Raw genomic sequence first — 144,179 nt, forward strand, 5'->3', positions numbered from 1 at the left:
TTACCAAGTTTGTCAATACCAAGGGTGTCAATAATTGTGGAGGTGACTGTACAACTTCCCACCTTAAATGGTTTATAAGTGATCTTTCTGCAGTGGACACATGGCAGATCTGCCTATCTCTCATATTCAATCTTGTACCTGATTGAGGTTAATACAGCTGAGGATAAAATGAGGAAAAATCCTGTGCAGTCAAATTTACAGATACATGTTCTATATCCACTGCTTTATTATTATTATTATTATTATTATTATTATTATTATTATCATGCCAGTTTGTATGATGTTTGGAGCTTTAACTAATTGCATAAAAATAAAATAAGCAGATATGCATCTATAAATTTTGTGAGCCTGTTATGCATGACATAGATGCTCTCTAATGTAAACACGTCCTTACAGTTTATAGCATACTGTGGTTGATATGTGGCAACAGAGACACAGGGCTTCTTACAGAGCGGATAGTTGGTTTAATCTGATATATAGTCTACATTGAGTGGAGCCAGCATCCAGGGCTGTTGTGTCCTGAGGAAAATACAACTTGTGTTTTTATTAGAACATAAGAGGTTGAGGATGGAGAAATGTTTACGTGATGTATTGGAGCCTGTGGTAAAATGCTCCATCAAACCACACTTTTGTTCCAGTTCATTTGTCAAACTGAAAGCTGGGAGGATAATGCACGAGAGAGATGTGGAAGACGATGAAACCAGCTGCTTTTGAATGTATTAGATGAATTATTAATTTCACACAAAGTGATGTACAGATTGCAAATAGATGATCTTATGACAGTCTACCTGCTGTATTTCCAGACTTCCAGATTAAAATTAGAGAGAGAGAGAGAGAGAGAGAGAGAATCTTGAATTCTGATTTGTTAACTGGATTAACAATAATAATATTACTGTTTTGTTTCATTTTTCACACTCAACGGCACCTCAACATGAACACAACACAAATGAAAATAGTAAAATCAACAGACACAAAAGGGTGAAATTCATTTTGCCAAAATAATAGTCATTATATTAATCATTATTCCTGTCCAGGCTACTTTTGAAACTATACTTTGGAATCATGAAGGATTCTTTGTTTGTCCCACTGAGGGAAAGTTTCTATGTAGAACCCTACAACTGAATGTTTCCCTCTCAGAAATAGTTACAAACTAGAACCATTTAGGAGGCTACAGACTCTTAATATACAAAGAAACCATTTTTTAAGAGTGTCAACACTACTAATCAAACTTGCTCTACTTAGTGAGTTAATATAATATACTAGGTTCCGTATACACTAGAATAATAATTTCAGCATTTGCAATACTCATTGCATAATTTATTTGTGGAGTGTGTATTTGTACACTACATAAGGAAGTGAATCATACAAGCGATGCAATCATTTTTCATGGGAAAAATAAAATGCACACTTACTCCTTCTGATGAAGTGTCCTCAGTTAGTGTTGTGACCAGACTGTAATTCAGAGTCTTCACTGCACACACATAGTTTATAAGTTTTTCAGCTGAAATTCTCCCAGACTCTTGGTTGTAACTCAGATACTTCATTTTCTACAAAGCTATAAAAGTACTGAGAAATAAGTCAAGTTCTTTCATATCCATAGATGCAAGGACCAAAGCTCCGTAACCTAATGAGGCATGTTTTAAAGCTCTAATTGATGTACAGTACTATCATTTGTAAATCACTGAATCTTAAGTTAACTCAGGAAGTGATAGAAAGAAGAGTTTTTAATGTCTACAAGAAATCATTTTCAAAAATAAAAATTTTTACAATAAATTAAATAAGGAACAGTTTTACCTGATAATTATCAAGTGGGTCTTAAATGTAATATCCAAAAGATGGAGCATTGCCTTTTCAGTCCCCAATAGCTCCTATATCAAGAAAGGGCAGTGGAGTAGAGGACACTGCATCCATTAGCATGAGGCACATTCATCTCACTTACTGTAACTTACTATGCGTCACGTTCGTCTGGTTTACTGTTACCTACTACATGTCACATTCATTTCACTTACTGCAACTTACTATGCGTCACATTCATATTATTTACTGTTACCTACTACATATTGTTGTAGGGTATGTAGGGGGGTAAATTATTACGAGTAAATTAAATATTAGAAATTATTATTATTTTTCATATTAACGATTCCATTAAATGGGGCACCAGTCCACTGGACAAAATAATCTCAAATAATCTCAATACGAGATACCACTTGATGATAGCTGCATCACCAAGATAAGAAATAGCAATAATTTGCCTGTTATCTGAAGCATTTGAGTTCAACATTCATTTACTGTCATTCATCTTGTTTACTGTTACCTACTACATGTAACATTCATCTTGTTTACTGTTCCCTACTATGTGTAACATTTATATCGTTTACTGTTACCTATTACATGTAACATTCATCCCGTTTACTGTTCCCTACTATGTGTAACATTCATCTCACTTCCTGTTCCCTACTACATGTAACATTCATCTTGTTTACTGTTACCTACTACATAACACTTTCATCACTCTTCCTGTTACCCCTCTCTGTGTAACATTCATCTTGTTTACTATTACCTACTACATTTAACATTTATTTTGTTCACTGCCACCTACTATGTGTCATGTTCATTTTGTTTACTGTTACCTACTATGTGTCATGTTCATTTTGTTTACTGTTACCTACTACATGTAACATTCATCTAGTTTACTGTTACCTACTACGTGTAACATACATCTCGTTTACTGTTACCTACTATGTGTCATGTTCATCTTGTTTACTGTTACCTACTACAACTCATGGTCATCTCATTTGCTGTTACCTACAACATGTAGCATTCATCTTGTTTACTGTTACCTACATGTCATGTTCATCTAGTTTATTGTTACCCACTACATATGACATTCACCTGGTTTACTGTTACCTACTGCATGTCACTTTCATCTCTCTTCCTGATACCCCAATCTGTGTCATATTCATTTCAATGTCTGTTACATACTATAGTGAGGGACTAAGCACTTTAGAAAACAATACATTTTACAATGTTGTAAATTGTATTATTTTGTCTCACCTCTGATGTTCTAAAGTATGTTTTGTCTGAATATGTCTCTCAGGAATGGACAGCAGACATTAAGGCAAGCTTTTAACATTAATTAACCCTGAGAGAGAGAGAGAGAAAGAGAGAGAGAGAGAGAGAGAGAGAGACTTAGCAGGAGTTATTTTTCCCTCCTGCTCTGCTGTTAAAACCAGCTCTGATCAGACAGGATCAGGATCAGTTCCACATTTTCAGCTAGGATGCCTGCTCCAGAGCACTAGACGTTTGCTCCAGCCAACTATTTCCACCACAGGCTGAGTAATCAACATGCTCTTACACAATATTGATCCCCACCATCCCTGTATCCCACTTGCTGCACTATTGACTACTGCTGAGCTAATAATGAGTGGCTGAGGAAGGAGATCCAAAGGCCCAGGCCACTGAGAGTAATTCTCAAACAAAAGGCAACAAGGACTAGCTGCGAGTCCATATATGTATCTGATTCATGTCCCTGGCTATTTTTACTCAGTTACAATAAATATTCATAGCCAGACAATAGCAAGTGTCCTTCCTGCAATAAAAACTCTGACAGGCATATACATGTGTCTGTTAAAAGAGCAGCAAGGTCTGTGGATTTATAAACCTCTGGTTAGGCTGCTTTCAGCCTGACTAAAGTAAAATTCAGTGCTCCATAGTGTGACAGATTTAAAATCTCTTTAATAATATTTAGGCCAACACTGAAGGTCAAAATATTTAAACGATAACCTGTATATTTCAGGATTGAATAGTCGAATAGGCCTCAGACATAAAAGAGTTTCTACTAAAACTTTCCCCTTTTATGAACATTTCACTTTTAAATGCACAATTGATTCTGTGTGAAATTAGCTATCACTTGTTAAAGATAATTTCACACAGAATCAATTTTTTCACTTCATAACCGTGACCTTCAACTAGCATTTTAAAATAGCTATATAACAAAATAGTGTGTCTAGCAGGGGTCCTTTAAACACTTTGCCTTTTCAGTATCACAAAATGAGAGAAGTAGTACAGCAATGCTGTCAATTCACAAAACACAGCCATCGCTAGGTGCCAAACATAAAGGTTCCAAGAGCATTTATTTATCTACATGCCTCCTTTTTCTTAAAATTATTAAGAATGTCATTAATGCAATCATTAGCTTTAAGCAGATAAACATAGCTCCAGTCCTTTATCTACAGTTTACCATATAATATTAAACATTAGGTAGAAACTCAGACACTCAGATAATTAATCCGATGGTTACATGTGAGTGTAACATGGGCCAAGAGGTGCATCTGCTTTGGTGGTCATGTGCAAATATGGTGGCTCCTGACACTAGTTGATATTCTGTGTCTTTGAATGCAAAGTTTTGAAATGATAATGACTGTCCCTCTTGGAATAGATGGACTGCAGTGTTGTACTTTAATAGCATGCATACAGTATGTAGCACAGGACTGCACACTGTATAATTGCATGGTTTATAGCTTCTCTTGCTGTAAGTACATCTCATTTAACTCGTTAAGTACTTGATAATCAGCTGGTGAGGCAAATTAAGCATGAATACTTAAAGCTCCCTGGAACTGAAGATCAATTTTAGATAGACATGTTAACAATCTTAAAAAATAAAATGGGAAGACTAAAATTTTTTTTTCACATATCCGAGCTTGAAAAGTAGCAGATCACAGGGTCAGCCATGGCTTGCCTCCTCTGGTCCAGATCAGGGCCCAACAGTGGTAACTCAGCTCTTAGCCACTTGTTTTAACAAAGATGGCAGTTTTTGTCCATATATTTTAATTTCTTTGAGACTAATGATGATGAATATAGACGTAAGAATTTGCAAATCCCAATAGTGAGTTAATATGTAATGGAAATGGACCTTTTTCCATATATATTCTTATCACAGCCTTAATGCAGTACTGTGGAGGAAAGAGATCCCAAAGAACCAAAGATGAACACTTCCCAGCTAGATTTTCTGACATGTCAAGGACTAACCAGACAAACCTCCTAAACACTAGCCAGTCAATAATCTCACAGGCCACTGATCCCACCTCTGTGATATGATGGTAAAGGGCTACTCATTAGCTGCATTGTTTGGATCTCTTCCCAACATCACATGCACATACATACCCAGTAGTGACCATGATAGTTTTGACAACACACCGCCAGTGTCAAAGTCAATATACATATATATTCACAGCAGCACAAGTGACATTTTTATTCACTTAAAGTCTGTATTGCATATAAAAAGGACAGAATTATGGAAAACACAATGACAGTCCACTGGGACAGAGGAAGGACAGGAGAAGCCTTCACTGGAAGAACAGACAAATGCAAATAAATATTTATGTACTCCTGTAGTTCTCATTTCTCTTCTATTTCCTGCCTGTTTTCCTGAGTCTATGGCAGGGCACCTCCTCTCCTGGCCTGCACATCAGCCACTCCTTGCCTGACCCACTCACAATCTGGCATCGCAAATGTGTTGCTTGTTTCTGTTGCTGGCTCTGACGAACATTCATAGTCAACATTCACAGTCATAAAAAGATTGCCGGATTGCTTGTTTTGGGGATGAAGGGTTAGAATGCAACACAACAAGCACCATCTGTGTTTTCAAAGTGAATCATTCTTGAAACTTCATACAATACTTCTGAACAGCAAACATCGGAAATCTGGTCTGATCAATCCATTTGTTCATCAACAGACTGCCAAGAGTTAAGATGCAAAATTAAATCAAGAACAATTAATTTAAAAAAGTGTATTAAATAGAAATGACATCATCAGCAGGCCTCAAAACATGTGACCCTGATTTAGACAATATCTAATATAAAAAAGTGCTTTGCAATGAGTTGTCTCATCATGGTGCTTCCTTAGCGGAAAAGATATCATTCATTCATCTGCATCAACCGCTTTTCCTAGTCAGATTCATGGTGGATACGAAGCCAAACAAGGTAACACTGGATACAAGAAAGAACTACATCCTGAATGGGACATCAGGACACTATGCACATGCAATTACTCATTCACACATAGAGAGAATTTAGCACAGCCTGTCAACCTACAGAGAAACCCAGATAACCTGGATAATCTGGAAGAAACCCATATACTGTATAATACTTATCATCTCATGATACTCAGCAAGCTATTATAGATACATGATTGACATCACTCAACCTTTGACTTAATGTTAAGGTAAAGTCTAATTAAAGAGATGTGACTTCTGCTTATATACATGATCTGATCCTAAAATGGCACCCTTTCAATATGTTTGATATGTTACTGATAATTTGAGAACTGATATTTTGTTCATTTACAAGCATGCACTCATTCATATTGATGTCAACAGATGCTACAGTTCTGCTTCTGTATATACAGACAGTTCTACAGCTCTGCAACTGATACAAGGTTGACATGTTACTGATAGCTTGTTAATATTTTACAACCAATTTACAAAGATAAACAACATGTTCACATTCATGGCTGCTCATGCTGTTAGTAACTGTTCACTGATAATAGACAAAACGAAATGTTATGAATTTTACCTAGTGTTCAGTTCAGTTTTACTTCTGTATGTACAAACACACACATTTCACACACAGTGTGAACATTGCTGTTGTGCAGATTTCATATAAAGGTTCACAGTACTGTCCTAGTAGCTTTTGCAGTTTTATCCACTTCCAAACATCTGCACATCATCCACGTACTCACTAGCACTCTCTGTAATGAACTAGAGAGCCATCTCCATGTGCCTCCCTGGAAATCCATCTGTCTTTTAAAGTCAGATGAGTCTGCATATTTCAGTGATTTGTTCGCCTTTTTATTTCAGCAAATACTCTCTGATTCTCCCAGCAGAAGTGCATGGTAGACACGTGGTAGATAGAGAGACTGCATTTCAGCATGTGTCATTTCTTTCAGAGTGAGCATTTTGGCCCTGTATCAACCTGCCTTCCTCCATCTTTTTCCACCTTTCTTAGCCAACTGTATTTTTCATGTGTGAATAAAAGGATAAATCCAGCATGTGCTGGAGGAGACAGAAAAGGCGGGAAGACTGGGATAGTGGTGACCCATTTACATACAGTTACACAGTGTAATTCAGACTAAAGTAACCATATTCTATTTCATTTTGTTAATATCACTTTCAGAAAAGTTTTTTTTTCTTTTATGCTATTTTCTCCAACAACTAGCTAGCTCTCCTCAACATGCAACAGCTAACACCCAGGGAGGGTGAGACACATCCTTCCTCTGAGACACCTGAAGCCAGCCATGGCATCTATTTGAGCTGCTTCTCATGCTACAGCACATCACAGGGCAGCTGAATACACACAGAAGAAAGTGCTAGCTGCCCTCTACTGCATACATGAGCTTACAGACTCAATTGGTTAGCATCACTCTGATTGACAGGGGAGAGAGTAATGACATCCCTCCCACCCAGAGAGCATCTCCAGGTTTGCTCTCTTGGACTCCTGGCTACAGATGGCTTTGGCATCATTGGGATTCTGTCGTGCCTGTCAGGAAGCAGAAAATATATTTTTATTTTAAGTTGTCTGTGAATGAGTACTAAGTTTATAAAGAAAATTACATTATATATAATATTTTAATCCCATGTAATGGAAGTAATGTAACAAAACTACAAAGCTAATCAAGTTCTGGCAAACCGTCAGTTTCTTTATTCTTCTGTTTACTTTGTCTCCTTCCATCCTTAAAAACAACACATCCAAATATGGGGTGATAGTGTGTTTCTAGGCCACAATAATAATAAGAGAGTGGGAGGTGGCAAGCATACTCCACTCTGTGCTCAGTGCGTGGGAATGTGGGAACGGGGGCCTGTTAGATCCTCACGAAAATACACCCCCTACTGCTTGGTGTCCTCTGTCCCGCTGAGGGACTCCGTCCTCACTCCAGCATAGAGCAGTGTATACGATACCCAGAGAGTGTGTGGGAGTTGTCTCTCTTAGCGTAGCATACAGGAATCACCACCCTCTCTACTCCTCCATGAATTCACACTCTGCAATTAGCAGAGGTCATTGAACAATTTTTCATGCTGGGACAGTGTGTGTGTTTACATAACCGTCTGAGTTAATCTCACAGCTATAAGCTTAAAGAAAAGGTCCATTTTACCTGATGCTATGACGCTTGAAGTCTGGTTAAGATGCTTCCATTTCAAAACTGTAAAATGTATTGCCTTTAGTCAAGGCAGTTGTTACCTGCTATGAATATACCACAGTTCACAAGCAAATTGTATTAATTTTGCTAACCTAATTGTTATACTGTATCATGTATTTTACCAGAAAATATTTTGATATCATTTTGTCACCAGAACTGACAAATAAGAATGCTGAAAGCTTAAGGTCTAGCCATCCCATCCAGGGTGAATTCTCCCACCTTGTGTCCAGTGGTCCAGGGATAGACACCAGATAGACAACTGGATAAAGCAGTTAATGAGGATAAATGAATGAATTGATATTATAATCTAAATTCACAAACTAACAATGTTTTATTCCCTGCTATTATGCTTTTTGTAGATGAAGATATTTACTCTGTAATATCTTAAAAACATCCTGAATGGGTGCTTAAAGAGTCTCAAAGTCTAAGAGACGCATTACAGTATATAAATAAGACCAGAAATGAGAAAGACAAAAATTACATTAGTCCTACCATTGAAAACCTCATTCTTTGGACTTTGATTTCTTTATCAACAGAGTGGAGCAAACCGAATGGGATCTGATAACAAACAGACCATGAAGTATCTCTTTGTTTTTCTGTTTAATTTAATGGCACAATAGTGTTGTTGCCAACATCCTGACAATGGTTTGTGTGAAAAGAAAGATTAATGAGACTAAAGCATTTGATACTCTGAACATATTTTATAACCATATTTTGTACCTTGAACCTTGTCACATCTCACTGTTTTCTTAGGTGAATTGAATGCATTATTGTAATATTTGGCAATAAAATGCTCTTGGTTTGATATCCAGCTATCAGTGGGTGATATTGGGCAATGTACATTTAGTTGTACCCACAATTCCCTGCAACACTAGACACATTGCCTGCGAAGAACAGATTCAGTTCAGTGAGTCAGTAACCCATTCATCTGCCTATGAAAATAGAGGTAATCTGCTTTCATCAGGAGATTTTATCAGTAACTTTAGCACAGTATGCTACATATGACTTGAAGAGACACAGTACTTTGTTATTCTGTATGTCTAAAATATGATTTTGGTTAGCATGTGCTATGGCCTCATGCCTAACAGCTGAATAATTGATGCTTGTTTTGTCAAAGCCTACAAAAATATTTCTCTACATTCATAGATCCAAATAATGTGCTTGCAGAAGAATATGTGACATAGTTACTTCAACTTCAATATATGGAAATAAAGTCTACTTGGTTTTAGGGATAGTGTGTGATAGGCTAAAGGAGGCTAAAGACATGCTCAAAGGAAAGCTTCATATTGCCCTCTGTCTCTTCTTTCTCTATTAATTATCTTCGATGTCATCGTTTTCATCACTTATCACTTAATCACATATAGTCATCATTATGTCAGCCCCAAGAGTCAGCAAAGTTCTCAATTTCTCATCATAACTTCATTCCATGATTCTTTTGAGGATTACCTACTCTTCTGTATGATGCTTATTCATCTCATCAACAATACTTATTTAGCATCCACCAAGGTTTGTGTCTGATAGGTGATCCTGAAAGCAACCTGGCTCACTGGAGGAAAGACATAAAACGTCTGACCTCATCAACTTATTGGAACTGATCTGATGCTTTTCTGACCCTGAGTCAATAAGGGCAGGAATTCAGGTTTCACTGTTTTAAAATACCTAATGCATCTGAGTGGCCAAGATACATAAAGATAATGACATCAACATAGAGTCTGGATGACATCACACAAGTCTTGTTCCATGGGCATGGTCAAGGAGTAAAGTAATTTTCCATTTTGTTCTTGTGTGTTTGGGAATTTTTATTCGCACTTAACGAGGACGACTAGTCAGTTTTATCTTTATTGATGGTTGCAATAGGTCCAAGATATGTGTATACAATAATAATAATAATAATAATAATAATAATAATAATAATAACAATAATAATAACAATAATAATAATAATAATAATAATAATAATAACAATAATAATAGTAATAATAATAGCCTCGACTTATTGTTTATTTGGCCATTTTTGCTTTGGATCTGCAAAGCAGTTCAGTTTATGCCTATCTACAGTAGAAATAACAATGTAAGGGCTTAATAACTGTTTTATTTGCATTATGAATAGTTGATATTACAGTTTTCGTACCTAGTATTCACACCAGATGCATTACACAAGGGCCACATCTTCATCTGTTCATTTCACACTGCATGCATTCTGCATACTTAATGTTTTTCAAGAAAACCAATGACAGTACATACACAGCTGTGTTAATACAATATGGGGGATGGGGACAGTCAAAGTTGACCAGATGTATTTGCAACACAGTTCACATAAAAAGTGACATGCATGACACAAAGCACTTCAATTGTATTCTGTATGAGCACCTATAAGCTTGAAACACTAATGTTGTGATGTAACCAAAGTGCTGACTTATAAGTGTACTGCAAAGCTTAGGGCACAATTTGGGACATGGCCTAAAGTGAAAACAGCAGCCAGTGAAGTGAGCAGCCATCTATGGTGACTTTGTCCCTCCTTGTAGTCACATTATCTAGGAATAGCATCCTCCATGGTCATAAATTGTCAGGGAAACTTGAGTTTAACATAGATAGATAGATAGATAGATAGATAGATAGATAGAGAAGGTTAAGCATATTACACAATAATTGCAGAGAAACTAGACATTTCTGTCAAAATTTCTTCATTAACTGTCCAAGCATTTCTCGTAGGAAAGACAATAAACAACTCCTGGGATGATGCACAAAGGGTGATGGGTGACCGACAGATTCTATTATGCTGATGATTTAATTCACTACTGACAAGCAGGTCTTTGATGTTTTTGTCCAATCTCTGGAGGCTCCTTCAAAAGAGAAGCAGTCTCCAGATCAACAAGAAGGATGCTGTAGGTTTTAAGTATAATTTCAGCCAATGTTTTATTAGTGGAATGATAAGTGATCATCAAAGGAATTCTCTCTGTCTTAACAGTGAAGATAGATAGATAGATAGATAGAATACTGTATTGATACCTGAAGGAAATTATTGTGTTGCAACAGCAAACAAGACACACCAAATTACAATGATACAACAAAAGAACACAACATCTTACAATGATAGACAATTATTTAAAAAAAAAAAAGGTATAAGCAAAGTGATAATGTGGCAAGTGATCGTATTCAAGTGTTAGGTTAAAATGGAGTGTTGGTCAAAAACATCATTAAAACTAAGACTAAATAAATTAATTAATTAAAATAAATACAGTGCAGATAAATGTGAAATATGAAAGTGCAGAAACGGGTTATATATTGTCCTAAAAACACTGAGTTGCTTGAGTCTGATTTTGAGTTGTTTGTATGACTTGCTGTACCGCTCCTTACTGCACTGGGGCTGGGTCACCATAGAGCTAAAAAATGTTCCATTGTTTAAATAAACAGTCATGAAGGAAGTTGGGTGACCCATGAGCACCCCTCCAGACCATAACCCTCCCTGTCCATGAAAGACTGGAGCTGTCACTTCCTCCTGCAGGAGTTCAGGATGTCTTTCATGGCATAGGCTAGGGATCCACCTATCATGAGAAAAGGTGGCGGTGTCTCTGAGATGATGCATCATGAAGGGGTCCTGGAAGAACAGGCCTGAGGTAAGAGACATGGAAAGAGGAGGACACAAAGTACTTTTGATGCAACTGCAATCTATACATCATCCTACTGATGTGACAGAAAATCTTCAAGGGTCTAATGTGGGCATAGCTTCCTGGATGGAAGTCCTATATGCATGGAATAGATGGGAGTCCTAGGTCTTTGGCAGACTGCCACGCTCTCACTCCTTGCTTGTATTCCAGAGCCTTCCTACAGTGGCGATCAGTTTGTAAAATCTGATTGCCCTCTCTACCGTTACATGAACCTTGCAGCAACATCCCTGTGGGTGGCTGGAAAATAGGGTAGCACTGGAATGCACTGAGGCCTGCTGAGAAATGAACAGGAAATTGAATTCTTGGCATATTTTGCCCTGGGAGAAATCACCCTAGCAGTCTCTACAATACCTGTGGAGATATGACCTGAGTTTTTGGTTCAATCTCTCCACTTGCCAGTTGGACTCTGGGTCACTGCCAGATGTGAGGCTGATGTTGACACCAAGTCTTTCCACGAATGAGCTCCAGACTTGGGATGTAAACTAAGACTTGTGATGTAAACTGAGGCCTACAATAAGAAACTGGTAATGTTTTCTGGGAGACCAACACAAAAGAATATATTCTAAAACAGGGCTTCTGATGTCTTTATGCAGTGAGGTGACCTGGAAGAGGGATCAGCCAACAACCAATCGACCACAAACGAGTATGATTGTGTGACCTTGTGATCCAGTGACAGAATCCACTGAGAGTTGCATCCAAGTATTTTGGGGTACTGATAGAGTTTCCAGTTGTCTACAGGTCTTGGTTTGAGCATAGGCAGAAGAGAATGTGACAATTTTTTGTAATCATCATTTTGATTAGACTCCTGTAATGAATCATTGAGCTCTAGTCACTCCTGCATGTCCTGTTGCAATAGATGTATTTACCCATGTGATTAGCTTACCCCAGATTGCCACCTTCTGAGGCGGTCTGTCACTCTACCCTGGGTTGCCTGCTGCTGCTTCAGGGATCTGCTTTTTTTAAAATAAGCATTTTTTTCTCAGCTTACTGCTGCTACAACCATTTGCGTGATGCATGATGAGGTCTTTTACTGCATTAATATTGTCTGTTAGAACTTTTGCATCACATCTTCTTCACAAGTTCTCTTGCAACTCTTGATTGTTGTGCATTTATTGGACATGTCTTCTGATATCCCCCAAGAACTTCATCACATACCTCCATATAGTGATTCCTGTTTTACCTCATAATAAGCTGTTCCCACATGGAGGACTAGCATTATAGAATATAATTATAAAACCTAATAGATTACATAGTTTTCTCCTACTTTTAGGATCAATGTTAACACTTCAGTCACACTAACTTTTTAGTGTGACTTCTTAGTGTGATATCGACACTAACTGGTTGGTGTTTACATTCCACCGCAAGCCAACGTGCAGGAGGCGCACGTTCACCGACCAGATACTGTGTGTGGAACGCACATGCCCGGACAATCTAATAAATACCCAACCAGTGATGAGAACATTCTGGATCACTGTTAAACTACAGTAAGCAGTGCCTATCACGCCATCCCACGAGCTGCACTGGGACACTCTGACCACATCATGGTCCATCTGATTCCTGCATACAGGCAAAAATTAAAGCTCTCCAAACCTGTTGTGAGGACATCAAAGCAGTGGACCAGGGAGGCTGTGGAGGATCTTCAGGCATGCTTGGACTGTACTGACTGGGATTTATTCAGGACTGCTACCAACAATCTGGATGAGTACATAGAGGCTGTGACATACTACATAAGCTTCTAAGGATAGCTGTGTACCATCACGTACAAGTTTAGCAAGGCGGTGAGAGAAGCTAAACAGCTGTAATCTACAACAGCGGTTCTCAGCAAGTGACTCTGCTTCTGTCTGGAAAGGGCTCAGTCAGATCACAAACTGCAAACCTAAAGCCCCCCACTCTGCTAATGACCTGCATCTGGCAAACAGCCTGAACGAGTTCTACAGTCACTTTGAAAGACAATGGGAAAGTCCTGACACCATCCCCTGTGACACCAGCCATCAACTCCAGCTCCAGCCCATCAGCTTCACCACCCCACCACAGCAGGGGCTGGGGCCTCTTCACAGCTGCACACCACAACAGCCCCCTCCCCCTCTTCCCTCACCACAAGAATGACTCTCTCCATCCTAGAGAGAGACATTAACAGAGTCTTCAAGAGACAGAACCCATGCAAAGCAGCCTGGACTCTGCCTCTCCATCCACCCTGAAGTACTGTGCAGATCAGCTGTCTCCAGTGTTTACAGGCATCTTTAACACCTCACTGGAGGTATGCCATGTGCCAGCCTGCTTCAAGACCTCCACCATCATCCTTGTCCCCAAAAAACCTAGGATCACAGGACTTAATAACTATAGACCTGTCTCTCTGACATCTGTGGTAATGAAGTCTTTTGAGTGCCTCATGCTGTTCCACCTCAAATCCATTAAAGACCCTCTCCTGGACCCCCTGCAATTTGCCTACAGAGCCAACAGAAGTTCTGTAGATAACACAGATAACAGCAAACCCCACTTTGCTGTTTCTTATGCATTACATTAACGCACACAACATGACCCTCCACTTCATCCTCCAGCACCTGGACTCCTCAGGAACCTATGCCAGGACCCTGTTTGTGGATTTCAGCTCTGCTTTCAATACAGTCATCCCGGCTCTGCTACAGCACAAGCTCTCCCAGCTGAGTGTGCCTGATTCCACTTGCAGGTGGATCACAGACTTCCTGACTGACAGGAGGCAGCATGTGAGACTGGGAAAACATGGCTCTGACTCCCAGACCATCAGTACTGGTTCCCCCCAAGGCTGTGTTCTTTCTCCTCTTCTCTTCTCTAGAAAACCTGCACCTACAGTCACCAGTCCATCAAACTATTGAAGTTTGCGGATGACACCACCCTCACTGGGCTCAGCTCTGAGGAGGATGAGTCTGACTACAAGTGGGAGATTGACCATCTGGTGACCTGGTGCAGTCACTACAACCTGGAGCTCAATGCTGTGAAAACAGTGGAGATGGTGGTAGACTTCAGGAAGAACCCAGCCCCACCCACCCCCATCATCTTGTGTGACTCCCCAGTAGATACTGTGGACTCCTTCTCCTTCCTGGGAACCATCATCACTCAGGACCTCAAATGGGTGCTGAACATCAACTCCCTGATTAAAAAGGTGCACCAGCGGATGTACTTTCTGCGGCAGCTAAAGAAGTTCAACCTACCAAAGACAATGATGGTGCACTTCTACACCATTATCGAGTCCATACTCACCTCCTCCATCACCATTTGGTACGCTGCTGCCACTGCCAAGGACAAAAGCAGACTGCAGAGTGTCATTTGCTCTGCTAAGAAGGTGATTGGCTGCAATCTGCCACCTCTTCAGGAGCTGTATACTTCCAGGACCCTGAAGCGGGCAGTTAAGATTGTGGCTGACCCCTCTCACACTGGACACAAACTTGTCGAGGCACTCCCGTCCGGCAGGAGGCTGCGGTCCATCATGACTAAAACCTCACACCACAAAAACAGTTTCTTTCCATCCCCAACTGACTTCATCAGCAATACCCAGAACCCACCATGGTCTCTTATCCGCCTCCATGGACTTTACTCATTACATTAATGAAAAACCCCACTTTGCTGTTTCATATGCATTACATTAACGCACACAACTCAGACTGCTATACTGCACCTTCTTACTTCGAACTGTGAGCATTTGCACTGGCCCACTTTTGCACATCCTGCACTAATGCACAGTTAATGTCTATTTTTATTTTCCTAAATTTTTATATTTTTATTTTTATATTTGTTTACCTTAATATTATTTTTATTTCTTGTATTTTACTGTTATTACTAAGCACCAGTACACCAAGACAAATTTCTTGTACATGTAAACCCATGGTACTTGGCAATGTGATTCTGTTGAAGGTGATTCTGATTCTGATTAACTTGTTAACTAAGCTGATTTTACTCTCACCCACGGTTTCATCAATTACAGCATAACTGCCCTCATCTAGAGACATGCTAAAGAAAAGCTAGATGAAATAGCTTTAGGAGTACATAGCTCTTGGTGGGTGCAGTCTTTGCTTCTGTCTGTCTCTGAATATAAAGTCTTAGAGGGTCAGTGTCTGGGGTTCAGGTAAATGGTTCTTCTGTGATCTATGGCAATTGAATCCCAACATATTGGTTGTTGAACCTTTCATCCAGCTTTCTCTGTTAACTTATCATTTGGTCTCTTGCCTTCCACTACTGTGTTTAAAGCAGTAATGTTTTATCATACAAAGCCACGCAAGTTACTATGACTTTGACTCCAAACCAAAATGTGAAGCCTGCAGATAAATGAATACACAGGACCTATTAATCTGTTTTTTTTACTCCCTATTTAATGTGGGGGAGTAGTCTGTTTTATTTTTCTTGTTGGTCATAAAAGCTCCAAAATATATATGTGTATATGTACAGTACATGATACTAATGGGATAGGTAGATATACAGTGTAGATAGTAGGATGAATGTATTTTAGTGATCCCCAAGTGGAAATTTTAGGGAATGGTTATTACACCGATCAGCCATAACATTATGACCACCTGCCTAATATTGTGTTTTGCTGCCAAAACACCTGTCGAGGCATGGACTCCACTAGATCCCTGAAGGTGTGCTGTGGTATCTGTCACAAAGACGTTAACAGTAGATCCTTTAAGTCCTGTAAGTTGCGAGGTGGGGCCTCCATGGATTGGACTTGATGGCCAGCACACCCCACAGATGTTCGATTGATTGAGATCTGGGGAATTTGAAGGCCAAGTCAACACCTTGAACTCTTTGTCATTTTCCTCAAACCATTTCTGAACAATTTTTACAGTGTGGCAGGACGCATTATCCTGCCTAAAGAGGTCACTTCTATTAGGGAATACCGTTGCCATGAAGGGGTGTACCTGGTCTGCAACAATGTTTAGGTAGGTGGTATGTGTCAAAATAGCATCCACATGAATGCCAGTACCCAAAGCTTCCCAGCAGAACATTGCACAGAGCATCACACTGCCTCCGCCAGCTTGTGTTCTTCCCATAGTGCATGCTGGTGCCATCTATTCCCCAAACGATCCACACGCACTCGGCCTTCCACATGATGTAAAAGAAAATGTGAATTATCAGACCAGGCCACCTTCTTCCATTGTTCCGTGCTCCAGTTCGGATGCTCACCTGTCCATTGTAGGCACTTTTGGCAGTGGACAGAGGTCAGCATTGGCACTCTGACAGGTCTGTGGTTACACAGCCCCATATGCAGCAAGCTGTGATGCATTGTGTGTTCTGACACCTTTCTATCATAGCCAGCTTTAACGTTTCAGCAATTTATGCTACAATATCTCTTCTGTGGGATCAGACCAGATGGACTAGCCTTCACTCTCCACGCACATCAGTGAGCCTTGGGCGCCCATGACCCTGTCGCTAGTTCACCGGTTGTCCTTCCTTGGACCACTTTTGGTAGGTACTAACCACTGCATACCAGGAACACCCCACGAGGCCTGCCATTTTAAAGATGCTTGGACCTCGTCATCTAGCCATCACAGTTTCACCTGTCAGTGGTCATAATGTTATGGCTGATTGGTGTATATGCTCAAATTGAGAGCCATGGCTTAGCGTATGCAATTAATCCATCTTTCTATTTCTAGTGTCTATTTATCTATCTGAGCCACAAGCTCAGTGTCTTATACTACTTTTTGTATATACTACAATATATACTACAATTTGTACTGAATTTGAAACTTTTGTATTTCACCCATGTGGAGGTAATGAACAGTAATCCCAAATGAATATTGTCTGACTGCATGTCTGGAGCTGCTTATTCCCAAATTTGAAGTGATTGTTTGTGACAACATAATTTGTCCATGGCAAATTCTCTCTTTTCCCCTCCATGTTTCAGGAAGTGTCAGCTCAATTTTACCAGAGTCAGCAGCACTATTATTTTGACACCCCAATAGTGGAGATCTTTGGGAGAGTTATTTCACATCACACCATTACCCACTGTAGGAAATCATCCTGGTTAGTCTTGTGACAGTTTTTAATAGTGTCAGTCATGCTGATAACTGCTACAGAGATATGCTGTCTTTGAATGGCATGGCCATATCAAAGAAATGGGTAGCTGAAAGACAAATGCTAATTTCATTACTTTAACACACACACACACACACACACACACACTACCTATGCAAATAAATAACTTATTGAGTGTCGCTGGACCACTGTCGCTGGAGACATTGTCCCTTTTGGCTAGTGCCCACTGACAATCGTGTCAGCATGGCATGAAACTGATATTCCTAATGCACATGCTGCCGCAGAGCTCATAAATCAGACAGTGATATGGAGCAGGGAATCCTTGCCAACTTCATTTGCAAAGTGCGGGTGATAAAGGCAAAGCATGTTTTTTTTTTTTTGCACACAAAGGTGCAAGAAGGAGCCAGCAACAGCAGTCTCCAATTGCCCAAACACACACTCCTGTCTCCTCTCTCCCTCTCAGAAGATCGCCCTCTCTCTTATTGATCATGCACTTTGGGGAATGACTCAGCAGAACATAATGCTACAATATAACCTTTTGTTTTAGATTTACACTGAAAGCAATTATTTCTTCTTCTTCTTCTTCTTATTATTATTATTATACATTGAATGTTAGACCTACTGTGTGTTCGTGTATAATAGTTGAAGAAAGTTATAGTGAGATGATGCCAACCAGACAGAAAAATTCCCTCTAAAGCCAATTAATCTGCCTAAGATGCATTTACGGTTCACTCAAGTCTCTGTTTCAATTATTATTCTGTATTCTGCCCTGTCAAAGATGTTTGTTGTGTGACTCATTAGTGACTGTAAGAACTGAGTCCCGTCATCCATTCTCTAAAATCTGCAGTCAATTCCTACGAAAGGGCCTGGTCTAATAATGTTATCTAAGCATATAAGATGTAAATTAACACTAGAATGATTGCAGATAGTCATGTAGAATGCTTGTAGTGTCGCATATTTAACCTGGGAGTTGTCTTCTTTTTATATATGCTGTTAATCCTTTTCAATGGGGTAAAGTAAAGACCTCAAAAAAGCAAGTGCAGATCTGTTCAAGTCCAGAACTATTTGTCAGCTTTTAGAATATTTCTGTTGTCCGTCATTATCAATTTGAGTAAAGTTGAGAATATATGCTATCCACAAGACCAATGTAACTGTACTTTCATTATTGAATCACCAGTGGCTCTTCAAGTCTAGCTTCTGATCATAATATTTTTCTAATTTTGGATTTTTTTTTTTTTTTTTAATTTGTGGTCATTGGGTCAGAGAAGCTTTGGCAATTTTGGAATTAGTAGTGTATATTTAGTGGTACCTTTCTGCTTAATGACAGAGAAGGAATGAACTCAGTGGATGAGAATGTAGCTCAAAAAGTGTTTTGTATGTTATTGGTCTTTCCCTCGCCTTCTTTGAACTATAACCAGTGTGGATCATGTTTCCCTTAGTGCACTGATATGTTAACTTTATTTAAAAAATTTTAAATGTTAAAAGTAAAGCTCACTCTGCCGTTCTCAAAATGATTTTTGGGTAATGGGATTATTTGTAATCGTTATCTCACTAATATAACATGTAGGGGATGATTGGGCTATAGATTAAATAAAATGATGGAGATATGTGTGAGTTTGGGAGTATAGCCAGTGCTGATGTAGGAGATACAGTGACATCTCAGCTCAGTTCCTAGGAGTCCTCTCCAGCGTGCATGAACCAGCAGGGACAGATGGAGCCGCCATGTGGGCATTTGACCTTTCACACTGTGCATGCAGCACTGTGTTCTGTGTCTCTTTCTCTTATTTTCTTTCTCTGTTTCTCTGTCTGTTGATCTTACAAATCGGGATATCATTGTTCTGACCTCTTTTGGACAAGCATTTTACAGGCCAGTTTTCGCCACCTACTAGTATATTCCCCCTCACTTCCATCTAATTTAAATTAATATTAATTTTGTTGATGAAAAGATGAGAAATGTTTGTCAGTAGCCTTTCCTCATGAAAACACCTAAACAATAACTACATAATAAAGCAAAATGTAATACCATTTTCCACGATGAACAAAATGAGATGAAAAGAACCAGTCGATCGGATTAACGCTGTTTCATTAACAATGAAAGTGCACATGCTGCATTCAGCCACTCATGATGAGAGAGGCCTTTTTAAATGCAGTAATGTTATTTTGTGATAAAATATAAAAATTCTTGAAAAACATTTTAAGACATGTCTGTGTTATGCTAAAATAATATTAGCTAGCTGTAACTAACATATGTTAGTGCTGCTTCAAATAGCGCTTCTTGGTACTTGTGGTAGAATAGAATAGAATAGAATGGTACTCTCATTGGTTCCTGACTTTTCGGATACCCTGTAGATCGGAGAAAGAGAAAGGATTTATCAGCCCGTTTATCTATATAGAAATTATTAAGATGGAATTTTAACTTAACAAATTTTAACTTAAAAATTTTAAAAAGAACATATTGGGGAGATTTGAGGAAAAAAGCCTAAACCCGTCAGGTTTTAGTGAAGGACTGAGTGTTTCTATGACTGGAGGACCACCAGCGCAGTTCCCTTTAGAATTGTTGGAGTTTTCACTTTGCTCATTTCTTTGCTAAGTATTAATAGTAAAGTTACCACTTTGTGTGCCACCTATGAAAGGCTCCCATGCTTGTCCTCTGGTCATTCTCTTCAACCTGAGTGACCTAGATCGCCCAGGCACTCCTCCACTCAGTTGTAGAACCACAGTTACATACATAATCTTTTTTCATTCTGTATCACCAGAGTGCTTTTCTCTGAAACTAGTGGAGGCTGTGTACCCAAATTGTCACAAGGTTTTTCTTTCTCTTGATGCCATACCTCACCAGACAATAACAGACAGCACTCATAACTAGTGCAACATTCAGTCTGTAAAATCTGGCAAAGCTAGTTGGTTAATTCTATGTGATCAGGAGATCTGTCTGGCTCCTCTCTTGCAGTTGGGACTGTCCATACGGCAGCCAGCTGTCCAGATAGGGAAGGATACATGGACCCCGGCATTGCAGCAGCTCTAAGGCAGCTCTCACACATCTTGTGAACTGCCTGGGTGGTAAAGTTTAGCCAAAGTGGCCTGGACTGATATGTCACTCTGCTTATGTGGAAGTGGAAGAATCGTCTGTGTTCCACAGCATGTGGAAATATGCATCCTTCATTTCTATGGTTACAAACCAATTATGTTAATTAGTGTATTGTCGCATCTGGTATGCAAGGAAATGAGCAAATGGAAAAACTCCGCTAGTTACTAATGGCCCATAATGAAAGAAAATAGAACTAACCTTTATTGATTAAAACTGTAAAGAAAATTGCTGTTGTATTTTATCAACTAAATCTGGACTAAAACTAACAATAATCATATGACTAAAATATGACTATTATGTGTTGTTCTTCAAAAGACCATGACTAAAACTGAGGCCAAATTACATGTCAAAATTAACACTGATGATACACCTTTGCATATTTGGCTGAAACAAGGAGTCAGAGTGTGTAACAAACTCAAAAGTCTGGCTTGTCAGGAGAGGACATTGTGAAATTCAAGAAAAACAAGGCTGTCTGAAAAAACACTGTGCCCCAAAGCAGCTGAGGACTAATTTAATCAGCACGACTGAGATAGAAGTGCTTAGTCCTCTAGCTCTCAGACTGAAAGAGCAGTAAATATTGATCATAGGTTAAGGCAATTAAAATAATGGAGAAAAAGCTGAAGACACTGCCAAAGTGGTCTTGGCATGGTGGGCCGTTAGCAAAAGCTTGAAAGCCTCAGCTCTGATTTAAAGAGCCAGAGTGTCTTACAGGAATAAGCTTTTAATACAGCATCTCTGGATGAGGTGCATTATACCAGCTCAAGGGCCTGATCAAGGGGAAATGTGTGCCAGTGCTTTCAGGCTTTAGCGAAGAGGCTACCACACAGCTCCAAATAATTTCTTTAAAAAATAAACTGCCTAGGAAATTGATTAATTAAAACTTTAATTGATGGATAAACAAACTTAGCATTTAGTTTCTGGGAAAAGTGTGGCTTTGAGGAAGCATATTTTACATTTGTAGTAGCAAATGATGAATAATGTAAATATTTCTAAATGATTTATTGTTTTAGTCTTGTTGAAATAAATGTTCAGAATGCCATATGAATGTAGAAATACTTACAAATTAATAATACATTTTGTTATGTTTCTGTTGATGATTAATGGCTTGCTTTTCATTTGGCTCATGATGTCCAGGTTGATAAGTTGCAGGCTTTGCAGTCCCAGATGGTCAGTGCCCCAGGGTGATTCCAGCCTCTCCAAATGTTACTTTCAACACTTCCTTATGCCATCTCTTAGAATATGCCATATATCCTGAAGCAATCTCTCTCTCTCTCTCTCTCTCTCTCTCTCTCTCTCTCTGACACACACACACACACAAACACACATGCACACACACACACAGAGTACCCATTCCCTCAGTTAAATGGCATATGAATATTTACAGTCTTATCAGAGGGCAGCCAGAGCTGAAAGGTCCTTGAGGTCATATACATATGCTGCCATTTTATGGCTAGGTACTGGTACTTCCTCCAAGCTCTGCAACAGATGATCCACTCTCACCCTGACTGGCTGTCCTAATATCAATCCTCACCATGAAATCAGCAATCCACTTTCTATCTTATAAAGCACAAGGATTTACTTCTCCAAACAGAAGGTATAAGCTTGCAGAAAAGAAGATCAAACAGAATGCCAAGTGCTTTATATTGGGTCATGTTTCAATGGTCATTATGGTGGTCTGGCATTATGGTGGTTTAGTGTTCATGGATCATTAATTTGCTTAGTGTCTGTGGTGATCAGTGGTCACAGAAAAGAGTATAATCATTAATGATTATTATAATCATTTGATGATTATTTAAAGTGTGCAGCATTACGACTCTATACACAGTCTGTATCATGCAAGTGGAAGAGGAAATATGTTATTACTTACCAGGGATCAAGCAGAGGTACTTAGGTGATTGATGTATGTCTGTAAAGTTATTTATATTCTATCACACAGAGAGGTTGTGTTTTCTGTTGGGTAGTAGCAGGTGGCCTGCTCACAAGCACACAAAACAAATCAATCCCACTCACTACTGAAACCAATCTATCCCACAAACCTCAACATTTCACTGGGTTCAAACACACATCTGTTCTAAGGCCTAACCGTGAGTTTCCTTTAACTCTCCCCCACTCCCTTTAGTCCTGCTCCTTCAGGCACTCACACCCAGTCTAAATAAACCTTGCCTAACACAGCCTGGACTCCCTTCCTGCCCTGCCCATCCACTCCCACTGTAAGGCCAGATGTAGTCTGAGTTGTATTCCATGACAAATAAATGTGAGCTGTCCCTATAGGATTCTCTCACTACACACAGAGATACAGAAGGGCCTCCCATGTTCTCTTAGCCAGGACAGTATTTTTGGTTCATGTGTTTGAGCTCATTCAAACTATAATGTAAAGGGTGAAGACACAAGGCCCTCATACAAGGCTGTATAAGGTGATAAGTGGGATTTTTTTGCCATCCACATCATTTTATTGGCTGGTAACAGTTTGCTTGAAGTGGACTATATTTTAATTCTCTGAAACCAAGAACAACAGCATCACCAGTGGTCATAAGAAAAAATAGACATATAAAGCAGAGTCTGGGGTTCATTTCTTTTTAGCCAAGACTGTAGGTTCATGCAGCCTATAGGTGACAGCCATAGTGAAATGCCCCCTGGATTTGGTGTCCATAAGCCTAATTTATTTAATCTTGCTTCCCTTACACATCCATAACAGATAATTGGTTGTGATTAAGAATTCATTTTTGAAAATACAGGTGGAGGAGAAACTAGGAGAAAATAAATTAAGCAAACACTGTCTACCATGTTGAAGAGATGGTCAAATTTCTTTCAGAAGAAAATAAAACAGAGAGTAAAGAAGGGAGGTAAAGGAAGGCATGACAGGAGGTAGACTGAAAGGGTAATAGGAGAGAGCAGTGAAAATGAAGCACTCAGGGAAGAGAGAGATCCCTTGCCAGGATATATATTCAGTTTCAGCACACAAGCCTGAAAAGGTTCTTGTGGTAATTGGGCTACATTAGGCAGTTGGCCAGGATGCAGCGGCAATCAAATGAATAAGTGTGCTAATGAAATATGCCGTTATATGCCTCCTGATGCACCAAGGCCTGAAGCTTTATAAAGAAAGCTATCTAAAGCATGCACACAAACAGATGTGACAGATGTATCCATCAGATATACACATATATTTTGTATATACAATGGATAAAAAGTATACATACCCCTGTTAAAATGGCAGGTTTTTTGTGAATTAAAAGAATGACAGATGTCAAATGTCAGATCTTTTCCCATCTTTAGTGTGAAATTGCAAAGTATACAAATAAACTGAAAAACAATCAGAAACTTTTTAGGGCAAAAAAATTACAATAACCTAGTTGTATAAGTGTTCACACCCCTAAACTAATACTTTGTTGAAACACCTTTTGATTTCATTACACCACTCAGTCTTTTTGAGTAAGAGTCTATCAGCATGGCACATTTTGACTTGGCAATATTTTCCCACTCTTTCTTGAAAAACATTCTAGAGCTTTCAAATTGTGAGGGCATCTCCTGTGCACAGCCCACTTCAGGTCACCCCACAGATCTTCTTTTGGTTAAGCCATTCCTTTGCTGATTTGGATGTACGCTTTGGGTCACTGTCATACTGAAAGGTGAAATTCCTTTTCATCTTCAGATTACTAGCAGACACTTGAAGGTTTTGCACTAAAATTGGCTGGTATTTGTAGTTATTAATGATTCTCTCCACTTCGATAAAAGCCCTAGTTCTGGCTGAAGAAAACAAGCCTTAAAGCATGATGCTGCCACCACCATGCTTCACTGTGGGTATGGTGTTCTTTTGGCGGTGTGCCTTTTTTGAGCCAAACATATCTGTTGGAATTATGGAATTACTATATCTTTTAGAATTGGTCTCATCAGACCATAACACATTTTGCCACATGGTTTGGGGTGATTTAGTTGGGCTTGGATGTTTTTTTTTGTGAGAAAGGGTTTCCCTCTATCCACCCTACCCCATAGCTCAGACATGTGAAGAATATGAGAGATTGTTGTCACATGCAGAGAGTAATCAGTACTTGTCAGATATTCCTGTAGCTCCTTTAATGTTGCCATTGGTCTCTTGGTAGCCTCCCTGGTAATTTTTTTGTCTTGTCTTTTTGTCAATTTTGGTGGGACGTCCTGTTCTTGCTACTGTCACTATGATGCTCCATTGTCTCCACTTGTTGATGATGGCCTTCATGGTGTTCCATGGTACATCTAATGTTCTGAAAGATTTTTTGTACCCCTCTCCTGATCGATTCCTTTCCAGAGAGAGACCCTGTACAGGCCTTGTCAGCTGTTTGAAGACCATGGCTAAAACAGTCAAATGAAATCAGTGTAACTCTTATGGATTAAATGGATAAGGAGAGTATGGCCCTTTAAGAGAACCCCTTCCCTAGAGGAATTTAGTAGGAATGTACCAGGGAAAGAACATGGTTGTGATCAACAAGTTAGGTTGCTGTAATATAATTGGTGCATGGTAGAATCTCTTTGGGGGTGGGATGGGGGAAAAGAAAAAGGAGAGAATCAGGAGAAGAGGGATGGGGAAGATATCGGGGATGGGTGCATTTAGATTTAACTTTTAATTAAAAAACACTGATATCAGAGAAGGGCTTTTGCTTTTGTCATAGTATTGTGAGTATTACACGTAGTAGCAACGGCTATGTTTTATGTGTTGGAAGATAGTGGGGAAAAAACTAACCACTTGTTCTGATCTCCAGGCCTACCTCTAATGGTGCTGCCTATAGGGGATTGAGAATCTTTTTCTGGTACTGTTCCTTCCCCAGCTGGGGAGGAGATGTGTGAAAACTTGATAGAGCAAGCGAGGCTGATGGTTGATGAATGTGAATGTTCTGATAAGGAGAAGCACAAAAGGGTAATAAAGAGCATTAAAGGCCCCGCTATGGAGACTCCTGTGGCTTCTGCATTGGACTGTATTGAGGCAGAGAAAAGTGCCTTCAGCACCTTAGAGTTGGGGGAGGAATTGTATTTTTCATTTTGGTTACTGCGACAGGAGTCTGGAGAGGCCTTGTGTGATTTCTTCCATAGGATGGAATGAGCATTAAGTAGTGAAACAGGGAGGCTTGATACCCTGGAATGGAAAAAAGCATACATACAGCAGTTACTTAGGAGTGCAGTTGAATCACATCTGATGCTGCTGAAATTGAGACTGCGTGAGCGAAGCAAGAACCCCCCCCCCCCCCCCCACCCCCCTTCTAAAACTCCTCAGTGAAATACATGACGAGGTAGAGAATTAGTCTGCTAGGTGCAAGATTAGCATTAAACTGGCAGTGAGACCCCCACAAAGAGAAAGAGAAATCTGCCCATACTGAGATTGCAAGTCTTAAAGCTGAAGTAAGAGAGCTGCGTCTGATGCTTTGAAACATGGGTAACCCCTCTCCTTCACCAAAGGGAGTAGAGGCTACCAGGAAGCCTGAAGCGACATTCACCTAGATACAGAGGTGCAAGCTCTTAAAGCTCAAGTGAAACAGCTACAGCAGCAGTTATCCATGTTGAGTGTGGGACATAATGTCCCATATAGCCCAGAGCCTCAACTACTAGATGCCCCAACCCCCCCCCCCCCCCCCCCCCCCCCCCCCCCCCCCACATGACAAGGATTGTCAAGTAGGAATAATGGGGGGTTTTTCTACTATCGGTTCCAGAGAAGATGGTCACATAGCCCCCAGGTGTCATGACTCAGAAAATCGGGGGCTGATGATTCAGTAATTGTTGCAACTTTTGCACAAATCCAAGGAAGGAAGGATTGTAGCAAACCAGAAACCATCTGACGCTAGGGAGAACATTGGGTTTGTCAAGAAACGCAAGGTTGACTCAGTGGAGGCATGTTACCTCCCCAGTGGCCTTGTGAGTCTATCGGCTACTACAGACGTCAAGCTGAATGGTCAGCTATGTTCAGCACTACTTGATAGTCAAGTCAAGATAGACAGTCTCAAGTGACCACTGTCTTTGAAGAATGGTATCTGAAATACTTACACAACGTGCCCATACATCCAGTTCTTCCAGCTACCCCTATAGGGGCTACATAGTGGTGGAGATGGAGTTCCCTGCTATTCTTGTGGGTGCAGCTGAGACTATTTAAGTACTTGCTTTAGTTTGTCCCAAGCCAAATGGGCCTAAACAAGTACTGGTGATTGTTGGAACCAATGCCAGTCTCTTCCAGAGGCTAGCTGAGATCTGCGAATGGGGGGGCGGTCAAGTGAGTCATGCATTTAGGGTTCAATTACACCCTGTGATCGGTGGGGTGAAGTTAAGTGAAAGACCCAATGCCCCCTCAGATCACCCGATTGGGGAAGTTAAGTGGGTTGGATCGACTCCCTTGGTCATTCCCCCCAGAACTGAATAAAAATAGGTAGTGGGACAGATGGAGTGCCAGAGCCACTAGGGAAGGATTCTTCTGATGGTGTCCTCCCTACCAGGGTGCTAGTTACCCCAGTGGTGGTTCCATCTGCCAATATGGAAGTGACCTGTTTCAAAGTGATGGTACAAAGTGAGACATTGAAGGAAAAGTTAGTTCCCTCAGGGGTTGTGTTAGCTCAAGTTTTTGCTATAGACACGGTCAATGGGGCACAGAAAGAGTCAAGCAGGATGGTTGACCCTGACAGCTTTGAATTCGATTTGCGCTTTCCAGAAATGTGGAAGACGAGACTTAGACAAAAAATGTCAGAGAGAGGAGCTGTGTTTTCGCAAAACGAGTTAGATGTAGGACTCACTAAAGGACTCCAACATCACATTTGACTTTGTGACTCTAGGCCTTTCCATGCAGCAAGGTATATCACGCCGGCTGTCATAGACGATGGTAGGCAGCACCTGAAGGATTTGTTGGCCGCAGGAATTGTGAAAGAGTCGCGGATTCCCCAGTTGTTATTGCTTGGAAGAAAAACAGGGATGTGAGAATGTGTGTACATTACCGCACTCTCAATAGTAGAACCATACTAGATCGATACACCACTCTCAGAATAGATGACGCGTTAAAGTGCTTAGTGGGAAGCCAATGGTTTTCTTTCCTGGACTTAAGGAGTGGTTATTATCTGATTGCCATGGCAGAAGAGGACAAGGGAAAAAAATGCTTTCGTTTGTCTGTTAGGGTTTTTTCAGTTTGAACCTATGCCTCAAGGCATTATGAGAGCTCCAGCCACATTTCAAAGGCTCATGGAAAAGACAATTGGTGATATGCATCTCCTGGAAGCCATCGCTTATCTGGATGACATTATTGTGTTTAGGCGAACCTTGGAACAACATGAAGAACGCCCATTATTGTCCTTGACTGACTGGAGGAATGTGGTTTAAAGGTCTTACTGGACAAATGCCAATTTTGCCAACCGCAATTAAGGTACGTGGGTCACATAGTGTCTGCCACAGGGGTAGCGGCCTGACAAAGTTGCTGCTGTCACCCACTGTAAAAGGCCCATTGATTTGAAGTCACTTCTTTCCTTCTTGGGATTCTGCAGTTACAGATTTATACAGGGTTATTCTTCTATTGTGAAACTGCCTACAGATCTTAAAGGATACCCCCTACAGCCAAGGTTAAGGGGAAACAGGCTCTGACCTTCCCAGAGATTACCTAAAAGAGCGTGATCCCTTTGGGGACCGTTGGACTGGGGAGTGCACAAAGGCATTTGAGGACATCATTTACTGTCTGACACATGCCCCGGTTCTTGTGTTTGCTGACCCAGGCAAACCCAATGTTTTGCATGTAGACACCGGCTGGGACAGCCTTAGGGCTGTGCTGAATCAGGATCATCCAGAAGGTTTATGGCCCACTGCTTTCACTAGCCACAAATTAACTGACACAGAAATTCTAGATGATGTATAGTGTACCATACATCAGCTAGAATTTCTGGGCTTCAAGTGGGCTGTACTGGATAAATTCCACGATTGCTTGTATGAGGCCAGATTTACACTAAGAACTGATAATAACCCACTGACATATGTGTTGTCCAGTGCTAAGCTGAACAGTACTGGTCATAGGTGGCTTGCAACCCTGTCCACCTATGATTTTGACATCCAGTACCAGCCTGGTCATTGTAATATAGATGCCGATCTACTGTCCCAGAGATGAAGGGGGAGGGATTGACTGACTGGGTGGAGATCCCAATGTCGGGGGTTAAAGCTGTGTGCCAACACACGTGACTTGAGGAGTGATCTGATTATCAGTGTTGTAAAGAGAGAGGTGGAAGCAGGAAACAAAACCTCCACGAAGAGCTCTGATTCCGAGGTAGCATTATTGCAGAAGCAGAGACCAAAATTTATTATTTCTAATAATTTGCTGTACCAAGTCACTCAGCCCCAGAAGGGAAGAGAGGTTAAACAATTGGTTTTGCCTGAAGTTTATCGATCCATGGTCCTAAGGTTACTTCATGATAAGTATGGTCATCTTGGTATAGAAAAGACAGAACTTGGCTTCATTCAGGATGTTAAGGTACTGTTTAACTTTTATTTGATTAGCTCTTTGAGCAAAGGGTCCATTTACGTTTTAGGCCACTGCGAACCCGAGCATCATTCAGGCCTGCACCGAGTGGGTGGGGTGTGTGAGGTGTGTGCGTGTGTGTGTGTGTGTGTGTGTGTGAGTGATTGGGCCCTTAGTTTTTACTTTGTATATTTTGGTTTCTTTATGTTTATTGCACAGTTTGACCTATAAAAGGTCAAGCAGACATACTGAGTTTAGTACATTAGTGAAAAAATGTGAAAAAAAAAGTAAATAAATAAATATATCCTACCCACATAGGTGGACATTTGAAATTTGATATGTACCAGTGATTAGGGGAAAGAAGGACAGACACTTGTATAGTGAATTGTATGTCTTTATTTGTTTGAGAGTCCCAGCATACTTACAGAAGTGTTTTCCACTTATAATATACATAAATATTTTTTTTATTTTGTTTTATTTTTTCTCCTTCTATCCTTAATATGGTAATTAGTGACTGAATTCTAATAGTTTGGTTTACAATACAGTTCTGTATTTTTCATTCTAGCTCTGTGTCTGGTTTTGGTTATTTCACAAATGGCTAATTCTAAGTGGCAATACTTATTCAGAAGATAGTACAGGATTCTATACCATATTCAAACGAACTTAGGGCCTTTTTATAGCGACACTTACCATGTATGTTAACTGGTGGGCAGGAAGGGGTTACACAAAGAAGATGTCAAGGAAATCTTATAGAAACAGCTGGTCTTTCTTTGGAGTTAATCAGAATAATTTCACTGATGATAAGATAATTACTTTTGAAAATGAGATTGAATGTGATGGGTTCATTCTGAACACATCCACATCCCCAATTATAAAAGGGTATTCCCCCTTTGCAACAAGGTTTTATTTTTCCTATTTTTCTGACATGATTTATCTTGGTTTAATTTTTTCATCACAAAAACTTGCCATTTTAACAGGGGTGTGTAGACTTTTTATATCCACTTTATTTATGTTTTTGTATATGGTTTCAGCACTCTTAGGAAAAAAAATGGTTCCTGGACAGTTCTTTGGATCATTAACGTTTCTATGTTTCTAAAGGCATTCTACTGCACAGACTCTACATAAACACTTTAAGCATTTTTGCAGAATGAAAAACCCAAAATATGTTCACCTGCTACTTATTTGCAGCATCTTCTATACAATGAATATCAATGTTCTGTCTCATGCACGATGCATATCATCATATCAAACATTCACTCTAATGCTCACTGAAAAGCCCTTTAGGGAACTAGATTGAACCTTTTTATTATTGTTATTATTTTTAATTTCCTATATTTTATGAATGTTTTATTGATGTTATAATCTTTTTAAATAATTGCATGCATGTTAAGGAGAGAAACCTCCTGTAATTTTGGACAGAACAAACTTTCTGCTAAAGTCTCTTCCTGCTTTTGTGTTCTGCAGTTCATTTTGTTTCACACCTTGTACCTTGCACTAGTAATAAACTTCAAATATTACGGTACTACTTGCCATTTTTTTTTTCACAATTTCACAATGTTTTCATCTTTTTTGCATAAATTCAGTTCATCATGACTGATGAAACACTAGCTAATCTGTCTTTTCTTTTCTACCATGACTCAATTCATTAGGTTCATTTGTTTTTAATCAAGAAAATGCTGCAAGTCATTTGTAATTTTCCACAATGGCGCACTCTAAGAAACCTTATGTTCTTGAATTCAAGATCTGACCCAGCACTCACCACTCATTCTGCATTTCCTCTCTATCAAACACGTCTTCTGTCTGGAAGACCATCAAAGGGAATCAGACCCTTGATCCTCAGTTTAACTCAGGATCCTGGCCTCAGTCCACACTCCCCTGCTGTGGATCCATGGACTCTTTAAGGTTGGGGGAACCTTAAGGTAAGTAGGGAGGAAACATACTGGCTGGGATTTCCTATAAGTCTGTTGAGAAGTCATTGTGGTAACTAGGAAAAGTAGAGGAAATACCATTCCTTGAGATATGTTCATTTCTCTGTGTAAAACATCATATACTATTGTTCTGTCTGAACTGGATTAAACTGAAATATATGCCAGAGGGGCCCTTTTGGGCTACTCTCTTTTCTCTATACTCTTCCTCCTCTCAAGTAAACTTAGAAAGTCTACTACAACCTGCAAAAATGGCCACATTCCATAGTGTAGCTTAACGAATGTTAACAAATCTAACACATATTTGGTAAATGAAAGAGCTCCATAATAGATTTTTCATATGAAAGGCTCATTGCTTATATATCACCTGTACACATACAGCCTTGATAAAACACATGCGATGAAATATTCTATGTTTTTCAGACAAAGCCAACACAACCATAGCTGCATTACTCAAAACCCAACATTCTTCTTCACAGACTGGGCCTTTTATACACTCATACACATAAAGGGCCTTAATTTTGTTTATAATCTGGCAGTGTCATGCCAGCAGCAACAGATGGCACTTCTAGGAGTTTTGCAGGGCAGTGAAGAGCATCTCTGGAAAGAAGGACAGGAAAGGCATTGCTGGTAACTCAGAGCTCCTCACTCAGACACTGACATCAGCAACTGGTGAAAGTGTTGAAGAACAAAATGTCATCATCAGGGCTAAAGGCACGCTCTTGTTGGATTGCAAGATCTAATTGAAATCATATTTGATACACCCCAGTAGGTTTAGATGTCTGTTTCAATTGTGCAATTCAGTTACATCTAGAGCGTCATATGGATTTTATCCATATTAGCCTGTCTTACTAGATCGCTCCTGCTGAATGAGTGATAATAATTGAGATTATATAATTGGCCTTGCATTAAATCAAATCCTGTGAGTCAATTTCTCTCAGGAATGCAAGGTTTGGACTGGGCCAAATTGCTTTAGCAATGCAATCTTTAAGAATGATCTGTCTGAGACATTGGTTGTTTTTATATGACCTAAGCAGGCAGTGTATTATAACTTGCACTGACAGATAGAAATGCAGCAATCTCCTGTGCTGGATGATGAGGGTAATGCTCTTACTGCTGTGTTGCGGCATACATTACTGTAGCACGATTGATCACAGTGATAAATAGCACTATTATGAAGACACCAAAATGTGCTTTTTAATCACCCATAGTTCATGAGTGCCCCTTTTGTCACCTCTAGTATGGCTCTTCTAGAGCCAAATGAAAAGTATATTAAGCAATGTTTTGCATTGAATACAAGCATATGAGAATGAGCCACTAATAAAAAGTAGCATATGCCATTGGTTCGTATCTGGAATTTACAGTGATTGTTGAGAAACCCCTAAAGTCCCTTTTAGTAGCTATATTGGCAATGCATTTGGATAGTTATTTTTCAATCATACAAGACCAGGCCCCTATCTACTTAAACAGATCACCTGATCTTTCAAAAATGATTTGAAATTACTGTTACAATAGGACAAAATGGAATAAATAATATCTGGTCAACGCCAGTGATAGCACATGCACACACACACACACACACACACACACGCGTGCGCGTGCAAAAAAAAGCCATTTTGCAGAGTGCTTTAGTTAATACACATACGGGTACCTTCATAATGAAGTGGCAAAGGCTGTTTCTATAGTAACAGCAATCATCGCCCCAGAGAGTAGGCTGAATTCCAAATGGTTTCCTACTCACTGCATACATGCGCTATATATGGCAAAAAAAATAGTGGCTTCTACAGTACTGTGCAAAAGTCTTAGGCACCTTATTTTTTTAGTACAAACTTTGTTATAGATTTTTATTTTATGACTTCTACATTATTGATTCAGTACAAAAACTTTTTAGATTTCCAAACATTAGTTTGCCAGCACAAAATTAAATGTTATAGAAAAATGTTTGTATGTCAGTAAAGAAAGCAGCATATTACATAAGAGACACTTTTCAGACGAAAAAACATAATGAAGGCTGCTGGGTTTTGCTGTAAAAATAAGAAGCAATTGTGACAATCAAAGTCTCCAGAAGAACTGTGGCTGCTTCTGCAAGATGCTCAGTAAAACTTACAGCTCATTTCCTTATAAAACTGCACACATTGTACCTGAGATTACTATTTTTTTTTTTTTAAGCGAAGGATCGTCACACCAAATATTGACTTTGTTTCATTTATTACTGTTTACCGCTCTTTATAGTATTTTTTTATGTAGAAACATTTAATTTCATTATTTTTGAAGGCATCTTTGCTCTACAGCATTTCTTTGCATGTGCCTAAGACCTTTGCACAGTACTGTACATTCTATATGGTTCCAAAAATATTGAGACTGTGTCTGTTCCCCAAGCTAAACAAAAATGTAGAAATAGAAAGTTTGTTTTAGTAACCTAATTAACATAAAATTAAATCATACAGCCAGCACCTTTGATATGAAGCTAGGACTGTTAAATATTAGATTTCTTACGTTTAAAGCACTTATTGTTAATGAAACTATTACTGATCAGGAGTTTAATGTATTGTGTTTAACAGAAACATGGATTAAACCAAATGAGTATGTAGCATTAAATGAAGCTAGTCCTCCTGGATATGGTTATGTACAGTACATCAGCCCCATCTAACTGGCAGAGGAGAAGGTGTCGCACTCATTTATAAAGATAATCTAGGCATCACACAAAAACCTAGTCATAAATTCAATGCCTTTGAAGTTCTTTATACTGACCTAATAAATGTAACTACAAAAAATAAGTCTACCTAATTGATTCCACTAATTATTATTTACACACACCCAGGGCCATATTCTGAATTCCTTTGTCAATTTGCAGATTCATCTCCAACCTGGTTGTTTCTTTAGACAAAGCATTAATTGTTGGAGACTTTAATATTCATTTTGAGAACCCGAAAGACCCTCTGAGAACAGCGGTTGTGTCCATTCTAGATTCAGTAGGGGTCAATCAGAATGTAACAGGACCCTCTCATAGTGGTGGTCACATTCTTGATCTAATACTAACATTCAGATTAAATATAGAAAATGTAGTCATATTTCCACAGTCTGAAGCTATCTCAGATCATTATCTCATCTCATATGAAATTCATCTTATCATAATATATGCACCATGCCACACTACCGCGTCAAACGTACATTCACGTCAGCTACTGCACAGAGTTTTATTAGTAAACTCCCAGAGTTATCAACTATGATTGGATCACTGTCTGATCCCAAAAACTTGATCAGGCCACTGAATGCTTAGAGTAAACGTTCCCCTTCACGCTAGATAAGGTAGCTTCACTTTAGAAAATTAATTAGAGAGAAAAAGCTAGCACCCTTATGATCACACACGCACCTTAAAACAGACCACTCGCAGATTAGAACGTAAATGGCATCAAACTAAATTGGTAGTGTTTCAAACAGCATGTAAGGAGAGCCTCCTGAAATATAGAAAATCTCTTAGTGGTGCTAGATCAATGTATCTCTCCACCCTAATTGAAGACAACAAAAATAATCCTAGATTCTTATTTAATACTGTAGTAAAATTAACTAGGAATAAGACCACAATAGAAACATGCACCCAATCATTATATAGCAGCAGTGACTTCATGAAATTTTTCAATGGCAAAATTGAAAATATCAGGCAAAAACATTCAGACTAATAATTTAAAACCAGACAGTTTTATAACTAACCCTGTAGATAATAATATAACAGTATCAGATCACAATTAGAATGTTTTACTCCCCTTCGAGAGATCGATCTAATTTCACTAATTCCCTTATCAAAATCCATCAAATTGTATACTAGATACCTTACCTACATGTTTTTCAAACAGGTAATTCCAGAAGTAATCAAACTTCTTCTAAAAATAATCAGTTCTTCCCTTAGCACTGGCTATGTACCTAAATCATTTAAACTAGCAGTTATCAAACCCCTGATTAAAACACATGACCTCGACTTCTGTCATTTGTCCAACTATAGGCCAATATCAAACCTCCTCTTTATCTTCCAGATCTTAGAAAAGGTTGTAGCACAGCAGCTATGCCATACCTACAGAGGAGTAACATTCATGAAATGTATCAGTCAGGATTTAGGCCTCATCATAGCCCAGAGACAGCACTGGTTAAAGTAGTAAATGACCTACCACTGGCCTCTGATCAGGGTTGTGGTTTTTTTTTTTTTTTGGCTTGTGTTGTTTGACCTTAGCGCAGCTTTTGATACAGTTGATCATGCTATTCTCCTCGATAGACTAGAAAATGTCATTGGCATTAAGGGAACGGATCTCTCTTGGTTCAGGTCTTATTTGAATGAACGTTATAAGTTTGTAGATGTAAATGGTGACTTCGCTGTGCATACTCAGGTAAGATTTAGTGTTCCACAAGGTTCTGTTTTACGCCCACTGCTCTTTTCTTTATATATGCTACCTCTGGGCAAAATTATTCATAAACATGGTATTAGTTTCCACTGTTACACTGATGACACACAGTTGTATGTTTCAGCAAAGCCAGATGACAGACACCAGTTTAATAAAGTTGAGGAATGTGTAAAGGACATTAGACACTGGATGCTTATTAACTTCCTTTTACTTTATTCTGACAAGACAGAAGTACTTGTACTAGGACCACATGCAGCTAGAAGTAAGCTTTCTGATTACGTAGTAACTCTGGATGACCTTTCTGTTTCATCATGTGCAGCAGTAAAAGACCTTGGTGTGACTATTGACTCCAGTCTTTCATTTGAAGCTCATATAGATAATATTACTAGGAAAGGCTTCTTTCATCTCAGAAATATTGCTAAGATAAGAAATATAATGTCACTACACGATGCAGAAAAACACGATGCTTTTGTTACCTCTAGGTTGGATTATTGTGATGCCTTACTGTCAGGCTGTTCCAGGAGGTGCATAAACAAGCTCCAGTTAGTCCAAAATGCAGCTGCAAGAGTCCTTACTAGAACCAGAAGATATGACCACATCGCCCTTATCTTATCCACATTGCATTTGCTCCCAGGCAAATTTCGCATTGATTATAAAATACTACTTTTCATCTCTAAAGCACTGAATGGTCTCGCACCACAGTACTTGAGCAAACTTTTGGTCCTTTATGATCTGCCATGCCTACTTCAATCAAAAGGTGAAGGCTATTTGTTGGTACCTAAAATAGTGAAGGCTAGAGGAGGGAAAAGGCTTTCTCTTACAAAGCCCCATAGTTATGGCAGGTTTGTTGACGGTGGAGTGGCTGGCCGCTTTATGTCCCTCATGTCTGTGTTACCTTCTGGCCCTCCGTTTCAGTTATACTGTCATAGCTAGTCTTGCCGGAGTCCCTGCATGCAAAGAACATTGTCCTTAACCATTACGGGCCAACAAGCATACCTAATAATCTCCCCCTCTCTCTTCTTCTTTCTCCCTCTCTCTCTCTCTGTCGAGCTACACATGCTACTCCTGAGACACCAGTGATCCGGACCCCTTCTGCTCTCCAGATCTGCCTGATCCATCCTGATGCCCTACTTCTGGTTGGAGTTCTCTTCAATTGGAAATCACTCACTGCTTCTAAGGATAGACCCACATGGACGGTCGAAGATCATTGAGATTACTGAGGATGGTACGACTTAGAAACCATGAAAATGGTCATGCTATGAACAGTTATGCTATGATGGCTTAGGATTACAACAACTATGATAGTTTTGGATAGGACTGCAATTGCCAGAAACAGTTTTGCACTTAAGTCAGTGAAAAGTGGATAAGTTTAACAAAACAGACTTCATGTGAAAACTGTAATGAATTTCCTGGTTACACAATTGCACTATTTGACCATGTAGTACACAGTTATAGAAGAACATTTTATTTATAATTGCAATATCCTTTGTCACCCAAATGAGGATGGGTTCCCTTTTGAGCCTGGTTCCTCTTAAGTTTTCTTCCTCATATAATCTCAGGGAGTTTTTCCTTGCCACCGTTGCATCTGGCTTGCTCATTAGACAAATTCATACATTTAAAACTTACAGTCAGGTCCATAAATATTGGGACAGTGACACAGTTTTGGGAATTTTGCCTCTGTACACCACCACAGTGGATTTGAAATGAAGCAGTCAAGATGTGACTGAAGCGTAGACTTTCAGCTTTAATTCAAGGGGTTTAACAAAAATATTGCATTAACCGTTTAGGAATTACAGCCATTTTTTACAGAGTTCCTCCATTTTCACAGGCTCAAAAGTAATGGGACAAACTAATATAATCATAAATATTAGGATTATTTTTATTACTTGGAGGTAAATCCTTTGCAGTCAATGACTACCTGAAGTCTGGACCCCATGGACATCACCAAATGCTGAGTTTCCTCCCTTGAGATGATTTGCCAGGTCTTTACTGCAGCCATCTTCAGTTGCTGCTTGTTTGTGGGTCATTCTGCCTTCAGATTTGTCTTCAGTAAGTGAAAAGCAGCTCAGTTGGGTTGAGGTCAGGTGACTGACTCGGCCATTTAAGAACATTTAATTTCCAAGCTCTTGGGCTGCTTTCGCAGTATGTTTTGGGTTGTTATCCATCTGTACTGTGAAGCGCTGTCCTATCAGTTTTGCAGCATTTGACTGAATCTGAGCAGAAAGTATAGCTCTGTACACTTCAGAATTCATCCTGCTACTTCTATCAACAGTCACATTATCAATAAACCCCAGTGAAAAGAATTCTGCAATCATCCACTTTAGCTGTTTTCTGTGGTCTCCCAGGCCTTTTGGTGTTGCTGAGCTCACCAGTGCATTCCTTCTTTTTAAGAATCTACCAAATTGTTGATTTGGCCCTCCTAAAGTTTCTGCTATCTCTCTGATAGGTCTGTTTTGGTTTTTGAGCCTAATGATGGCCTCCTTCACTTGCATCAACACCTCTTTGGACGGCATATTGAGAGTTCCCATGAACAGCTTCCAAATGCAAATTCAACACTTGGAATCAGCTCCAGACCTTTTATCTCCTTAATTTATCATGATATAAGGAGGAAACAGGCCACAGCTGGCCATGAAACTGCTTATCAGTCAATTGTCCCATTACTTTTGAGCCTGTGCAAATGGAGGAACTCTGTAAAAAATGGCTGTAATTCCTAAACGGTTAATGCAATATTTTTGTTAAACCCCTTGAATTAAAGCTGAAAGTCTATGCTTCAGTCACATCTTGACTGCTTCATTTCAAATCCACTGTGGTGGTGCACAGAGGCAAAATTCCCAAAACTGTGTCACTGTCCCAATATTTATGGACTTGACTGTATATGTGAATACTGAATGTATTTATTTCTGTAAAGCTGCTTTGTGACAATGTCCATTGTTAAAGGCTCTATACAAATAAAACTGAATTGAATTTAATTGGATATGGTCTGTACTACGGTCTAATACTGTGCATTAATATAAGTGTAATGAGGACTCGGGACATTGGACCCTAGACCCTGCCAGCATTGAAGTTGCACCCACCAAAACTTGAGTGTGACCATGCCTGATTCTACACTCTATAAACTGTTCATGGACACTGGCTCAATGCCATAGTCATTCACATATCTTTATTAAAACTTCCGAATGTGGATCCTCATCCAATGTCTGGCTTGTTGCAGTAAGAATCTGATAGGCCTAATAGAATTTTATGACTTTACCAACATTTGGCATTTGGCTCTGTGTATTTGTCTCTTTTTAAGAGCAGGACTTCCCATAATGCACCAGCCATTTGGAGCAATAGGTGCTGTCACAACCATATTTCACTTAATGAAACATTTTGATTCCTGATTACGGCTGCAAAAATCAAATAAATAACAAACATTTTGGGCTCCCAAGTGGCACAACAGAAAATTTGCCCATTTGCCCCCCTTGTTAGGAGATTGTTCAAATCCCAACAATGCCACAGTCATTTGTGGCCAGGAATCAATTGAGCAACTTGACCATGCTCTCTTGGTGAGAGGAATGGTATATTCTCTCTTCCCAGTCAATCACAGCAGCTCTAGCCAATGGTAGGTGTCTGTGAGTTCATTTATACATGAAGGCAGATAGCATTTTCCTCTGTTTTTGTTACTCTGCCCTGTTATGTGGCAAGAGCAGCAGTTTGAAAAGAGGTGGTTGGCTTCATGTGCTTTGGAGGAAGCAAGTGTCTGCCCTGTCCTCACCAGTTGTTAGCTGCCGTGTGGTAGGGAGAGTTAGCCAGTGGATTTTTATCCCTGACAGCAAAGGTTCGAGAAAGATAACCAAAAACTTTTCTATGGGTCAATTGGGACAGCACAGAGCATAGCATCTCCTTTGAGACAGTGCTTAATTTCAGGTACAGTGGTAGTGGCCTCAAGTGCTCATGGGTCAGTGGTGCATGTAGGGCAAGTCTAAGCCTGTAGTGGCTCTGACAGTTATAAATCACAGGCTGTTCCTGTAATTGGGTCCCTCTACTGTCATACCAAACCTTGCTGTTGCTTTAACACATGAATGCCCTTAAGAGTGTATGCTTTGTGCCCCTTAGTGTTGTATGTGTGTCGGCTGAGCAAAAGAAGCTCTTTTTTTTCACGAAAGTGAGGATTCAGAAATAACTTTGAGTCCTTGTAAGTTTCTATAATGCCCAGAACAAGAGACATAGCCTTGTAAACCTTCATTTAAGTGACATACTTCTGGATTTTGTATATAGAATGGTGTGTGTGTGTGTGTGTGTGTACGCAACTTAGTGCATTTATGTCTGTGTGGGTATGTGCGTAGGCATAGCACAGAGCCTAGTCCCACATAATGCTCTGGGATGGCAGAGGCTTACACTGTCTGCCACTGCTCTGTGCCAGCTTTCAAAACATCGCTGCATAAAATGGCCCTTTACAAAATTGAGTCAGCATGCATAGACACTTAATGTGCTTTAATAGCAAATAGGACCAAAATGGAACAAGCACCATTCCCTTTTACTGGTAGAGAAAGATAGTAAAGCAGCTGAGAGGAGGCAACACTCTAAGATGGCAACTGGTGCCTTTTCATAATACTTCTCAGCAAGCTATGATTGGTCTTTGTTCTTAATGGAGAACGTGCATTATAAAAATGATGATTTATAGTTTTGAACCTGCTAAAATGTATCTGAGCAACTCAGGCACAAGCAAAAGTTTACAGGTAGTGATAAGTAGAATAACTACAGTGTGCCATATTTATTATGCTAGACACACACACACACACACACACACACATACACACATTTGTCTTACTATCATTGGACCTTATTTATCAATCTTTTAGTAAAATTGTGTGTAAATGTTTGCGTAAGCCAAACTGAAATAACCTTTCCCGCCGATTTAACAAAAGTTTCAGAAAGGCTTATTTTCTTCATACTCACATTCATATGTTGTTCACAAAGCATGTTCCCAAGACAGGTGATTTGCAAAACTCGAAGCGCAAATGGTTCAAGTGAACAGGCAACTGGGAGCATGAAATAAACTATCAGGGCAAAGCCTGAAAAACAGAAGTGGAAGTTATTTTGACTCACTTCTATGGCAATAAAAATATGTAATCATATATATTATTAATTATTGCTGCTGCAGCTGCCACTACTGCTGTGACCTGTGGTGTTGTCTGTTGCTACTTTGACATGTGGTTGTGATTGCTACTGCTCTGAACATAATTTTTTTCTTCCTGCAGTTTAAAAACATCTAAGGTATTGATGTGTTTTGTCATCAGTCTGGGCCATTTTTTCCCACTTTGTGCAAGTTTAGACAGGTCTAAACAGGTCTAAAATAGGAATAGTAAAATGGCAATTACATGGACGCATTTTTGGCATGTTATTGTAACTTTTGACCAATAAGTGGCGCTGTCACAAAATTTGTTGCATAGTCTCAGGCCATGGTCCTGAAGATGCCTACCAAGATTTGTGTCAGTGTACAAGGCTGGTGCTGAGATACAGCCTCACTTCCTGTTTGATGGCTTTGCCGTCAGATTTGTTGGCACATTATGGGCAAACCATTTGGGATATTAATATTCTTTTGATAACTATTGTTCAGGGTGGTATGAATACGATGTGTGCCAAATTTAGTGTATAATTTGTAGGAGGAGTAGCAAAAAAACAGTTTTTGACAAAATCCAAGATGATCGACAGGAAGTACACTTGAATTTCAGACGTTGCGTGATGTGGTGTGCGTTCACTTCAGCATACCCCAGGGAATTATAGGAAATGAGAACTATGAATTTAGCACAAACTCTTCAAATGATATCAGGAAAAAAATAAAAGTTCTTACAGTTCTTGAGGACAAGGCAGCAAAGTCATGAAACATCTCGGGTACATTCAGGGCATGGTCCTGAAGGTACTTATCAAGTTTCATGATGATGTGTAGATGCATTGATGAGATAGACCCTCACATCTTGTTTTTAGCATTTGCCAGCACGTTACAGGAGAACGGTTTGAATGTCAAAATTCATTTTATGACTTTTGTTCAGACAGGTCTCAAGATAATGTGAGCCAAATTTGAAGATTGGACAAAATTTGTTGGGGGAGTAGCAAAAATGGCAGTTATTTGTAAGCATTTTATTGTATCTTTTGGCCAGTAGTTGGAAAATGTAATTAGGAGGAATTTAACGTCATAGGGTGCGTTGAACTCGTCTCGCCTCACAGAATCCAGCAATGGAACGATATTTGTTACAAAGCCTCAGGTCTTGGTCCTGAAGATGCCTACCAAGTTTTGTGTCAGTGTGCAAAGTCGTCAGCGATGTTTGGCTTTTAAATTTTGAACACACGGTTCAAAAGTTATGACCATAAAGGTACTTCCAAATTAGGCCCAAATTTAACCTAATGGTGGCACTAGAGCACTGGCAGCACTTGGCCCAAATTTGTTCAGAATGTTTCTTAGACCTTCCCCAATCAGTGTGCCAAATTTCACAACTTTTTACCAGACATTTCTATGAGCTGCCATAGATATCCTAGCCAGAAGAAGAAGAAGAGGAAAATGACGAAGAAGATAAGATAGAATAACAAGGGTGGCTTCGGTGCTTGGCCCCCTAATAAGCAAGCACTAAATCTTCATTCGGATGAGGCATACAGCTATGCACAGACAGACCGGCCCATCCTCCATTTATGCCATAGCATTTCGTTTGTCATAATTGAATGATTAGTTTTATTTATGGGTTTGTTTTGCCTTGCTTTCTTTATTCTTTTTTTAATATTCTTTCATTAATGCCAATAATATAAAATGACTGGTTTTCACAGAACTTTCTCAGTGGTATTTTTAGTCCCTGTTCTAGTGAACTATCATGAGGATGTCTTCTTAATAGAGACTCCAAAGCACTTCTATAAGTTGCTCTGAATAAGGGCATCTGCTAAATCTTGTAAACTAAATAAAAATTAGCAATTTAAACTCAACAGCATATTCCATATAAAAGTGCAGAAATCTATGCAAATTATATGATTTAAAGTTGATCAAGTCTGGGGTGGTTATATAGTATTCTTATGCATAAATTTACACACACTCAGTAGGAAGAGTCGGATATGAACGTTCTTCCAAATTTACAGGATTTTTCATGAATACTTGATTTGTTTGGTATTCATGAAAATGCTTGTATGTGTAAATGCTTTATGCACAAATGATTTATGCATAAATCCATTCGTATCCAGCTTGATAAGTGAGACATTGTGAGGACCTTTCACTGGCATAATAAGTAATGCAGCTAATTAATGCTATGCCTACACCTAAATCTAACCCTAACCTCAGTAACCAAAAGGAAATTGTTTGGCTATTTTAGGTTCTTGAAAAAATAAAAGCATAAAAATATTGTATGTAAAATGCAATCAAATTTCCCCACAAGGACAAGCCTGTTAGATATTTCTATTCTTATGGGAGCATTTGGTATAAAAACATGCCCAGACATACACACAAACACACACACATACAAAGGTGAGTCTGTTAAGACATTAAAGAGCAATAGTAGAGTAGTTTAATGTTGTGCATTGGTATTGATTTTAAAGTGGTCTGGCTTTTATACTACACACTCTCTACAGGCCTGACAGTCAAAATGAGGAAGTCAAGGTAGGTACATCTGGCTTATTGAAGCAAGCTGTTAGCATTCTCAGACAATAATTTACACTGCATTACATGCTACATCCAAGTCTGCACCATTCCAGGCTATTTCCACTCTTTATTTCTCCCATCACTTTCTCACAATCATTTAACACAACAATGTTTCTGTGCGTATGTCATCACATAATACAAACACACCCTTTTCAAAGAACCATTTATTTTTCCAAAAGATTATCTTGAAGTGACTATTTGCAAAATCTTATATGCAGCACTATGGAAATGACAAGAAAAATATTTCACAATAATTGTTGTCCAAGACGTCTCTTCTTTTTTAGAAGGTACTAGGTTAACATGACTCCAAAGGAATATTACTTCCTTCCTGCTTCATGGATTACTTCACCCGGATACTCTAGAGACATACACCTCTCCAAAACTGCTGCAGTGATTATATGAAAAATGTACGTGCTAATCTTAAGGCTCCTATTTACAATATGCTCAAACCAACATCCTGTACAATTGAAAATCTAATAAATATATCCATTTTAACAGTGGCACAGCATTATAGCACTGCCCTCTCACAGTCCCCAGTTTGATCCTGAGCTCAGGTCACTGTCTGTGTGGACTTTCTGTGCATGCTCTCTGTGTGGGGTTCTTCCTAGTTCTCTGGGTCCTTTCAAACTCCCCAAAACAGGCTTGTACTTTCAATCGGCCCTAGGTGTGAATGAGTTTATGTGGTTCCCTGCGATTGCCTGGTCTCCCATCCAGGGTGAATTCCCAGCATTGGCTTCAGATCCACCACAATCCTGAAGCCACAATAACTGAGGATGAATGACTTCCATATAAATAAATTAAACTGGATTTAGTAAATGAAATGGCTGATGAACTAAGACTGTTGTTGTCTAATCTTGCTGCTATGTTTTTTGTTCTCATCTATGATGAGCCAAATCTTTAAGAGAAGTTCTTCTGAGCCAGGTAAGTAGCACTGCTTAATCAAATTTGTGTGAATGGGCTGGAGGCAGAATGCAGCCCTTTGTTAGGAGGGGATGAGACTCAATCTGGAGAATCCCAGCCCCTGGTGTGAGCTCTAAGCCACACTGGTCCATTAACCCTGATCTCTGTGCAGTTTGGCCATCCTCTCTATTAAAGATACTATTTGAACACCACAGTGGTAAATAGATGTTAGGTTTTGATATCAGTTTGTGCATGTATCCATTTTGGAATATGTAGGAGAGGGAAACATTCTGATACTGTCTTTGATCATTTTCAAACCTTATTGTACCTCACCCTATTGCACATGTCCACCCTGCTGTCCAATATTAAAACTGATATACAAAATAAGTTAAAACATGTTTGTAGATATCACACTTTATTTATGTTGCAAACCAAACACTTCATTGAGTCTTTGATGTGCCATTCATATATGTGAGTGTCCAGGTATGATGTGGCTAGTGTGTAGGTTGGATCTGGATGGAGAGACACAGAGTGGGATGAAGATCACTGGGGTGAGGTAAGAACTGACTGGAGCTGGACACAGTCAGACTATTTGAAAAGTCAGTCCTTCTGGGAACAGAATGTGGTGGGTGTGAAGCGTCCCATTTTTTTTTAAAAGTGAGTCATGTAAAGGGGCATCTGACAAGCCGAGCCAACTCTCAGTCATATTCATAAATATAAACACACAGAATTAGATGGAACATGGCAATTATATTGGCACAAAAATCTGTATCAATATAACACAGCACTAATGGGAGTATCTTAAAAGTAGGTTAACAACTAACCAATGAGGGATAAAGGGTGTTATCAGGATCACAACTGAGAAAATGTGTGCAGTATTTTCCAGGAAGGAACCCAAGAAGTAATAAACTTGAGAATTAACTTAATCTGATCTGAAAAGAGAAGCACCGTATCAGAAATAATTCAAGGGGTTTAATTTTAATAATTAAAGTTATTGGTGATGGTAATTATTGGTCACATGTAATTATTGGTAATTGTTAAATAGATAATATATATATATAAAAAATAAATATCATGCTGGATATCTATACTGATATCTATATCTAGACATGGACTGGGTAATGTGTTAGGAACGAAAGGATGCCACATCGTTTGATGGAAATGAAAATTATGAACAGGCTAGTCCATTTTGCTGAAATTTCATTGCAGCAACTCAAAATGGTACTCAGTAGTTTGTATGGCCCCCACATGCTTGTATTCATGCCTGACAATGTCGGGGCATGCTCCTAATGAGACGACGGATGGTGTCCTGGGGTATTTCCTCCCAGATCTGGACCAGGGCATCAGTGAGCTTCTGGATAGTCTGAGGTGCAACCTGGAGGTGTCGGATGGACCGAAACATAATGTCCCAGAGGGGTTCTATTGGATTTAGGTCAGGCGAGCATGGGGCCCATTCAATGGTATCAATTCCTTCATCCTCCAGGAACTGCCTGCATACTCTCGCCACATGAGTCCGGGCATTGTCGCGCACCAGGAGGAACCCAAGACCCACTGCACCGGCGTAGGGTCTGACAGTGGGTCCAAGGATTTCATCCCGATACCTAATGGCAGTCAGGGTGCCATTGTCTAGCCTGTAGAGGTCTGTGCGTCCCTCCATGGATATGCCTCCCCAGACCATCACTGACCCACCACCAAACCGGTTATGCTGAACGATGTTACAGGCAGCATAACATTCTCCACGGCTTCTCCAGACCCTTTCACATCTGTCACATGTGCTCAGGGTGAACCTGTTCTCATCTGTGAAAAGCACAGGACGCCAGTGGCGGACCTGCCGATTCTGGTGTTCAATGGCAAATGCCAGTTGAGCTCCACGGTGCCGGGCAATGAGCACAGGGCCCACTAGAGGACGTCGGGCCCTCGGGCCACCCTCATGAAGTCTGTTTCTGATTGTTTGGTCAGAGACATTCACACCAGTGGCCTGCTGGAGGTCATTTTGTAGGGCTCTGGCAGTGCTCATCCTGTTCCTCCTTGCACAAAGGAGCAGACATCAATCCTGCTGATGGGTTAAGGACCTTCTACGGCCCTGTCCAGCTCTCCTAGAGTAACTGCCTGTCTCCTGGAATCTCTTCCATGCTCTTGAGACTGTGCTGGGAGACACAGCAAACCTTCTGGCAATGGCACGTATTGATGTGCCATCCTGGACTGCCTGTGCAACCTCTATAGGGTCCAGGTATCACCTCATGCTACCAGTAGTGACACTGACCCTAGCCAAATGCAAAACTAGTGAAAAACAGTCAGAAAAGATGAGTAGGGAAAAAAATGTCAGTGGCCTCCACCTGTAAAACCATTCCTGTTTTGGGAGTCGTCTCATTGTTGCCCATCTAGTGCACCTGTTGTTAATTTCATTAACACCAAAGCAGCTGAAACTGATTAACAACCCCCTCTGCTACTTAACTGACCAGATCAATATCCCAGGAGTTTAATTCACTTGATGCTATACTCTGATTAAAAAGTGTTCCTTTAATTTTTTTGAGCAGTGTATATATAGTTATTGCAAATTTAATGGAGAGGAGAGTAACATTAGCAGTGCCAACAGTATTGTTTGTTTTATTTTTCTTATGATGTTTTAAAAGCACATGTACTTTTGCCCTATATTTGTTAGATTTTTATTCTCTTAGGCATGATTTGCAATGAGTCTTTAGAGAATGTAGTCCAGGATTACTATTGCTTTGCATTATGATTTTTGAATTAGGAGTCAAGGCACTGTCTACTGACTATCTACTGCATCTGTAGTTTATGCTAAAATTTAAAATTTTTGCCAATAAATCTAAATAAAAATAATTAACATGAAATTTGTTTCCTGCATGCATTAGTCTTTATTTTAGCATAACATATTTATGGTAAAACAATTTGATTACACAGGAAATTAATATAAATAAAACGTTTTCTATTCTCAAACTTATTGTTGTACTTTAGCAACTATTGCATTATTACAATAATAACTAATAAGATGACAGTTTAATTACTAACTTTTTTTCTGTTATTCATAATTGTATTCATAGTTGGACATTCACATAAAAGAGTAATTTATCTGGTAAATTACTGGAAAATAATAGTAATTATCTGGGGTTTTTCCCCTCTGGAAGGTTAATTACCATAATAGTTTGATTTATCTATGTGTATTTTCCAGACAGTAAATTACTCTAAGTTAATGTTATTTTACTGGCACATCTGCTGCCACTCGTTTAACTGAGTACATGGGTCTTCTAAAAATTGTTTTAAACTATATGATAACAAAAATAAAGGACTCTAAGTCTCACAAGCTATTTAACCTTTTTTTTTGGTATCATATAGAACTGTGTGTTAGTGCATTTGAACTATGTGTGTATCCATGTATGCCAATTGTTCAGTATGCCAATATCAATTTGCACTGGATGTAAATGTTAAAGCCAAATTACTTCATTAGACCGGAGCCTGTATTGATTTCTTGGTGAATGTCTTCAGAGCACAAAATGGCAGAGCACAGGGTCAGAAATCAAGTCATGTTAGCAAACAATGGCTGTCCAAATATGCCCTATTCCTGTCTGCATATTTACATATAGATACCATACAGAAGATATATGATGTATGTGTGTGAAGAACCCAATCAGCACATATACAGGAGTGGAAAGCATGTTCAGATAAGCCACTAGCTAGCTGAGTAAGCTAGACTAGCTAGCCAGTTAGTTTGATGTTTTACAGTATGAAAGCTCTGTATTAAACTTAAGACATCACTTCATGTCAATGTTCAAATCACAGGATTACATATATTATTCATACATTCATCTTCATTAGCCACTTTATCCTGGCCACGTGACAGGAACACACCCTTTATGGGATGCCAGTCCATTGCATGGCATCACACACACTCACACAATAATTCATAACCAGGGGCAAGTTTGAGTAACCAGTCCACCTATTGGCCTGTTTTTAGTAGGAGGAAACTGGGGAAGGAAGAGGAAACCCACACAGACACAGGGAGAAAATGCACAGCAACACCACACAGACAGTAACCCAAGTGAGTTCCTTACAGTAGGTTTCATATAGATTAATATGGCTTTTGTTGTTGTATTTTTATTGAAGTTATAAAGCCTTATTGTCATATTTGTCCCTAGTTTGACTACATGGTCTTTTAATTGATGATTTCTCTTTGGCTTAAATAAAAATTCTTTTTATTGAACTTACAGGGGCAATCTTCAAGCATCAATAACTTATGAGTTATCATTAATGAACATATGGACATCTAATTTGATTGCTGGTTTATTATTATACAGGGTGGTGTGTTGTATTGTGTGAAATTCAAACCATCAATATATAAGGAACAAAAAACACCAACAGTAGTCATCCTGCAGTCCTTTAGTACCTTGTATGAACAACACAGCTTGACACCACTTGCAGTTTGACTGATGGAGAGAGCTAATTAGACTCCTAATATGCAGTTGTGGGATGTTCTGCCATCTTGCAGATGATGCTGATAAAGTTTCTAGTTATTACTGGTAGACGCTCCTGTTGGAATGGGGATAAAGGTCAAATGAGAGTGACGAGATCATGAATAATCATCCCAGGCTGCTGAAACTATGTCTGTATTTGGAACAAAGTGGATGGTCCCTCTTGCTTCTTGTAACACTTGTGGTATTATGGAATGCACAGGAAACTGAAGTCTTGTAATTTTCTTGCAGTGATATTTTTATGTGATTATTTCAGAGCTTGAATTAAGAACATTTTTTAAAGGTGACCTGATTTTGAGTCACCTCGACCTTATTATGTAAAATGACACACAATGTCTTTAAGTGTGATTAATAATTAGCAATGACTTACTGCACAATCTGTATTATGTGTTGTAGTGCCTAACACCAGCAACTTTCTTCTAACCTCTCAGAATCCTGGCTTATTATTCGGTTAAATCACCTTAAAGCATATTACTCAGCAAATAATATGAATTATTCAAGAGGTTTTTCTTGTACAAAAGGATTTAACTTTGCTTGATTTTGAGGTTAATCTGAAGGTTTTCTTGACACTGCATGCTCATAGTTATGTCACTGATGCTATAATCATCAGCAAACTAATTTGGCTTTAAACAGCCCGTGAACCTGTGGTTTGGATAATGAAAAGTAAATCTACACCACGGACTGTTTTTTCTCTCTCCTGTTATCAAATCCTACTTAATCCTTCAACTTGGCCATGTTAATGTAAGAGTGGTTGTTGAAATAGCATATACTCATATCCCCTACCACCACCCACTTTGCCTGCTGTTCAAATGCATGGCCTAGTTCTGACATTCCTCCTGGATCTTTGTTTTGGCTGTCGCTCATATGTGCATGTAACATACATGCTGAAAAAAGAGCGCTGCTAATTAACTTAGCTATTATATTGTGACAAAAACAGTGAGGTTTTATGGCATGGTTCACTTTGGTTAAATCTTACCTGGTACCTGCTTCTTCTGCACAGATTCTGATTATTAGAGAAATACTATGAAACAGTTTGGCATTTTCTGGTGATATTGCTCAAAAGTGAAAAATCTGTGTTGATAGCATCATTTTTATGATTTTTATGAAGTCACTTAAGCGTTAACTTGCCAGACCCTTAGGCATAAACAAGAGTTTCAGAACTCTGTTATTAACACTTGATTATACTTCAGTATATAGACCATGCTTATTTGTCACTGATACGCAGACAATCATAGATCATAGAAAAGTAGTCCCTTGCGGCAACTGAACCTTTACTGAAATGCGCACAGCCTGCAGTTTAGATGGTCAGGTACAAGTGTATCAGCTCATGTAATGTGGTATTATGTGAATATGACCCATTCGCAGGTCTTGTGTGGATGCTAAGTGTCCAGAATAGCCTATTACACCAGGTATCAGTTATCATGATGTCACTTCCTTATCATCTCATTTGAATATCAGTGTAACAATCATGGCAGTACACTGCTTAGAGAACACAGGCAACCCAGTTAAGACTGAATGTGATTTTTTTTATTTGTTCCTGTGCCCTTGGCACCGTAGTGGTAATGTAAAACTTCTTTTAAAACAAATAATGTAGCAGTTCTACTTCGTCCTGAATACCACTTGGAAACCATCTTGTGCTTATGGGCATACCTGCAGAGACAAAAGTTATGGTATTACTATATATATTTCAAGTCAAGACAAGTCAAGTCCAGTAGTCAAGTCCTCTATATCAGCTCAGTGATTAAGGCTCTATGCCAAACTGCCACTGTTGGGCCTTTGAGCAAGGTACATATATATATATATATATATATATATATATATATATATATATATATATATATATATATATATATATACATATATAATATATATATATTATATATATATATGTACAGTACTGTGCAAAAGTCTTAGGTACTCTACTTTTTTTAGTACAAACTTTGTTATAGATTTTTATTTTATGACTTCTACATTATTGATTCAGTACAAAAACTTTTTAGATTTCCAAACATTAGTTTGCCAGCACAAAATTAAATGTTACAGAAAAATGTTTGTACGTCAGTAAAGAAAGCAGCAAATTACATAAGAGACACTTTTCAGACAAAAAACATAATGAAGGCTGCTGGGTTTTGCTCCAAAAATAAGAAGCAAGTGTGACTGTCAAAGTCTCCAGACGAACTGTGGCTGGTTCTGCAAGATGCTCAGTAAAACTTACAGCTACTTTCCTTATAAAACGGCACAGATTTTACCTGAGACTATGATTTTTTTTTAAGCGAAGGATCGTCACACCAAATATTGACTTTGTTTCATTTATTACTGTTTACCGCTCTTTATAGAATTTTTTTAATGTAGAAACATTTAATTTCATTATTTTTGAAGGCATCATTGCTCTACAGCATTTCTTTGCATGTGCCTAAGACTTTTGCACAGTACTGTACATTCTATATGGTTCCAAAAATATTGAGACTGTGTCTGTTCCCCAAGCTAAACAAAAATGTAGAAATACTCAGAAAGTTTGTTTTAGTAACTTAATTAACATAAAATTAAATCATACAGCCAGCACCTTTGATATGAAGCTAGGACTATTAAATATTAGATCTCTTATGTTTAAAGCACTTATTGTTAATGAAACTATTACTGATTACTCTTTCTTTTCATGTGCCTAAGATATATATATATACAGTCAGGTCCGGAGGTATTTGGACAATGATAAAGTTTTTGTGATTTTGCCTTTATACACCACCATGATGAATTTGAAATAAAACAATCAAGATGTGATCAAAGTGTAGACTTTCAGCTTTATTTTAAGAGGTTCCACAAAAATATGGCATTTACCATTTAGGAATTACAGCCGTTTAAAGCAAAGTACTTCCATTTTCAGGGGCTCAAAGGTATTTGGACAATTGACTGACAAGAAGATAACTGACCAGGTGCGGTCCATTCCCTCGTTACTTCAAGACAAATGAAGCAGATAAAAGGTCTGAAGTTGATATCAGGTATTGAGTTGGCATTTGGCAGCTGTTCGACTGGAGCTACCAATATGAAGTCCAAGGAGATCTCAATGCAAGTGAAGGAGGCCATCATTAGGCTGAAAAAACAACATAAGTCTATAATAGAGATAGCAAAAACCTTAGGTGTGGCCAAATCAACAGTTGGGTTCATTCTTAAAAAGAAAGAAAGCACTGGTGAGCTCAACAACATCAAAAGGCCTGGAAGACCACGGAAGACAACTAAAGTGGATGATCGCAGAATCCTTTCCTTGGTGAAGAAAAACCCCTTCACACCATCAACAGAAGTCAAGAATACTCTGGAGAAGGTAGGCGTATCATTGTCATAATCTACAATCAAGAGACGCCTTCATTAATGTAAATACAGAGGGTTTACAACAAGGTGCAAACCACTGGTAACATTCAAGAACAGGAAAGCCAGGTTAGACTTTGCCAGAAAACATCTAAAAAAGCCTCCCATGTTCTGGAATAAGATTCTTTGGACTGATGAAACCAAATTTAACTTGAAACAGAATGATGGGAAGAGAAAAGTATGGTGAAAGAAAGGAACAGCTCATGATCCAAAGTATACCACAATATTCTTCAATGGTCAAGTCAGTTGCCTGACCTCAACCCAATAGAGCATGCTTTTCACTTACTGAAGACAAGACTGAAGGCAGAAAGACCCACAAACCTGCAGCAACTGAAGGTGGCTGCAGTGAAGGCCTGGCAAAGTATCTCCAAGGAGGAAACTCAGAATTTGGGTTTTGAGAACATGGGCTTGAGACTTCAGGCAGTCATTGACTGCAAAGGATTTTCATCCAAGTATTAAAATTATGGTTATATTTACAATTATGTCACTTTGTCCAAATACCTTTGAGCCCCTGAAAATTGAGGTACTTTGTTGAAAATGGCTGTAATTCCTAAAGGGTAAATGCCATATTTTTGTGGAACCTCTTAAAATAAAGCTGAAAGTCTACACTTCGATCACATCTTGATTGTCTTATTTCAAATCCATTGTGGTGGTGTATAAAGGTAAAATCACAAAAACTCTGTCATTGTCCAAATACTTCCGGACCTGACTGTATATTATATATAGTTCTTCTGGAGACTATCATATTTGCTTCTTATTTTTGCAGCAAAACCCAGCAGCCTCTTGGTCTCTTATGTGATATGCTGTTCACTTTACTGTCATGCAAACATGTTTCTGTAACATGTAATTTTGTGCTGGAAAACTAATGTTCTTTGGCTCTTTGTTTTAGTGTTCACGTATATTGTATACACCCTAAATGGACAGATTCACATTCTCAGGCACATAAACAGCACAGACCAGGGGATCTTGATGACAGTGCCACAGGGGTACAAATTTCAGCTCATCAGTTGGTCTCTAAATATTTTCAGGTTTCAGAGCATCATCAATATCAGACCCCACCAGGTTTGCTGGTTTGTCCCAAGAACCTTTTCCCTCAGACAGAGACGTGACTAAAGCAGACCCCATAGTTCACAACAAGGGGTTCTACTCAATATTCTTCTTAGTTTAGAAGAAGGACAATGCTTTCTGTCGAACCCTTGATTTGAGAGGCTCCCAAAAGCCTTATTGTTTTGCCATTTTGCCACAACCTTTCTGAAATTTGCAAGGCGGCTTCATCTGTTACCCAGGGCTCTCACCCTTGTCCTAAAGTAAGTTAAGACTTCCGATTATAACCCCCATACAGGATGCCTAACTGAAAAATGTCTCTCCAAAGATGTACATTTGTTAGTGATCACTTCAGCAAAAAGAATGGTAAAACTGCATTCCTTGGCGATAAGCTTGCTTTGCATACATTTATGGCCAGATGACTCCAAAGTGACCTTATGGTTAAACCCAAGGTTTCTGCCCAAAGTCATATGAAAATGAGTGGGAACCTGTTGTTCCTTGTTATAATCAGTATAGACCCTATGGTATTATTTTGGCCAGATTGCAGTGATTGGACTAACAGATCAACTGCTCATCTGTCACAAAAGAAAGACAAGAGGAGATACTTTGTCTGTCAATAGACTGGCACAAAAGGTCATGGACATCATCATCATGGCTCCCTACCATGACATGCCACTCTACAGTGAGCCTCTCCTCCTCATGGGCATTACTTAGAGCTATTCCTCTCCAGGAAGTCTGTGCCGCTGCAACCTGGGCATCACTATGCACCTTCTCCACGTTCTACAAGAGTAAGATCACCCCTCCAAATGTTGTGAGACTGGTGGTCATGTCTGAGTACCGTTGCAGTCAGTCCAAAGGTATGTCGGTTCCTTACGACATTGTGGCATATGTTACCCAGGTGATATTCACCAACCTTGGCAGTTAGGAGTGGCGAATACTGAATGGTATTGATATCAAATACCGTTTCTTATACTGTGTTGAAAGTGTCAGGGTGTGCACATACACATGAAGGCATCCAGGTGATATTCACTGACCCTGATGGTTATCTAGTGTTCATAGAAGCACAGTTACATGAGTAACTAGCATTTTGTACTCACTTGCTGCGTTTTGCTTGGCTTTGGCATTACTCTGCCCATGGACACACACACACCCACACTCAGCTCAGTACTCAGCGAGAGATCACACGTTAGTCAAACATCCTCATACATCTCCCTCCCAGTGCAGACCTGCAGTAAACTGCCCCCCCCCCCCCCCCCCCCCCCCAATTGTATTACAAACTATTAACACTTAATCCCTCCACAGAGCTTTATCTGCCTACCTGTGATGATATGATTGTGACTTATATAATCATGGGCATTCAGTATTAAGATTCAACCTCAACTTTACTGACATTGTGCAGAGTACGAATACAGAGCCAATGAAATCTAAAAGAGGTCTAGAGAAGGACGCATGAGACTAAAGCCATTTCAAACATAGCTCTGAGAAGTCTGGGAAAATTAGATCAGATGGATATTTTACTTGTACTTTTCTGGTAGAAGGCTGACTTTGTTTTTTTTTTTCCTGCTAATAACACTGCATCTGACAATCTGTACAGAGGATATTTATTCATTTAAGGTGGCAGACATTTTACTATGTACTACGGATATTAGAATTGTAAACATGAAACACAGGCTTGTGAATTATTGATCATGAATTGATTCTGTAAACATGTGGGTCAGCTGTTTCACTACTGCCTTCTTCAAGACCCACTTTCCCATTCTCTCTATTCTGTCTAATTAGGGCTTATAAAATATTATCTTAATCTTTAATTATTAATACACACTCTGTGTTTGTGTGTGTGTGTGTGTGTGTGTGTGTGTGTGTGTTTCACATAGAATTCACACTAAAAACAAAGCTTAAACTTCACACCATGTGAGATGTTAAAGATGATAATTAAAACCTGTAGCCTCCTACAGCCTATTTCTTGTAATCAAAGGCAACTGGTAGTGGAAAAAAAACAGTAATTTATCTTCAGTATGTTATTGCTGTTGTTGCTAAAAATATAATTCCAGGAGGCAAAATTCTGTGGAATTTGTCAAGGTCTCTGTTTAGAATCATAAAAATCGTTTTTAAAAAATTGTCTCTAAAACCTGCATCTCAAATCTGCAGAGTTGGAATCTAATAATGGATGTGAAAAGTCTGCTGTCTGTGTGTGATATTGGGCCTGATGGCCACAATCAGACAGCCTGTTGTATGTTCTAGGATGGCATGAGTTTTACAGCAGGGGGTTTATGGATTTGACATGCAAAGTGATGGCACAAAGAGTGAGTCTGCTCAGTCTGTCATATCACAAGAGGATTTGACATTTCTCTCTTCCCCACCAATAGCGCTTCCTGTCAATAAATGACAGCTCCTCCTGGCCAGGGGGTCTCACCTCCTTACTCATGCCCAGCATGGTGTAGTGCTCTCAGCACACCCTCAAACAGGCAGGGGGCTTTATCTGGATGAGGAACATGACCACATATCACTGTGAACGCCTAGAACTTTGTGATCACTCCTTTTTGTCACTCCTCAACCTTTCTTGGGTTTTTTATCATGACACCAACAATCCTCTCCCACTGACGTATGCACAGTGACACATAAGCAGGCATTTTTCTTACAGGTTACTATCATTTTGTTACTGAATAATTCATAGTAGTTCCTGAATAATATGCTTTAAGGTTAATAACAGAATAAGCCACTTTGATCCTATTCATAACAAGAAACACAAGTGAAGCTTACGAGTCACTTTTTCTACATTACTATCCACTCTTCCTACATTTCCACTACATATCCGCTTTGACCACACATGGCTTGTTTCTTCCTCAGAGTGTATTCTTATTATCAAGCTTATTATTATTATTATTATTATTATTTAGAATAATTATGCACTGTTGCTTTTTTTATTTCACCAAGCCAATGTTACTGTAAAATAGCCTTTCATTTGTTAACATTAACAATAGCTAGCATAATATATTTATATATTTAATTGTGTAAAATATTGGGTAATAATAATGTATTTTTCCTATCGATGACTTCATCTTCCCCAGGAGGATATGAAAGCAGGACCATTTCTACTGTGCTATGTATATTTATTAGAGGCTTCAGCCAGTCATCTACAAGTCAGAGAGCTTGTCAGTAACACTCATTTCCTTTGACTGCAAGTCCTGGATTAGTTCGGACAAACTGGAGCATTGAGGTAGTCCTGGTTTCCTGAAAAGTCATATGAACTCAGCTTGACCTGTGGGCCCTCTGCTTTTAACACTGGCAGCTTGGCTTCAGGCTCTATCAAAATTACATGCTGGTAAAATGGAGTCTGCCTATTGCATTCCAGTCTGTTCAAAGAAGTCCAACTGCTTTCTTGTCTAAATTTGTATGGGTTGTTTCATCTCAGGATCTGCATCAGTGATTATGGTGTTAGATAATAATAAACCTGGCAGTTTTAAGAGAGGGAATAAGAGTAATGGCACCGTGTTTTAACCTGCTTACTCACAGCTTTCTCTGAATTTTACAGCTGGTCTGTTAGCAAAGCTAAAAGTAGTATTCAGAGTCATACTTTCACTGAGGCTGTTTGAAAGGGGAACAGATGCACTTATAGTATTAGGAGGAATTTCTGAGAGGAGGGCTTGGGGGCACTGGAGAGAGCCTCAAGGCATCAAGCCTTCACTAAGGATTACACTGCTTAGAAGGAAATTGTTAGAGGGGAAGAGAGGGAGGAGGAAACAAGGGAGGAAAAGTGCCCATGGTGGCACAGATGGCTGCTGAAATGAGTGTGAGTGCTCTAGTTTAGGATGCTATTATCTTCACACGTCTGCAGCAAAATGCCAGGACTCAGACCAGAGCACCTGTCCTGCACCCCCCCCCCCCCCCCACCCCCCACCCCCAAAAGGGGGGCCATGTGCTTAGGGCTTTTAGAAAAACTGTACTGGAAAAATAAAAAATCAAATTGTTCACTTTTTACATTAAAGCTCATTTGTCCCAGTTGTATAAATGACTCATTTTTCACAGGCGCAAGATCAAAAAAGTGAATATCACTGACAGTTGGTGGATATAGTTAGAACCATGTTTCCCAAGGATTATAACACTCCATGAAGAGAAAACCAGAGTGAAAATTTAACCATTTCTGTTCAGACATTATTTCAAATGCTTGCAAAGCCAAGTTTTAAACATTTTGCTAAGATTGCTCACCATATTAAAATCACCAGTTTTATTAAGATGCTTGGTGAATCAGTAAAGGTATTAGATACTGTCTCTGGGTCAAGAATGCTGTTAATGGTTTGAGTGCCTCTCTGAGGTCTATAATGGTTATGATGAATGCTATGAAGATTCACATAGAGCATACTCATTTAGTGTGTACAGTGGATCCCTTTGGATCCCGTGCAAATTGAAATCCCATCAACAGGGTTAATGGCGTTGGTGTCTACCCTGCTGGGGAAGTGGAAGTTCATTCATCTGCTTCATTTAACCTGATTCCATTTTTCATCAACAGCTGTGATATCTACATCTGTCTGTATTAAGAATTTATCTGTACAATTTTAGATTAGCACAGATTTTTATAATAGATTTTTTTTCTTACTATATTCTGTACTGGGCATAAATATAGATGCTATCCACTGTGTGTCTTTATGGAAATTGTATTTTTATTTAGTAGTGTTTACATTTTGTAGTGTAGTACTTAGCAACAGAGAAAAGTTGTGATAGCACACTGGGTGGTTCTGGTTATCAGTTCCCTCTAGTGGACAGAATGGTTTTTGATGTGCCTCTGCCTCCTGAGCAATAGCATTTGTAGCAAGGCAACATACCTCAGAAAGCAATACAAATTAATTGATTCAAAAATAAGAATTTATGTGCATTTTATAACTCTGCAGGGTTAAAATTGGAAAGTGTTAAAGAGTATAGTGGTGTGTCTTTACTGCTTTGATGTGGATGGAATAATCTTTGTTTCTGTGTTTTATGGACACACAGGGAGTCTGTAGATTTACAGCTATACAGTATATGAGATGTGTGTGGGTATTTTTTCCAGATGACTTGTATGAGTTGTAGTAAAGGTTCTAGTCAGTGCATGAAGTTGTGCTATAGTCACATTGCGAATATAACAAAGATTGAAAGGCAGAGTAGAGAGGAATATATACATACACGTACATACATACATACACATATATATATATAATTATCATTATTTATATTGAAGATCATAATAGGAATATAATAACATTATTATTAGTAGTAGTTGTAGTAGTAGTATAATCATTACTGTTGTTGTTATTATTATTATTAATGTAATAACATTATTTTAGAGCATCAGTGCTACCTCCCTTATGGTACATGGTGTTTGCTCTGACTCAATGACTGGTGTTTGGTAGCAGCATTGTTGTTACACGCCTCTCCAGAGTGTGTGTGTGCGTGTGCGTGTGTGTGTGTGTGTGTGCGTGTGTGTGTGTTGGGGGGGCGGGGGGTGTGTGGGTAAGGGTTGTCCTGTACTGCGCATGCGCAGAAGTGCAGGCGAAAACGGTTGAAAACTCGCAGTAAAGCCTGTGTCCTCGATGCTCCTCAGCTCACAACATCATCATATCGGGCGTGCTGGAGGCGAGCGTCCAGTTGACACACACTCACACACATTCACACACACTCACACACAGCACAGGGACCGAGAGAGAGGCTAACGGCGTTCCTCCGGATTTCTCCTCCGCTCCTCCGCCTCGCCACAGAGCCATACATCCTCCTCACCGATGTTTCCGACCGACTGAAACACGGGGATTTATTCCTTCCGGTTATGTTTTATTGACTGTTAATAAAGAAAAAAAAAAAAAAAAAGCCCAAACCTGTGTACATTATGTTTGTGTTAGCATTCCATGCTAGAAGACGTTTGACTAGCGTTTATCCGGGGCCGCTGGGTTTGCAGTTCGTGCTGTGGATTGTATGTGCTGTTTACGGAGAGGAGCAGCCCTTCAGTGTGGAGGTAAGGAAAGCACTGGCCTCGCTAACATGCCGCACTCCTCTCCAAACCCTGTCCGCGCTGTACCGTAGTGTTTCACTCAGCAACGCAGCACTACACTTCTCCAAACTGAAGCCGACTTGAACTGATAACTCGTTAGCCTATTAGAGATACAGTGCATTGGCTAGCCGTGTTTTGTTTCAGCATATGCCTGTAGCTTTATTTAATAATAATAATCAGCTCGTATAACGGTTCTTAACAGCTCTAGTGCTCAAAGTCCAAGTTCACTGATTAAAGCTGAATACACAAGCTGTTAGCAGAGAGGTGTGTGATATCCAGTATCAGAGATTAGCCGTTTGACAACACAGTAGCCTGTTGTCTAACACTACACCATATGCTGTATCAACAGTCACACACACACACACACACACACAGACAGGATACTTTGTGCTCCTTTGTGCTCCAGCTGTCTATTAAGCATCACTACATATTAAAGACCACTTCAAGTATCTCTTGGCTCTTCTCTTCATAAAAATTCCTAGAAAATGCATGCATTATCCTGTACCAGGGCCAGTAGTGGAAAGACAGCCAAAGTACATCTTGACATTTCCTGACAGTTCATTTTTCCTGGACAAGATGCTGTCTGTTAAGTCTGTTGAAGCAGCTCTGTTAGGCTGTTCTGATGGCATGGCTTGACAGTTAGCTGGAATGAATTAACTTGATACAACTACATGTCCATTCAGTCATCCGAGACTAGTAACCAGAGCGGAGTCAGCTAACCCTTAGAAAAAAAAAAGTTAGATGGTAACAGAGCGGATGTATCATGATTCCTTCTAACCTTGTTTAATTCAGAAACAAAGGGCTTTGGGCTTTGGTTTCATTTACAGGACCTGTTCGTATGAGAGGGCAAAGCAGAAATGTTATCTTGCACATTATAATCCTGATATTAATGTTATGATTCTCTTCTGTAGTTAAAATATTAAACAGAGCTGGGATGTCTGAAATATTTCAAGCAGAAAAGAACAAGTGACCTTGGTATTTCAGCATCTTGGGCAGAAGAATATGAAATGTAAGGAAATGCTGTCTGTCTGCTTTGCAATTACGAATGAAACCTAAACTTAATCTTCCTGATCCTGACTCTTTACAGTCCAGTTGGTTTTGGAAATTGCATTGGAAATCAGTAGTGCATGCAGGCATTCAGAGTGAAAGATATATATTTTAGGAACTGAGTGGGATGATCTCCCAACAAAATAGAGGGTTGAGGGCGAACTATTTTAAGTCAACACACCACTTGCACCACTTTTTCCAGTGGTTTGAACTTTTCAGTGCAGTGATGAAAACTAGAGATGTGTGTAGAGGGGCAATCTCCGCTTCTGTGGTTTCTAACCAATTTTCAATTAATCAGCCCAGACGCATCAATGAATATTTGCTAACGTTCATGCATCAGTATTCAGTCTGCAGTGAGGGATCCAGACACTCTACAACCATGTGGGGTTAAAAATGTAAAGGGTTTCAAAGTATGGTGGTGTGCATTCACTTGTATTCTGCTTTGATGTGGTTCTGGCTGATCTTTGTTTCTGTGTTTTGTAGACACACAAGGAGTCTTTAGCGATACGGGATGAGTCTGTGTATTTTTGTCCAGACTTGTATGAGCTCTAGAAAGTGTTTAACTCTTATGGCTGCTATTGCGCATAAGGATGTGGTCCAGTAACCAGTGGTTCATACATCGGTTCATGCATCGGCTCTGTGGTTCCTCCTCCCGCTCAGAGAGCATGGACACAACATGACCCCTACACTTTCTGTGCTCCCACTCATCCTCCATGCCTCCGTGTCCTCAAGGAGGAGATGTCTTTTTCTTTGCAATTTCACGCCTTTGTTCCTCTTGCTCACAAATAAAAAGCTATTTCTTCACTCTAGTCCAGTTCTGCCACTGAAACTGAATTTAATTTCATTTAATTCGTAATGGGTTTTCCTCCCCGCCTTTTTTTTAAATGGCCCTCGTTCCCAGTAGAGTGCCGCTGATTTTTTTTTTTTTGTGTCATTATTAATTGCATGTGATAGATATTAACAAGTGTGCCAAAAAGACAATTAGTGTTCTGCAAGAATGCACATTCAAAAAGATTTGATAATATAAAGGTCTACAGTATTAAGAGGAGACAATGCATGCAAAATCTTTATTCTAGTTATCTCTGCGGGACTTTCTGCAGCTGGCTTTGTCAAAAGAAAATGCTAAATATGACCACAAATTACAGCAAAGTCATTTCTTCCCAACATGGTTGACTGAACTCATGAAATTAACAGAATGAAGGGGGGAGGTCCCACATTATTCACAGGTTGTTTTTTTTTTCATTCCTTTGAATACATTCTAATTGCTGCAAATTTCATGACAATATTATACTGAGTAAGAAATAATGCTGTCTGTCTTGTTCAGCAGGACTGCATGAGCTGAATAGCATCTCCGTCTTCCAACAGACTCTGACTTCAAATGTTGTTACTTTGTTCAGGATGAGATATCCGTGTGTGTGTGTGTGTGTGTGTGTGTGTGTGAGAGAGAGAGAGAGAGAGAGAGAGAGAGAGTGAGTGTGTATGTGTGTGTGTGTGTGTGTGTGAGAAAGAGAGTGTGTGTGTGAGCGAGAGTGAGCGTGAGTGTGTATGTGTGTGTAAGTGTGTGTGAGAGAGAATGTGTGTGTGTGAGAGAGAGTGTGTGTGCGTGAGAGAGAGTGTGTGTGCGTGAGAGAGAGAGAGACGTGTGAGAGGGACTGTGTGAGAGGGACTGTGTGAGAGGGACTGTGTGAGAGGGACTGTGTGAGAGAGTGAGTGTGTCACTGAATGTGTGTGAGTGAGAGAGTGTGTGAGTGAGAGAGTGTGTGAGTGAGAGAGTGTGTGAGTGAGAGAGTGTGTGTGTGTGAGAGCGAGAGAGAGTGTGAGTGTGTGTGAATATGTGTGTGTGAATATGTGTGTGTGAATATGTGTGTGTGAATATGTGTGTGTGAATATGTGTGTGTGTGTGTAAGAGAGAGAGTGAGTGACTTCCTGCCTTAGTGTTTGTTATCTTTCATTTTGTTGATGCCATGATAAAACAATCAAAGAACTTGGAAGAAGCAGTAGCTGGGATAAAGCGTTTTTCTTGCACTGTAGGCAACTTCCTTCCTTCACACTTTATCAGATCTTGAAAAAAACTGTCTTGCCTTTCTGCATCTTTCTGTGGCTGAAGCAGTGATTTTGCATGAATGAGTCAATGTGTGCTTATTCTCTGCTGAGCATCAGGTGTAAAAGCCTGGTGTGAGTCACTCAGGTTTTGAGACAGACATGCGCGCACACACACACACACACACACACACACACACACACACACACACACACCCAAAACCCCATCCAGGTCCACCTACTACAGTAAAACCAAGCACTAAACTTTATCCATATAATATTCACATGAATACATGAGCATCCAGAATAAGCATGATGTAGTTCTTTCTTTCTTTCTTTCTTTCTTTTTCTTTCTTTCTTTCTTTCCTGGTTTTGCTCTTTTGTTCTTTCTTTCTTTCTTTCTTTCTTTCAGAAATCCATTAATGTTTTTATTCCTGCTGAAGCCCACTACAGTATGAGGACAAAAACTCGACACAGTGCACTTTGTGCTGCTGTTTGACGGGTCAGGCTGCTCAAGATCTCTCTGAATTATTGAAAGGCAGTAGTGTGACACCAGATGTTGACGTGGCACCTGCTCAGTCACAAAGGGTTACATCTGACTCTCCTTTAAAGGGTCATGAATGCACAGAGAGGTTTATTTGTTTTGCTCTGTGACCCGTCTGTTTGTTTATATGATGTGGCAGGAACTAGTGTCTCAGTGTTTATGGCTGGGAAATAAACTGCTTAAAGAGTGGCTTCAGAACAGGCAGCCTCCCCAGGGCTGTTCTCTTTCTTGTGTCGCTTACATGGACCTACTACTGAGAACAATCGCCCGTCATATCACAGTTTGTTTCAGCTTTTCTGGATCTGTGCAGAGCGCTCTTAGAGCCCCATCAGCCTGGGTGTTCCAGTTAAATTACATTCTGTGACAAAATCAAACCCTGTGCCTTTGATGCCTAGGGAGGGATTTTTGGTTGTTAAGCAAAAAAACCTAGCTTGAACTTGGCATTTAGCCACTTTGCAAGGGGTGTGTGTGTACATTCTGTCTCTACAATGTGTGTCATCATGTACTTGTAGAGAGAAAGAGCGAGGAGAGAGAGTGGAAAGAAAGACAGGGAGCTGTGTTCTGTGCTCAGTGCGGCATGTTGTGCTCACACATGGTCTTTCTGACGTCAGCTTGGCTTTACTGGGAGAACAGATTTGTGTGAGCCCCTGGGGTAGATATGATATGTCAGTGTGTTTACCTTTCATACGGCCCCAGAACAGGTAAACACAGTGGAAGGATAAGGTAAAAACATACTAGCTATGTTTACATGTAGCCTAATAATCCCTTAATAATCAAACTGATTGCTCAGTCAGAATATATACACTGTAATCAGAATAGAGTAAACCGAATGAGGCCGATCTGAATGAAATTCTTATCTGAGGTAACAGGGTTTAAATAAGCCATTAAATAATAGAATAATAGCCATGTGTCTGTTTACTTTCATTGTCTATATCAGTACTTGCATTCTGTGTATGTGCCTTTGAGTCGCAATGCGCTCCCTTAAAGTGGTCCAGTATGATACAGGTTTGAATCTATTTAAAATAATTGTGTGGTTGGATGGCGTTATACAGTGCACTTGTGTTGTTGTTGTTGTTGTTGTTTTCAACAATCAGAGCGTTCATTGTTACTGAAATTCAAGCAAATTTGAAATGCTGAGCAACTTTACTGCGGTCACAAACACTTCTCCTCGCTGTCTGTTCAATAATCACACTTGGATGAGGTTTTGCTGAGACAGAAATCGTTTAAAACTCATTAACAACACAAGCAGCATGATTTAAAAAGCTGAACATGCTGACCAGACTTCTTGTTGTTATGGTAACACTGACACAAAATCTCACTCCACGCACGTGCATAACTTTGGATCAGATTACATGCAGCATCCGTATAAATGATACGTTAGGATACATAACATATAAACAAGTTCATTAGGAATCTGAAATGTGAAAGAATTCATTTGGATAGGCGAAAAATCTTTGCTTGTAAACGTAACCAATGAAAGATTCTTTGTTTCCAGCTTTTTGTTTTAGGTTCTGTAGAGTTCTCACCCTGTTCAATGAGAGGTACTACCTCTCTATCTGTCCTCTTTCTTTTCTGCCTCTGTTTCTGTCTTTACAGCTCTCTCTCTCTCTCTCTCTCTCTCTCTCTCTCTCTCTCTTGCTCTCTCGCTGTCTGGTAGATGTTAGCTCACTGGACAGCTGCCGAGAGACACTGTGAAATATTGTTTGCCACCATTCAAACTTGAATGCTGTTGGAAACTCCAGTGGCGATGAACAGAAGCACATGGGGACACGAGGCACTCTCAGCACTCATGTAGTCTCAATGACAAGTAGTTTTCATGGCATGACACTGAAAGCTCGGGGAAATGTCACCCTGTGCTACAGTTCACATGCAGCTGTGTGCCACACTTTCCATGTGGTGTTTAAAAAGCCTCTAACAGACAAATGTGCCTGATTTTTAACGTGCATGCTCAGTCAACCATAAACGTTTCAGTTGAGGTCTATTGAGGAAAGGGATGAGATGTCCTGAGAGGACAGGAATTCAGATTTCACCCTTTGAAGTGTAATATGAGGCTAGTGTTAAAGTCACTACAAGGGCCATGGCATATCTTGACATTTGCCCAAAAGTACAGTGTGGCAGAGCATGTGGGAGGGTGGTTGTCATAGGGACTCTGTGTGCACTATTTGGTGCGTGTCCTGCTGAATTATTTAGTGTGTGTGAGGACAGAGAGACGTGAGATCGGTTTTATGGATGCACACACATGTACACGCTGAGCTCACAGATCCTGTGTGCCTGTTACATTCTTTTAAAAGCTATGAAGGGCTGCTGAATGCCAAGCTTTGAATAAAATGTGTGTTTTGGGCACTCGTGACCCCTGATACACTCGCAGGCATTTACTGAGTCAGTTGCCCGAATGCGGATATGCTTAGTCACGCCATAACACTTCATTCGCAGAAATGAACACTGAATGTGAATTAGAACTGAAACAAGAACGCGTAGGAGCTGAAACAACATTCAGCATTCTAGTCTTGGGCCCCATTTACACATTGTGTTAACAAGTGTTTTTGGTTATCGTGATTGGATAGTAGTATAAATGAACACAACATTCATATCAGTTAAGCCACCTCCTGATCCTGAGAGGGTCCTTAAATATTTGAAATGACTTTTCATGAATTAAAAGCCTTGCTGAATGTTAAAGTGTCATACATTTCAATTTACGCGCTGAAGTAGGCTGTTATTAATAGTTTTCTTCTAGTTTGTTTTTATAAAATTGAACCAGTTTTGAAAACATTTGACATCTCACGCACTGGATAATACGGAGTCACTCACACGTGGCAGTGTTGTGTGGAACCTGAAGCTAATGTTAGTTACCTGCTGTTGAGATCGTACACTCAGAGACAGGTCGATATGGGGAAATGGACATTTAGCCAAAAGTGTCTGTAAAACAGCAAATACTCTGCCTGATTAAAACCTGCATCTGCCAGCAGACAAGCTGCACCATAAAACTTTCCTAACACATTTTGAGGGCGTTACTAGTTCCTGCATTTTCTGCCTTCTGCAGAATACTCATGTATACAGTGCACGATTTTTATGTGTATGTGATATAACTGCATAATAGGGCTTAAATTACATTACATTATAAAGTACCATCAGAAAGCCTGAAAAAGCAAGATTGAATCATGATCATGAATCATGATTCTTTGCAAAATGATTAGGATTGCTATATATGTGTGCATGTTTTTCTTTACTAGATTTACAGATATGTTAGCAGCCACAGTGCAACTGTTTTGATACCATGACAGATGTGATGTGATGCTCAGGATAAGTGAGATCAGACTGTAATGCATATAGAATGCAGATGATGAGTATAAATGAATACAAGGTAAAAATCTGGCCTTGGAGATCAGAGCTGATACACAGCTCTCATGACTGTCTTTAATTTAATTTTGTCCCCACTAAACGTCCCCTTTCTATTCCTTGCATCAGTTAAAATGATGGATTGTGCAGAATTTTATATAGTGTCTTTTAATCTCATTTTGATAACTCAAAGAATATGGGAGGCGACAGCCACCAGCAAAGTGCTTCCTGTTTCCATTGACAACAGTTGTCTTGCGTTGCCATGGCCACATCACTGCTCCGATGGTGTCTCGTAGCTAATGAAGCACTCTTGCAGCATTAAAGGTTCTGCTTTGATGTTTCCGCTGAGCTAATTACTTCTCTTTTGGCCTGTTAGTGAACTGATCTAAGCTGTGAGCTGGATCATATCTGCAAGTTCACTAAGCAGGAAGTTCAGAGCTGCTTTTAGTTACCCAATCCACGCATGTTTATATTATGAGACGTACAGGGAATCATTTGACCTTAACAAACGGTGATGTTAAGCTTTCACATGGTGGTTTTACTCCAGATCAATTGTACACAGGCGTGTACTTCTTTCTACTATGCATGCCAGTTTAAGGTGGATTATAGAAGGTATGGCTATGGCTCTGTGTGCAGCTAAAGTGTGAATCCTATCGAATTACAGTAGCACTGAATGATAGACAGCTAAGCATAAAACAGCATTGACCTGTTCAGTACAACTTAACATCCTTACACAGGCAGATCAAAGAAAGCCATACATCACATAGTGAATAAGCGTACAAGAGAGATGGGGCTGTAGTGGATAGGGGTCTCTCAAAGAGCCAAATCATCTGTCAGTTCCCTGTCTCTCTTTCTCCATGTCTCTGTCACATTCTCATGCTCTCTTATCCTGTGCTGATTTTCACCCTGCACTGCTTAAAATTTTCTGCGCTGGTCACTAGTGGGTGGTCCTGTCTTTAATTTACTGCCAGTTGCCATGTTTCACCAGTAGGACCAGGCTATTGCAATATCTGCACAACCTAGCTACAGATTGTATGCAAAAACACCCATTTGATCAGATGTTTGTGTTTATAAAATACATCCATGCAATGCTTGACTGTGTATGAGTGTCCGAATGAGCTTTTTGCATAAAGCATTTTGCTCGTCGCAATTCTGCCACCTATTTGATGGGCTTAAATGTTTCTAAATAGAAGGGCAAAAACGCTGGCCCTGTTATTTTATGGGCAAATCAAACACTGGACGCCCGTACTCAACAAGTATCATAGACTGGCTCAGGAACTATGAGTAGGAATGAATATGTAGAACCAAAAAAAAAAAAAAAAAGCAAATAACTTTACACAGTTAGGGGAAAAAAAAGAACTGTGCCACTGTTCTTTGAATTGACTGCTAGTTGCCACATCTCTGTACTTCCAATTTTGGTACATGCAATACTCCCCTAGTGGATACCCTCACATTACATGCACGTATCAATGCAAAAACCTGTGCAAGGATCCGTGCACAGCCCCCTGACATGCTCGTAGATTTGCTGTTGCAGAAGTATAAACCAGGCTTACATCTTCACTTCCACACACATAATCCATCCTCGGAACTACAGGAGAAGATTAAAAAGCAATTTTGGATTTCATGGATTTCATGAAAAATGTAAAAACATGATCCTAATCTGCATTATTTCTTAGTTTGATCCCTATCTTATTATCTCTTAGTTTATGTCTTAAAACAACAGTAATGTTGTGTTGCTAATGTCTTTTACAAAAAAAAGTGGGCTGACCTTAGACGTGATGCGAGGACCGTGACTTCAGCTCATCCAGGGAACAGGGCTTATTCATACTCACGCTGTCAAAATGCATGTTTGTGCTGTTTTATCAGACACAAATACACGTGTCTGGCACAAATCACAGAAAATTAGGACTAGTAAACGTATAGTTTTAGAGGCCAGGTAGTGGTTGGAGGTTTCCCGATGCACTGTAAATGAGAAACCAGAGAAAACAGTTAAATAAATGTAGTGTGCTCAAAGCAGCTTTCCACATGGCAAGTTTAAAATGAGCATTTATTAAAGTGGCGCTGGTTATAATGCTTTAGTGAGCTTTTGACTTTTAACTTCTATTTAGCGCTCCATCACTTTGAATTCAAACAAAGCAGACCGAAAACAGAGATGTGAAAGAAGCAACACAGCCTGTTTTATCTAGGGCACAATCACAGCGAGCTTTATAAAGTCGTTTTCAGGTTAACGGACTTGTGCATTTTGTCTGCTGAATATATAAGCTGTGAAAATCATCAAAATACACATCTCTCTCCCTCTCTCTCTCTCTCTCTCTCTCTCTCTCTCTCTCTCTCTATCTATCTATCTGTCTATCTATCTAGCTATCTATCTATCTATCTATCTATCTATCTCTCTCTCTCTCTCTCTCTCTATATATATATATATATATATATATATATAATGTGTGTGTGTGCGTGTGTGCATATGTATATGTACACACACCGATCAGCCAAAGCATTAAAACCACTGACAGGCAACATGAATAACATTGATTATCTCATTACAATGGCACCTGTCAAGGGGTGAAATATATTAGACAGCAAATGAACAGTCAGTTCTTGAAGTTGATGTGTTGGAAGCAGGAAAAAATGGGTAAGCGTAAGGATCTGAGTGACTTTAACTGAGTGACTTGGGCCAAATTGCGATGGCTAGATGACTGGGTCAGAGCATCTCAAAAACGGCAGGCCTTGTGGGGTGTTCCCGGTCTGCAGTGGTTAGTACCTACCAAATGTGGTCCAAGGAAGGACAACCGGTGAACTAGCGACAGGGTCATGGGCATCCAAGGTTCATTGATGCGCATGGAGAGTGAAGGCTAGTCCGTCTGGTCCAATCTCACAGAAGAGCTATTGTAGCACAAATTGCTGAACAAGTTAAAGCTGGCTATGATAGAAAGGTGTCAGAACACACAGTGCATTGCAGCTTGCTGCGTATGGGGCTGTGTAGCCACAGACCTGTCAGAGTGCTCATGCTGACCTCTGTCCACTGCCAAAAGTGCCTACAATGGGCACTTGCGCATCAGAACTGGACCATGGCACAGTGGAAAAATGTGGCCTGGTCTGATGAATCACGCTTTCTTTTACATCATGGGGACGGACAGGTTCCTCTGCATTTCTTACCTGGGGAAGAGATGGCACCAGGATGCACTTTGGGAAGAAGGCAAGCTGGTATTCATGTGGATGTTACTTTGACATATGCCACCTACCTAAACATTGTTGTATTCATGGCAACAGTATTCCCTAATGGCAGTGGCCTCTTTCGGCAGGATAATGCGCCCTGCCACACTGTAAAAATTGTTCAGGAATTGTTTGAGGAACATGACAAAGAGTTAAAGGTGTTGACTTGGCCTCCAAATTCCCCAGATCTCAATCCGATCGAGCATCTGTGTGATGTGCTGGACAAACAAGTCTGATCCACAGAGGCCCCACCTTGCAACTTACAGGACTTAAAGGATCTGCTGATAAGGTCTTGGTGCCAGATACCACAGCACACCTTCAGAAGTCTTCTGGAGTCCATGCCTCAACAGGTCAGAGCTGTTTTGATGCCACAAGTGGGACCTACCCAATATTAGGCAGGTGGTTTTAATGTTATGGCTGATCGGTGTGTGTGTGTGTGTGTATATATATATATATATATATATATATATATAGTCTACCAGCAAATAAATAACAGGGAGTGTTTTTCTGTGGATGATCTCTTCTCACCAGCATTTATGTCAGGGCGTCCAGTGACCAGTGCAACACATGATCATGCCACGTCTCATGTCCTTTAAATCATTCAAGACAATATTTAATAGCAAGGTCAATATACAACAAGTACAGCAATGCAGAAAAAAACGGGTCAATTTAAATTTCAACTGCCATTTAAATTTTATTTTATTTGATTTTAGAAAGCATTCCAGACCAACATCCAAACCAAACAGAAATGCAAAGCCTACAGCAACCAAATGTCTAGACACTGGTAAATTGCATCAGTGTGAGCAAGAGAGGATTGCACACTGAGGGAAAGAAATATGCCTCTATCCTGAGCCCAAACAGTCTTTAGTGGCTTTGTACAATCATTTTGCTCATACTCATACCATTTTACATAGTGTATAATACCTCACGCTGTCACACACCCAGCCACTGAAGGTGAACCATGTTTGATAGTACAGTAAATATAAGACATGTCTTTGATTCCCGCTGACAAATATGAATAATTTAACCTTGCATGAACGTTTTGTATGTCCTACAGACAGAGTGTCAGTAGATTACTCAATAGCGTGTTGGCAGACTACAACAGTGCTTTTCCCTCGTAATGTCTGCTTTTGTAAAGAAGACTAAGCAGAGTGCAGGTTAGTATCTTTTCTCTGCCGTAATTCATCTACCATCAGCTATGAGCAGTGATGAAAAGGCCAAGCACACACTGCAAACCCAAGAACTCAGAGTAAAGGTAGACAAAGAGACAGAGAGGCAGAAGGATAAGTATGTATAATGAGTCTTTCACATCCAGGACCCAGCCTGAATATTTTTTTCTGGTTCAGGTGAAATGATGTTGTGATGTTGTGATAAAAATACTTTCTAAGTTAGCACAGCATTACCAAGTAGCAGCTAAGCCGGCATTCAGTGCCAAATATTAGTGTCCAGCTGGGAAACTGCATTGCGTTTGCATCTAAGTAGCTTGATGTGACTTGGTGTGAAGGTGATGCATAATGCCAGATGGTCTGCTGTATGTTAGTTTGTGTGTGTGTCATTGCTGATTTATTAATAGGAAAGACAACCACAAGGGCAGGAAGAAATGGAAAATATGCAGTTAACACACTGTGTAATGTAACACACAAACAATTGTCTGCAAGTGGACACAAACATGCTTTTTTGGTATTGCTAAGATTCTAGTAAGTAGAAGAATTTCAGTGATAATGTTGGAAGTTAGCAACTCTGAAAGAAGGCAGGAAGTCTAACACCACACATACTGTATCCCCCCAAACTGTACTAATTTACTATATACTGGAAAATATCAACTATACAATGAACTGTTGATAACTATGAATCCTGTACAGATAAATCTTTATATATGCCATGCATAAGCCACACATAACACTTGAATTGCATAAGCCATTATTGTATAGGTGTCACATTACAAATATATTATAGAGTTGAAGCTTTGGTACTTTATCTGTTTGAGTAGTGTGTAAAAGTTAGCATGTAAGAGAGCTGGACAGACTAAAGGACTAAAGCATTGCTTTAAGAAGAGGTGAAGCATGATTAAGTCCCACTATTAACACTGTCTGTGGGTAGTCGAATAGCATGTAAGGTAATGTAGGAAACCATTAACCAAAAGGAAACTAGACCAATATTCTAGTGAAAAACGTTTAAACCAAAAATTCAGAATTTCTTTACAAAATAAATATTGGACACCACAGAATGTCACATATTAATTATAAATATGGATATGCAAGTTGTTCAGGGTGGATTTTTCATTTAATGCTGCAAGGATTTCTGGTTTGTTCCTAAATTTTGATTTCTTTCATGACCTTCATGTCTTTTTGAAGTCATCTCTCTGTTTTTTCTTCTCTGTTTTGTGCTGTGACGGCTGAAAGAATGTTTATGCTGTTTGTAGAGCCACGCTTCCTGGCTGTGTAACAGCGCCGTGAGGATTTGAGGGCTCAGTATTCAAAAAGCTATGTTAGGTCTACTAATCACAGAGATTAAAATAATTGCAGCAGTCAAGCATTGTGCAACAAGACACATTCTCAGCATTGATTGTCTGTTCTAGTGTTAGGTTTATGGTTCATAATGCAGTACTTGCTCTCCCAGCTAACTGCTACTGACTTCTATTTGACCCTTGGTTGACCTTCGTCATGTGTCTCTTGTGTCCTCCAGGCATGGCTGCAGCGGTATGGCTACCTCCCCCCCACAGACCCTAGAATGTCAGTCCTGCGCTCAGCTCAGAGTATGCAGTCTGCTATCGCTGCCATGCAGCGGCTCTACGGCCTCAACGTTACCGGTGCGCTCGACAAGAACACCATAGAGTGAGTAACTGAGTCCACACCAAAACCATGCCACCCAGCTCAGTGCCAGTCTCCACCCACTCTCCTCACCTACTGCCTCATGCTGCTCCAGATTACGTTGCTTATGCAGAGGAATTTGAATGCCAAGGGCATGGCTTAAGTCACATGAATTCATTTGAATAAAGTGCCTTCAGATTTGTGCCTTCAGATTTCTCATAATCTATCAAAGCTGTTAGCTGGATATTACTGCAAATCTGGACAGGCCCAGTCTCTTCCTTCCTCTGTCTCTATATGACCTACTCTGCCTCCTTTAGTGTGCTCGATGCCACGAGGCCTAAATTGTTCAACTGATATATTTTCTTCCTCCAGCATACACAATGTGCTGAATCTTATCAGCACTCTGCACAATGTGATGTTTCAACAGCTAACACCTTTTGCACCTCTAATATCTTAATTGTTGTGTGTCCTTTTGTTTCCTTTGGCTTCTATGTAATGACGTAGCGCTAACACAATAAGGTGAGGCACCAGTTCTTCTCTTGTGTGATAATTGCTTGTTGTTAGGGTGTGTGCGTGTGTGTGTGTGTGTGTGTGTGTGTGTGTGTGTGTGCGTGTGCGTGCGCACTATGACCATTCATTGGTAATTAGCAAATCTCACATCTGTATATGACAGGTGTGCAACCATTTTAGCAAATAGTCTTGCTAATGTTTTTTTTTCTCCCCCTCCATCTGTCTCACTAACATAGTACTGTACATACTGTTTAGCTGAGGAAACTATCAAGGACAAAATTTAAATGAGAGTGAGGTCCTACTCAACATGCATACACACTCCTTCAAACACCTACACACACAGTATACTGTTTTTAACCATTATCACAATATTGGATAAGATACTAATATCTTAGAAGTGCACAATATTTATATGAGCATTTTTACTGGCTATAATATTTTTATTGTGTTCTGTGAGGAGCATCCTGACGAGGTTCTGTGTATGATGAGTTGATAAATTGTAGCCTTGGTCTGATTAAAAAAACGCAATATTTTAGCCAAATGAATGCAGGCCAGTCTTTAACCATGACACATCACAGTGTCACACAGTGTCACTATTTTTGTAAGTTTTTGTGCATTTATCTTAAACACACACACACACACACACACACACACACACACGCACTAGTATGTGAGGTGCCTCTAAGCTTTGAGCTAGGTCATGCCTAAAATGCAATGAAATGTCTTTCAGTGGTATCTCATATACCACGTAATCCAACACACACACACACACACACAGAGACAAAGAGAGAGAGAGAAGAGAGTGATATAGCATATAATGTAGCAGAAAGCTTTCTGTCTGTCATTTTCTCTGTCAGAAGAGTGGCTTAGATGTGTAGTACTCGTTTTGCTTTAGCGCAAGCTGAAGCAATGAAAGATGTTGTTTTCTGAATGATTTTTTTCATATTCCTCAGAAACCTGGGAATGTTATCCCCTGTACACTGTGTGTGGAATATGAAATATTCTCTCCATAGTGTTGTGGGTTTTTTTTTGTTTGTTTGTTTTTGTATTTTTTATTTAATTATGCATATCTTGGGTGCAGATAGCATGATGTCATGACAGTGGTGGTGGGAGAGTAATCCAGGTCTCTTTCTCTCTTTATCTGTCTCTGTCTGTGCTGTAGCTGGATGAAAAAGCCTCGCTGTGGTGTACCAGACCAGCTTGGCGGCGCCTCCAGATTCAGCGTACGGAAACGGCGCTATGCTCTCACAGGACAGAAGTGGCAACACAAGCATATCACATACAGGTAGTGTGACGTGTATGAACCTCTTCGCTATAAATACACTTCTGTGATGTATTGGTGTAAGTATGTGTAGCCCCACAGATCCTCTGGTTTTTACCCTGTTGCTGTTGGCAATATGAAAGCTATATTTAAAGGCAGGACCAGACAGCAGATGTAATGCCCTCATGTCTCTCTAAACTAACCAGCAGCAGTACTGGACTAATTAAGCAATCACATTCCTTTTGGCCTCTCTGTCTATCTGACAGCCAGCCCTTCTCTCAATATGTCTATTCTTTAATATCCTCAGCCCACAAGCTCTTTTCTGTAAATGTTATAAGGTTATAATATTATATTTATTAGATTTCCTGACCTGCATTCTAATCCCTATATGTAAATCTGATTCCTTTCCTAATTTCGTCACTTTTTCCTAAAGCTTTGGTTTGAACTTTTATTAGGAATCATTCAGGCATAACCACACTCTGAATATAAAATGCTCAGAGTATAATATGCCAGTCGTATCTATAGAGAATGGATTAAACCTCCATTACTGAGAAAGAAGCTGGTTAACTAGATGCCAGTTGTAAAGTATGGAGGAGGAGAGAGCAGAGGCATTCCCCATGGATCAGCCACACAAGAGCACACAGTGTGTGTTGTGTTTGTATGTGTAGGTGTACATGTATGTCATGTAGCTATGTTTTCTTCCTGTTCTGCCCTACACGTTTTAAATGACCCCTGAACACACACACAACACACATAATAACCATGTTCTCTACTTTTTCATCTGAAATATATATGAATATTTGAGGGTTTGATAATGAGCATGTAAAAAATGCAGTTGCCTTTAAGTCTTTAATAATTCACTGTTAAAACGTAACTATGTTGTTATGTATGTTACTGTGTGTTGTCAGACATTATGTGGATGCCTCTATGTGATATCCTTAATAGACCATATATAAACATGTCTGCTTGTGTGTGTAGATGTTTTGAACAGGTCGGAGATCAGCTACAGGGTGCTACTAATTAATTCACTCTTGTCACTGAGTGTAGTCTCTGCACCACTGGAGTTTTTTCTTATTTTTTAACTCCAGCACATTCCCATGGAAGATGGAACACGGCTTTCACACATTTCGTTGTAACAGGCCGTCATCAACTTTTACATGGAAAAGTTTAAATGACTCAGGAGGTTTTGGGAGAACCATTTTATTACTAATGACACAAATTTAGTACTGTTGATGTGGCGTGAAAGAATGTTTGGGCAGTTTGAAACCAGGAGAAATGTTTGGCAAGGTTTTATCCTTTTAATTGACAACCAGTCTGGGATTAAGCACATACTATTTTTAGATTTAATTAAACCCATTCCTTTCTTACAACTTTAAAGCAACAGAGTGTGGGTTTTTTGTTTTAAAAAAAAGGAAAAAAGGCAGGATTATTGGGGGAGGGGTTGGTGGGGTTTAAAAATACTGTGTAATATGATGTTTCTGAGTTGCTAGGAATATCTGTGACAGTAATTTAATAGTAATTCACAGTCAGCCCTGTGTTGGGGTGTCAGGTCAGAATACAGTTTGTGCATACATCATACTCCGGCTCTTATGTGTTAAATGTCAGTGTTAAAAGTCCAAACTTTAGGCACAAATGCTGACAGGCAGGAGCTACAGCCAATCAGGGGAGAGAGTGTGAAAGTGTAAACAAAGCAAATGAGAGAGCGAGAGAGAGAGAGAATATTATAACAAATTAGGAAAAGTCAGCCAATAATGAGAGTTTTGCAATAATTTGCAATAATAGGCAAATATATTCATGTGGCAGAAATGCAAAGTGGGGTTAGTATTATGATATCTTCTACAGTGAAAATATTTGACAGGATACTGTATCCCCTGCACACAGCTTAGTGCATGTCTCTCAGATACAGGCAGAGCTTGAATAATATGCTTGTCGTGAATGAATTGAGAAAAATGGAGAATTCCTTTGAGATGAGATGCAGAGACATGAGAGAATGATGTAGTACGTTGAGATGATATGGTGATATGCAATATTAATTGAAGTCACTATCGCAGACTGCACATGACCAGTAGGTGGTCTTAAAATAGCCACATCAGTCAGTAGGTGAGAGAGGACTGTGTTTTGATCAGTGAGTTCTGTAGTACCGCGGATAATGACGGCTGTCACAGAAGGCCAGCATGCATCAGGGCTCTGGTTTCTTAAGATATACAGCCTTTCCTGCTTCTCCTGCCGGCTTAGCAAATGTACAAATGTATAAATGGATTATTTGTACCTTTAAAGATATTTGGGGATTTGAAAATTTCCCAGGCTGTTGATAATTCTTAATTAGAAAAGAAATATCAGTTGACTCTCTGTGATCTTCTTTATAACTGCAGCACAAGTTTTCTACTCATCCTACTCTTTAATATAGTCCAAAATATACCTCTGTATACAGATGCAGTGCATTGTTTTATTAATGTCCTGATATGTTTTATTGGCTTTTGGGATATTAAGAGATTCACGTTTTATCCAGTATGGTACGTTGACTTAATCTGCATTTTTATCAAATAATCCTGCTGGTAAATTAAAGCGCCTCATATCCCTGAAGTATTTATCAGTGTCATTTCTGACCCATTACTTCTTCTCCGTCCAGCATAAAGAATGTCACCCCCAAGGTGGGCGCAGAGGAGACCCATGATGCCATCCGACGGGCATTTGATGTGTGGCAGAACGTGACACCACTGCGTTTTGAGGCCGTTCCCTACAGCGAACTGGAGCGAAATAAGAAAGATGTGGATATTACAATCATATTTGCCTCTGGCTTCCATGGAGACAGCTCTCCCTTCGATGGGGAAGGAGGCTTTCTGGCACATGCTTACTTCCCTGGGCCAGGCATTGGAGGAGACACACATTTCGACTCAGACGAGCCCTGGACCCTGGGGAACCCTAACCATGATGGTAAGTATTACACCACTTGCGTCTGAGCTGTGAAAGCATTATGGCACAAATAAGCTATATATCTATCATGCATTTCACCCATTCAGCGTAGATATATTATATTTTGTCAGACATGGTGTTTAAAGCTGACCTATTTCACACAGACATACTAAAGTCTAATAGAGCTAGTTGCTTCTGCAGCTCCTTCCAGATACAATAGAAATTGTTTATAAATGTAGGACAGCTGGGGTTGTTCAAGTACGCACTGTTACGTGTGCACAAGTGATTCAGATAAAGAAAGACTGATGTGACCATTAACCCCTTATGCCTCTTTTTCACTGCTTCTCACAAACGACAGACAAGAGGCCAGAAGTCATTTATTTTCAGTAGAGAATTGGGGGTCCTTGTCTGAGGCTATGGATGTGTAGAAAATATTTAGCTTGTGTTACTAAACATGTTTTGATAGTACACCTGTAAAATTTGGGATATGGGATGGGGCACCACATTTAAGCCTGCCTGGTGGACAAGCAAATGAATTTATAATTTATCTACCTCCACATCTCAATATTATATATTGTCTATTTTTAAGTTTGAAAGACTTGATTTGAATAAAAACAGCTTTGGTTTTGTGTCAAGTTGACGGCCACGTTCACTCTATGGCCAAAAGTAAATGGACATCACACTCGTATGTGCTTGTCCCATTCCAAAACCAAGGGCATTAATATGGATTTGGTTCATCCTTTTCTGTTATAATAACCTCCACTCTTCTGGGAAGGCTTTCCACTAGATTTGAGAACGTGGTTGTGGGGATTTGCGCCCATTAGTGAGGTCAGGTCCTGATGTTGGGTGAGGAGGACCAGCACAAAGTCAGTGTTCCGATTAATTCCAAAGGTGTTCAGTGGGGTTGAGGTCAGGGCTCTGTGCAGGACACTCAAGTTCTTCCACACCATCATCAGCAAACCATAGTCTTTATTGGCCACGTTTTGTTCACAGGGGCACAGACACAGACATTCTAGACAGTTGCATGCATCTAACTTTCTGGCAACAGTTTGAGGAAGCAGCACATATGGGTGTGATGGTCAGGCATTCACATACTATTGGCCATATAGTGTATTTCTTCCTGTAGAGTAATACTGAGCATGTTGTGCTAGTGGGTGTGCTTTTGAGCAGTTGGAGTATTTTAAATGACCATTTTAAATGAAATTAATTAAGCTTTTCTTATTTTAAAGATTAGTCGTTAAAAAAATATATCAGTGCAGTACTGGCCAGTTGTCAGTGTTTCAGTGTCGGTGTGGGAAAAGAAAAAGTGGTATTAAGCCATCACTAGTTTTAAGATGGACAAGTGAATAATAAGCCGAGAGTTTAAATGCTTAAACCTATGATACTTATGTAAATTAAAGATATGTAAAAATGTGTCAGGTGTGTAAGGCTATTTAAGGCTGTGTTGAAAGCAAATTCACACACCAAATCAGTAAAGATTTAACCTGTGGCTTGTGGGAAGAGCTCTATTATGACCAATCAGTGATAATGAGCTGGAGAGGTATTGTCAGGATGCTGGTGATTCATCCTCTCTCTCTCTCTCTCTCCATAATACATTGATCTGGCTGATTTCTGAGAACGAGCTTACTGCATAGTGAAGACATGGAATTATGCACTCGCTTGAATTATACATCCAGTGGAAGGGAGAAAAGAGCCTGATGCCGAATAACAGCACATGCATACATATTTCATCTAAGACCGTGACCGAGCGTTAGTGTCTGTGACCGTGGGTGTGTGCGTGCTGAGGTGTTTTTCTCTGTGTGGCATCTGGAGATGTCTGGAAGACAAGTGAGAGAGAAGAAGAACAGAATCTGGAAGGCTTAGTATTCTGACTCATCAAGGCTTCATGCCCTCATTCAACTAACAAGACAAGTATACACCAAATTAGTATATAAAAGAAACAAAACAGAAAAGAAAAAAGGAAAGCCAGTGGTAGAGAGAGAGCGCACCTTTTTTATATATGTGCAACAATGTCTGCTATCAAGTTTCCTCTCTGTCTGAGCTCTCAAATGACCAACCTCACTCAATAGCATTGGATGCATTCAAATGATCTCTTCAAATTACCTCTTATTATATAACACTTGAACACATGTGTGTGTATATATGTATATATATATATATATATATATATATATATATATGTGTGTGTGTGTGTGTGTGTGTGTGTGTATGTGTGTGTGTATGTATATATATATATATATATATATATAGTACAAATTTTGTCATAGATTTTTATTTTATGACTTTTATATTTTTGATTCAGTACAAAAACATTTTAGATTTCCAAACATTAGTTTTCCAGCACAAAATTAAATGTTACAGAAAAATGTTTGTATGTCAGTAAAGAAAGCAGCAGATTACATAAGAGACACTTTTCAGACAAAAAAACATAATGAAGGCTGCTGGGTTTTGCTGCAGAAATAAGAAGCAAGTGTGACAGTCAAAGTCTCCAGAAGAACTGTGGCTGCTTCTGCAAGATGCTCAGTAACACTTACAGCTACTTTCATTATAATATTTTTTTTTTTTTTAGAAAGGGTCATCACACCAAATATTGAATTTATTTCATTTATTACAGTTTACTGCTCTTTATAGTTTTTTTTTTAAATGTAGAAACATGCCCAAATCATCACTCCTCCACCACTATGCTTGACAGTTGGTATGAGGTGTTTGTGGTGATACTCTGTGTTTGGTTTTCACCAAAAACATGGCGATGTGCATGATGACCAAACCTTTCCACCTTGGTCTTATTAGTCCGAAGGATATTGTTCCAGATCTTTTATGGTTTATTCAGATGCAATTTTGCAAACCTAAGTTGTTATCCATATGTTTTTTTTTTGAGAGATGAGGCTTTTTCCTAGCCACTCTTCCATGAAAGCCATACTTGTTCAGTCTTTTTCTGATCAGGCTGTCATGAACACTAACATTTACTGTGCTTACAGAGGCCTGTAGGTCACATGATGTAGCTCTTGGGTTTTTCTTTATATCAGTCTGACCTTGGACTGAATTTGCTGGGACGCTCAATCCTGGGAAGATTGACAGCTGTCTTGAAGGCTCTCCATTTGTAAACAGTCCTCACTGTAGAATGGTGAATTTCAAATTGTTTGCAGATGGCCTCATAACCCTTTCCAGATCGATGAGCAGTAACAGTTGCTTCTCCGAGGTCATGGCTGATGTCCTTTATTCTTGATAACAATTGTTGTTTAAGCCCTGATAAATAAAAAACATAGAATTGAAGAAGTGTACTTTCTGTTTCCCATGACTGTATGTATATTGTGAAAAAAATCTAAAAATATTGCTGTAATATTTTAGCCTAATACCTCAATAATGATTAAGTGATACTAATTAGGTACCAGTTGTTTACAATTCACTTTATGATCTAGGTTTGTTTCCAGACTGGCCTTTTGTTTAGCTGAAAGAGCAATAAGTACCTCCTCTGTGGTTTCATTGGTTGTCAAGCTCAACCAGTCTCATTTGTTTGTGCCACAAGACTTTCTGTAATTGGCTGATAGAGGCCTGAAAGAGAGTGACAGGAAGACTATATCTGTAATCAAATCAAGCTGAATATTAGAAACTAATATCCAACAATATAAGATTTTCAGAAATAACATCAGTTAAAAAAAAAAGAAATTTTTGAAATTGGCCCTCTGCAGTGTGAATGCTGCACATCAGAGTGTGTTTGTATGCTCAGCAGCAGTTACCAGTGCTACTGATGTAGACTTGAGATTTCAAAAAGATCAGACAAGTCACAGCTCTATTTTTGCCTCCCGTCTCTATTTAAACTCTCCATCTTTCACCTCGTCTGGCCATTTTTCATGTTTCATCCATTCCTCCTGCTCTCCAAATATCTCTGAGCGTATCGTTCCCTTCTGCTTTTCCACATTTTCTATATGAATCACCTATTCTTCACACTTTATCTTGGTTTAAGAGCCAGCACTGTTACTCTCGCCCTACCTCCCACTGTCCATTTCCCTCTCCTTCCTGTTTACTCTGTCTGGCTGTCTCTCTCTTACCATTCTTGTGCCATGTACTTCTTTAACAGACACGTCCACAAACATTGTCACACGCGTTGTCAAATCAAATCTCTGGTTGGCCTGTTGCTAGGGAGGTGCCAACCCACTGTGAGCATGTTTTGCTGTTAGCGAGGGATTATAGCCTTCCCTCCCCTCCTCCTTCTCTTGCTGAGCTACATGGACTTCTGCCAGTGGACTTCTTCTCCAATGTCTAGGCCCTACCTCACCTCACTCTTTCTGTTCTTGTCTGCCTCTCATCCACTTGCTTCCCCTTGTTTGCTTTCACACAGTGCATGTACACACATATACATATACATGTGCACTCAGGACTAACATACATTAGATGCATTCTCACCCAGGAGATATGTGCAGCAAAACTGCTAGAGATGACCTGTGCTGAATATAGGGCAAGAAAGTAATGTATAAATTATGCTATTATCCTGAGAGGATGAGGAGTGACTCATAGCTAACAAAATATTTTTCCTGGGCGATGAGCACTTGACACATTGCTTTTATCCTCTGCTCCTTCTCCCACTTTCTTTCCCATTCCCCTGTCAAAATTTCTCTCTTTTCACACTCCCAAGTGTCTGAGCACCATAATGTCTGCATTGTCAAAACCTCTGTTTGTGTGTGGCATGTTACCAAATGTCCCCACAAGGATAAAATTTTTTGTTATTGTTATTTTATATAGGTTTGGGGTGTGTGTGTGTGTGTGTGTGTGTGTGTGTGTGTGTGTTTGTGTTTGTGTTTAGGCCCAGCTACTCCTCTCTGAGTCACTGATGCAGAAAGAGATGGCTTTAAGGAAGCAATACCCAAGAATAGGTCACTAATGCTGAAAGTGTTATGGTTTAGTTCAAAATAACAATAATAGTTGCCTATTTTTATGTAGCTGAAATAAAATGCAGACTAGCCCATGGATGTAACATAAAAAGTATCAACTTGTTTGGACTGGCAATTCCAGAGAGACACTAGCTGCGTTTACATGGACACTAATAATCCGATCGTAATTGGACTAGAAGCACAATCAGATTTAAAAAGTCACATGTAAACACGTCAATCGGAATGAATTGGCCAAAACCGATTAAAATTTCATTCGGATCGTAAGGGGTGGTTTAAACCTTTTCTAATCCGACGGAGAGGACATGTAAACACTTCATCGGATTGAAAATGAAACCAGATAGTTCTGCGCATGTGCAATGACGTACAAATCACGTAATGACGTATGACGCACGGCTGTCAGTGATATTGTGGCTCTGACCGTAGCCTCACCAGGTGCCATGTTCCCCTCCACCATTGAGCATAGTGTTATAAATTAACTGTCGTGTCATCCTACAATTCTCCTTCCACTCCTCGTCTGTGAAGTGGTGCAAGACGACGTTGTCCCACCAGTCCTTGCTTCGGACCCTCATCCACAGACGCCTTGTTCTGGGCTCGGGAAGGGGCATTTTAATTGCTTGATAAATACACGCAGTACCGCACAAAACATCACGCGCTCTCGTCTTCTAATTAGCAGCTGAAATAGGCAAATGTCAAGTCTGCTTTTTAAAACGAAAAAAGAAGCAATGGCAAGAGCATGGCTGCTAGTGTCTGCATGTTGGAACGGCGGGAAACGTGTATTCGTGCACTCTGCGCATGTCAGAAGATCAAATCCGATTCTGTCATGTAAACGCGCATATCAACCCGATTACTTTATTCAGCGTTCTTGTAAACACTGCAATCGGTTAATCAATCTGATTGATTTCATTCCGATTGAATCAAAAAATGTCCATGTAAACGTGACTACTTATCTAAATGTCAGAGATACGTGTGCCAAATTTGGTAGGCTACCTGTGCTATAGGCTATGCTATGCTCTAGTGCCACCATGTCTATTTAGGGGTGCTTGGACCACTAAAACTGTTGAGATGAGAAATAAGAAATTCTATAAATAAATGTACCAATTTAGAAGGGCTAACTTGTAAGGCAAAAATTGAAAGACATTTTGAAACCTGGACACATCAGCTTGCAAAATAATACAACTGATGGGCTGTTACTTCTATTTGCAGTAATATCATCACTGAAGAGCTTGGACAGGAATGCACTGATCCCTTACAACACGTGCTTGGTTTAAATCAGATAGATTGGACATGCAAAGAAGTGGCTAATGTTTAAAGCCTGCACCTGGTTTAGCCTACATTTTAAGCCCCGTCTTGAGGAAAATTTATCTTAAATTTACACCCAGAAAATTACAACCAACTTAGCTTAATGCCAGCTGTAAGCCCCGTTCGTGCAAATGGCCCCTAGGCTCTCCTTGTATTAGATTTCTATCTGACTAGCAGACATATCTAACTTTAATAATGCTTGCAGTGCAGCGAAACAGGAAGAGAGCAAATTCCATGAATACAGCAGACCTATAAAATATTCTTGTTGTAAATAGCCCTGCAGATACCCTGGCAGCATGGCACCACACTAGCAGATAAGAGAGAATAGTTCTGTTTTAGTCTACATGCTCTGCACTGACATATAAGGATATGAATTTAGGAGAGTTTCATGCTCTTAAAGATGTTTGTGATAGCTCGGGTCTTATGCAGAAAAAAAAGCTACATGTGTCTATACTCATGCAGGAAATGAAAAGTCGAGGGGAATGTTTTCTCTGCCTCAAAGGGGCATGGGGTTTAGGAAAACAATGCATAAGAAGACGTATAAAGAATTAATTCCTCTACCTGAGAACACTGCTGTATAAAAACTTCGTGAAAATAGTCATTTAAGCTGATCAGTGCAAACTCTGGTATTTTAAGGATGCTTTAACTTATGTAGTGTTTTATCCATTCTAATCAGACCCTGGTGTGTTCCCCTCTTCCCTCGCCTCAGTGCAATTCATTTGTGCAGGTGAGAACACGGCATTCACAATTAGGTGCAAATCAAAACAAGTTGTAAGTGAACTCTAGTGCAGTTTGACTGCAACGAGAAAGTGATTTAACCCTGAATCGATCTAACTGCAGGAAGTATACCAGGCATGCCATGCATTTTGGGTTGCAGCATTGTAGCTGTGAGCTGCTAAACTGATCTGCGGGGTGGAAAGTGAGCCGAAGGACAGAACTGCAGAAATGTGAGTTTGTGTGTTGGGGATATTTGGATCAACAAACAAAAAGAGAAAATAAATGGTGGATGTGAGGCACAAAATGTTTTAGTGTAGTAATTGATTGAGCACTGGCTCCATGTTCTCCGTGCTCAGGTGATTTCTGTGGTTACAATGCACACTTGGCAACTGTTTGTTTACCTTTTTCCATCCAATGAATGAAAGAGATCTACAAGTATATTTTCAGCCCCTCCGTTAATTATGTGCAGTGAGAAAACGAACCAAACCAAATAGCAAACGAATCAAAAGTATCAATTTCATTCTGATTCAGACTCAGCAAACAGACTAAAGCACCCTTAAATGACTCACACAATAATCCATCAAATGCCACAGCTTTATTTCAACAAATTTGAACTTCATCTAATAAATGTAGTGAACCATAGTTTTATTATTAACCATCATGTCTCTCATTGATCGGCTATGTTTATACTGTCTACACTGTAGAGTTCAGTGGTTCAGCCTCTCTCCTGCTCCAGTGTGCTGCTGGTTCAGCCTTGCTCCTGGATTAATGGTGCAGGCTCTGCTGTGTGAAGGGTCCGACAGTGTCCTTGTGCTGTGGACTCAGTCTCCTTGCTTGGTGGATGATTGGCAGGATGTGTGTGCCTGTGCGCCTGATAAGGCATAGCCCTACTTCAACTGCAAAAGAATAAAAAGCCTTATTTATTCATTGGCCGCATGAGTCCGATAGCTATCAGCATGCTGTCTGCACAAGGAAAATAGAGTGAGCATGGATTTGATCTCTATTAAAACTTTGTGAGGCATGACAAAAGTGTTCCGGTAAATTGAGGAAATTATTGTTAGCTATTTTGTTTCATGTCAGTTCAATAGGTTTATCTTGAGTGTTAAACAGACGTGTATAATTGCATGACCTTCTCTTCTGCTCGAGATCCGGGATATACCTGCAAGCTGTACCTGCAAGCTATTTTGCTGAGAGGTCTGTCCTCTTCCACTCTGTTAGTAAGAAAGGTTGTGTTTGTGTGTTTATGTGATTTTGTTTTTGAGGGGATGTGAATGCTGTGTCAGTTGCAGATAGGTGTCCAGAGCTAGTGTTTTGAGCTGTATTTGCTCAGTATCCTTTGCTGTATAAGGAGAGAGCACCCTGCTGTCACCCACTAGGCAAGCCCTCAAAATAGCCGCTCACCCACTGACTCAAGCATTAACTTTCCATGTGAGGAGCAATAGCCTTTTCCGCCTGCGCAGTGCCTCTTGCCAAGCTGACTGGACATGGACTGCCGTCCTTAATCTCCCCTGACCTTCAGCAGCCTCAACTCACATCAAAGAGAGACATAGACTGCAGGATAACAAAGCTTGTTGGAATATTTAAGCCTCAGTCTAGTGTATAAACAGTGCAAAATTAACAATAGACGGTTGAGGGACTGAAAAAAAAAAAGGAAATTCAGAGCAAAAGTCAAGAACATTAGAATCTAGAAATGAGAGAGTGAGAGAGAGAGAGAATGCAGACAGAGAGGGAGAAATGGAAAGATGGAGAGATGGAGAGGCAGCTGGACCTTCCACAATACCCAGTCTGTCTGGCTCATTTCTTCACACCCATGAACGAGCCTGAGAACCTGATCTGTCTTGGAATTAGCAAACCATAATGAAAGAATGCCAGGAATGTAAGCACTCAGCTTTCTTTCTTTCTTTCTTTCTTTCTCTCTCTTTCTCTCTCTTTCTCTTTCTCCTATCCATAGAAAATTAAATCGTCCTTGTTCTGCACTCAGTATTTTCATGGTCATATCTGCTGAAAAAAATAACAACAACAATAATAATAATTCACCCGGTATACAAAAAGTTTATAATCCACTATTGTGCAGGGGCTCCGCCTTGCCCCATATTTAGATAAAGTGCCTGCTGCAGTAATAAATAAACAGTATCGTAAGATTTTTGAGACGATAAAAAGCATCATTTTGTAGAGCATGGCCTAGGATTACATGTGACCATGTGGTGTCACATTGGGAGTCAGGGGATTCAGACCAGACAACCGTGAACACAATGAACTCTTGAGTCGGCATTACACCTAAGAGTAGTGCTCAAGAAACGCGCACACACACACACCATCATACGCACCATCACACACAGCGTCACACACAGCATCACTCACACACACGTTGTCTTACTATCTTTGAGGACCTTCCATTGGCATAATTATTAATGCAGATAATTAATGATGTGCTTGACCCAAATCTAACACTAATCTATTCCTCAGTAACCAGAAGGAAACCTTTTGGCAAAAACAGCAAAATATTCTCCCACAATTCCACATAATTCCTAATCCATGGTATGATCATTATGGTAAAGAAGAGTCCTACTCTTTCTTGGTTACTGACACACGTTATACACAGACATCTAATGAAGAGCACATTTGGGCAGTGTAACCTGGGGTTGTGCTACATCTGTAATTCATGGTACATCTTAGATTTATGTTGATGAGCATTGAGAGAATGGGCTAATGGGCTGGTTTTCATCTGGTCCTACAAAGTTCTCTCTTCTTCCCCCTCTGTCTGCCCCAGAGAAATGAGGAGAACAAATAAATGTGAACCAGTGTTCTCTACAGACCAGAGAAAAGCAGACTGCTCCAAGGCTCTGAAGGGAGATGTTGTAAGGCCACCAGTATTGTTCTATTTTCCTTGAAATACTGTCCCCCTGGAGAACTGCATATTTAGTAAGTGCCCTGCAGACACGGGCCAACATCGTCATCCAGAACAAAATGCTGCAGCAGAGGTCCCTATGGAGAGCCTTGTGTACATTACAGGAGCTGAGACAGCATCCTAAGCCTGAGGGTCAGGAGAGGCCTGTGTTCAAGATGAGGCAATTGTTTAAGGTCACTGAGATGAAAGCTGCTGTCTTGTTCACAAAACTTTTCTCTTTTGTTGCAATCATTATGGGGTTTTCCATCGTGCTCTTTTTATGCAAGTGCTGAAAATGTGAAAAATGGCTAAATATTGGGCAAAAAAGTCTTTACACTTGGCTTAGGTCGAAAGCCTGTTCTTTTGATAAAGACAATATGTGAAAAAGACTGATGCAAACAGATTTTTCAGATAAATTATGAAATATGGTACACGTGTCACATGTTTCAAGGCTATACCTAGATGTATCTAAAATAAACATGGGCACAGCAAACACTCATGCACCATTAGACAGACAAAGAAACAAAAGCTTTCCTCGATTTTAATAGTTAACATTGTTAACCTGACCAGGATAATGTATTTACTGAAGATGAGTGAATGAATGAATGAACCTCAGACGTTAAACCTTTCTATTATGCTGCTGTTTTCTTTCTGTGCACAGGCGAAACACAGAATATTGGATATTATAGTCCTATCTCCATAACCGTTTTTATGTCATCTTCAGGATTTTTATGTTATCGTAGCTAGTAGAAGCACAGATTCATTCACATTTTCTTTTGCAGGCAGTTCGGAAAATTGTTTTTTATATAGTGAAATGTTTCAGTGGGAACCCAGCTACTGACTTAGTCCAGTGTGCTGAAGGGATGATGCATGCTGTGTGTGTGTGTGTGTGTGTGTGTGTGTGTGTGTGTGTGTGTGTGCGTGAATGAGTGTGTGTGTGTTTGTGTCTAAGACCGTGAGAGAGACTGAATGCATGAGAATGCATCTACTGTTCTATGTCTCATTTGTAATAAACTGGCCATTGCTAACGAGGTCTGGTGTTTAGTGACAGAGAGCGCCTCATAAAACCATAAAAATAAGCCTCTTTGTGCAACAGAGAACTACTGCCTTTCCTTCAGGGTTCAGTGGATCTTTCAGGACAGCTGCGACAGTCTTACAATGCTGCAGGTGGACTTTTTTAAAGTACCTACATTTTAAAGTAGTCTGCCAAACACTGCAGAGACCATGGAATTGAATATCCTCTTCCTTAGATAAGGTGACACTAAAAACTGTGACCCTCTGCCTCCATTTTATTTGAACAGACACCAGCAAAACACAGGCTTATACCCGTTTTACCTACATTGTTTGATTAACATCCTGCAAATGGGGATCATTCTACTGTTCTGGAAAAAAGCATGAATGTTGCAGAGTTTCAGAAGTTTTTGTTGCTCCATTTAGAACCACCGCTGACCAGGCATAAGCCAGACTTCAAGCTCTGTGCTTCTCTGTGCTGACATGCTTCTTTTCAGTTGTTGTCCTGCACCGGTCATTTATCTCCTTTGATCTAGCTTGTATATTTTATGTGGGAAGGGCTATCTTCTTAATTGTTTGTTAATTAAACAGAGCCATGGGTAGAGCCATTTTGTTTGTGATTCTGGAATTCAATGGAAGAAAGGAGAAGAAAGAGAAGAAAACCACTGCAAGCTACCTCATCTCAACTCAATATGCCTCATCACTGAGGAGTGAAAGAGATGTCGTGCTCTCTCTCTCTCTCTCTCTCTCTCTCTCTCTCTCTGTATGTGTGTGTGTGTGTGTGTGTGTGTGTTATTCTTCTCAAGTTTGTAAGGGGAAAAGACCAGAGTAGACCTCTCAAACACCTCATTTGCATAGCAGTATGCCCCAATTCTTCTCATGCCACAAGTGATTCTTATATCATCATACTATCTCATTTTCCCCACACTGACTCTCCCACTCTTATTTCACACGTTTGCGTGTATCCGCTAGAGGATTGGGCACAATTTAGTTACATTTTTCTGAAGGAATTGTAATAACAATTTCACTGATCCTTTCTTTAATGCTTTTTGATGTCTCAGCTCAGTGGAGTTATTTAGAACAAAACCAAAGCGACTTCATTATGTATATTCTCTACAGCAGTGTTTAGCCCTGACGCTGGCTCACACTGTCACTCTTAAGACACAGAACAAATTGCCATGGAATGCTTAACACATCACCTGACCAATTTCCTCTGATTAAATCAAATAAAGGGTGAAAAAATAGTCTGAGATTCCTTTGTCCCTGTCTCCTGTCTTACTCTGTTAATGACACTGTCAAGGAGCATAAGAGAATAACAACCAAAAAAACATAGAGAATGAGACAGAGAGGAGAGAGAGAGACAGAGAGAGAGAGAGAGGTGAAGGCAAAGCATATAAACAGAGTCAAGGAATATGAAAGGGAGAGAAAGGAGAAAAAAAGGAAAGAGAAAAGAGGAAGGAAAGCAGAGAGCCGAGATGGACTGATCAGTGCTCTGTAGTTGGTGATGTGGCTGTGTACATCTGTGTCTGCACTCTGCGGTCCTTGGTTAGTGTCACACAGTGCTAGCTGGAGACAGGGGCTTGGCTCACAGCCAGCGGGACTTTTTTGGGCCCACAGTTTACTCCAGTGTAAAATCACTATCATTACAGAGCTGTAAGGGCACAGTGTTCCAAGCTTTCGGAAAGTACAGCATTTTGATGTGTGGAATGTTTTTAGGGACAGTGCCCGATACAATAATGGGTCCCATCAGTAGCTGTGGTCTCACTGGGTTTTTTATTCTAGAGCAGAACCTGAGACAAAGTACTGTCACATGCACACACAGTACACAGGGCTATCATTCCCATGCTCTTTGGTCAGGATAAAAGGCTCATGTTTGTGTGCATTTTTCTGTGTGTAGGAAATGACCTGTTCCTGGTGGCTGTGCATGAGCTGGGCCATGCATTAGGTTTGGAGCACTCCAATGACCCCACAGCCATCATGGCCCCCTTCTACCAGTACATGGACACAGAGAACTTCAAGTTGCCTCACGATGACCTGCAGGGCATCCAGAAGATTTATGGTAAGAGTTGCAGCCTCAGTCAGATCTGATCACGGCTGGTCAGCGACTTGGCCACTGGTCTGGAAAAGTGCTGGTCATTTGTTTGGAAACACTTTCCTTTTTCAGATCAACACATTAGAGTAATATCTTATGGATGTAGCCAGCTACAGTTACTGAAGGATCCTGCCTAACACGGCAGAGACAGTGAAATTCAGTAGCCTATTTACCTGTTTCACCTACTTCATCTGATTAACAACCCAAAAATAGCTGAGATCATTCTAGTGTTCTGGAAATACCATGAATGTTCCTGACATTCAGAAGTTTGTTGTGGTCACTACATTTACAATCATTTTACATTATGTTAAGAGCAGCAGGCAAGAGTGGGAATTTTTTTTGAATGAATGCTCATTGAGAAGTGGAGAACATATTACAGATATATTCACCAGTATTTTGATCCTTGAAGCTGAAATTAGTTAGACCGTTCCAGTATGTGCTGGTAAAGTTTCTAACATGTTCATATTTTGATTTTTTAAAAACTCGATTATGTGATACAAAGAAACTTAGGACTAATAGGTCAGAAAAGCAACACAAAAGACAAAGAAGACTGATTTCCGCATTCATTGAATAGATAGTCAGAGTAAATTTGGTCAGGGCAGAGATTCAAAAGGTTAGCATTTCCTCTCACCCCCCGCCCTCTTTCCCTGGTTTCCTTTCTCCTCTACACTCTGCCCATCCTATACAACTGCAAGGGCAGGTCAGACCTGGGCTCCTTGGGCAGATGTTCACATCCTCAGTACACTCCCACCCCTCCCTCCACTCTCTGCTCTTCCTCTCCCATTTCCTTTCCAGCCTTTCTTCTGTGGAGAGGCACACATGTCCATACACACACAGGATGAGGTCTGACGCAGGCTGTAAGATAATAGTCACAAACAGCCTGTGGAGCGTGCACACTGACAGATACGCAAAAATGCATTCAAACCAGACCATTTTCCATTAGAGTTTACAGCAACAGGAGGCAGAGTACACATATAATTTACATGGAGTTTAACATTATGTAAATGACGAGAAAAATGATTTACTGATTGCCAATGGGTGTGAGGGTGCTGGGATTCAGGATGCACCATTTTCCACCACTTTAAAACATCCCTGTTTTATGATCGTATTGCTACATGAAATAAAAATGTCTCTGATTTTAGGTTCGCTTCATTAGCATATTAACAGCCTGCTGACTTTAGCAAACTGCTTATCTTAAGATCAGCATATAAATATTGGTGCACCTGTTGTTCCCAAGCATTTACATTTACGGCATTTGGCATATCGCCCTTATCCAGAGCGACTTAGAATTATCTCATTTATACAACTGAGCAGTTGAGGGTTAAGGGCCTTGCTCAAGGGCCCAGCAGGGGCAGCTTGGTGGTGCTGGGATTTGAACTCTCCACCTTCCAAGCAGAAGGCAAAAATCTTAACCACTGAGCTACCACTTCCCATACAAGCACTAAATGTAGTTTAAATAGCTTATACACCTGACTATCACACCCGTATGTGGGTCTTACACAAACTGTTGCCACAACGTTGGAAGCACACAATTGTATAGAATGTCTTTGGATGCTGTAGCTTTAAGAATTCCCTTCACTAGAACTAAAGAGACCCAAACCTGTTCCAGCATGACAATGACCATGTACACAAAGTGAGTTCCATGAAGACATGGTTTGCAAAGGTTGGAGTGGAAGAACTCGAGTGATCTGCACAAAGTCTTGACCTCAACCCCACTGAACACCTTTGAGATGAACTGGAATGCTGACCGTGTGCCAGGCCTCCTCGCCCGACATCAGTGCCCGATCTCACTATTGATCTTGTGACTGAAGGAGCAAATCCCCACAGCCACGCTCCAAAATCTAGTGGAAAGCCTTCCCAGAAGAGTGGAGGTTGTTATAACAACAGTGGGGACTAAATCTGGAATTGGACATTCAAAAAGCACGTATGGGTGTGATGGTCAGGTGTCCACAGAGTTTTGGCCATACAGTTATCAGTTTTATTGCAGAATAACTACAAGTTGCTAAACAAACAGAATGCATGTGACTCACAGAAAGCAGTAGTAGTTGGAACCTGCTACTAGCAACAGTATAGCTGTTCAGGACTTTAGGCAAATCCACTGTTGATGTTTGTAATTCAGAAACTCTTTGGCAATTATTCAGTAACTCGTGAACTGTTATTCTCTTTTCTACAAAAGAAACCCAAGCCAGTTTTATTTCCATGGCCATAGTTACTTCACCTTTTAAGCTTGTTGTGCTTTTTCTTATAGGTTCTCTCTCTGTCTCTCTCTCTCTTTCTTCCTGCTCTCTGCTATTATGTAATGGTAGCTGGGGCTTTCTCTTCTAACCCACACAATATTTTAGGAGATTATTTCAGTCAGTGAATGAAATCTCCCTCTCCCCCCTGCTGATCATACTACGCTGGGATAACCAGAGGTGTAACTATCCCTTTAATCAGCTGAACTTGCCTCCAGGGCAACACTGCAGGATCATGATTTTACTCACCCATCACTTCCCTTACAAACATTTGACCACTAAAGGCCTTTTTGTACTGTGAGACTCGACCTCATTGCAATTTTCCTCAAATCACAAAGATTTTAGCTTAATTGGTGTTATTATGTAACAAATTATAGTTAATATTCACTTAATTTAGAAGCACTCACATGTAATTCTACTTTTAGTGTAATGGTTCAAGCTAGAAGCATGGTTATGGAATGAGTGCACTGGAATGTATTTGATACAGTAGTTATGATAACATGCCGTAGTGTGTTTTCATATATCTTGGAGAAAGACTTGAACGTAGCTAGTGAAATGTCATGTAAAATTCACTTTTCTCTTTGCAAAATAAAGGTTAGATAAGGTAAGATAGATATTTGTAATGTTTCTAATGAATCTAATGTATTCTTCTTCTTTTTAGGGCCCCCAGACAAGATTCCTCAGCCTACAAAACCTCTACCAACAGCTCCCCCTCCACGCTCTCACCCCCCTTCAGACCCACGCAAACATGACCGTCAGACACGACCACCACGTTTACCCACAGGGGACAAACCCACGCATCCCAACGCCAAGCCCAACATCTGCGATGGCGACTTCAACACACTCGCCATCCTGCGCCGAGAGATGTTTGTGTTTAAGGTAGTTCAATATACACTACTTAGATTTCATATGGGGCATATTCTGGCCAAAAACGTAGTGTACTAAAGCCTATAATAAGGAGCCTGTCTTGTGAGATTCAACTGTTAGACTTTTCAACTTTCTCATTACTGTATGGGGCAGCAGTTCCACTCAGGGTCTTCCCTTATGAAAGCCCTTTTCTTTCGTTAGATTATAAACACCACTAGCTATAACTGAATGGCACACAGTATACAGTCACACTCCTGTTGAAAACAGCACAGATCAGGCAATGTTACAGCGCAATGTGTGAGAACAGTGTGCTTCACATGTGTTACACGTGTTCAGTTTCCTCTTGGTGAGTTGAATGTCAGTGATCCATGAAAGGAGCGTCTTTTCTGACCCACTGAATCTAACACTTTCTTTACAGCCCTTAGCAGCAAGCTAATGGGGGCTTTAGGCTCTGTCTGTCATTTATTAAACCTACCTGCAATCAGCAGAACTCTTCAAATGAGACAAATATGTATGCTGAAAAATGTTCTGCATCTTCTTTGTCCTCTAAACAAACTGCGGAAGAGAGTGTGAGTCCTGGAGTCATTCTGATCAGCCATTCTGATCTGTGAGTCAGCTCACAACACCCTAGCAACCCATAAACCCCCCTTAAAGCCACACAAAGATATCCTGTTTTCTCTCCACTAAATCATTTGTCTGTATTTTTACTAGGGTTATAAATAGTCTGAATTCATGTCATGTTGAGGCAGAAGCGAAAATATAGTATCTTTTTGTGAGTAGTGAAACCACACTGATAAACAGTTCATTTTCACTTAAAGATATTTTTGTTTGTTTGTTTTGTCTAAACTTGTAATTGGAGTGGTGTCTCTAATGGTGTAGAGAATAGTTTCTTATTAATGTCTGGATGATGTATCACTGGAGCACGCGACGCATCTCACTCTGCGGTTAGGGGCAAATTAGGAGCAAAAGGTTTAGACCAGATATTTTGGATTTTTAAATTGGCAGTGGTTCCTGTGGAAGCTGTTCTGGTCCGTTTCAGTGATGCACAAGAATAAAACTCCAGGCAATGAAGCTGGCCTGCATATCAACTCACATTTGTATCTCAACACAGACATGTTATCATCTTTTCCTGCCTGCAGCCCCTAGGCTGATGCGTATCATGAAATTTCAAGACGCCTGAGAGAGAGAGCCAGGAATCGTAACTGCTTATGGAGAGGTAGATGATCTTTTCATTTTCACACCCCACAGCTAAGGCCACTCAAGCTAAGTTTAGAGTGTCAGACATGGTCCACGATGAGAAATTGACTGGAGGTTATATCTCATGGCTATTTGGTTTGTTCTTTCAGCAAGTCAGAGGAGGTTCCGTCTCAGTTCTGTCAAGCTGCAGTGTTCTTTAATTGTCTTCAGTTGTAAATGTGTTGCTCGGGCTAATCTAGTTACTGGCTTCAGTTCTTCTTCTTTCGGCCGCTCCCATTAGGGGTCGCCACAGTGGATCATTAGTCCGCATGTTTGATTTGGCACAGTTTTTACACTTGGGACTGGCACTGGAGGTGCACTGTCTTGTGCAACCCCAGTAGCTGGGGTTGGATCCCTGGCCAGGAATCAAACCTGGGCCGTGGCAGAGAGAGCAGCATGGCTTAACCACTAGTCCCCTAGGGACCCCTAGTTACTGGATTAAGTAGCAAGGCATTTAATCAAGGAAGTTGAAATTTAGGCATTTAATGCATCCTTTCATTTGCTTAAGGTTTATCACCTAAATTCATTACCTAAGCTTCATTTTCTCCTGGTACTGAAATGCTTGTTCTGTATGATTGTATATGGTTATATAATTGTGTATGGTATTGAACTGTGCCACATGGTTGGTTATACTGTATGTGTTAGCTACAAAATCCTCTGTTTAAAGTTGGTGATTTTTGACTGGAAGAGATGTTGCTTGTGTTAAGGGCCAGCAGCGGTGGTAATTGACTTAGCTCATTAAGCTGGACTTCAGCAGAACAAACCCAGCGAGCCAGAGAGTGAAGGATTATATTAGCCTCATTTGGTGAGCAGCAGGAGAGACAGAGATCTGCTGTTGCTATCTCATCAAACTTAAGAATCAATCACCCCCCATGCTGGAGTTTCAATAACACACACGCACACACATACACAAAGTGACAGCTTAAGCACCACAAGTCCAACGTGGCAGAGAAAGAGAGAGAGAGACAGAGAGACAGAGAAAGAGAGAGGCACACTTCATCAGGGCTGTACAGCCCTAGTTTCTGCTCCACACTGTAAGGTGAAAAAAATTTCATGTCTCTCTTCCTCCTCCCACAGAAAGAAATTAATTGATTCACTGTGAACCAAAGATGTGGGATGTTAATTAAAGATGAGGGCCCTTCCTCCTGAGGCTCTCTTCAGAAGCATGGAGTATGTGATGGCTGAGTGATGGAGAATTGTTGAAAGACTTGTAGCTTTCTTTTGAATCTGTGTTCCTCTGCACTGAAGAGTGAAATAGTTTTAACTGTGGCCTTTTTAAACATCCGAGTTTGTCATCACAAGCGGATGTTTCATATCCACTCTCTCTTATGGGCTCTCAAATGTAGCTCTGTAATTCAAAAACAATCATTCTAAGTGCAGTTTCTTTATAGGTTATAGACTTTGCGCTCTCTAATAACGTACGATTAAAGCAGAACTATTCATTGGTTCATGTAATAGTAAAGTTGTGGCACATGGACAAAATCAAGCTAGCTCTTCATTTCAGTTTCAGATGCACATGCAATAAAACTTAAAAGGCAAAAGCACTTTTGGCAAATGCAGCATCCTCATGGCGTTCAACTGCGCTTGAATCCATCCAAAACTCTCTCCATACTGTTTTCTCTTTTTAAATTCTTTGTCAGCAAGTTGGAGATATATGATCCTCATGATCAGCCAAGAGGCAGAGATCCTACAGGCATACATCTGGCTTATGCGATTACCATGCACAAAGTTACTTCTTCATGAGCGCACACCCACACACAAAACCCCTGCTCCTTGCTCTAGGGTTTGCAGACCTCATCTCCCAAATGCCTGATGTAGATGGACAATTGAAAGCTGTTTCTTTCCTGGGGGGTGAGAATACGTTTTGAGCGGTGGATGCCGGCTGAATAAAATCAGTGGCAGTTGATTCACAAGCAGCTCTTAAATAGCAGAGAGCATTTCATATGCACTAACTATATTCTCTCTTTACAATTGTTGCATTGTCATGTTCAGAATCAAACAGAACCTGTTTGCATCAGTATGGCCAACCATCTTCCAGAAATTCTCCACTATTTTCTTCACTCAGTTCCCTCCTCTTGGCCTCAGCTTGGAAGTGTGTATTTGAAGTGTATAAGTGTGACATTGTGCTGGCAGTATGTTGTTTGATGTAGCTCAGGCATGTGCTGAAGGATCTTCTCTTGCGCACTCCAGTGCTGAGAGTCCACCTGTCTTTTTTTTTTTTTTTTTTTTGTGCTGTTGGATAAGCGAGGCTTATCTCTGCACAGGGCTCTCTCTCAGCCCTTGTTGCTACCACGCACTGCCTAGGTCTTTCATGTCTCCTTTTCATTCCTTCAGGCTGTAGCTTACTCTGGGACAAGATTAGACTAGGCTAGCAGGCACACTTCTGCAGGCCTGACATGGCTTCTCCTGTGCAAACTACCCTTTGTGCTTGTTAGGGTGCCTGTAGTGCCTTTTCCTACATCCACTCTAGCAAGCAACAAAGCAGGCAACCATTCATTTTCTGTTTCAAGTTTGTGGAGCTGTAATTTCAGCAACAGTGGCAAGCAACAACAGCGCAAGAGAGATTTTCTCAATTCTATCCAAATTATGTATGATGCTAGGCAGAGGTTGTCGGTTGCTCTGATGAGTGTGTATAGTTAGTACAGTTGGATTGCTAATAAGCCATAAGCATGAAACATGACAATTAAACAAACAATTTGCATACTGATTTGTGTTTAAATAGTTAGCGTTATACGCATTTACATTTTGGCTACTACCATTTCTCATCACAACTTTAAAAAAAACACTTGACAGTACACACCCATAAGTGACACAAGCAGTAGCCATTACACATCAACAAGAGACAAACAAGAAAAGACACAAGTGACTCCTTGCTTGCTAGTGTGAACATAGTGTTAGATTTTATCTGCAATCAGTATGCATGCTTCAAATTATTGTTTATGAACAGAGATGAACGGCACTGGAGCAAACCCTCATAAGAGTGTTTGCCCCTTTGTTGTGTTTCAGTCTCTTTCTGTCTCTTTGTGTGTTTCTGTCTCTGTAGCTCTTTCTCTCTCTCACACTCTGTTTCCAAACTCTATTCTTGTGTGCATGCACATAAACTACAACCCGGTTTATTGTGGTGGACAGACAGGCACCGGGTTCTCAGTTCCTCTGAATTTGTGGGACAGATTATAAAGCCACTGGCTGGGGAATTGCAGCCAGGGTGCGCTAAACAAAGGAATAATGAAATGATTTGTATTGTGTGTCCAGAAAAGGCTGCCTCTTTTTGAAAAGGTTAGTGTTGTTACTGCGGGTGCCTGATTACTGAGTGCCAGCTGAATTTGTCCTCATCACAGTCTGGCTCAGTACTTCGAGGGAGAGAGGAAGGGAGGCACTACATTTTCTCTTTACAGACAGGAAAGAAAGAAAATGGTTCTGATTTCACAGTTTGATCTGTTTTCAATTACACCGGCGTGTCATATGAGAGAAAACGCTGAACAACTGAAATCAGTCAGTGCTTTTGAGGCGCACTGGGGGCTAGGAGGGGTTTTCTGTCCAACAGCTGCACCAGAGGACACAGATCACTGGAGTGTGTGTGCGTTGTGCGTGCAAGTAAAAGAGTTAAGAGTTCAGTGATGGGTGTGGGGTTGCTGTTGCATAAAAAGTTTCTCCGTCTCCCTCTTTCTCTTTCCTCTGCTTTCTCCTGTAGTTTAATAGCATTTAGATCAGTTTTACTTACAGATTACAGATTTACTTCTTGGACTAAGACTGGAAGTGAGCTCTACTGCTGTGTACACTGTATTCCAGTGCTGTGGCCTGAAGTCAGCCTGAGGGTGCGGCATGTATCTGAGCCGTAATGGCTTCTCCAGCTTAGTGCCCTTCCTGTGAGTCTTGGCTCACACCTCATATCTTAAGGTTACTGAAAGACTTGATGACAAAGCACACCTTTAAAGAAGCTTTTCACTCAGTGCAGGATCAAATCAAAACATATTTTTTGCATTTGCTCATTCAAACCTTTTTTTGTAAATTGAATAAAGGAAACCAGCATAAAGGGTAATAAAAGTCTTTGGCAAGTTAATAACCAACTTCCAAATCCAACTGATTTTGTGCAGTCTGCCTTGTTAAGGAGCCCTTTTTTCCACAGAAATTTGAGTTAAGGAAACACATTTTGCTGCCTGCTAAGTGTTAAGAAATTCCCAAGTGACCTTAGTGTGTGTGTTAATTTGGTACAAAGTGCATTTTATGTTATTGGTAAGCGCCAATCTGATAGCCTTCTGTCAATTATGTTTAATATTAACAGCAGGGAAATTCAACTGCAGGTCAGCGCCAACCCCATTAAGGTTTAATGTAAAGTAAACTATACAGTGTGACTTCATATACTTTGTGTTTGGCAACCACTTGGCTCATGTTGCTAGGACACCAAGTCATCCAACGCAGCATACCAATGAGCACTGACAGCATCATCTCAAAGCTGTCACATCTCGTAACTCGTCAAAGGGGGGTACAGATGAGTCCCAACTTTAAAAAACCAACTTGTTAGTTCCTCTCATTTCAGTTTATCAGGAGTGATGGGTGTTATGTGACAACCTCCCTCCTATAATGGAAGTGATAATAAGCATCACGTGGGCTCCCCACTCATTTAAGAGAGCAGCTCTGCTCTAATGAGGTCAGACTCCACTGGGATTGGACCACTGGGAGAATGTACACATCCCTGGCTCTGCACAGCAGTCTGGAGTGTTAGTGAGATGGTCTGGGGCCTCAAAAACAGCACTGTGATGCAGGAATGTTAGAAATGCTTACTTTGATTGGCTGTGTTTCTGATAGATTGCATTGTCTGCATTTCTCTTGACAGCTTGTTTGACTGTGTTGCACTGCACCTCTCTTTTAGGATCACTGGTTTTGGAGGGTCAGAGACAACACAGTAATGCCAGGCTACCCCATGCTCATCAACGTGTTCTGGAGGGGTCTGCCGGCCAAGATAGATGCCGTCTACGAGAACAGCGAGGGCAAGTTCGTCTTTTTTAAAGGTAAGAACAGAAGCTAGACATCGAAAAAAGCACATGATTGTGTGGTGTTTGCGCCTGGGTTGAAAGCAGTAATCAGGCTAACAGTAGTGGAAAGAGTAGTGTTATGATGAGCTGTAACCTCATTTCCCTTGGAACAAGAGCTGCTGAAAGTACAATGCCTTACAGGAAGGGAATTAAAGCAAAGGGCCTTATCTATAGAGCATCTAAATGACTGTAACTGAAGCAATTTGACCCTTAATCTATGACGGTAAAGGCTCTCATATGGTGTGTGAGTGTATGTGTACACAATTTCATGCCACAAACTACTCTGCATATCTTTAATTTGCCTTGCTGTGTGTGCAAGTCTTTAATCTTTACATTAGCAGTGTATTTGTCCTTGATTTGTTTTAAAAACATTTTACAGGTGAATATTTTCAGTTTAAGCACATCAGTCTGTTTTAGCAAATGACAGATATGAGTATGTAGAACTCTAAATAATGCAGAACACAGAGCGTGAGAGAGACAAAGAAAAAGAGACAAAAATGTGATGGGGAGGAAGACGGAGAAACTAAAGCACAGGATCTGTCAGGAGTACGATTACAGATAACGCACCCAGTTATTTTTTACTTTAGTTCAGGTACTTGAGAAACAAACTAATGGTCCCTGGTCACAGGCTTTTAGAATCAGTTTTGTTTATTTTGTCATCTACTGTAATATTTCTTTCCTACCCACATGCTCCAATTTATTGCTGTCCCCTGCTAGTCACAGGCTAGAAGTAGCTCCCACATCACACATTGGAGGTGGGGTGCAGAGCCAGGCAGAATGATCTCATTTGGTTTGCAATTTGCTATTACTGCTGATGAGTTTCTCTTAATGAGCTCCTTTCATCTTGAGAGCAGAAGTCTCAGACATCCTGTCATCCAGCCTTTGTACAGCTGTGTTCTACACACAAGCACACACATGCATACACAAATGCCCAAAAGCCTATCATCTAACGTCTATCATTTGAATTCATGAATATCCATACCTACTTCATTGCTTGTGCAGTTTCAATGTTGAGTTCAGGATAAAAGATAAGATCATCTGGTTGTATCATGAATCCTGTATCTGGAGTGTATCCTGATAAGATTTAACCACAGGCATTTACTTCAGAAGTTTCTCGTTATTTGACGTTTTAAAGAAGACAGTTGTTTAGACTGTTGAATGCAGCAGTCACTATTGCAGTCCACAGATATATTTTGTAGCAAATTTCACTAGCTTTGGTATCCGTCAGATGGGGATGGTAACATTACACGCAGTAATGTAATGTTTTGGGAAGGGTTCTGGATGTCAGATGTGTCTTGTATTTCCGCTTGTATAACATCTGGCTATAATGTGTCTCAGACCTTCTCCTGAAGCGGTTTGAGTGGTCAGATTTAAATCTGTATCTTTTGTACACTTTAGTTTTTAAGTGGATCATTTTTTTATCCAGATATAATCCTGATATTCATAATGCATGAAACAACCAAGTGTAAATGGAGTCAAAATGGATGTTTCTTTCAGCAGCTTAGTTCATTACAAATGTTGGAGCTGGGCTTTTAGCATTGATTTTTATTAAGGGCAAGATTCTGAACATTTTCCTGCTGTAGATTAGAGAACGGTATTCATTCTCATTCACTAAATTTCCAAGCCTGACAACAGACTATTTATGTATATTTATTGGTATAGGAAATGCATTGTTTTTGTACATTGTTCCAAATGAAACTGGTGGAAAGAAGTTGGTTTTGGCACTTTGCCCAAATCATTCAGTTAATTGTAAACATGGAGTTAAACAATTGAAGGGAGAAGCCAAATTAAGATGTATTGCAAACTTCCTCTTCTGCCTTCGTTGACAGTTTTTCAGCCCAAAGCCTCCCCATGTGTGCTGTTCTTGACTTCCCTTGACTTCTGCTCCATATTTCAACCATTTAGCATGACAGCGTCCTGCCTTCTAGAGCATAGCTAAAGCTGGTCATAGAGTACAGGCTACCAGAGATCTTCAGTTTAATGTTTTTCAGAAATTTGCTTTCCCTTAAAGGTCTGCACACTGGCATGCTCACACAAACGCATTGATGGGAGCTAGAAAGAGATTAATGGAAACTCTCCATGGTACTGTTTTAAAGAATTGACTGTCAGAGCTAGAAAAACCTCCCACTGAATTTGGGACAGTGGATAAATCCTAATCCACAATATGATCTCTATGATAAAGAACAGTCGTGGCCTACTCTTCTTTGGCTTCTTATACACACATGCATACGCACACACATGATGGCTCTTTTAGTTTTTCTAATAAAATCTTCAAAAACACATATTTTGAGGTAATTGTGAGGACATTTTTGGTTGTCACAAAGGGCTAAATATGCACACACGTGCACACACAGCTTGAGAGGCCCCCAACCCTCTGTCTGGCCTGTGTCTGGCTTCCAGGGCTTTTTGGCAAAGCAAAGCTGACCCTGCCAAGAGGAGCTTGAGAAAGCCCTCAGGTGAAATGATAGGCATTTCCTGTTTCAGAGGAAATGGTATAGACCCTGTCCTTAGTTGCAACACTCACAAAATAATCTATTAGTTCTTAGTGGGATAAGGCAGCACTGATACTTCATGCCGCAGGGTCACTGGTGGGCCTGGGACCATCCAGTTGTTAAAAAAAAAAAAAGCCCTTCCTTTCTAAAGAAATGTGTTAGTAACTCTTACTCTTACAGTAATCGAGAACTTCCTCCGCAGCAAGCCCTTCAGACCCCCTGATATTGAAAATGCATGTTTTAATTGGTATGACCTGGCAGGTGGTGCAGTACGACCCGGGAGAGGCAAATTCATTGTAATTAAAAGCAAACAGTCCAGCCTGAGGTGTGAAATTAAATGTCTGTTGAACAGGAAGAAATGTTTATCACAAAATAAGGTAAATAGAAGAGATTTCTTATCAATAACGATAGTACCAGGCAGGATGTCAGCAGTTTGCCAATGTTGTGCTTCACTGGTTTGCTGACCATAAAAGAAAATGATTTACTATAATGGCAGGACATACAGAATAAACCATTACGCTGAACATTGATTTGAAAACATTATATGTGCGCAAGGATGCTCAGAGGGCTGTTTAACTGTGAAAGAAGAAAGTGCTGGCAATAGATGTCCAGTGTTTAATGGGAGTTTGTTGTGGGAAGTGCTGAATTGCAGCACTCTCATTTGGCTAACAAACTGTCTCCCCAGTTCTACATACAGTACTAGCAGTTGTACATAATGGTATTTAATTGTGGCTTTAACTTGTATAGGAAAGCAGTTCTGGGTGTTCAAGGACACCATACTCCAGCCTGGCTACCCGAAGGACATCTCCATGTTTGGGAACGGCATGCCAGCACAGAGTATTGAGACTGCCGTCTGGTGGGAGGATGTAGCCAAGACCTACTTCTTCAAAGGAGACAGGTCTGTGTGTGTTTGTTTCTGATATCTTAATCTACAATTTGATTTTTTATTTTTTTTTTTTCGGTTTGACTTTGACCACATTTCTGTGCGCTAATTGTTTCCATGCAGATATTGGAGATACAATGAGGATATGCGGACCATGGATCCTGGATACCCAAAGTCCATTGCAGTGTGGAAAGGTGTTCCAGATTCTCCTCAGGGTGCCTTCGTAGACAAAGCTAATGGTACAGTCTGTTCCCTTCACTAATTGCTGCTAAATATATTTAGCCAACAACCTATTACAGTGTCTCTTTTAACTTTTTGCTGGTGTTCAACATGGTGTAGAGCCTTGCCTGTGCTGTCCTGCTTTCATTCTATCCAACTGCACAGCTTAAAGGAGCCACAGGAGAGAAATTTTGTTCTCCTTTTTTACTTCTTCTCATTGGCTGTCGAGAGTGGGTGTTGCAAATTTCATTGGCTGAGCTTATTGCTAGAGGTGTACAGTTTGAGAGCCACATGCATGCCATCTGTCCTCATCTTTGCCTGCCAGATCTGCACAATAGCTCCAGCATTCATCAAAGCATGAAGGGTGAATCGATATTCCAGGGAAATCATTTGGTTGAGCACATTCTCAATGCAATCGCTGGCTTTCATTCAACCACTAGCCCTGCATATCACCCGGATGCCACAGGGAGCAGAAAATTGACCCTAATTATAATCCATTATTTCCACCCAGTAAAGGCATTGATAGTGGTAGCAACTGTTCTCACCAGCCCTACCAGCAGACATAATTTTCAGACATGTATAGGAGTATGGAAATCCATAATGTTTTGAAAAAATACGTTTTCTCTGTAGTCAGAGTAACATGCAAGATGCTCACGTTTGAAATCCATTGTTTTCACTAACTTTTCACTGACATGCAGCCTCCATGTCACATTGCAAGGTCTTCCTTTTTGTGATACAATTAGTGTCCTTTAAAAATTGCAAGAAAACTAAACAAACAGGAAGTTGAAAGTCTTGAAAAGGTCTGCAGTGGACAACTCTGAGGCACTCTTCATTGGTTGCTCCCTCATGACCTCTGCCTCATTCGCAGATAAGCGGAGCCAGTCCGATATCCCAGGTTGAATATTTTAGGGACTCTGCTGTCTCACCTCACTTCAGCACTACAGTCATTTCCATCTGCCTCACACGCTCCACTGTCACCTCAATCAGCAGAACTCCAGTGGCTCCAGTTTTGGCTCCTCCACGGTTTTCCTCTTTTCCTAGAGAACTTGGATGAATAATGCATGTAGAGAGAAAGGATGAGTGCAGCCAGATTGTCCTGCTGAGGATGTCACAAGCTTACATTTACTTTATCCACCAGGGAGCTGGAGAAAGCACTCTCATTTCTCCACACACACCAGTGCTGGGAATATAGGCTAGTGGGCTAAAGTTATTCAGAGGACAAACCAAAATCTTATCAGAATGAAATGCAGACGAATTGCTATGATTAGTAAGTCATCCATCAAAGATAGACTTCACTCTGACATGACATAATGTCTCTGAATGTTTTGCAGGTTTCACATACTTCTACAAAGATAAAGAATACTGGAAGTTCAACAATCAGAGGCTGCGGGTGGAGCCTGGCTACCCTCGCTCCATCCTCAAGGACTTCATGGGCTGTGATCTGACACCCATCGATCCTGAACACATCCCCACTGAGGACGTGGACATCGTCATCAAGTTGGACAACGAGGCCAGCACGGTGAAAGCCATAGCCATTGTCATCCCCTGCATCCTGGCACTGTGCCTGCTGGTGCTGCTCTACACCATCTTTCAGTTCAAGAGAAAGGGCACACCACGCCACATACTGTACTGCAAGCGCTCCATGCAGGAGTGGGTGTGAGACAGAGCCCTGCCCAGGCCAGCCCCTTTACTCCCATTCCCCCCTGGCAGATGCCGTGGTGGTACAGCCCACCTTAAACCTGCGTACGGCCCTGATCTCCCTCTGTCTCGCTCCATTTCTCTGAGGAGCAGAGAGGGCCTTTGCCTAAATCTACCCCCCTCCAGGAGAGGAAGGGTGCATCATCCTTACTCCCATTCCTTTTCCCTACAGCTCTGTGCACCTGCTTTAAGACTAGGGAGGGTTTCAGATCAGACTCCCTTGGTGCATTGCGACGTCCTGCGTCAAATCAGGTCTTAACTGTTTTAAGTGGGAAAAAGCTGATTGCTATAGCCCTAGGTTTTACTCCCAACTGCACGCTTGATAGAGAGAAAAAAAAAGAATAGAGAAAATTGCTTATCATAAAAGTTACTTGAATTCAACAAATTCATCTTAAACGTTTACCTTTTCATTATATTTTTTAGCCTTTTGTTTGGCTTTGATCCATAAATACTATTTTGAACCAGATATATTTACAATTCCCTTTAAGCACTCCTGAAAAAGAGAGTCCAAACCAAATAAAGATTTCTCTCCAAAAAGGATTTTTATATAATTATTATTGTTATTTTGTTACTGCTTTCTTTTCTTTTTTCCCCTCCCTGTTCCTAAACTTACAGCGATACGAAGTAGGTAACTCATGACTGTTCTGGCAGTCTGTCTCAAAAAACAGGGGCCAAAATATTCTGCAATATTTTTAACAGCCTTAATTGTGGATCATGTTTTTCTTGTTTGGTCTTTTTTGAGCTTTGCTTTGTCAGCAAGCCAGTGGGTGGTGTCTATTGCGTTGCTACCTTTGTCCTTCATTTTGTTAACCAAGTTTGCTACTGCGCGGTTCTGCCAAGTCACTGGATCAGGAGCAAGCAGTAGTGTGCACTTAAAGTGAAATATGTCAGTGGGAGCAGAGGGAAAGTTTCTAGTCACTACATCAGCTAATATATTACTGCTACTATCTGATGTGCTCTGTCAGTATATCAGTCAGATAGTGCTTCAGAGAATAACTTGTTTGTTCCTGTTTACCTGCCCTGCAACAGAGCCGGGAGTGCTGGTGCTCCTCTCCTCTGTAAGGAACTCGCAGTCAGCAGAGAGTGTGTCAACTCTTCTGGACTGCCTTGTTTTGGTGGGTGGTGTTGATATCCCAAAGCCTTGGCACACACTGCACATGGACAAGAGCATCTCAGGACACTGCTTGTGCATACGAGCATTCATGTCCGCGTTTGTGTCCTCTGCCTGACTACAGAGGATGAAAGAAAAGAAATAAATCATACAGTCATGGTAGGTTAAAAAAAATATCTGGATGGAACCAGAACTGTTAATACGCCTCGCGGCATGCAACTTGAACTCAGCCTATTGCATTGGAAGGACTTGTTCTGAAACTCCTAAATATACAGTACCTTGCTTGCAATTGTCTTTTTATTTGTTTTCTTATATTCTTGGTACAGTAAAGAACAAAAAATGAATGGTCTCAACCTCAAGGTACAAGTGGTACTCAAAAGAGCTGAGCAGTCATCAGGAATTCTTATTTTTGGCTGATACTGGTCATAAGAGATATCTTGATTTGTTACTAATTCATTCTAACAGACAGAAACTGACAAACATGTTGTTGCTCTTTGGCAAGCATTGTTTGAATATGGGTCTGTATCATGCTGATGTTTCCTTTTATATTTGTTTAAGAACAAATGAGACAACTATATGTAAGATTCCTAATGGGACGAGGGATCAGTCCTGACAGAAAAATAAATTGATTAGTATAACATAAATGGCTTTATGCTTTTTGCTCATATGTATGCACTTTTTTAAACGTCTAAAGCAAAATGCAAATCGTCTTTCTTTAACTGCCTTGCTTTGATTTTTTTCGCTCGTTCGTTCTTACCCAAAATGCCTATTCCTTCGACTCATTCTTTCAGTTTGTCATGTCCTTTTCTTACTGTTGCTGTCTCTGTGTGCATATGCGTATGCATGAATGCAGCTCCATATTTTCCAAAGATTTAGAGAAAACTGCCATGTTTATTAGAATATTACCGAGGCCCAAATATTAGTGTCTTGATGGCAATGCAATGCAGTCTCATGTTGAGTCTTAAGATTTGCATAAAATGTCAACACAGACAGACTAGCTGCTTTGGACAGAGGGCAGAGTTTATCCCAACAAATGTAGGTCCAATTTGATACTGTAGTTTAATATGCTGAAAGTGTGGCTTCAGGGGCTGTGCAAAAAAAAATGACTGTAAATGGGTATCTATACCCATAACCTAGGACTCAAACCTGGGCCTTTGACATGTTACTGTTTTCACCTACCAAGCTAAGCTTTTAGACATGGGATAGACCTGTTCCTGGTTTGATAGAGAACATAAGAATTGGTGCTAATTTGACCTACACTGGCAACGTAATCTTGTGGTGCTATTCTCTTTTTTAATTCAGTACGGATTTACACTTGAGTGACTGTGACCTAAGCAGGAATAATCCACTTTATTTTAACACCAATCCATATTTGTACATTGGTGTATTGTCTGATGAATCACAGTTACCAGATTTAATATTGAATTCCTTAAGGGAACATTCATTTTGAACCAGCCTTATTATCAGTTTGCACACTAATTCATGTTTAATGATGCAGAGGTTAACAGACGAGCTTACTAGCTTTACATATGCGTGTTGTTCTGTGGCAGCGTGCCATTCATTTCCTATAATGCAATTCATTTTGCAGACCAGCCTGTTTCTTCTGTAATTCTGATGTCTTGATGTTCTCAGTTCATGTTCATTGTCATGACTTTATCTACACCTGTATTAATATGCATTCATACTCATTACATACCAGTTACATACCAGATAGATTTAAACATTAGGGGAACAACTAAGAGCAAAAACCTTTTCTACTTTCTTCTTATATATTTTGTTTTCTTTCTGGCATCACCCTGGCATGTTTTTGTGCTGTATCATTTCATCATTCATTTCACTGATCAATAAACACAATTGAACATATTTTCATGAGTCATGATCATTTGTATGTATATGTGCATTGTGGGTTTTTACCACCTCCATATCATTTGTTCTCTCCATATTTTTGGTTGTGTTTTATCTTATTGTGTATCACTCAGGCCTGGGAAAATGCTGTGAGTTCCAATTCTCTCTCTAATGTTGCTCTTTCGTGTATTGCGCGTAAATCTCAAGTCACAATAATTTATATATCATAATATGAATCTCAAGTCATAATAATTTATTCTGCACTCATTTCTTTACTGCGCCCTTTGGTCAAGTTCACTCATGTTTGTGTATAAATATGTTTAGTGTTCATGTACAGCAGAATCCATCCATAAAGAAGCAGAGGGAAGTGAAGCAGCAGAGGCCCGGTGAAATGATTTTTAACTGCAGGGGAAAATTAGCTCCATTAATCGCAGTATTGACTCCATGGCACAGCTTGTTCTCATCACACACCCCACTGTGCCTTAGTTACTATCTTCATGTTGCAGCTTATATCCACTCAACAGACTCTTTCATTATAATATATTTGGAAAGGCTTCAAACACACAAAATGTTAATGCAGTTGTGTTGAGAACATTCCCCTCACAGGTTTGCACTATTTCCAGGTTAAGTTTTATTAACATGTAATTATATTAAATTGTATGTTTTGCTCATGTCATAGATGAAGTTTGACCAACAAAAACTTAGAAAATTTTGATTAAATCTTTAGGGTTCTTCTCTTTGAGCCTTAGGGGAACCCTTAAAGTGTGTTCTATCAGGGAGGATTGTAAGTTCAACTCTGTTAGGAGGAATAATCAACTATCGTAAGAATGCTTGACAAAACCTTTTTTATAAGATTGTACTGCTGTCCAGCAAATCTCGCTGACGTAAGATTTTAGCTATTCATTCATTTAAGATATGATTAGATGCCTCATTATCTAATACATCACATAGAATAACCAATAACTAATCTGATTTTGGTCATGTTTCTAGAATTAGTCCCAAATTCAAACACATTTTAATACAGTTATTAAAAATCAATAACAGAAGCAAATAACAGAAATCTTCAAATATATATTGAAAGAATTAAGTGATTTATCTGTTCTGCTCTACAGATTCAAAAATAGCACATTATCAGTCACACTGTATGCAGAAGGGGGCACATGTGTAAGAGTCTGTTTAAAATTCCTCCTACCTGTGAAAATGGCCTCTAGTCCTGGGTAAGTTCGTTCTGGCTGGTGTCCCACTTAGGCTACTGGAAATTTACCTCAACCCTCTATTTCACATATCACCTTCCATCCTGCCTGTTCCTCTGGGTAATTAAACCATTTCTTCTTAATTAAAGCTGCCACGGAGGATGAGAAGCTGGGGACCTAACCATCACAAAAAATAATGAGGGAAAAGAGAGTAATAGCAACAACCCAAGGAATAAAACAGTGAATTTTCAGTGATGCCTACAGAAAGGACAAAATAAACCCTGAATGTAGAATTCTGAGATTAGATTATTATGCAATTGTCTTCAATTTAGTTCACATCTACACATACTTCTTCCAGGAAAGTGAAATTTCTAAAAATCCTGATATGTTTGGTAATATGATAAACACAAGTTATGAATCTTGTGATTATGGTCCATTATAACCAGGACACCAAGCTGGAGCTCAAGAATACACACTGAGGAAATTTATTCTGGCAATCAAAAATAAATGTGCATAGGTAATGAAAATCACATGGTTTCTGACTCCTCATCTCATCCACTCCTTTAACCTGCTTAGTGTAGAGCATCTGATTTATAAATGCTACACAGCAGCCAAATACACTTGTCACATCATTATACTAGATCTTGATTGAGCTGAACCTAACACAAATAACGGTACATCATTTGCCATCCTATAATTCCTAATTGGGCAGTACCATTAATAAATCTGCTTTTTTTTCTTTAGTGTGATAAATGGAGAGCAACTACTCAAGCACTATCTTTTTGAGTCAGCAGTCAAAGTCAGCATTTCTATTTGGAGTTAGATTGCTGAATGTGTTCTGCTGTGTTAACGAGTGCCATTTAAAACATTAAGAATCATTATGCCTTGCCTTCAGTGTTGAATGTAAAAAAAAAATAATAATAACTTTTTGAGTTGAATCTATGTTAATACATTCCATTGCCTTAACAAAAACATCTCGAACACATGAATTGTGCACTATATTATGTTCTTTTTTTGTGTGTGTATGTTGAGTGCTCTCTTCTCCTGCACTGAGACTCATTTAGCCTGTGAATTCCATCATGTCTTCATCAGATATCATGGCAGACCTTCTGACTGAGCTTCTAAATGAGCTGTCACTTGTATGGTCACCAGGCTATATTACAGTAACCTCACTGAGGTTCATGCCCATTTGGCCCAACATTGTTGTGGCAATGAAAACAGGAAGTTTAAATGAGAGAACCCCAGACTATAAGGCATGAACTTGCAACAGTCCCAAGAGACAGAGAGAGAGAGAGAGAGAGAGAGTTCAACCAGAGTCCAGAGCATTTTCTGAAGCCTCAGTCTCAGAGACCAAGGCTACAGGGAGCAGCAGCCTCCTCAAGGGTAACTGTACGAGACTATAAAAAGTCACAAACAGAATTAAATATATGTAGTATGCGTATTCACAACATACTTATTAATTACAGTGATTAACAAAAATTGGTTAATACCCAGATGTGCAATTCTACAATTAGACATACAATTAGACATTAATTTTATATTTAAATAAATGATATAATATAATTAATCACTAAGTGTATCACATGGTCACACTAGCTAGTGGTGTAGCCAGAAATTCATTTCAGGGGGATAAGGAAATATGCTAAATAAAATCACAACGTGATCTGTGCAATTAAATTGATAAGTATGATGTGTTCATGCATTTTGGGTGGACGCCAGGCAGTAGTAGAAGTGGTGATATTAATGACATGATTTAATTAATTAAGGCATGATCTACCATCAACCGTTTTGCCATAGTAAAAAAGTTAACAGATGTAGCTCCACTGACGTTTATTAAAATACCATGCTAGTAGGGAGGAATTACATCTTACCTTATTAAACCAGATCCATCTTTCATTTTCTCCTCCTGCAGTAAAACCTCCAGTATTTCACCTTCTATCTCCTCAATATCCCTAAGTGTAAGTGTGGTTAACTGACTAGTAGCTTTTTAAACATAAATGGGAAAAATAAATGATCGTGACCGGTTAATCCTTTTTCTCACCAAAGTAGCTGGTAGGCAATAAAATGTGATTAAACAAACTAAGGGACACGTTCATTTGATATCTGCAGCGGTTAAATATGGAATTGTAATTATGACTTTCTTGACTGTTTATGAACATTGTTATAGCACAATTACTATGCAAAACAACGCTATTTGACACGGATATAATCAGTTGTGCTGTACCACCCAAGAATAAGCATTTGCAACTCATAAAATGTTTCCTCCTAGCTACGCCTCTGCTATATGCGCTATATCTCCGTACTCTACATCTTAAACATTTATAGATGTATATTGCGATGTTGTCTGAACAGCACTGCTCGAAAGAAAACATTTCTTTACGTCTTTATTGCAGGAGGGTATCTGAAATCTAGTGCAAACAGGCAGGGTTAAAGCAGATATCAAGACTGGAGCAAGAATTAAACGTGCATTTAGACCTGTGGCCTCCAGAAAATCTTAATGTCAAGAGTGCGATTAAAACAGTGGAGGAAAAGAACCACAAGGGAAGTGAATAAATGTAGAGTAATGCTACAGTAAAAGGCATGGGAATGCAAGAAGTCGTCTCTTGGAATGCATTAAATTATGATGTGAGTACACACTTCTTCTAAAGTACACACTTTTTTTTCTAAAATTAGGTCTTTTTTCCCTCAAGACAGATCAGCCTATGTCTCTCATGCACAACAAATTATGGGCTCATTCGGTTTGCGGTTCCGGCAGACCAGAGGCTAAGTTCAACTACTGTGGTATTAGCAGGGAAAAGTAATTTAACATTTTACGTTAATTGACACAGAGTCTGGTCAGTGCAGTGCAGCAATCTCACGTGGAGTTCATGGGTGCGGTTTGTATTTTTAGCTACACTGGGCTGACATTCAGACTCAGTAGGTTAATTCATTTCCGATTTGTTCACAACAGGAGGAATAACGAATAAATCTCAGCCATTACTGGTTTTGGCATCATGAGATGGAGCTCATACTGAAATCATAACACTCACGAGTAGACTGTGATGCTGGTAGTACAGAGACTGTTAATGGGAAATAAATGAGTGCTGCTTCACTAAGGGAAGGATAAAGCAAAAAGTGTGTGTCCTATTCCAGTTCCTCTGAAATGAATGCGATACAAGGATATGTGTTTGACCAGGAATAGAAGACGCATTAAGCTGAAGAAAAGTAAAGGCAAAGGTACAGTTTTTATGGCCATACCCAGTCTATATGAATAAAGCTATTTTATGTATTGCCAAATTGAGGCCAGCATTAACATCACTCTCCACAAATACATAGGAAAAATGTCCAGTTGAACTCCAAATGAACGCCAACTACAACAAATTCTAATGCTTTATAAATGCAATCTACCGGTACATTCATTCATGTTCAATATCCCCTTTATCCAGGTCAGGATCACAGTGGACCTGAACACTATCCTGGGAACACTGGTTGTGAGGCAGGAATACAACCTTTAAAGTGTAAAGTGCAAAGTATACAATTTAAGTGAAAAACAATCAGAAACTTTTTAGGGAAAAAGGGAAAAAATAAAAAACTTACAATAACGAAGTTGCATAAGTGTGCGCATCCCTAAAATAATACGTTTTAATATTATTCCAGCACTTTTTGGGTAAGAGTCTAAGCATGGCACAGCTTGACTTGGCAATATTTTCCCACTCTTTCTTGCAAAAACATTCTATATCCATCAAACTGTAAGGGCATCTCCTGGGCACATCTGCTTTAGGTCACTCCATAGATTTTTAGTTGGACTCAGGTCTGAGCTCTGGCTAAGCCATCACATTTATCTTCTTTTGCTTAAAACATTCCTTTGTTAATTTGGATGTATGGGTCACTTTGGGTCACTGTCATGCTGAAAGGTGAAATTGAAATCAACTGGTATTTGTAGCTATTCATGATTCCATCCACCTTGAAAGCCCCAGTTCTAGCTGAAGAAAAGCAGCCCTAAAGCATGATGCTGCCACCACCATGCTTCACCATGGGTATGGTGTTCTTTTGTTGATGTGCTTGTTTTGCACCAAACATAATTTTTGAAATTATGTAATTATTATACCTTTTGGAATTGATCTCATCAGGCCATAACATTTTGCCACATGGTGTAGGGTGATTTAGTTGGGCATGGATGATTTTTTGTGAGACAGGGCTTCTATCTAGCCACCCTACCTCATAGCTCAGACATGTGAAGAATACGAGAGATTGTTGTCACATGCAGAGAGTAATCAGTACTTGTCAGATATTCCTGCAGCTCCTTTAATGTTGCCACTGGTCTCCTTTGCAGCTTCCCTGGTTAGTCTTTGTCTTGTACTTTTATCAATTTGGGAGGGATGTCCTGTTCTAGGTAATGTCACTGTGGTGCTCCATTTTCTCTATTTATTGATGATGGCCTTCACGGTATTCCAGGGTACATCTAATGTTTTAGAAATTCTTTATACCCTGTCTGCTGATCAATACCTTTCAAGTGAGATACCATACAGGCTTGGTAAGCTCTTTGCAGACCATGGCTTCAGCAGTCGGATGAAACAAAGATGTCGTCAAAAAAATCCTACAGTAAAAGATGATCTTTATTTGGGGTTAATCAGAATAAATTCACTGATGACAGCTGTATGATAATTACGTTTGAACATGAGATTGAATGTGATTGGTTCATTCTGAACACATCCCGAACTATAAAAAGGTGTGGACACTTATGCAACCAGGTTATTGTAACTTTTTAATTTTTCCTATTTTTCACTTAATTTTTATACATAATTTCACACTGAGGGTGGGAAAAGTTCTGACATGATTTATCTTGGTTTCTTTTTTTTTTTACAACACAAAAACCTGCCATTTTAACAGGGGTGTGTAGACTTTTTATATTCATTGTATCTGGGGAGGGGTGAGGATATTAGAGAACCTGGAGGAAACCCACACAAATACAAGAAAAACATGTGAAACTCCGCACAGAGCTCTGAGGGACTAGGGACCCTGGAGCCCTGTGAGGCAGCAATGCTACCCACTGCACAACCATGCCACATACATTCTATACTCTGTAGTTCAAAATGATTCATTGCACTGTAGAGGCTGAAGAAGGAATCAGTGGACTAAGATTAGACAGGCATAAAATATTAGAAAAGGGTATGTGTATGTGAGGCTGGGAGTAATTTTACATACTTCAGTCTGCAGCAAGATGATTATTCCTGCATGACTACTCTCAGCAACTCTTTAAATTTTTTATCACGCATTTTAAATGATCTGTAAATGAAGTTTTTAGCAGCAATCCTTCAGTAAATGATAGACACTGTCAATGTCCTCACATAAAAAATTGGAATAACATAATCAGGCCTCAAGGGACACAGCTTTATAGGCCACCAAGAAACCTCACTCTGATTGGCTGACATCTGTGCAGGCTTGTTCATCAGCAGAACTGTACACACAGATGAATCATAGTCAGCTCGTTAATCGGAAACTCACTAATTGCAAATTCCAGGAAAGAGATAATGAGTGCCAATTGCTCTCTCTCTCTCTCTCTTATGATTCAAATAACACCTTCACCACATTCACAAGACATGTTCTTAACCAATGTAGTTGAAACATTTGTAATAATGCATACATACAAATGATTTTATGATTAGTCTAAATCTTTCATTTGATGCAGTAAACCACACATCAAAAGCACCATATTGGCTTTGTTGACTGCAGAAAAAACTAACACCTATACACTCGTGTTTGTGTGGGAGTGATATTCATCAGCTCGTCAGAGCTACTTCAGAAATCACTCAGCAACTCATGACTCATTGATGAAATAAATTAGGAAGTGGTATGGTTGTCACACTTCATGTTTTTCATGTTTTCTTCAAAGAAGTATGAGTCTGATTTAAACTTTAAAATGAATGCTTTGAACTATTTATGGCTAGATGTATATAACTTACTATATATCACACTTACGAAAGATGTTTATTTCTTTGATCTTTAATGGTACGTCACTGTGATCATTATACCCAGTGATGTGTTGTTACTCTTACGCAAATGAAACATTCTTTTTCTGAGACCATATACTTGTTAAGAGAACATTTTTCAGAGTGGTATAAAACCAACCCAGGCTTTGATGAAACTCACTCATTTTAATTGACACTTGTTGTGAGTAGGGAAAGCATAAATTGCTTCCCCTGGGTTGCTGGTGCAAATGGAGGAAATCGGTCTTTCTATTTGAAACTTGGTTGACTGGCTTTTCTTGTTTGTGTGCTGTAACATAATTAGCTTTAAATCCTAGCAAAGCTCATTTCAATTTCAAATGCAACCATTTTCATTTTTGAAACAGGTACTCAGTCGAATGAGCCGTGGTTTATGTGAAATGCCAGTGCCATACAGGTGACAAGTTATCAACAGGCTGGAGAATGTTTTTATACCTGCCACTGTAAATTTGTCAGGATAATGAAATCTTTGCCTAAGGTTAAGAATGACATGTAATGAAAGAGTAAATTATAAAGGACCAGTGCTCCAGCCATCTCCCACTAAAGCAGCTATCCCATTAGGACATGGGCACTCAGCCCTGACTCATCACTCAAAGTGCTGTTTCTCTGGATGAATACATCTTTGCTGATGTTTCAGACTATTAGATGAGAAGTGCTTTGTTCATGACCTGGGATGTCCCATAGAATGCAATTTAACTTCACATTCTTCCAAAGAAACCTTTTTTCTCTCTGTTATTCTTCTACATTCAAACAACGGCGTTCACAATAAATGAAAGTTAATCTGTGCTTTTGATGCTCTTTCTCTAAAAATTATAAGCCATTATCCATGAAAACATTATTATAAAGCAAATATAAGATTCTTTACCATATGTAAAATTTACATGTGAATCAGGTCATTATTCAATGGAAAGTTCATGTGACTTTTCTGTAAGGGCTGAAGCACTAAGAGGATTGGGGAGTGTCGAATACACAATACTCCCAGATGTGAGTTTGCTTCATCACTGCAGGCTAGCCACATCAGCATTAGTTGTCCCCCTGAGCTCTATGATTCTAATCCTTTAATGACAAACTCAACTAGCTTCATGAGTAACCGCTCTCATGCTCCGTATGCCTGATATTCACACAGCTCCAGCCCTTCCCTTTGCAGAACTCCCCTATATTATTCCCTTTATCCAAAAGTCTGAAGTCAGAGCTCCTGTTCTAAGACCTCCACCACTCCCTAATGCTCCCTCCCACCCAGATGCAAAGGGAAAGATGTTGTAATTCAGCAGCTGCTCATAGGGAGAAAGCAAAACTTCATCTGTGTTTGTGTGCACGGTACGGGGCAGACTGTGTGTACACTTCAGTACAGGACCAATAATATTTTCCAAAGGAGATGAGTCTGTTTTTCTTTTTGTGGTCCTTCTGAGTTTTGCTGAGTTAGTGGAATAGGAGGGCATGCATTGTTGCTGCTGGCTTTGCGGGTCACCCTTGCTCAGAGAGTGACGATAGAGACTGGGAGAGACATAGTGAGAAAGTCGGAAGTTAGGGCAGCATGGGAAAGATGAGTCAAGGGTGGAGAAAACTGGTCAGCCTGGAGAGTCCAAAGCAGATATTTAGACTGAGAAGAAAAAATAGTCATACACAATATGGTTATAGCATATGATGACTATGATACACAATAATTATGTGGGACATGATAAAAACAAACCCAATATAAATTCAGTAAATTATTTTGTGTAATCAGTACCTAAATGAACATACGCAGTCCCTCATCCAGTGTGAATAGTAACAATCAGTAACATTTTTCAGTAAAGTTTTGCGTAACAAAAAATGTTTCTATAACAAATAGTCAATAAACTCCTTAATCAATAATCACCTTCAGCAGAAAATTAGCATTAGCAATGCAATTTATTAATTTGAGTCCTTAAATATAACTGACAAATCTGGAAGAAAGAGAAGAATTTCGTAATTCTTTAATTCAATATTCAACCACTCCATCAAGTTCTACATTCCTGGAAAGAAACAGTGCAGCATGGAAAATGCATGAACAGAAAAAGAATCAAAATAACTAGAGTCAGCCATAGTGCAGTCATGCTTTCCACAGTCATAGCAACAGTATAAGCAAAATAATAGGGAATGTATTTGCAATCAAACTCAACACCAAATGTGAAACATCCACAGTATGGTAACAGTATCGTGAGAGTGGATCTGCTTAGGTGTTTTTACAACAATCATTCAGACGTGTTGTAAAGACTTGCCTGAAAAATTGTTCTTCTTTCCCGCAGGTCCCTGTAAAGGACTGAGAACTCTTTCATCACTGTAGGGATGAGTGATGTGGCAGAATGAGAGAGCTCATTAGACAGGCCCAAGTTATGGCGCATGAATAGAGTCCATTCTGACTGTAACAGGTTCCAATGAGCATGTGCTGAAGGGATGCAGAGCTTATCAGATCAAACTGCTGAGAGAGAACTGAGGACCTAAGAATGTGCTCTTCCTGGGAGCACAAGTTATTTTGTGATTTAACTCTTTTTACCAGAGGCCAAAAAAAAGGAATTTCCACCTGGTTTGGGGGTTTCCATGTTCAGCAATGAATTTATTTGTGATATCACACTCCAAAGTTGTGATTAAAGGCTCATATGAAAGTAGACAGTCAGGGATTTAAGAATTATCAGTTTTTCATAAGCATTTCTTTTTTAACCTATCCTACTAGGTTTAAATGTACTAATTTTAGTGTGGCAGTTGTATACAGTGTTTTACTATCAAAAAAGCTTTAGTTGTGCTGTCCGTTTATCTCTGTACCAGTGTTATTGTGGAGACATGTGAATTGTTTGCCCAGCAGGGGGCTCACACTCCTCCCATTTCCCATTGCTCTGCTCACAAGCAGCTAAACACAGAGTCATGATACTCTACACACAGAAACCTAACAGTGTCCTGACTAATCTCATAACAGACTTGTGGCGATAAAAGTACTCATTTGTTTTTACTGATTGAAAATGTTTAATAAGTTGATTTTCATTCCGCCGGCGGAATGGAAAGCCAGTGTACTGCAAGAAAGGACTAGCCATATTGAAATGTGGAATGGTTGGGGTTTCTTGAGGAAAGCGTCAAAATCATGAGACCTTAAAATTCAGGGTAAACATTTGAAACAAACCAGAGCTGAGCTGTCTGTTAATGTCTCAATTGTGACAATGCCTTTATCGAATTAGAAAGCTCTTTCATTGGAACAGTTGCTCTCTCCCCAGTCTGTCATATTTCTCATTGTGCTGTCTTGTATCGCTGTCAGGGTCACCACTCTAAATTTTCCTTTTATCTTTTTCTTCAACTTTTCTGTTTGGACCATCTGGTTTGAATGAGCAAGATTCTGTCAGAAGAGCCAGTGATGAGGACAGTGAGAGCAGGACCAGATGTATCCTATTATATGGACATGGTTCCAGAAGAATTGGTTTTGGTCGTCGGCATGGAGTGTCTGTGATACTGCAGCACAAACACCAGCTGCCACACATTTCACAGGCCATTGGGCTCTGTGGTGTACTCCCACACTCCCATCATCCACCACTTCTATGATGGAGCAACCCTGTACACTGCAGGAGGACGATACGCATCTCTAACAGTCTGCTTTAGGAAAGGAGGAACTGAAAGCTATTCAACAGCTGCAAATCATTCATCTCATATCTGTCGACCTTCAACATGAAACTGAAGCAACTGATTGTCTCTATCTCTTCATTATGAGATAAAAACACTCTGATCCAGCTGGTAATGCACTGTAATGAAATGGTTACTGATTGGTTACGTGGGTGTTTGGTCTTTTAGTCACTCTGTGTGACAAACATGCATGTTATTGTGATGCACAAATGGCAGAGCGCACTCGCTGAGTCATATGTTTAATTAAAAGGCAATCTGGAATGTGTCAGAGAGAATCAATAATTACTTGCTGAGTCATTCAATGCAAATCATTTTTATACTGGCATTACATGGCAACATATTGCTAAACTATATATTTCTTTATCATATTTTATGCATTTTGTAGCTGAATGTAGCATAAAGCAGATGCTCCTAGTATATACGCTTGAGCATCTCCATTAACTAACTGCTGTGCTCCACAGTTATACAGAGTGCGTGAGTTAGCTTATGGGAAGACAAGAATAGATGGGGCACAACATGGTACATAGTACACACCATTGTGCATTTCATTTCTCTTCTTCTTCTTCTTTTGATAAATGCCCTGATCTCATGCACGCATCTCTTAGGGAGCAGCGTAATGTAGTGGAAAAGAATCCTCAGTGAAGACGCACACATTCCCGTGCATTGTCTTTTCAGGGTAAGAGATCCCAATGACAGATGGATTGATGGGTGAAGAAATGCTGCCTGATGGCTTGAGGAGATGGAGCTCTTGGCTGACACTTTCTCATCAATTTATCTGTTCAACCATAACTGCACAAGGCATAAAGAGGCAAAGATCTTTTGTATGTTATTGGCAGAGTCACCTGTGGATCTGCCGAGAATGAGGACCAAGGATGGAGAGAGTGATAATGGAGGAGCCGAGAGTTCACTGGAGTCAAGTGAAGATGTAGCCAGGACAGAGCATCAGACACATAGACAGCAGGGAGGTTAAGAGAGGAGTGTTGAAGGATAGGTGTGAAGATGAATCAGCCAAACATTAATACAGAGTGGCTACAGAGATGGCATATGAGTCAAAATGCATTAAAATGGGTCATAAAGATCTGAAAAAAGCTAAGAGGTTTTAAACATTTTTTATACAATCTACTTTAAACTGATACAAAAACTAATGGGTTTTCCTGTGAGAGAGATAAAGAAAGTTTTATTTCTTACCAGATGTGCATGGCTTTCAGAATGGAGAGTAGTGCCCAGTGTATCATTAACAGCCAAACATGAGCTCATTTCTAGAACAAGACCAGAAAAAGAGAGAGAGAGAGAGAGAGAGAGAGAGAGAGAGAGAGAGAGAGAGAGAGAGAGAGAGAGAGAGAGAGAGAAATCGAGGCTTTGGCCCTGGTCAACCCACAGGAAAGAAAGCAATAGAGCTTGATCACTAACAGGTGGCTAATGCTGATTGATTCCTCTGAGAAAAAACAGAAACATTACAACTCTTCCAGCTCCATGACCCCATAAAACCCTTTTGTTGTGATGATCAAAATGATTGGGCTGGTTGGACACAGTTTAATTTCTAGTTCCAAGATAAAGTCATTTTTTGAGTATTGTCCCCAAAGATAGAGGGATTTCACTCAAACCTTGTTTTAATTTGAATCCTCAAAGTTGTTTTATCAAATCGTCAAATAAGCAAATACTAGTCAATAGTTTGAGGGAAAACAGATCTTGTGGCATTTTTAGGTCGTATTTGGAAAAAAACAACATTCATACATTGCAGTAGGAGGAAAGGTTATTATTATAAACATTTTGGAGATGGGGTTGGGGGGGTCACAGAGTGTTGGTGCCTCACAGCTCCAGGGTTCCAGGGTCCTGAGCTCCAGTTACTGTCTGTGTTCTCCTCATGTCCATGTGGGATGCTTCCGTGTACTCAGGTTTTCTCCCAATTCTCTGAAACAAGGCAGTAGATGGATTGAGTACATTTTATGTAGGTGTGAATGTGTGTATATGTGTGTAAGCTCTGTGATAGACTGCAACCCCACCCAGGTTTTATTCCTGTGTATTCCTGCTTAGTGTTCCTAAGACAGGCACCGGATCCATTATAACCCTGATCAAGTTAAAATTTTTTTTTAAAAAAACAGTTACTGAAGATGAATAAATTAATTTTGGATATGATTCTACTCAGAGAGCATAGTGGGTAGGTGACAATGGTGTACATAGTCTGATAAAACACTTTCGCTTAGCAAAGAGCCTTTGTTTGCTCGTGATCAAACAGTGATGTGATAAAAGTGGTGTCTAGACCCATTTCAGTATTAAAGAAACTTCCCTTTTCTTACCTTTCAAAACATGATTGCTGGGATGAGGGGCACAGAGAAGAGCAACAAGAAGAGGAAATGGACTCTAATAAAGATTTGTTATAAGATGGCAAATTAAATTAAGCCTGTGATACCAAAGAAAAGTAATAATGGGCAACCTAACTCTCCACCTCAGCATTCCACAACATCTCTTTCATTCTCTCGATGCACATTTCAAAATAGTCTCTTGTCATTAAGCAGCATGTGGGGTCTATTTGGAGCAAATATATTTGCATTATGAAGCCATTTGTACCTGGTTGCCATAGGGACTGCATCACACTAGGGCTCACTTCAGACAGAAAATCTGAAATAGGTCAGAGATAGTGAACTCTGCATGGAGTGTTTAAAGGGTCTAAATTACACCTCTTTAGTGTCATGACTCTCAGGCTCATTATATCATGAATAATTAGCGTCCAGAACATTATTTCAAATATCATTTATCAAGGTCTGGGTGAGATAAAATGATTAAAAAAAGAAAAAAAATCCATAACTGTAACAAGAGATGGCACTGCAATGGCAGTATAACTGATTCAGTGTCAAAAGCTCAGTGTAGGAGGCCATATAAATGACCCCATTTTCCACATGTATGGAGAGGGTAATAGTAAGAGATGACAGTGAGGTCCATGGAACACTTTTTGCAAAATGAGGCCTGGTCCCATTAGTCTTATACTTATCAGTCCTTTCAAGTATCAGCTCATCTGGCATGGTTACTGGTTCAAAACCTGAAGTTGGAGGTGAAGGGTGGAAACTGCTGACAAGTTTGTCAAAAAGACAGAGAAGTATCTAAGCTGGGACAAACAAAAGTTACTTCTCTATTGTTTTTAAGAGTCAGAGCCTGCCCTTCTCGTACACTAACCCCTCAGATGAAGAAAACTCCCTTTCCCAGAAGAAGCATAGCCAGTGGTGGTCCTGATGGGCTTTGAGGGATGGTGCGTGAATCTTTTAACTAGACAAGACACATTTATTTACAGTTATTTAAAATATCTAAATCATATCACAGAATAAGGATAATTTAAATAACCGTAAATAAATGTGTTTTGAGGTATTCAGATTAATTAAACCTATATATTAAACCAATAAACATGTTCTTATTGGTTGTCCAGTTACATGATGGCAAATAACATGCATGACCCAGCTGCACTTTATTGCTGTTTTCACTAAGCCCTGATGTGTCATGTAGACTGAGCTGAGCACAGCCCAATGAAATCATCAGGTAGCATGAAGCTTTTAAAGCTTACTGTTGTTTTCTGTAAGCACTTTTTATGTTCTCCCTCTTCAGACTGTTTCCTGAAGATTAGAGTATGCTGGATAAAGGTGCCTTAGCTGCATAATACACAGCCTGTTTATGACCCTTGCTCATGTGTTCAGTTTGTGTATGCAAGTGCCAGGTTCTAATGCTGCAGTAAAAGGGGTTCCTATTCACACTAACACAGGTCATTTTGAAATGTTGCTTTTATGTTTTGGCCACACTAGCTTTTTTAGCCCACAATGAAACATGAAACCGACAGAAAACTGTCAGACCCATGATCTTTACATAATTTCCGCCATTTTTCTTTGTTTTGACAACATGCTTTCTTTCAGATCCCAGTGTCACTTATATACTATACACAGCAGTCAAACAAAGAATTCAAACACCTAATACAGAAAATAGCATCATAACTGGAATCTTGGAATGTCAGCATTTTCGAAAATTTATGACACAATACAGCGTTTTCAGATTTATCTACGCTGAGCAGATGTGAGGAGTTACACTTTCACAGATTGAAAATGTCATTTTAGTGTGAATGAAAGCACATGTGTTTTAAAAATTTCCCTGTGTTAGTGTGGACTAAGTGTTAGGCAATTTTGGTTTGGTTGAACACTGTTATTCTTAATGTGCCGTAATCTACCACTTTGTCTCTTTCTTTCTCTCTCTCTAATTGCTAATACACACACACACCAGTCTTTCTTTCTCTGTGCCTCTTTCTCTTTCTCTCTGAGCAACGATAATGTGAATTATTTTTAAATGGCATCTGCTAACAGGAGCTGTGCTGTTGTACATGTTGTGATTGGTACAGGTGCTCATGTTGTTGGCTTGTGTGTGTAACAGATGGTTCACGTTAAGTGAAGTGCAACACGCAGGGTTTCAACATCATTGAGGAGGCTTCTTGCATTTGTGTACTTCAGAATAGGGGCCCCAGTTCCTTTCTGGCAATGCCAGAGCCCAGAGGTTCAGTAGTTGAAAGAATGTAATTTGTTTCATTCTGCTTTCATTTTGTCACCTAATGAATTCACTTGCAGATAGATGTTCTTTGTACTCTGACATTTAATCTGCATCAGAGACTTCTCAATAATGAAAGTGAGCTGAGTGGAGGAATATGGTATGAATTAAAAGAACCGCTTATAACAGCCAAGCAAACATCAATGGTATCTTCTTCAGCAACTGATGTTTCATCTTCATCTGAGCACAAGAAAGATGGGATAGAGTGTAAACCCTCTGACAAGCTTCTCCAAATCCATCACATTCTATTAAACTGTTTTAGGATGCCCACTATTGCCTGACGTCAACTCAACTCAAATGTCAAGCATGAAACATGATGAGTTGGTGGCAGATGGAACATAAAGCAAAATAAATGTCAGAAATGATAACATGCAATCAATCAGCTGGAGACCTAGTTATAATCTTCTGATGCTGAGGTGATGTGTTTCACACATGTTCTTACTCTTCCTTAAGAAAAGCTTATTAATATTATATATTATTAAATATTTTTATTTGCAGAGAAGTGAGTCAAAATAACTACCACTTCTGTTTTTCAGGCTTTACCTTGATTGATCATTTCATCGTCACAGTTGCACGTGCACTTGAACTTTTATGGAGTTTTGTGGGTGTCACTATATGCAAATCAGCAGTGCCATGCACACACTTGGCAATTTTCAGGTGATTGGCATTCATCAACATACACATGCAAGTATGGTGAAAATCAATGTTTCCCAAAGTTTTAGTGCAGCTGGTTTACACAACCATTTACACACAAATCTTTACTAAAAATTGATAAATGAGGCCCATTGTACATCTTCTTAACCTTAATAATCTGTTTTCTCTCCCTTCTCCTCTTTCTCTCTCTCTCTCTCTCTCTCTCTCTCTCTCTCTCTCTCTCTGCTCTCTCTCTGTCAAGCTTCAGGTTACTCCTGCTGCCTGGTGAGATGCCGGTGACCTGAGCCTAATCCATCCTGATGTTCTACTTCTGTTTCCTTTACCTGAGAATCATTCACTACTGCTGAGGATGACCCAAGAAGGATAGCCTAAAGATTGCTGTGGAACCACTGTGGATGGTACAACACAGATACCCTAAAGATTGCTGTGGAACCATTTTCCAACACAGATACCCTAAAGTTTGCTGTGGATGGTCTCAGTCAGATAGCCTGAATATTACACTTACTAAAGACAGTCTATACTCAAGTCTCAATCATTCTTCAGTGGATAGCTTCACTTGGAAACTATAGACTTAAAGCTAAAAGCTCTGACAAAATCAAAAAAGATCCTGATGCTCCTTGCTGAAGATCCTTTCGCCTAAAGATCCTTTCAACACACTCAGTAGTACTGTTCGACGTTATGGTATACTCATAATCTCACTATCCGGTATCACCCAGAGGAGGATGAGTTCCCTTCTAACTCCGGTTCCTCTCAAGGTTTCTTTCTCATGTCATCTCAGGGAGTTTCGTGACAATGTCCATTGTTAAAAGTGCTACATAAAGAAAATTTAATGAAATGGAATTTAATAGATTCGCCTTAAAAACATATAATTAAAATTATGGGGTAAATCAGAACCCTAAATACAAATCTCAAATATTCAAATCTAACAAACACTAGTAGGATTAGTAGGAATCAGTAGGAATCTCGGATTCATGTTTGGCCTAAATTAACTAAAATCTGTATTTCTGGTATTTGGATTTTTGAGATTTGTATTTAGAGTAACACATTATTTCTTATATGTTTTTACAGTCCAATCATACCTCTATAAAGAAAAAAAAATTAAGAAAAAAACATTGGCAAAAATGTTAATGTATTAAATATGCCACAAAAAAGATTCTAATTTATTTAATATGATGCATATATAATTCAAATATATTAAATTCATATTCAGATACTTTTGTCAGCTTCCAAGCACTATAAAGAGGAAGCATATGTAGGTAGGTCAAAACATTACACTACAAAACCTAGGAATTATGACATTCTTTCTGATTTTTGGCCAGATAATGTAATGTTACAAACATACTATGTAAATTCCACTAAATATACAGTACACGAAAAATTATGTAAAAACATTATGAAATATTATGTGAAAGATTTATTTAATATAAAGTTAAAAAGTTGTATCTGCTTTGACCTTACTGATGGTCAGAACTTCATGGCTCCATATGTTAAAATAGAACTGTCAGAAAAAAAATTCCAAGATATTGATAGAAGACCATACGTATGTACAACATAACACTCCAGGGCTGTTTTCCTGGGTTTGACAAAAATATAAATCATATAAAAAGAAGGATTTTATTAAATCTGCTTTGTGTCCTTATTTTTTTTCAGTTTCTTCTGCAAGAGAGCTGCTTTGTGTGGCTGCTGGAAACTCAATCATTTCCTTCTATCTCATCGCCAGCCACTGATGGATTAATTCTCTAAACAATTGCCGATGAGTGGAATTCAGATTTTAAGGACTTATTTAAATGCAGAATTGTGATCTTAGCTGCGAAGTGAACTATTTGTTTCTCACACCTAAAGCACCCCAGAGTTAGTGCTATAGTGGGACAAATATAAAGTCTAAATCCACTGATTTCTGCAAAACTCATATCAATCACATCTCTTTAAAGTGCTCTCAGTAAATGCAGTGAGGCGCTCAGTCTGTGTCTGGAAATAGTGTCCACACTGTAACAGAATGGGAAGTGGCTGTATTTGTTTGGGATCGACTTGAAGTGCATATGGTTCCACTTTGCACCAGTGCCAAAGGCCTAGAGGCCAGTCACTCTCTCTGCTTTCCTCTCTCTCTGTTTCTGTTCCCTATTTAGAATCACATCTAATAAGGTCCAGGCATGCATAACCTTACATATACTATATGCAGAAGCAATGTTTTGTTTGAAAGCCTGCACTTTTGGGCTTTTACTCCAGGTGTATATCTCCTAGTGTCTAGGAATGCGTTCTTGCCCAAGAACAATAGATGACAAATTTCCACATTGTAATGTTTCTTGAATTGGATCAACCTTTTCTGTATTTCTCCATTCAGCGCAACAAAAATCTTCCTCTGCACAGCAAATAAAAAATGTTACATGCTACTCTTCTTATCAATTATTATTGTAAATGAAAATTCCTCTGCTAGGCTTCTACCAACGCACAAGAGCACAGACAAACCTAATTTGTGACACAGGAAACTTACTGTAGCTTTGCAGTTAAGAAAATAAATAAGCTCTTAAACAATATTAATGTATAAAGCCTGGCAACCTTTCAGTTCCCATGAATACTGCACAAACATAACTACTGCCAAATTTAATGACTCACTTCCACAAGCCAGGCTCTAAATTTACAAATGCCATGTTAACATTAGAAATTAGAACTAGATCATTTATGTGTGTGTACCTTGGATGCAGATAGAAGCACTTTGCCATTTGCTCGATTTCTCTCACTTTCATCATACCCTGCAAGTGTATTTCTAAAGAGGCTGATTTGCTTAAAAGTGCACCGCCAGTGCAGCAAGCTAATGCAAGTATTGGACCATCAAATCATCACGCTTAATGCAACTGCACGAACAGGCAAAGGGACTCTACAATATAGCAGTTTGACAAAAATGACACACTATATTACACCTGCCTGTGTCAGCCTGAGAGAGAGGAGGAACATCTACCACGTAGCACCTTCTCAGTGCTGCTCAAACACAAACCCTAGCTCTTTATTTCCCCTGATGGATCTCCATCTGTGACAGCACAGGGTAATCTACAGTGGCTGATTAGACAGAGACATGGTGAAGATACTATCAAAGTATGTCAAAGGTCTAAGTAATGAAAGCACTTGAAATTGGGAGCAGACCCATGACCTTAGCACGACCCACTTCTCCTGAAGTAAACTCCTGTCACACATGCTTTGGTCTGTGTGGGAGAGCTTTGAAGCAAGCAAGCGTGAGATGAGATCACTTGAGATCCGGTCACTTTGAGAAATCTGAGTAATATGGAGCACAGTATTCACAACACAGACAGCTTTGTCACATGTGTCATCTTTTATTATAGTCAAAAGTTGACATTGGAATGTAAATGCACAGCATATGGTATATGGGTTAAGTCGTATTCAAGGAATTGGGCAATATCTTTAAGTATCCATGCAATTTCACATTGTGGATGTACCTCTCCATTTAGGTTGATTTAATCAAGTGTACATTGCAAAAAAAAAAAGATCAAATTAAAATAGAGAACTGGTATTTACAACGGCATAACAATAAATTAATATTATGGAAGTAGTAAAATATGTTACATTCCAGATAAATAAAAAAATTAAGTGAAAAAAAGTCACATGTTATAAAGAGAATGAGCTTCCCAGCCATCTAAATCGATTATCTAACAGCTAATAGGAGGAAAGAAAATGGGCAGTTTAATACTCAGTAAGCCAGTCATGAACACATATTTGCTGTCTGTACTCGGAATTAATGTGAGGTACTTGACACTGTGTGTGTTCATGTGTCACTGGGTAGAGGGGTTATGTACCAGGAAAGCATGATGGATGGTGTGCAGAGTACAGAGGTTGGCATTCATTAAGAGGGAAGGCAGACACCATGCCAGAGTAATTGTACTGTTTATTACCATTTCCGTTCATATATCAGGCTCAGAGAAAACAATAGTGGGTGTCAGTGGGTGCATGTGTGTGACGTCTGACCACTCTATGTGTCTGCACAGAGCCATCAGCTAACATCAATTCTGAGGTCATCATGGCTCTAACTAACATATCCAAATGCTAAAATAACAACCACTGCATCTGTTGCTCGGATGCATAATTTATTATTGCGCATGTGGCCATTAGTCAAATGTCGACAAGTAAACAGCAGACCAAAACAAGGCCTAGTTTCCCACAAAAACATTCTAAGAGTGATGCTGACCTCTTAATATCCCCAGGAACTAAATGTTTATAAAAAGTCACTGGCATACTTTGTGCTAGGGTATTACAGAACTGGGAAGAGTTTAATCAAAACAGCATAAGAGAACAGGAGCGCTTTCTCCAGGTTTCATGCCACCTTAATGAGGCTGGAATGTAGATTAATGAGGCTGCAAAGTAGAGCAGGCTCCCATGTCCACTGGAGAGGGCATGTTAAGTTCATTTTTTATTTAAAGACCCATCATCTATTTCCTCCCCTCATATCCTGAGATGATAATGCCATTGCTCCTCCTGACACCTCTCTGTCCTCAGCACACGCTCATATTGCCTCTTCCAAACACAGGAAATGACCTTAACCTCACCTTATTCACCTCACATGCACACACAATTACTGTACCGCCACCAGTACCAAATCAGGAATAATTTATGGTAACGCTATGTTAGCATATCACTATATCTCATGCACAGGAAGCAAAAAAAACAAAAACCTGATGGTGAAATCTAAACTGCTTTCATGATGTTCATTGGGGCTTCCTAAAATAAAACCAGACAAAAACACTTAAAAACAAAAACAAACAGAGATCCCAACAGTACCTTAAGACCTTGCAGTTAGGTATTCGATCTAAAAGCACTGTGGGACACTGTAGTTTATCATCTGAGGATAAATAATACAAAAAGATTTTATATAATTTGAAAAGAAATTGAGCTGTTTCCTAAGGGGAGTTCCTAAGAACCAGTTCCCAAGAGGGTTAACTTAATGAGTTTCCTTTCCTTAAATATATGTAATGTAATCTTTACTCAAATTTCCTTTTATTCAGGATGGATTTATTCAGGAATAGCTTATGACGCTAAAGTGGAGGTAATGCACTGCCAAAGGTCAGTCCAGCTTTATGGCTAAATCATTATGTTTATAGCATGTATGCCAGACATGATACTACAAACTATTCCCTACAATGATTTAAACTCTCTTGGCTTTGTTCAGTGGCCTTTTTTTTTCCATAACATTTTGGTTCGGGAGACATTTAGCATATTTACAGAACACACAGTGACAGGGATGTGATGAGGGGGTGAAATCTGTGTTTTGTCTCACTGAATGCTGTGCATGCTGTAACACATTAATACACAGATTTTGCTATCTGAACGACAAACCAGAACATTTTTTTTGCTTTTGTCAAACAAGGAAAGGCACGTTGGAGATTAAAAAAGTCTCCTGATGACAAAGAACTGAAGAATAGGAAGAGAGAAACAATAGGATGGAAAATCACATTTCAGGTGTTGTTTGATGAAGATACTGTCTGCAGAGATGAGTGGGTCTTTATGGACCTGTAAGTTAGCCTCCTACAGTTTTGACCCAGATTTCTAAAATACAGCAGTGACTAGATTGAGTAAGAGCACCTGGGATATGACCGGTTCTGTCACGGTAAGTGGGTTAATTACAGCATTATATTTCTGCCCACCAGTCGCTCTGGCAAACGTCACAGAAGCACTGTGGTGCAAGCTGACTGATTGAGAATAATTGCCTCGAGTTTGAAAGGCTCTTGAAAAAGCGACAAGAAGGAGGGAAGTCTTTTTCACAATGACGCAGAATGCAGTTTTTTTAACATTTTTTTTCTGTGAACGGAGCAAATGCAGAGCTTGAATACAAAAACAAGCTGCAAACAAAGAATTCCTCCTGCTGACATTTGCTAAAGTTGGAGGCAGTGGGGATTCAGAAAGTCATATCTACCAAATACATCAAACTACACTCTGACAACACAGATGCCTTAGAATATTTATTAGTTAAGATTCTCAAGTTTTCTTCATCATTCTGACATTGGATGTGCTTGTTTATATTTTTGTACATCTATGTGGACTGAAACAAGGAGGTTGTTAATTGTAATCATCTGGGAAGTGTGCCTTTAACTTTATCCCTGCTGAAAAACATTGAAAAAGAGAGCATTAGACAGCACATGTGTTAGTGGAACAGAGAACATCATAATCATAATACTGTATCTCATGGAGCACTGCAATATGGCATATGTTAAGTAATACGGCTACAAATCATTTAAAAAAAACTCCTTGCCTTTACAATCTGAAATAAAACAATGTCTGAAAAATAGACAGTATCCTTATTAAAGCTGCAAAAAAAACAAATATTTTAAAAATTGATTATTCATGTGAATTAATCAACAAATAATTGATTAATATCAGTTTAAAATACTTAAAATTACATAAATGAGAACAACTGAAACAAATATCATTTGAATCATTTGCCATTTTTGTTGACTGTTCTTTTTATATTATATAATGTAATGTGAAACAAAAATATGAGGAACATAACATTTTTTAAATTTTATTCTGCATTAAATTAATGATTATTCCCTTTCACAGTAACAGTAACCAATTTATATTACAAAGAAGGGGTTTGATAAGGAGCTTATTTAAAAGCACAGGATGTTTGAAAAATGTGGATATAAATGGATCTGGACCTCTATATAAACTGTACCAAATCACATTTTAACAAGCCAAAATTAAACAGATTAAACATAATTGACCTCATTTAACTATCAAAAAATATCAAGCCCCTTGAATGTAATGTAATATGAGGCTATAACATCAACCACTTAGTATATTTCACTCACCAAGTTTTTGAGTGCTTTCTTTTTTTAATCATTGTGCATCAATGTGCTGCTATGAAATTCATCTCCGCTTTGCATATGCTGCGTTATACTGTGTGTTTACCTTTTTTATGGGGAAACTATCTACGAAAAATAACAAACCTTTTTCCACATTCGGTCTGGCAGCTTAGTTCGGCTTCTTGTTCTCTAAGCAATGGATGTTGCAAATTAAACCAGTTCATCTGTTTTGTGTTCTTTAAACCTAGATTAAGAGTGTTGGGCCTGAAAACTGGGCTGTGTGATGTAATAGTAACAGCGCTGCTGCTGCCCCCAGTGGTTTCACTATAGTATTACATTCTACGCAGAAATGGGGACCTGTGCCCTCTTACATTCTTGCAGTGGTGGAAAATACTTGAGTAGTTTAGTACTTCGTTACTAAACTTAAGTATTATTTTGTCGTATTTATTTACGTATTTATTTCTTTACTTGAGTGTTTTGAGGAAACTGAGTACTTGTACTCTTAATTACATTCCCAATATTCAAAAAACTTTTCACTCCTTATATTTTTATTTAGACCTTCAAAGTACTCTTCTATCTCAGGGGCACGGTGGCTTAGTGGTTAGCACATTTGCCTTGCACCTCCCGCCTCCTCCCTGTGTGCACACATGGAGCTTGCATGTTCTTCCTGTGCTTCAGGGGTTTCCTCCGGGTACTCTGGTTTCCTCCTCCAGTCCAAAGACATGCACTATAGGCTGATCGGCATCTCAAAACTGTCCACAGTGTGTGAATGGGTGTGGGAGTGTGTGTGCGTTTGTGCCCTGTGATGGACTGGCACCCTGTCCAGGGTATCCTCCGCCTTGTGCCCGAGTCCCCTGGGATAGGCTCCAAGCTTTCCCATGACCCTGTGTAGGATAAGCGGTACAGAAAATGGATGATGGATGATGGATGATGATTCAAACAAACATGGGATAAAGATTTCACATTAATATTTCTTAGACATTTGGCCCATTCTTTAATTGTTCACCTATTGTAATGTATCCAATATACTGAGGTTTGTATGTTAAGCTCTTCTATACTATAAGTATAAAATAACAGTATCCTTGTTGGATTATGAGATGAAAGCAGTTAGTCTTTAGGACTATATAAATCCTCTTAACAATAATTATGAAACTTTGGATTGTTTCATCCTATTTCATGACTATTACAGACAGTATTACACAGACTTGATGACTGTAGTTATTGAGTTAACATACTTTCCAATATAAAACAAAGGTTGGAATGTATATTTGTTTAGCTTTTTTAAGGGCTTAATGATCTTAATCACTTCTCTCACACTCTTATATACAGTCCTCTGCTAAATCTGAGGGTTCATAGATATAGAGAATTATGGTAAACTGGGATGATTTGATACAATGAACCCCCCATGCTGCTGTAATCATAACGGCTGTCCTGTGCTTATCCCAGCACCCTTATTCATAATATGTTCATAAGAGCATCGTTTCAACACTACCACTGTTAGTCTTTGTTCTTCTACAGTTGTAAACTCTATAATCCTACTATCCGGTGTCACCCAGAAGAGGATGGGTTCCTTTTAAGTCTGTTTCCTCTCAAAGTGTCTTCCTCATGTTGTCTGGGAGATTTGTTATGTCTAGCTTGTTCATTATTAAGATCCAGATTTCTGTAAAGCTGCTTTGTGACAATGTCTGTTGCTTAAAGTGCTATACTAATAAAATTGAGTTGAATTTTATATCCACAGTCTACCCACCGGTGAGAAAGTTATTCTAAATGCCACTGCTAGAAGTAGCTACAGTACTGAGGGTGTTGCAGTGCTATGAAAGTTGCTCTAACTAACCATTGAGTTGCTCTTATTTCCACATCACTCGCCTGTGAAATATGATCAAGCTTGCATAAGCATCTGCTAGTTAGAAACACCTCAGCACTGTTTCCATGTCATATGCACTGCTTCCCATATGTGCTGCAAATTGGCTATTGGTTGAGCTTTCCTCTGAGTAATTTACTCAGTCCTTTCTTCACAGATGTTGGACTGGATTGAGATCTAGTGACTACAGAGATCTTGGCCTTCAGCTGTATAGCCTGGATCCAGAATTATTCCTGGGCAGTCCTTGCTGTACAGCACGGAGTGGAAGAACACATTCTGGTCTGTACATGCCGCAGTCATAAAGAGCTATATATGACATTTTGATATGTATTGGCACTGTTGAAATTTTTCTTTACTATCAAAATTCTTTTACTTTCCTATCAAAATTCCACACATTCCTGTTTCTTCTGAAAGACCTACATCTATAAATGATACCCACCATCACACTCCTGACCCACATTAGCTAATGTGATTTAATACAGAATTTAAAAGCACTATTTAATCCCAGAACAGAGGCAAAAAAAAAAACTAAGTAGAAAGGTCGATAACCAGTTTGAAGAGAGAGAAGTTATGGGCACCAGGGAGAACTTATATTTATGATAAACATGCTGGGATGATGAATGAGATCACTCAAACACAAACAAATCTAATTTTAAGCATGGGAAATAAAGTGAGGGAAGAAGAATGAGAAATTTGTGCCACTCTTTAATATGTCAGTTTAGCCATTAATGTCCCTAATTACCAGCTGCTTAAAAACATTACTGTTGCTGAGTGTTAACATAAACTGTCGGATTTTGATACTTCAGGATGTGCACTCCCGATGGAAGCTTTACTGTAGGACTGTTCGGTAAAAGATGCAATCAAATCATGTGTGGAAAACAAGTATTTGCTGCAGTGGCAAATTGGCTCCTGTCTATTGTTCATATGGAGTGCATGTGGTAGAATGGAACATATAATGGAGTGTATAAAGGCTCTGAAGGTGGAGGGAGGGGTGTTAAAACGGGTCAAATAATCCCATTCAAGGTCGCTTAGGGAGGTGAATGTATTTTGGGCTATGTTCAGAGGAATATTTCTCTTTTTCCGAAAAGATGATTTCTTCCTTTAAAATGGAGGAATAAAAATTGAATAGCTGACATAAAAAAGAGCCGTCTCCTAATATCAGATAATTATGCCAGTATAGTTACAGATTCAGCCACCATATTACAATGTTTCAAGTTTGGCTTAAATAGAGATTGTACATCATGTAAAACATGAATACTTCATGAAAAAAAACCAATACACAAATCATGATAACACAAAGATCATTGGCAGTGTGAACTTCACATTATACACTGTCTCTACTAGTTAAGATGGACGGATGGGACTTTACAATGCTTTTGGAAAACTTGGACCCAGAGAAACCCTCCTATAGCCAATTCTCAGCCCTGCCCATGTGATCTCCACTACTGCGCTGCAGACCACACACATTAAAATCACAGAGGTGAACAGCTGGGCTGGGGTGAGCTCTGCCCCCTGATAGAGACAGCATATAGTATTCCTGATGAGTTATACACTTGACCTAGTGAACACAGATAAAACACAGAAAAACTAGAATTCTGTGAACCCAGACCAAGGAGGGTCATGTCCATTTTCTCCATTTCATTCCTAATGAATCCTCATTTTCCCCAAACACACACACACCTAGAGCTGAACCAACCAAGCAGCAGCATACATGAGGCCTTTGTCAAACTGGCATGGAAAGAGACAGAGGCTGAAAGAAAAGTTTCAGCTCTGTGGGAACAATAGGGAAAGTGAACGGACGTCTGGGAATTAGTCATTAAAATGATGCCAGATTTTTTGGGGCGAGGGCGAATTGAATGAGATCCAGAGCCTGGCCTTATTTAAGCATCCAGAAGCTATCTGCTAGCAACAAACACCCTTGAGCTTTCTATGAGAAATGGAGGAAAAGACACAGAATATGGTTTGGGTCAAAAGCAAAGAAAACTACCTTTATATGATCCCACTTCTTGCTTTTCTCTTGTTTCATGTACTCCTTATTTATCTCCTCCTACAAAAACAGAAAGAGGCAGATTGAAAGCACACTGTAGGAGTGGGGAATGCCAAAACCAGCACAGCTTGTGCTCATATTCCCAGGGTTTAGATGAACCCAGAGAGTTAGTCCGCATGATAAGAGTTTAAGGGGTTGGTATGGGTTGTGAGTGTGAAGAGCTATGCTACCTGAGGCCTCCAACATCCCCTAACCTGACCGAGCTTACTGTATGTAGCATCATAAACCTGGTTAATGACTCAAACTCTGTGCAAAAGAAATCCATTAGGAAACAAAGCAGGACATAATTCAGATTTACACTAAGGTCACATATGGACACTTTGTCTACGGTAATCATAATTGATTACACAGTGCACCACTGACTTGGGGTGAACTTTCATGATTTCTGCAGTGCATGATGAATGATCACTCTGAAATTGAAGGCTGACCCCAACTGAGCGCAGGCAGGCCAGAGAGGCAGCAGAAGTAGATGAACCATTCAAACCTGATTTACAGTAGCACCTTCTGCATAGGTGCCACATTCATAAATTTGGTCTTTCAACCTTCATTGATGTGCCTGAGTTTAACTCTTACACTCTGTCTAGTTTAAAGTTTTACTAAAAGTGGACTGATTTTTTTTCCACAATTCACCTTTACAGTATGTGTGTCTCTATTGAAAAAAAATAAACATAAAATCCTAATCTTATCTACAGATTATCTCTTTTGCCTGAGGTGAGAAAAGAGGTGAAATATTAAGTGTCATGCCTGCTTCTTGTAAATATGTTGAATTAATCAATGTCATGTGACCTGCCTTAATTTATTTACACATGCACATGTGTATACGCACAACATAAAAAGGTTCACGGTACCGTGTGGTGTTTATATCTGGTATGTAAATGTGTATGTTTTTGGTTCTAATCATTAATCATAATCACAGTCCATAACAGTGGTTAAAACACAGACAGACTGTAACACAGAAAATCCATAATCATAAATCCAGGTGCAGAGTTGTGGGTCAAAACCATGAAAAACTATAAATAACACTGTTCAGAATAGAGGGCAAAATGCATAACAATACTTTGCATCCATACACAGAAATGGAGGGACTTAAATGCATAAACTATTGCGGGGAAACAAGAAACAAGTGTACACAACTAGGGAACAGACCAATCACAAGACAGGGATGGAGACTCAAAATATAAGATAAACCAGACACAGATGGTGCTGGTTGCCAAGACAGCCATGACGTGAAGGGCAAGATCATGACCATCGCCATTCATATTGCTAATACTTGAAATATTGGCCATTTTAAAATGTTCCATTTACAAATATTTGCCTATGGAATGCTATCAAAAAATTGAAGCCTAAAAATAGGTGCCTATATCAAAGCTATCTTTTTTATTCTGCATGGCTGTATCAGTGATGTTGGATCCCCCTTTCTCACACCTTTTCATTACTAAGATAGATCAGGAAGTTGATGTATTCGTCCCCTTGAATGTAGGCTACGAAGGGATATGCTTGGCCTCCTTTCACAAGCACTGCACAGATACAACAAACAGAGTTATTTGAATGGCAAATACTGCTTCTAATAATGTTACCATGAGTATGTTTGTATACCTCTTTATTGTTTCTGGTGTAAGTAGCACAGTGCTATACACCCTGGTGTAACAAAATAAAACCCAAGGGACAACAAAAAAGATGAGAGTCCAGAGTCTAGGGAGTATGATACATTGTAAATGACAGAAGTAATCTTGGTTTTGGCAGAGGCACCAAAAGTGGCAGATTATTTCTTCAAGTGACAAACCTGTGGTTGGTTTGTGGATGTGAGCGTTAAACTGATTTACAGTGAACCCTTAATGGTGAGGGAAACTCTATATATCAACTTTGATAGTTTTTTTTAAATCCTGCAAATCTCTGTGAAGCAGAGAGCTAGACAAAATGGGTCAATTCGTCTGCTTGATGACAGCTTCAGTTTGTGGTGTACAGAACAGAAATCCAAGAAAGCATCAGGCAGAATCACACCAAACACCAAGTGTAGTGATTTCATGTGCCATCCCTCCCCATATCTCATCATGCATTTGCAGTAAAGCTCACGTTATCCCCATATCTCCACTTACAGCCACTGCAAGACTAATGTCTGGATCACTGGGAGAAATTACTGTACTTTCTGGTGCATGTGCAACATTAGACTTTAAGCTATTTCACTCATGTGCTGCTTAGATGAATCCTGTAACAGCATCACTGATCATAGCTATCTCTAGGAATGCATTTATGCAGAAAATTTAGACTCTGTTCTGATTCTGTTCTGCCTTCGGTTTAACAAAGTACTTACCCCAGACTAAACCAAGCATATGGGCTTAAGCATTCAGGCCTGTTCCGCACATGACTGTACTGGCCTGTGTTCAATGTGTGTGGTCTACACTCTGCAGTAGAGCTCATTAAAAAAAAAAAAGAAACTAACGGAATTCACCTGTCAAATTGCCCCTAACAAACAACCATCCGCGTTTTGTGCTCTTCATTTCATTTAATGAGAAAAGAAAAAATAATAATTTTTGTGTGATATATGGCCTTATACTGAGCCTCAGCCTTAAACTACAGTATCAACAGATGCTTTGTCAGCTGGCAAAGATTGAGAATGAGATAAATGGAAGCATGAAGAGAAGAGAAATGAGATCAGAAGAAGGTTTGAAAGTTAAAGACACTGTTTGATTTCACTTGAAGTATGATTTCTCTACATAACATTTTAAAATGAAATCCTGTAAATCCCAGCTAATAAAATTCAGATGGTTTTCTGGAATCAGCATCTTGGAACTGCGAAAGCTGCTTGGGAAGAGAGCTGGGGAAAGTGGGTAGTGCTCTGTTTCTGGTGGCCTTGCTTCGTCTACTCCCAGAGAGATGATGGTTCAGTCCAACTGGATAAATGCAGGTCAGCTGCTGCCTTTAAGAGCCAACAAAACTGATGTAATCCACACAGAAAGTGGAGCATTGTGTAGTATATCTGCACTGTAAAAGAGCACATTAGGATCCTAATGAGATCTCCATCCACACGCACACCCCTCTTAAGGTGTTGTACTGATGATTAATCCAAGAGTCAGAAGACTTGTGAGGTCAAAGCCTTCACTTCACTCCAGAACATTCAAAGCACTGGAAAGTGTGAAGGCAGAGGGAGGAAGAGGACAGCTGCTCATGGCAGCCAGTAAAGAGGCACGTCACAGATATCTCACTCCAGGCAGTGGCCAAAGAGTCATCCCATTATCAGCCCCTAACCAAGTTAACATTCATCCCCTGACCTTTCCTCCCTGTGAATCATCTCACACTTACACATGCATACACACTCCTCTCCATCACACTGTGAAAGAGGACACAGCGACACAGAGAAAAATGACAGCATTAGAGAGCAAAGTGGAGAGAAGGCTACAGCAGGAGTGCAGAGAAAGTGCAGAACATGAAGAGGGGGGAATTCTCAAGTGGGCTCTTGTTTTAAATATTATAATCGCTTAAAAATAAGGGTGACATAGCAAACCTTTAGACGTAGCCCCCTCTCCTCCTCAACAATTTCCCCTGTTGCTTGTGGGATGATATACCCTGTTTAAATAAGCACTCTTGTTGCACTTTTGTGCATTTCAAGTCACCACCCATGATCATTTTAGTATGTGTTTTCACACCAGCCACACTTTTTTCCACCTTGAGAATTTTTTTCATCCTGCCAAAACAATTCTGTAATGTACTTGCTATTTAAACTTAATTAAGCAATATTTGCAGTATTCAGTGGTAATTTGTAGACAGAATTATGTTCTCATCTTCTATGAACAATTACAAAATTATTCACAAACCTCTGATAATCATCTAATCATCTTAACAATCATTAAACAGTGCTTAAGCAATAGATTGCGTATTGTTTTCTATAATATTCTATTTCACCCCATGGGCAGTCAAAATTACCCCTCACACACTATCATATCCTCTCTCACACTACCATACCCTCTCACACACTCTACTATACCCTCTCACACACACTACTATACCCTCACACACAAACTATCATGCCTTCTCACACACTACCATACCCTCTCACACACACTACTATACCCTCTCACACACACTACTATACCCACACACACAAACTATCATGCCCTCTCACACACTACCATACCCTCTCTCACACACTGCTATACCCTCTCACACACACTACTATACCCTCACACACAAACTATCATGCCCTCTCACACACACTACCATACCCTCTCACACACACTACTATACCCTCTCACATACACTACTATACCCTTTCACACATACTATCATGCCTTCTCACACACTACCATACCCTCTCACACACACTACTATACCCTCTCTCACACACTGCTATACCCTCTCACATACACTACTATACCCTTTCACACATACTATCATGCCCTCTCACACACTACCATACCCTCTCACACACACTACTATACCCTCTCACACACACTACTATACCCTCACACACACACTATCATATCCTCTCTCACACTACCATACCCTCTCACACACACTATCATGCCCTCTCACACACTACCATACTCTCTCTTACACACTATCATACCCGCTCACACACACACTATCATTCCCTCTCGCACACACTATCAGGTGTCATCTAATTTCCCTCTCATCAATCTGGGAAGGCCATCATAAGGCCATCTCCATTCTACAGTGAGAAGTATTGTTTACAAATGGAGACACTTCAAGACAGTTGCCAATCTTCCCAGGAATGGGTGTCTCAGCAAATTCAGTCCAAGGTCAGACCATTTAATGTTCAGAGATATAAATAAAACCCCAAGATCTACATCATGTGACCTACAAGCGTCTGTAGGCACATTAAATGTTTGTTTATGACAGCACAATCAGAAAAAGAATAAACAAGTATGGCTTTCATAGAAGGGTGGCTAGGAAAAAGCCCCTTCTCTCCAAAAAGACCATGGCAGTATGACTTAGGTATGCAAAATTGCATCTGAAAAAACATCAAAAGTTCTGGAGAGGTTTGGTCATTATGTACAGTGCCATGTTTGGTGAAAACAAAACACAGCATATCACCACAAACACCTCATACCAACTGTCAAGCATAGTGGTGGAGGAGTGATGATTTGGGCTTGTTTTGCAGCCACAGGACCTGGGAAACTTGCAGTCATTGAGACCACGATGAACTCCACTTTATACCAGAATATTCTTGAGACAAATGTGAGGCCACCTGTCCAGCAGCTTAAGCTAGGCCAAAACTGGGTGATGCAACAGGAAAATGATGCCAAGCACACCAGAAAATCAACATCTGAATGGCTAAAGAAAAAAAAAACTCAAGGTGGTGGAATGGCCAGGTCAAAGTCCAGGCCTCAACCCCATTGAGATGCCGTGGCAGGATCTTAAGAGAGTTGTGCATAAACTAATGCCCTCAAACATCAATGAACTGAAGCAATGTTGTAAAGAAGAGTGGGTTAATCAGTGATATAAGAGACTGATAAACTACAGAAAACTTGAAGTTGTTGCTAAAGATGATTCTACATTACTGAATTATAAGGTGTACTTATTTTTTTCCCACCTGGTTTCTGAATGTTGGTTTACTTTTTGGGGAAAAAAATTACTACATTTTGGAATCTTTTTTTTTTTCACCTGATGTTATTTGTTTGTTTATAGTAGATAAATAAATAACTGAAGGAGGGTGTAATTTCTTTTTCCCATGACTGTATCATATATCTTCCTGGTCCCTAGTTCCATGATACAGAAAACGTGATTCAATACTGATGACTAGAGGTTTAATAATTGTTTTAATAATTTAAAGTACATAGGTATTAAGTTCATGTGCTCTGTTAATAATGAAGTTATCAACAGGGCAAGAAATTTAACATCTTAAGCAGAATACTGGTTTGCTAATGTCAAAAAGCAATGACATTAGGATTGTTTAGTTTCTCAAACTGATTATTTCGAGGTACACAATATCTAATTATTTTTACATTTTATCACAAGATACCAAATGAGTGTTAAACTCTGGGATGTAATCAACCATGCAAGACATCTCTGCTCTTTTCATTCTCTATCTACCTATCTATCTATCTATCTATCTATCTATTTCTCTCTCTCTCTCTCACACACACACACACACACACACATACATACACACACACACACAACATGCACATTGATAAGAACGAATGCTACCATGGCTGATAATAGAGGTAGGACAGAAAGAGAGATTAGCCAAGCTTCCTCCATCGCAAATGATCTAGAGTCTTAAAGCTCTCAGCTGGCAATCATGTGTCAGGTGCAGCCTCTGATAAGACCCAGTCAATCCTGCTTTTCCATTCTCCCTCACCTGCTCTTTTAAGCTTTTTCCTACCTTTCCATTCTGCCTCACCTGCCCGGTGAAAATTTCTCTCTAATCATATCACCCTTCACAGGTCTTGCTATGGTTCACTTAGCCTGTCTCTTTCCCTCTGTCTCTAATGATAGCAAATTCCAATTTCAGCTAGAAGTTAAAGAACCCAAGGCATAAAAAAGTTAGACAGTACTTATTACAGTATGTGTATTCAAGTCTATAATCAATTTAGTGGAAAAAATCTGGATGGAGTGAGACAGATGAACACATCTGAGCCTTTGGGAGAACACCAAAGAGAGAGAGCAGTGGTGCTGTGGCGAGACATCGAAATGAGGTCTCTGAAGTGTTTAGCCATGCTGCCTTGGTTCCATCTAATATATCAATAAAGCATGGCCATATGTTTTCCTGTCACCTCCGGAAAAAAGAGCAGGGGAAGGATGACAGAGGAAAGAGGATGGAACTAATTTGCTTTAAAACCTTTCCCTTTTTTTATAAGATACCATTGCAGCAAGCATGGTTGCAATGGTAGAGCACTGAAGCACTTGTCAAAGAGATAAAAGTATTGGATTAGTTCTCCATAGGAAGGTGGGATAATGTAGTTATTATTGCCAAATCTCCAAGATTTTAGTCTAATCCAAATCCAGCATCTGTATATTTTTACAGACAGCAAAAGATTACAGCATTTTTTTCCCTAGTATAAAATGACACACAAAAATAACCACAGGTAAAATACAGTATATCCCATGTGGACTGATAGAAGATTAAACATTCCATCATGTCCTGTGTCAAAAAGGGTTTGTGCTCCTGCTGAAATCAAACCAAAACTAAATATTGGCAGAGGCTAAAACACAGAATAACAAAATATAGACATTTAAAAAGGACTTGACAGAGAAGCAGCTGTTCTAGGAGTTTTAGGTTAAAACAATCAGTTTGAATTAAAGATACATTATATGTCCAAAGGTTTTTGGACACCTGAATATCACACCCATATTTGCTTTTTGAACATCCCACTCCAGACTCCCCTTTCAACTAGACCTTTGTGGCAACAGTTTAGGGAAGGCCTACATGTGGGTGTGATAGTGAGGTGACCACACTCTTGTAGAACACATCCTTAGTGTACTAGTTAACAGACTCATGTCTAGAAATCTTATCTCTTCCGTATAAAGTCATCACTCGCACTACGTACATGCGAATTCTGGGTTGAACAGAAGAGAATGTCCTCCCTGTAATTAACTGCATTTGTGCTTGTTCATGGAGTAGCACTTCTCTTGGCATGAAATCATATTGCAGCTCTGTTCATGAATAAACTCTTTCATTTAGAGTCAAAGTGGGTTTTAAGGGTGGAAAATGATTTCCTAATTAAGATGATGATCAACATTCAGAGAACACATGCAAATTAATTATAGGAAGGAAGTTAAATGTCTTAAGCCCTATTTGGACTAAATTAGTTTTACATGTGGAGGTGGGGTAATGTAATTATTTTAGTTCCGTCCAAATCTGTCATGTCAGCAATTTTACAGATTGTGTTCCTGCATCTGGAAAGATTATGCAGCCTTTGATGCTGTTAAATATTCCATTACATTACACAGGTTTTATGCTTTTTCTTCAGTATTAGGATAATCTAGGAAGCCAAGAGAAAACAAAAAGGTGGGTGTTTTGCATTTATCTTCTAATAAAAGGTCATTTAATAATAAAAGATCAGGGTAAAATGTGCTGTGGATTGCCCTTGATTTTTTTCAGTGTCTATTGTATAGGCCTACTTCATCATTGTATTTTTTTTAAATATTGAGCTATTTTTGTTTTCGCAGACATTCTTTGATTTCTTTGATGTTTTCATTTCATTTCAGTAATAAAACAGTCTTTCAAAGTCTGAAGCCTGAAAATGCATTTGTGTTCATTTTGTAACAGTTGTATGACGTAAGCTTATACATTCAGCTGGTTGCCTATAAAGCCAAACCTTTCTTCAGATTGAAGCTCAACCAGTGTGTTTTATCATTTATGCTGTTATCATCATGTCGTCCAATCCATTGACATACACTAAGGGTTTCTCTTTGCTAGGATTTTCTTTTAGCAACATTGTCAACTCTGCATCTCCCACCAAACCCAAACTGAGACCAAGTATTGCCAGAGTTTAAAAGGCTGAATAATAATAAATAGACAACATTTTACAGGATTCGTCTGAAAAGTGATGCTTCTGAGGGTTTTAAGTTCTTGACTTCCTAACACAGTTATAAGTTAAAGGCATGTTATGGTCATGTAACCTGCTAATCAAGTGCAACTTTCATGGCCACAAGCCATAGAGCAATCAGCATTAAAACGAAGATTATGGAACCTTTGGTGGGACGACCATGCATACATCGTGAAGACACGCCCATCTCCGTGATTTGTTCAGATGTCGCTTATTTCCCATGTAAATCAATAATAATTACTACAGACATCCTCCAGCAATATTACTTAATAGACATATTAATGGAATTCTTATTCTGAACAGCATTATACTAGATAAAAGAGAAAGAGAAAAGTTTGGTCAGATAGTTAATAGTCAGTTTGGACTGAATAAGGTAGCACTGGCATATCTTGATTGAAGATTTCTTCCTGACATGGGCCAAAATCTGCTGCACATGAAGGAAGAAAAGGGCCAGGATCTCATGTTGTTAACACTGTCACTGAAATATTAATTTGGAACAAAACATTATCTTAAAAGCCAATTTTCTCCCGCACAGTATCATCTGTTAGAAGCATGACATTCATGTTTTAATTATAATAGTGATATATTAGCGAATAGTCACGGTGGCTTAGTGGTTAGCATGTTTACCTCACACCTCTAGGGTTGTGGGTTTGAATCCTGCCTCTGTCCTGTGGGTATGGAGTTTGCATGTTCTCCCTGTGCTTCGGGGGGTTCCCTCTGGGTACTCTGGTGTCCTCTCCAGGCCAAAGACATGCGTTGTAGGCTGACTAGCATCTCTAAACTGTCAGTACTGTGTGATTGTCCCCTGTGTCCAGGTTGTCCCCTGCCTTGTGCCCTGAGTTCCCTGTGATAGGCTCTAGGCTCACCCATGACCTTGTGAAGGATAAGTGGTGCAGAAAATGGATGGATAGTGAAATGTTCAGGGATCTGGTGTACAAATAAGCCAGATTTTCTGGTCTTTTCGATAGGCTTCCTAGGTATACAGTAGTACTGAGCTCTGCAGTGTCAAGTAAAACACATTATGTCTGAATACTGCCAAGAGACAAAAAGTGACAATTAGTTTGTGTAAAAATTGAAAATGTGTTTAAAAAAAATTGTAGTGTTTTCACATGGGTAAAAAAAAATGTGTGGTTGAATGAGAAGCTCTTTTTATTCAGGCAAAACTAATGACCACAAGGCACTGAGTGACAACTTCAGATAAGCAGTCCCTGCATTGTCTGCTGCTTAGTTTTATGTTTCACTCAAAAGGACAAGGATGGACGCCTGTTCTGAAAAAGCAGGCAGAAGATCAGGAAGACCTTTGTAGTTTAATGCTGAATTTTTAAATCAGAATATGATCCACAGTCAGAGGGTTTAATTCTGCATTCCTTTCATCCCAAATAAGATGAAAAGGAGAGGTTATGAAATCAAAGATTCCACAACGCATCCCATGCCTCTAACCTCAGCAAAATAAATCACTAAATGAGGTTTAAAGGAGAGGAACACACAGCATGTTCCTTTTTTGGTTTGAAGCACCAATGTTCCACTGATTTCCATATTAAAGCGAACTGCATAAGCAAAAGG

General features: G+C 39.6%; 1 protein-coding gene across 1 annotated transcript; it reads left to right on the forward strand.

Annotated features, from left to right (window-relative positions):
* The first annotated feature begins 58,682 nt into the window (after positions 1–58,682).
* Positions 58,683–107,377, forward strand: LOC113533991 (matrix metalloproteinase-16). Its single transcript, XM_026926537.3, has 10 exons — positions 58,683–59,136; positions 72,038–72,186; positions 73,835–73,957; positions 76,563–76,867; positions 89,547–89,708; positions 92,637–92,854; positions 98,949–99,087; positions 102,351–102,501; positions 102,610–102,725; positions 104,037–107,377. The coding sequence occupies exons 1-10, from the start codon at positions 59,011–59,013 to the stop codon at positions 104,363–104,365; spliced, it is 1,818 nt and encodes a 605-aa protein (XP_026782338.1). The 5' UTR covers positions 58,683–59,010; the 3' UTR covers positions 104,366–107,377.
* The last annotated feature ends 36,802 nt before the right edge of the window (positions 107,378–144,179 follow it).

The sequence above is a fragment of the Pangasianodon hypophthalmus genome, chromosome 1 (genome assembly GCF_027358585.1).
Source record: "Pangasianodon hypophthalmus isolate fPanHyp1 chromosome 1, fPanHyp1.pri, whole genome shotgun sequence".
In the NCBI taxonomy this organism is placed as follows: domain Eukaryota; kingdom Metazoa; phylum Chordata; class Actinopteri; order Siluriformes; family Pangasiidae; genus Pangasianodon; species Pangasianodon hypophthalmus.

What these genes read in the sequence shown, in the direction of transcription:
- LOC113533991 (XM_026926537.3), top strand. Translation starts at nt 59,011, where the DNA reads ATGTTTGTGTTAGCATTCCATGCTAGAAGACGTTTGACTAGCGTTTAT. An exon ending in CACAAGCATATCACATACAG is followed by an intron (nt 73,958 to 76,562) that starts GTAGTGTGACGT and finishes TTCTCCGTCCAG; the next exon opens with CATAAAGAATGTCACCCCCA. An exon ending in TACTTCTTCAAAGGAGACAG is followed by an intron (nt 102,502 to 102,609) that starts GTCTGTGTGTGT and finishes GTTTCCATGCAG; the next exon opens with ATATTGGAGATACAATGAGG.